The sequence below is a fragment of the Vanessa atalanta genome, chromosome 3 (genome assembly GCF_905147765.1).
Source record: "Vanessa atalanta chromosome 3, ilVanAtal1.2, whole genome shotgun sequence".
Lineage (NCBI taxonomy): Eukaryota > Metazoa > Arthropoda > Insecta > Lepidoptera > Nymphalidae > Vanessa > Vanessa atalanta.
In genome coordinates this window covers 11,002,241-11,146,419 of record NC_061873.1, presented here as the reverse complement: position 1 = coordinate 11,146,419, position 144,179 = coordinate 11,002,241, and the positions used below count along the sequence as shown (strand labels likewise).

General features: G+C 31.8%; 1 protein-coding gene across 2 annotated transcripts; it reads right to left on the bottom strand.

Annotated features, from left to right (window-relative positions):
* Positions 1 to 29,870: 29,870 nt before the first annotated feature.
* On the bottom strand, positions 29,871 to 132,764 carry LOC125076993 (homeobox protein aristaless-like). 2 transcript variants are annotated; one of them, XM_047688761.1, is made up of 5 exons: positions 132,494 to 132,764; positions 39,690 to 39,963; positions 36,532 to 36,577; positions 31,421 to 31,614; positions 29,871 to 31,271 (listed from the first exon to the last, which is right to left on the bottom strand). In XM_047688761.1, the coding sequence occupies exons 1-5, from the start codon at positions 132,702 to 132,704 to the stop codon at positions 30,947 to 30,949; spliced, it is 1,050 nt and encodes a 349-aa protein (XP_047544717.1). In that variant the 5' UTR covers positions 132,705 to 132,764; the 3' UTR covers positions 29,871 to 30,946. The 2 variants fall into 2 exon arrangements, with proteins under 2 accessions (XP_047544717.1, XP_047544718.1); XM_047688762.1 differs by lacking the exon at positions 132,494 to 132,764 and adding an exon at positions 43,079 to 43,134.
* Positions 132,765 to 144,179: the final 11,415 nt, after the last annotated feature.

Sequence of the window (144,179 nt, the reverse complement as noted above, 5' to 3'; positions counted from 1 at the left end):
GCAACAAGGTTTTCACATCCCTAGACCTGGCCTCGGGTTACTATCAAATATCGATAGCGGAAGAGTCACGACACAAAACGGCTTTTGTGACGCCCGACGGCCAGTATGAGTACAATCGGATGCCCTTTGGCTTGGTAAATGCACCCTCGGTTTTTCAACGTACCATAAATAAAATATTGCTCGAGGCAAAAATCAAGTACGCTATCGTCTATATGGACGATATTCTCATTCCTTCTAAAGACATAGAAGAAGGCCTTAAGCGATTAGAAGAGGTTTTGGTGTTACTTAAAAAGGGTGGTCTAACCTTAAAACTAAGCAAATGCCATTTCTTCCTTGAGACCATCGATTTCCTTGGCTATGAAGTAAAATCCGATGGAATTCGGCCAGGGCTGCGTAAAATTGAGGCTGTAGCTAATTTCCCTAAGCCTGGAAATCAGCATGAGTTGAGACAGTTTTTGGGGCTGTCAGGATATTTTAGGAGATTTATTAGAAATTATGCGTCATTGGCTGCTCCACTAACTGATCTTTTAAAAAAAGATGTTAAATGGTGTTGGACCGGTAATCAAGATGAGGCATTCAATAAAATAAAAGAGATGTTGGTAGACAGACCTTTACTAGCGCTTTATAATCCGAAAGCCGAAACTCAAGTTCATACGGATGCCAGTAAGGAAGGTTTAGCTGGTATCTTACTCCAGGCTAATTGCGACGGGGTTTTCCAGCCTGTTTCGTATTTTAGCAGAAAAACCAACTCTGAGGAGCGGAAACTACATTCGTATGATCTTGAGACATTGGCAGTGGTTGCATCCTTAAATCGGTTTAGAATCTATCTTATCGGTATCTCGTTTAAAATCTTTACAGACTGCAATGCATTGCGCGCAACTCTGGTTAAACGAGATTTAATACCGCGAATTGCCCGATGGTGGATTCAACTTCAGGAGTTTGATTGCACCATCGAATACAGGCCGGGATCACGTATGGCTCACGTGGACGCATTAAGCCGAAATCCAGTTGGAATTGCTGAAACAGAAACCCCAATGTTTCTCGACGTCATGATCACTGAAAAGTCTGAAGAAGATTGGATCGCAACTGTACAATCTGGTGATGAGGAGATAAAAAAAATAAAAGAAATTCTGTCCACTCCTGATACAGAACAGATATTGGACATTCATAAGAATTATAAATTAAAGAATAACCGCGTATACAGAGTCGTAGGAGAGGAAATAAAGTGGCTTGTGCCAAAAGGAGTGCGTTGGCAAATACTTAAAATGAACCACGACGACGTTGGTCATTGCGGTTTCGACAAAACGTTGCAACGCATCCGTAAAAATTATTGGTTTTCAAAGATGCGGAAGTTTGTAAAAAAATACGTTTCCTCTTGCCTTGAATACTTGCATCATAAGACACCAGGAGGAAAGCGTGAAGGAGAGCTTCATCCCATAGATAAACCCAGCGTGCCTTTTCATACGATTCACGTGGATCATCTTGGCCCCTTTGTAAAAAGCAAGAAAGGCAACTGTTACCTTTTAGTTCTGATTGATGGATTTACAAAATTTGCCAGTATAAGACCCGTTAAAGACACAAAGTCTGCAACTACGATTAGGGTTCTTAAAGATCATATCAGTAATTTTGGTGTTTCTACTCGTCTAATCACAGATAAAGGTACAAGCTTTACAAGTAGCGTCTTTAAGGACTTTACAAACAAATTTAGCATCAAACATATCATTAATGCAGTGGCAACTCCGCGAGCGAATGGTCAAGTGGAGAGGTTCAACAGAACCATTCTAAATGCTCTCTCCACTTTAAATCACGGCAAAGACGAAAGGTCGTGGGACGAGAATATTCTAGACATTCAGTTGGGACTAAATACTACAACACATAAAACAACTCAAAAAACACCATCGGAGTTACTTTTTGGTTTCAACATTAAATGTAGAAGCGAAGGGATACTAAGCGCTGTTTTAAATGACACTATTAATGTATCTTCTGAGGAGGAATTGGTGCGAAATAGGGAGGAAGCAAGAGAAAAGATAATAGAAAAGCAAAGCAAGGACAAAGAAAAATATGATAGCCATAGAAAAGCTCCAAAACAATATTCCGAAGGTGATCTAGTTAGAGTAGAGCGACAGGTACCTCATGATGGCCAGTCGCAAAAATTGGTTGTTAAGTACCAAGGTCCGTACCGTATCATAAAAGTTCTTCCTAACGATAGGTATGTCATTGAGGACACTCCGTTATCGCGTAAAAATAATCGCCGCTATGAAGCGGTAGTTGCAGTAGACAAAATACAGCCGTGGCTACATTTTACTAGAGACTTAGATAGTAGTTCCAAAGAAAATGATTCTGATAATAATGAATAATTAAAATGATATAATTATAATAACTGTAAATAATAATAAAGATTGAAATAATAATAATTACCTTATAAAGTACTTTTAATACACACTTATTTTACATGATTATTGATTGATGTTTTGTTTATGGTAATAAGTATTATATAAAAATATTCATAGAACAATTTAATACATGTAATGTAATTTTTTTTACATAATTCTAAGTATACGCATAAATAAATAGTTATTCAAACTTTATTCAAAGTTAATTTATTGTTATGAAATCAATTAATATATTCATAAAAAGATAAAATGTAGTAAAACGAATATTTACATGTTAAAATAACTACATATTAGTAAATTTTATGTAACAAAAGGGAACTAAAAAAAAAAAAAAATAAATAATTTACCCCTCAACGCGAAGGGGCTCGCTAAGAACAGGAAGGCCGAGCTGTAAGCCTACCTATTTATATAGATAATATAGATATATATTTTTAAAGGATCATTAGGTAAATTGTGTATAATGTAAGCTAAATAATAAGTCATAATTATCTAATTATAGATTTTTATTGTGTAAAATAACACTTATTATTAATTTAAAATAATTACTAATAAATATATTTAAAATAGCAACACTAGACAAATAAACAAATGATAAAGGAGTATGATTGACAATGTGGGTAGTGGGAAGCAGATTGTTCTAGAAGTTATTTGGACGCGTCGAAATTGAAGCGAGACAAATAAAATTGTAAAAGTGTAAACCAGTGTGTTTCAATTATTAAAAGTTCTAGCTAAACTGGAAATGTGACTTCAGTATAGTTACAGTACATACTACAAGTAATAAAACAACCATACCAACACAACGAATTAAACGGTATGTTACAATAATTCAATTTACGAACAACAGATGCAAATTAGCCAATGACAATAATTTAAGAACATTGTAAATTTCCGAATAATCTATGACAGAACACTTGAAATCAACTTTCGTCTCGTTCGAGCCGTCGCTGTGTTGTGATAAGTTTTAATAGAAGCCGCAATCATAGGGCTTTTAATAAATGCTTTGAGCCGCGTCTCTTCGCTTTAATCAACATTTTCAATGAGATTATTACATGGCATAGCGTCAACGATTATAAGATGGCCGACGGTTTATGTGCTGATGGGTTTTATTGAGTTTTATGAAGTGACCGCGCGAGACGCGTTGTGGCGACGTTTTTACGATCCATTCAATGATGCCATGGAAATTATTATCATTAATGCTAAAGGTGACAAAAAGGATGATGGTCTAAACACATCACATAGGTGCGACGTAACTATCAAAAAACTTTAATTAAATAAGTTTCTCAAATAAAGATTTACTTTGTAATCTCTCTGTATTTTCATTTTAATCAATGTTGTACTGCTTATCAATATAAAAAACAAAAAGGTTTACGCATTGCAGTCGTATATGATGTGTAATATATAGTTGGTAATAAGCAAGATTAAAATGATATCCTCTTGGAAAATGCGCGCTCATTGGTCGGATCGATGATCAAATAGCGCACGCTTCCCCAGCTTCCTTTACAGACTTCCGTCCCTTTTCACGAAATCGCTGCCACAAATTACAGGAAAGAGATGTTCCACAAAAAAATCCGTATAGATACGATGATTATACTTATTTAATATTTATACTTCCAACGAATTATACAGTTTTTTTTTTTTCTATTATCTAAATAATAATTTAATGTCTACAGTTATGAATGTTACATTTAATATATCAACGGCAAACAGTTTTGTTTCTTTATTTAAGTTGTGATTAACGTTAGATGTAAATAGATACATGCCACACGCAATCTAACTGTCTCCTACACACGTTTGCAATGATGTACCAAAATAATATGGGTATATCTACTGGGCCATTGGAACTAGTTTTCTTTTTCGTTGACCAAAGGAATATCGTATGTAGGAACAGCTACGTAACTCAGCTTTGTCATGCTCTCGCAATCTGCGCCCGCTGTGCGACACCGATGATGTCTTACTCTATCAACCATAGAGTAATTGATGCAGCATAGACATTTTAAACTTAAAAGGTATACAATATTTTATGTCAACATGTGAAATGTCATGTTTAAATATTCAAAACATCTTATTTGTTAAAACAATATGTATTTGTTATAACGGTAACATATTTAACGTTAATATCTCATATTTAACCAAATAAGAATGTATTTTGAAAACATCTAATTGTTGTCGTAAATTTATCATAAAATTATTAAATTCTTAGTTTAATTACTTAAATCGTTTTATATATATGAAAATAAAAAATAGATGACTTATTTATTGTGAAATATTATCTGTATTTTGACCACAGAATAGTAATCAAAATTTTTAATAAAAGATTCCATTTTCAAAAAATGACCTTATCACGATATAAATTAATCTATGACTGTCGGCAGTTACCCTTTGCTATTATTAGGCTTAATTGAAAATTTACACAAAAACACGCTGAAAGAGGGCGAATAAGAGACGACTATATTATAATGTTAGATCAATCGCCCCACGAGACCTTTGTCCAGGCAAATGTACAAATCAAATAAAAACGATCGAATTGTAGAAAGTCATGATCTAATTTTATGGACTCTAATGTAGATGTCTCGATTTAATTACATTTGGGAATCGGAACGTGTATAGTTTTTCTCGGAGATTGCTTTTTTATCTGTATTGTAATTTAGAAGACTGGTAGCAAGGTACGACTGGAAACATTCAAACTTAACCTTTTGGTAGGTGTTGCGATAAAGTTAAAATGGATTTTTATTTAAAGATTTATTAAATGAACCTATATTGCTATTGATATTATTTGCAATTATGTTTTTATGCATATTTCTAAAGTAAATGTATATTGAAATCAATATTAAGAACAGGAAAAGTGTAAAAATTGGTACAAATGTGTGAGTATGAATACCGTAAATGTGTTATCTACGAGCAAGGATCTTCCGATTCGCTGATACACTGGTTTAGTTATTATTGGCAGAATTTTACTTAAGTAACTTACACATAAGCAATTTTATTCCTTTACGAAATTCGATTTTCGTACTGAGAACGATGGGATTATAAATACAAATAGATCTTTTACAAACTCAGTGGTGCTTGCCCATATTTTAATCTACCTTGAGTCCTGAAGGTTAATTGTTGAACCAATGCAACGATTTTTAAACAAACAATCACAAATTTATTTAAATATTTTTTGGAATATGACGTCGGTCCAATTCTTTATATATATATTTTTAGGCTTGTAAGATTTCAATTATATTACTTATACGAGAGGTTCGATATCTCCGATCAATGTGGCTTTGTGAGAAATACTGTGTACATACCTATACTGTATACAAAATTATTACATTGTTTGGCGACTCTGTTAGTAGTAATTTATACTCCATACGGTTTACGGTACTCTTTGGACGATGAATGCCACTTGATAATGGTATGTTTGCTATAAATAAATATATTTTTTTTAGTTATTATTTGCATAAGAACTTATTTAAATTTAAAACAATACATTCAAAACAGAATCAATTACGAAATCAATGAGTATTATCGAATGATTGATTTTCGCCTGCAACCATAATTATATTTAATTATTACAGCTTAAATTCCCAACAAATAAAAATGTTTTTAAATTAAATTGAAGATTAATGGTGTTGCATTATGAAAACTAATTCTTCATTCAATCAAAGCATCGCTGAAAGGCCTATTAAACCAGAGACACGCTATTGCTTTAGTAATTGCAGAAAACAACATTTAAGCCACGAAACGACCTACCATTTTCAAACAACCAACATAGCTTGATACGTCTTGCACCCTCGATCGCTTATTTAGTTTCAAAATGTTCCTCGAAAGCGGGAGGAACGAGAGATCAAGCGGAATTGGTCGGTCGAACCTCTACAAGCCGAGTTGGGAGGTCCCCCGGTCACCTCGCTAATTGAATATGTCAATCATTTTAACAACGTAAATGAATAGCGTTTCAGAGATTTAAATCCAGTATAGTTAGATACTTAAAAACGTTACGTTATCATTAATCTCGAAGTCATGAGAGGGTCACGTTAGCATGGCGGTTAGGATTGACAGACGGCCGCGGGCCATCGCTCACCAGTATATTAATGCCCATTTAAATGGGACAGTACTAATTGTACATATATAATTTTCCGGTAAACTCATTATAGCAATAATGCTTGAGGCAGACGAAGAAATCTATAACAAATTGTTGCCACTTGGCCCTGTTTTGGACTCGAAAGGCGTGTCGACGTTTTCCTCAATTGAAATTCCATGGGTTTATGTACCAAGTTAATTACTTGAATACTATCTGATTTAATATAGAACAATATCATTAGATATTTTGATAATCTTTGTATAAGTCAACATCGTGTGACAGTGTATGACCTATTTTTTATTATTTCCAGAAAATAACACAATAGTCCAGGTGATCTAGGGGACATATCTTAATCGTAAATAGATACTTTAAATCCGGGCACGCATCTCGTTACTTCTATTTACACTGATAATGTTTTTTTGTGAAATATTCGACATTATTTTCAGAATTAAATACAATTACAGAATCTAATGAACTTTCCAAGCTATTTTTCTTTAATTGCACATTTCCCTTTGAGACATTTAATTGGGGTCCAATGGATGAATCAGATAGGTACTTAATTGCCATCACGTCTTACCGAGGGAGGGTTTAGCCATCAACTGTCAATCTCGACGCCTAACCAATTATTTGGTGATAGGGATTTTCTACAACTAATGGGCAATACTAAATATTTTTGTAATCCAGTTTGAAAGATGAGTAAGCTAGTGTAACTACAGGAACGACGGACATAATATCAACATTTCTATGGGGGAAGGTGACCACTTACCATCAGATGACTCATTTGCCCAACTCTATTTTATGTAAAAAAACGCAGGGGATATTATAGCGAACATTGTTCTCAAAGACAGGTATTGCAAAACATCAATACTTAAATCGTAGTGTTTCTGGTCGATGGTTCAGTGAGCCAGTGTAGTTACATGCACAATGGTTATTACACCTTATGTTCCAAGGCTTGTGGCACGATGGTGTCAATAATGTTTTTCACATAATAGTGTAAATAATATAAATAATAAATAAAATATCAAAGGACGATAATGAATTAAATGATTTTAGGATTGTTATGTGCTGTGCAGCTATGAATAAGTAGGTAAATTAAAACACGTGCAACTTAATACTAGAAGCGAATAAGTGAACAACGTAACTAACGATTACGTTTACATATCAATGTACATATAAATATTGGTTTCGTATTCCATTTTTAAATTTTATCTCATCGTTCTTTATTTAAGCAATGTATTCTTCTTTATTTAAAAAATATATATATTGCTTTGTCAATACAAAGCAATATATATATTTAGATAAGATTAGACTATTTATTTTGTTCTCTTAAGTGACGAATTTCTAAAAACGCTAAAACAACAGTCTTTTACTCAAACAAAAGCTTAAGCACTGACTTTCAATGACGTATTTGTATACACAATTTTATCCTAAGTTTAACATAATTATGATAAGTTTTTAAAAATTCCTTATAAACATTCATCATATCAGATATGATGAATTTGCCTAAAAATTTTCAACAAATCTTGACCCTCATAGATGAATTTTGAAAAATGCTTTCTTATTTATTATTATACTTTCATCCTGTTAGACCCACCGGATCAGGCTATTAGTTATATCTATATGTCAGTCAGTTATATCTATAGTTATATCTATATGTCAGTCATATTGAATAGATATAAGCGGGTTATTCATTATACAGAGATAAACGGCAAGAAATCCAGTATTTCTTCATCAAACATAAACATCCATCATATTATTCTAAAATGAACGAAAATTGACTCCAAACTTTTTCATCGTTTTGTTTGAAACATGATCTTTAAATTTATTTATCGGTAAACGAAACTGCTGAGTTTTAAAGTCCTTCAAGATTATCAATAAAAGGAACAGTTAAACAATAATAATGTATTCATAAAACGACCGAACCGTTTCGACCGCTATCCTCAGATCAAACATTATTGAATCAATCTCCACACTTTATTTACATTTACAGCACCGGAGCGGCATTGTAAAAAATATAATTCTTTATAATAAATCATCGACAAGTAATATTTTATAACGCTAAGCATAATTCGGGCGCATTTCATCTTGTAGTAATTGAAACTAGACGATCTGCCTCCGTGGAACAGATAACATCTATAATGAGATTTCCTTATCGGAATTGTTTTATTTATTACACGCTTAATAGTCCGTAGCTGTAAAGTTATCTTGATTTTATTATTTAACTAGCTAATTCTCGACATGTGGCAATGCTTGTCTATTTTTTTTTTTGTAATCTTATACAACCTGAACTTCAACTTTTTACTTTGTGGGGCTTTGTGCGAGCCTGTCTGGGTAGGTACCATCCACTCATCAGATATTCTACCGCCAAACAACAGTACTCAGTATCGTTGTGTTCCGGTTTGAAGGGTTATTGAGCCAGAGTAACTACAGGTCCAAGAGTCTTAACCCCCAAGGTTGGTGGTGCATTGCTTATGTGAGGAATGGTTAATATTTCTTACAGCGCCATTGTCTATGGGGGGTGGTGACAACTTACCATCAGGTGGCCCATATGCACGTCCTTTGTTTATAGATAGTTAGTATCAAGAAGCTTCGCAGGCGTGCATATAACAACAATTTGTGTATCGCAGTCGGATGTCGTCCTGACCGATTACCAGCCAACTGTGCAGGATATATTAAGTTGAATAAGTGCATGCGCAAATACACTCATACAGGTGCACCCTCTCTTCTCTCACTCTAGTGAACGGATGGGACGGTAAGTCCTACGCGATCAGAAAGAGTCCGTGTGAAATATTCGATAGAAAGACACAATAACTTATCATCCGCTCATCCTGACGTTTGAACTCATGAACTCAGATCTACGACCTTATATATAACAGGCTGAACACATCCCATTGCTTATATAATTTCCGGAACTAATTAGGTTTTTATATTAATGCTTGCCTATTGCGTCTTCAGCTGGCGGCTGTTACTACATTTAGAGTAGGTTCGACCAAGGGAACCCAAAGTTTGTGCGACGCACGAACTTGACTAGCTACTATTTTAGTTCGTGTTTGTGTAATTGTAAAAAGTCTTCTAGGATAGTAAACCGAGTCAACGGAGGTTTTACCTACCCGGTGCTCAAATAACTATAATTCAAATAATCAAAATATACTTCATTCAAGTAGACTTTTACAAGCACTTTTGAATCGTCATTTAACAAACTATTTTAAGTAAAGCTACCACCGGTTCGGAATGTAGATTCTACCGAGAAGAACCGGCAAGAAAATAAGTAGTTACTCTTTTTCACCATCTAAAAATACAGTCATGTAAGTTAAATATAATTATATATGTATGTTGTCTCCTGCCTAATGATTAATTTCAAAATCATTTATTATGACGTTCAAGTATGACTTGGGTAACGTCATCATAGGTATAAAAAATATGACACGCTCGTTTTTCATAATATCTAATGAACATGTATCTAGCCTTCTCTACGGCTGCCAAGGACCAATAAGATTGCAGCGAAATGAATTAAGTATGTATTATAACCAATAGATAGCAATCAATCAATCAGGTCATTGTTTTAATTTTATTGACATTTATATACAACCTTCTTGTATCTTTATAGTTGTATAACAATATAAGTATACTCTCTATAAAGTTTTATTAAAACGAATCCAGTTATTTTTACATAATGCTTGTGATGTTTTCAATAAATTTCCAATCGAAGGTAATTATTTATTACTCATTGCAATTTGCACTTGTTAATTTATTTGAACTGGGGCAAGTTTATTTTATACAGCTACCATTAATCATGTATATTTATTGTTATGAAACGGAAGAAAGACGAGGCGAACGAGCAAAATATAAATATTAATAAAGGTTACCACATACCATCAAATAGCGCACGCGTGCTCTTCAGCCGAAGCTGTTATTATTAAAAAAAAGGTTATAGCGAAAAACCGTTATAGTTGCTAAATTAAAAGACTTTATATGTTAGTACTATTAATCTATATTAATATTATAAATGCGAAAGTAACTCTGTCTGTTTGTCGGTCTGTCTTTTAGCCTTTCACGGCTAAACTATGAAAGTGAATTTAAGATGAAATTGGGTAGATAGCGGACTTAAATCCGAAAGAACATAGGTTCCGTTTTATTACTAACGACAAACCCCTAAAATGTGGACGACCATTAGTCTTCAATAATTTATTTTTTCTAGTCATGTTATTTTATATAATATTTCCTACAGTCAAGTAGGTACTATTTAATTTAATTTTTATTTTAAGAATTATTATAGATATTTGACTATTTTTTAAATGTTTGATTGGGTATCTTTATATTCTGTTTTTGTATAAGTTTTAAGTGCCTTTGTATACTTGGATAGTTTTGTAACAGACGGGAGTTAGGATTACATCTTATTTTCTGAAATGAAGAAGGTGAGTATTCTTTTAAAATTTTCTTTCTTTTCATTAAATTACTAAATATGTAAAAAGCTATTGTCAATTATTATGATATAAAGAATCAAATTCTAAAAGGTCACGGTCACGACTCACCTAGCTATGTAAGAAAATGTAGTACGTAGTTGATCTTTTTGTTTGTTTTCACGAAAATCTTCCATTATGTGGTTATGTGGAATTGTTATCCACTAAAATACCAGGGACGTCTGTCCTCGACTCAGATTGACGAGGCTGTGGGATTATTTTAACTAATACATCCGTTGTCTCTTCCATATCCTGCTACACTCAACTCAACGGAGCTCTCATCAGAGAACGTCAGTGATCTACCTCCTTCACCTTCGGCACACCTGGCTAGTGCGTACGAGGCTATCCCTGCTGTTCTATTTCTAAAGGCCGTTGCTTTTAAATATACATCGTTGACATCGATTGTTCACGTCGGTTAAATGTTCCCGACTAAAATATCTGGTCTAATCAACATAAATATTTATTAGGTAGCACAGCGGGTACATCGAGATTTGTGAGTATGAATTACGTAAAAAAAGATATTCTGTAAAACTAAGCCAAAGATCACCTTAGATTATTAATTTATGCTCAGATTATGACCGTCTATTAGTGTTGCCTGCGAGGATGGCTGCGATTAGGATAACTGCCGGGACAAACAGTGTTTTAATTATAACACTATTAATGCCTAGGTGTTTATGGTTCTTGAACGAAAATATTTCTAAACACAAGACAAAAAAATGGTCGACACAATATTAGCCATTTCTTTTAAATTATCAAGTTGATTAGCAGAAAAATAACGTCAGAATTTATTTACGTTCGTTAACGAAAAAATGTGAAACCAATAAAAACATACTTCAATTTTTAAAGACGTTTCTTTTAATTATAAGTGAAGAGACTTAATCGTTTTATCATTGGATTTTAATGAAATTATCAGATTCAGAAATTAAACAAAAAAAAAAACAAAAAATACAGCTGCCCTTTTTTATAAGCAAAATATCATTATTTGCACCTGCGAATCGTAATCGATTTCCTTACATTTCTTTTATGTAGTCACGTAAAGCGGTCGACGTCACGCTGCGTGTGCGCACCCCTACCGTTATTAGATAATATCACTTATATGCATACGGCACATTAAGGAGTTCCGATCGAACCTCATAACACACGTCGGCAACAATTTTATTCTTTAATTTTTATTTATTTAGCAGTTTTTGCAGCCTGCGTTCATTACTAATCGATTTGGTAAAGGATCTAATACGACCCTGATTGTAAATTAAATGTCTATAAAAATTTTTTAAAACGTTTTTACTAACTCCGCCAGTATTTATGTGAAGGAATCTTTGAACGTGATTTTCACTCGCTTCAAAATGTCGGATTAAATTGAAATATGAAATATTTCAATTTAATCCGTGAGGACTTGAGGACCTGAGGACTTGAGGACCGTGAGGAAGTTTAATACTTAGTGAGGACTTACGTCAATCTGATGATGGCGCTAAAATGTGAAAATAATCCTGGAACTATTAGTAAACTCAGAAAGCTTGGGCTCATTGGATTCGTATTAATAAGTCCTATTTATTATTTACGTAGTTTAGCATTTTGTATTAAACAAACTATTTTAGTATTTAATCCATTTATTATTATATTTATTTTTCTTATATTGTTTTTGTCACCAACGAAAGCTATTTTGGCATTAAGCTTGTTTCCAATCGTTTTTTTAAACTCAGAACGTACAATATATGTCATATTGTACGTTGCTAAATTAAAGATTCGATTATTGAGATATCATTTTCAAATATAATTGAATAAATTAAAAAAAAAATAGCGTTGTTCGTAATCAAATCAGCTCAGCTGCAGCTTGGGTCATGAAACTGTAGAAAGATTTGAGCCTCCATTTAAATGATTGATGCTGTCTAATTTATCAATTCATTGATGTTAAATAGATTCCACGTTGGTAGCTGATCGAATATCCAGTTTATGATAAATTTGGTATATTATAGAGAATAATATATCAATAATTTTTGTTATGTTTAATAAAATATTTTTTATATTATAACGTTCTAAATGTTCAACGTCGTTATACTCGTAACCTTGGGCTTTGTAATACATAAATTTATCTCATAAGAATTCTATATTTTGACTAGTGGCCATCCAATCTTTTATCCACTGGACCGTCCCATATACAATGACAGCACGTAATTGCACACGTTAGTGCACACAAACTTCTCAATGCCTTAACGATAATTTTAAAGTTTCATCGTATAGTACACAGTATTTAATTAAGACGATCTTATAACAATAGCGTGTCCAAGAGTTATTGATATTAAGGGCAGGGTCTCAATAAATTCCAGCGTTAATTATATCGTGATCGAGCGGCGGTACAAAGCGCGGGCGCGGGCGGCGTGTTGATTTTCAGTTTATTTCATTAGGTCGTCGCCGCGGGGTGCGCCGGAGTCGACGCCGGGGCGAATACTGTGTCCATATTTGGGGTATCGTGCAGGACAACATACAATAAATCTAACTATACAGTCGAATATGTTAATAGTATTATGTATACTGTTTCTCTGTTTTATTATAATCATTTGCAACTGAAACGTTAAATTAAAAAAAAAATAAGCAGATTTGCAAAAAAAAAATGAAAATTTTAAATAAACAAAAGAATATAATGGTAAGGTGATATTTAATTCAAATACTGTTTATTTATTTTTTCGTATGAGCTATATATTAAAAACTCATTCTATGGTCACTCTACTTGATCGGCATAAGGTTCACCTGCCTGCTTAAAAATGTTAAAATATAGCATTTTTAATGAGCAGTCTTTTCAATTTTCGGCTTTACGGCCTTTATCGGCGTGACATCGACCCAATCAACATCGTGCTTATGTTCTCTGTTTATTTTTTCTAATATTATTTAATGCTTGCGTTGATTACCTTTCTTTTTTAACATCGGCATCAAATACGTTTGGAAAATATTTGTAATTGAATTTCTGTTATGAGATGCACAAGTCGGCTCGTTTAATTAGGTTATAAGTCGGAAATGTCAGCGATTAGTAATTAAACGAGTTTTATGTAAATTCACTCATGAGAACTGTTGATTATCATTATAGTTGATTGTAATTTATTTGCAATCATGTGTAATTTAGATTAGAATTTTTTATTAAATGTTTAAATATTTGTATCGGTAAATTTTATTGCTTTTTTTTCACGATTTGGTTCGTTATTTTTATATCGTTTCAATGAATTTGCATTCGGCAGAGAATGATTCTGTATTTAATTAGATTTAAAATATTTTTTATGATAATCATACAGAACAGATTGAATCATCTTATGTTTAAATTAACGTGACTTTCTCGTGTAATTAATGCGAATTTACATTTACACTGTATTTTTTATTAAATACTTAAAATACATAGCAATTAAAATTCAACTAGATGAGTTGCTCATTGCACATTTCGATATTAAGTAGTTAGTAGTAGTAGTTACTTTAGTTCGACATTTTCTTATTATTTGCTTATTAAGTAATAAGTATTACAGTATAATTTTATTGTATGCATGGTTAATATACGTTTTGGTAGCTGAATATTTTGTAGAGAAAATAATCAGAAAGTATTTTATTATATTTGTGATAAAAAATATAGATGTTTGTAAACACAGCTTTATTTAAACAGTATTGCATTGAGTTTTCATAAACAAATGAATATTATAAGTATAGGTTTAGAAATAATGCGGAAGTAAGTAAACAATCCGAACAAATACTGTCAAGTTAATTGGCAATCTCGATGACGGCTCCATCTCATGAACAGCAGTAATGACGCGGGCTAACAGTCTTTTTGCAATATCATAATAACTTTCTTTCCTCCCGCTAACGCGTGATGATTGGGGTGACCAGCGTTTGAGACTACGTGGAAATAATCCCATTTGAATTTTAATGTAATATAAAGCCAATATAGCTTAGAATTATATTTATAGAGCTGTGAATTAGTTAATGATCTTTGATGTTTCTTGACAGGTTAATTTTGGACGAAGTGTCCTTCATATTTATTTCTTAAGTCAGTAAATATTGACGGTAATGATTTTTTTTTAAGATATGTATTTACTTTAACCTCTTTCGGTGTTTAAATATTCTTCGATTTATTAAAACGTGGAAAAAATATATTTAACAAATTTGATATTGATTTACTTTTTATAATGAGAATGGTAAAACTTTTGTGACAAGAATTCATACAGAGGGAGATGACATCTGCAGTGAAAAAGTTTGTTTGATAAATACATGCTTAGTAATTTTTATTTAAATAACATTTCGCCACTGTTTTTTCTTAAATATTAAATAAAATAATTATATTTTTGTTCCATCGGAGTAGCATAATTAACAAAAAGATGGTTCTAGACACGATTATCCCGATTTATGTTAAAAATATTCTGGTTACATTAGCGACGGTCGTTATTTATTACAATCTCGCGACAAATCTCACGTTTTTGCAGATTACTGATCGGATTTCTCTAATGCAGTCTGCAGTCATTGTAAATTGTTACTTAGACGCCTGTTTCACAAAAAATCTCTGTTGACTTATGTAATCAAATATACGAATAAATCCATTTTTTTGTTTGATTTCAAGCAATAATGATGTTACTTTCATGATGGGGCGAGTTTTATAATGCGCTCGAGGGCGGCGACTTTGCTCATTGAATTTATATTACGATGTTTCTTTATAAAAGTATTATTGCTCGAGTCATTTATTTTGAAATTAGAAGCTTGATGATGGTTTAAATTTAATAAATGTTCGTCATTTAAATTAAACGATTCTTGAAGTTTAATTATAAGAAGTCAAGGCAATTTTTTATATCTTATTCAATAGAGCAGCATTGTCTACACTCACATTGATCGCCAAACAACTACCACAGGGCCCTGATGAACGTAATTTAAGAAACGAGGAAATATATTAAATAAATTACAAACATATTAAACAAAATTAAAAACAATATATTCGTTTTGATTCAAAACGGACTAGAGGTGTCCTTTTTGTTTCAAAAGTAATAATTTTATTTAAAAACTTGTTTTGTAATCATGCTGTATAAACTTATTATTTTTAATAAACAATTACTTTAAGAATATGTTGATTGAAAGGATTTAAATTAAATCACTTCTAATGCAATATAATAGAAGCTAATATAATATGATTATATTAAAAGAAGTAGTGTAATGTTCCACTAAGCTAAGGACTAAGGACTCCTATTTTCAAGGAGGTTCCGAAGATTACTTTACCTCGCTGCTCCAATGGACATACATATATTTATATGCTGTATTTTATATGAAATATTAAGATAATGAAAGAGTCGATTATAGTATATAACCAGTTATAATCAGATATCGACCGCTGGCTAAACTATAAAATCAGGTTAGTGTATTTTTATTATTAATCTTTATTAAATATAGTATATAGTTATGTATCTGAAATTTGTATATAAAGAATTAAATAACGACTTTATTAATGACACAAATGAGACAAAGGAAATATTTGTGAAACATGCAGTTAGTATTCATTGATTCGCAGACAGGATTTATAATTGTATTTTATTAACAAAGTTGTGGTCTGTAATTGGTGGGGAAGTTACTTTTGATTTCTGTTCTGTTCTGCCGATTCTTCTATGTATATTTATTTAAATAATTTATTGCATAACATACGAGTGAACCAAAGTCAATAAGAGAAACCAAAAAAATATATAATATATAACAAATTGTGTGCAAAGGCGGTCTTATCACTTATAGCGATCTTCCACAAACAACCTTTGGTGATAGGAGCTTAGAAAGAAAACAGGTGAGTGCGTACCTATACGAGAGAGGAGATAGCAACTATAACATTGGAATATTTATATTAAAGCATAACAATAAACTACACAATATAATTCTAAATAACAATTATATTATTATATATAAAGATTCAACTATATTTATAATTTAATGGCTGGTCAAGGGCAAAGCACATTTACCACATTTGCCTCAAATTTGAGGGATCATTTAATGGGATGTTTTAGTATCAAAATTCTGCATGTTTTTTTTTTTTATTTGAATATAAGGTAACATGCAAACTGGTCTCCTGCTAAGTGATCTTCAATTCCTATTTATAGATACTGGCGCTGTAAGGAATATAAAACATTTATAACGTCAATGCCACCAACATTGGGAAATAAGACGTTATGTCTCGTGTGCCTGTAGTTACATTGGCTAACCCTTGAAACAGGAACGCAACAACCCTGAGATGTCTGTTTGTTCTTATCAAATATTACGTCTAAATAAGTTAGTCTATGAAATTATTAATAACTAAGCTATATCGTAACGTCCTTTACGTTATAAAATATATTTCAAATTGAAAAAATTCAGTTTATCCCTTAATCATGAACTGTTACAATGGTTAACGATCTTTCACGAAGTGTCTCAAAGTTTTCAAGTTTTTTTAATAAAAATGAAAATTTCAAAAATAAGTTCGCTTAAGGCTGTTCAATATTTACATTCGTGTAAAATAAATAGGTAGCTTAAAAAAAATAAATGCATATTGAATTATATAAAAAAAAATCACGGCTTGCTGCACTAATGGTGCACCTATTTCTATTTCATGGCAGGTTTTGTTTTGATTTCATTTCATTGTAAACTGACGACGTCTGGTCGTACTATTTAGTTACATTGTTTTTTTTTTATACAGCCATAGCGCCGCTCTCTACGTAACCAGTAACTTTTTTCAGCTCTCTTAAATTAATTCTTTGTTAACTCATAACAATTTAAAAAAAGCAATTAAGAATCCTCTTTATTTTTCTGCAGATCTACGGCTGAAGCTCTTCGAAATGAGACTATAACCGTGTGCAGCTATCGTCCCATAATCACTGAGACCAAAATCGGCTTACGATATTAATATATTAGATTTGCGAAAAAATGACATTTTAAACGTCGATGAAACTGTCATTGTCAAATTAAACACTACTACCGGTTCGGAAAATGAAATTCGGTGAAAGAAACTCAGTGGGTCTTTAAATATTTTGCTGATAGTGTTGAGATTGATCTATAATTGTTGGGGTCTGAAGAACTACCTGATTTAAATATTGGAATGACTTTACTATGTTTCATCAGGTCTGGAAATGTACCACGTTGGACACAATTATTAAATATTATTGCAAGATAAGGTGCAATCACATCGATAAATTATATATGTATGTATGCTCATGGTTGTATTGAATTATTGTTAACGGAAATTAAATAGGTATTGCAAAGTATGCCTGCGTTAGCTAGCGATTTATAATTGTCTCGACAATTATGACGACACTCACTTCCCTATTTACGGCGGTCTATTCAATACATTAGACCTACCTGTTATTTTATTATCCCAAAAGCTATAAATAATTTCCTTAATAATAGCCAGCGTACTTCGAATCAAAGACTAATTGCGTATTACACTATAATGAAAGGAAATCTCATAGAATTACAAACTTTTATGACTACCTCTAAAATGGCGTATGTATGCGAATTTTCTTTAAACTACCGCCGTTCTTACATTGTTGTTTATGTAATTATTTCATGAAGGATTTGATAATATTGTAATAATGTTAGCGTAACTTATGTATTTAAAAAAATATGACTTTTTCACATTTAACGTATAACAATATGTAAGTAAAATAATGATATTAGTTTAGTATGAAAGAGTCAATATATTTTTTAATAAAGCAAAGATCACAAAATATATTCACTTAGTTTTTGTTATATCTATATATAGTATTACTGATATATCGCCTACTTTTACTAAGTAAATATTATAAAATAATTATCTCGCTCTCCCGCTGAATCTGTACGCGATATACTCAAAAGTAACAAACGTTTTTTTATGGGGATTTCACTGATGGACGGATCGTTTCACGAGGAAAGTTTAGGTGTATAATTAATTAAGAATTTGTGTAAATTGTCAGAATTTGTCTTGTGATTGTTGGAGTTGTCAGAAATATTATATCGATTAATAGAATTGTATATTATTTTGGCACAAATAAAAACCCAAAAAAAAAAATGAATTTTATATTATGATGTACACGTTTTATCTAGATCTTTATTATTATCCATGCGAAGCCGGGTATAGTGGGTAGTTGTAATTAAATTGGTGATGAAAAAAAAAAACTGCTTCATTGTTGGTTCTATTCAATAGAATCTTAATTTGAAACTGGCCGTAACGGTTTATCCAATTCAATCCTGTGCAATTACAATTCAAGAGATATATAGATAGTAAGAAAATATTTGATTTTTTTTAATCAGTTATTCAAGATGGCCACTATAAAAAAATATAAAAAATCATATAGGAACTATTTATATTACTGACCTATTGACGAAGGAATTTTATATCATAATAGATCATAGACAATATAGTTTTAATGTGGTAATAGTCTCTTACCTATTCATATGTTGCATGTTTTATGATATATGTAGTTCATTAGGTCAGCGTTATCTAGGCGATTTATATTTTATGAGATATTATAATTATGTTATTTATGAGGCAATATATAGATACTTTCAAAGTGTGTTTGAAGATATTTGGGTATTAAGAATGCTTACATAAAAGATGTATGTAAGAATCTATTGCCACAAAATATATGTATAGCTTTTTATACGTTAAAAAATATGAGATTTGTCTATGTTTTATAGATATTAACATTTATGATCAATGTCTAAGAATGTATTTCTCCAATTTATTGTAGTTTTTAACTAATTTCAATATAATAAGTTGGAAAAAATACACTACACAGAGCTATACAGACATGTCGTACAAATTGTATTCAGGACACTGTTATCTCTTAGGCCGTCACTGTTGCCAATTTAATCATGTCTCGTCAGATATTCTACCGCCAAGCAGCAATACTAAGTGTTGTGTTCCAGTTCGAAGGGAGAATGAGCCAGTGTTACTACAGTTACTACACATTGGAGCTATAACGCCATGGTTGGTGGTGCAATTACGATGTAAGGAATGGTTAATATTTTTTATTTGGCCAATGTCTATATGGGCAGTGGTGATCAGGCACAATTGCCCGCCCGCCTATTTATATATTATTAACAAAAAATAGACGTTACAACAATACTGAGGCGATATAGATAAAATAAAGGACGTGTAACTCAATAGATTTAATTGAAGTGGTCGTTGCAGATTAATTCGATCTTCAATAAAGTAAACCTTTTGAAGTAAGCCTGTAGGCTTACGCTTTACGTTATATTTAGTATGATAATATCGTCCTGGCCGATTTCGACCTCGCTGGCCAATGTCAAGTGAGACCAAACAATTATTGTGTGAGCAAAAACAGGTGCACTCTCTATTACTCTCAAAATTCCATGCGACTGCTAATGTGACACGATCGAAAGTGATTCAGGTACTGGACCAAGTGCCAAGTGTACACACTTCGCGATGGCGCGGTATTAGTATCCGAAATTAGGGCCGTATCATTCATTAATCTGACATTTAATCAATAATGTAGTATCAAAAGTAAGTAAAGGAAATACGATATTTACGCATATTAACGTACTTTCGTTCTAAATTTAAACAACTTAGTTGTAGTTATGTTTTATATCGTAAAGGGCTTCGAAAAATTAAAAACAATAGTCCGCGTCCAACTGAGAGGATGTCATCAATTAGTCCGCGTTATTCCGACAGAATTCGATATTGTTTCGGTTCATAATTGGATATTATAACAAAAATGTTGCCTTATTAAAAATAAGAATGAACTGATTCTCTCCGGCTCATTTGTATCTGTTTGTCTATAGCTTAAGTTTAGGGATCCTTTGTCATATTTTCTTATGGTTGTAGAATTAATTCAAAAATATGTTTTTAAAAAACATAGAATTTTTCACCAACATTATTAAAATGTTACTAAATAATTGAAATAAAAATTTACGTTTCAAAACAAATAGTTTAACAATTTTAGTTTAAAATTCAACATGTAGTTTTATTTATGTCACATTCTACATATAACGAAACAAAAATATTAAATGATTTCGGTAACTTTTTATGAGAACGTTCCAATGAAAAATCACAATATTTTGAATTTCGAACTAAAAATAATACGGAACTCAATAAAAAAGCCCGCTTCAGACGAACTCGCTTCGCTTCCTTGGGTTATCCTGGGCGTTTAACATGAGAAATGACGTTTAATTTATTATTCCAATTTACGGCTTAGCATATTTATATTTGAATAGATACTTTGATTTATCACTGGAATGTATTATATTAGATTAGAAAATTGTTTTAGGGATTATAATGTACAATTATCAATCCAATAAATATTATAAATTTTCTTTGCTTAGGTTATAAACGTGATAATAAAATATTTTATCGATGATGGATATTAGACAGATATTATAATTTATAGTAAAAAAAAAGTTATCTAAAATATATTTTAAGCTTATTTTTAGTATAATTTTGTTTAGTATTATAATCATTGGTATTCATATTGTGTAATTATTATTAGTAAGATTTTTTTTAAAATATGTATTCCATTAGTTTATTTATTATAAAACTTAATTTATTTTATTGGTATATTGTGTTGTGGGAACTTTATTGCTTTAATTCATTGTTTATTTAAGTTTTATCTGTTAAATTTAAATGTTATTAATCTGTATTTTTACATTTAAAATGTAAAATTAAGTTTTTGTATTTAGGTCGAAATAGAAATATATATGTATAACCACCCATATATTTCGTACGGTTTTCGGTAAGGAGTTTATAATTTTTCCATTGTTTATTAAATCCCTTAAAAGAGTGTACTACTATTATGTGCTTACCCGTATTTATTTCATAAGAACCTTGACAATACATGTATTAAATAAACATGTTATTATTCATTATTATATATATGACAAACGTATATAGAACTAAATAAACGTGTAAACTATATCAACAAAACAACGTAAAAAATGATGTAACTATTAACCGATAAGTGATCGGTGCGAGGATAAGAATTGTTGAATAATCGATGCCAAAATTTCGTTATATTTCGTTTATTAATTCTCGTTATATATCAACAAAACATAACGAATATTAATTTTTAAATGTGGCAACAACACCCCTGAACAAATAAGGTTTCATTAGCAATAGATTTCATCAATCGAATAATTAGGAATGAAAAAATAAACTCAATAATTTATTTCATAATAATCTTTCATTTAAATGAAAACTTTTAAAAATATTATAAATGGTTCTCCATAAAAATACCAGTCGTGATATCCAACCGCCATTACGTGCAGGGTAGCAGCTCAGATAAATCATTATGGCGCTTCTTGACGATCATTGGATGCAGTGATTGATTGAACCGCATCGCTGAGGGCTCAGCATACGCAAAGGTCAAGTGGTACGTGGCCATTAAATTCGCATTTTGTTAAGTTGTATTTATATTCTTGTTTGTTTTCGTATTTAGTGTAATTTAAAAAGGATTAACTGGATGTTTTTAAAGATAATATCAGTGCTTTAGTATTGATTATTTTTTTAAATAATTATATGTAAAAATAGCTATATTTTCGAATGAGCCGACTAAGACAACCCTGTGTGAGGTACAGACATAGGCAGACATATTGTTTTTGCCTTATACCTGGCGACCATCCTCTAAAACGCGAACGAATAATAATATTTTATAATTTTAAAATGTTGAATATTAAAGGTGTTGTGTAAACTCATCATAGCAGCAATCATGAAGCATATTCAATACGAGACAATCACCTTTCTCAGTCTTCCGCGTACAGTTGGGACACACCACCTTCTACAGGTCAGGTATAGAACGCACAGTTCAGATCTAGTGTATTATGTACCTAAAATATTTATCACAGAAACTTCTAAAGTCTAACTAATGAATTAATATTATTATTTTTTATTAAAATACGTACCTACGTACGTATGTATATATAATTTCTTTAATTGGCCTTCGACCAAATAACCGATAAAAATTCACGACTGTTATTAAAATTAGTATCAACTTTAGTGATGCCGACCGACGATTATTCAGTTAAAAATTGGACACGAAACATAGGATTTGAGACGATTTATTATTTTTAATTTGATTTTGCACCGTTGATTAAGATATTACGTTATTATAACTAACTCGTTTTATGTGAAGATTTATTTTTTAATATGGCAATTTATAAGAATTCAAATAATTTCTAGAGAAATTAAGTTCTAAACGTATTTAATATTTTATTATTTATCAAAGCTTCAAAAGCTATCTCCCTTTGAGGAGAAGGTTTGGAGCATATTCCACCACGTTGCTCCAATGCGGGTTGGTGAATTACACATGTGGCAGAATTTCGTTGAGATTAGACACATGCAGGTTTCTTCACGATGTTTTCCTTCATCGCCGAGCATGAGATGAATTATAAACACAAATTAAACACATGAAAATTCAGTGGTGCTTGCCTGGGTTTGCACCCGAAATCATCGGTTAAGATGCACGCGTTCTAACCACTGGGTCATCTCGGCTCTCTTTGTACTAATTGTTTGTATTTCTAGAAGCGAAGTCAAAGCATCTTTACTATGTAAACTAATTTTTAAACGTGTCGTTTATTTCAGAACGCGTAGACCTCAACATCTTTTATGTTTGATAATCCATTTATTGAGAAAGGTATAAGCCTTCGACCTTTGGGGTTGGAACGGTAACGCTTGAAGCGGTTGAAGCCGTGCGAGGCACCTATGAAATCGTTTTTGTCCCAGTCACTTCTCTGTATTTTATCAAGATAAAAATTCTATACTACTCGTAAGAACATATATTATATCAATAAACAAGGCTACAGACATACTTTTGCATTTATTATATTAGAAGAAAGTAGGATTAATGGGGATTCTGAAGGTAAATAAACAGACAAACCATTGATTGGTTTGTCTGTTTATCAAGCTCAAGCCCAACTTTTAATTGTTAAGAGACCGATGAAATAGGAACTTGAAAGAGAAACCGTGAATGTTTTTGATATTTAATTGTCTCTCCCTTTACTTCGTCAACGAATATCGTTATTGGGATCATTAATCGATCGGGAAATCGGAGTTAATCGATATCACGTCTTGATGCGAGTATCGATTAATTATCAGAATAGATTAGTGGTGGGCGGGGCCCATCGAGGGGACCATTTCGTGTTTGTTTAATTACAATACCCGCCTACACGGGACTCGTTCGTCTGGAGAACTTCTGGTCTTAAATGGTAAGCCAATTAAACGTATTGGGGGTCTCCTGTTAGTTGCGTAGTTTTATTGTAAAACAATTTTTGTTGTAACTACAATCCATTATGTAACTCCGAATCAGTTGAACAGACTTTAATCATTTTTTTCACCATGAGAAAGCTATTTAATTCAGAAGTGATTTAGACTTTATTTATATTTGAGTATTAATACTATTTCAGTATGAAGTAATGAATAAATACGATATACTTACTGAGTTTCTTGTCGACTCCATATTCCAAAACCGTTTCAGCTTTAAATTTTTTTGATAGTAGTTTTATATGAATACTTGTTTTAAGGTGTTACCAAATATTTATATTTACGTCATCAAATGTAAATCTGGTGAATGTGCCAGAAGTGGGCACGATGATAGCTCAAATCTAGGACTCACATTTTTGAGTCCCAGGTTCGAACCCATAAACCGTTAAGCTATAGGCACAAAATTTAATTTTATCTTATTGATTAACGAATCTTAAACGCTTTTAAAAGCCTTCTTGAGAATTTTTTTTATTATATCTAAATGTATACTTATCTATATAGATATCTTAATTTCAGATAAGCTTAAGGATAATAATTCTTGATATTTTTGGCATCTGAGGTATGATAGCGTAGTTTTATAAATATTTAGTCATACATAGAGTCGGTCGGAGTAATTAGGAGAAGCAAGATAAAGTTTTTAATACATCAGAAGTTCTACCACCAAATACCAATATGTATTTAGTGTTATTGTGTTTCAGTTTTAAGGGTGAGTGCCAGTGCAACTCCAGGCACAAGGGGCATATACATCTATCATGACATTGGTGATTGGTGAAGTAAGGAGAGCTTGATATTTCCTACAGTCTATTATATGTATTGCAGAACTCCAAAGCTCAAGACGTCCGAACATCAAGGGCAAGGATGCCTTAGCTAGCAATTGCATTATTGTTACTTATTCTATAACAATAATAAACTACATATACTTTATTCCAACCACTAGAGGGGAAAAGATAAATAAAAACCATTTGACAGCAAATTCACGCGATATCATTGGTCGAGAGCTTGATTAATCTATGATATTCACTATGTATTTGCGAAAAAAGGCGTATTGAACGTCGACGAAACTGTTATTGAAAAATTGGAAGTAAAATTAAAATGGAAATAAGTAGTTAAGTGTCATTGTGTTATAAATAAAGATATATTAATCATAAACTCTAAGTAGTGCACAATATAGCTGATTTATTAGCAAATCGCATGAAATACGTAAATCTAAGGTTTGTTTATCTTTATTCCTACTTCGATTGGAAAAGGCTATACATACATACATCGACTAAAACGCAACCTTTTCAAATAACCATAAATATAATGTTAAATGCCTTATCGCCTTAGTTCAACAACGTCCATCATATTTAAAATTCACGATTAAGCACGTTCATTATTCAGATAAAACAAATTATATACCTAATTTGAAAACTAGAAGAACATTTTCATTATCTGTATGATATTATTACTTTACACAGAGATCGCTTGTTTATCGTTTTTTATGTTTTTTAATTCGTTACTTAAAATGGCTTGTTAATTATAGATAGGCTCCTTAAACATTAAAACAAGGTTTTTTTCCAACCCCGAATTGATTAATTACCAGCGTAGCAACGGGTCCGTTTCACACGAAACTAGGGGCAATATAACTTTATAAAACATACAAAAATGTTTTCGCTCATGGTTTTTTTATTTAGAATTTATAATTAGATTTGGAAGAGGCCCGCCCTTTTGATTAACTGCGTGAGGGCACAAGCTATACGCTTATTATATATTTGTTGATTTATTTAATTATGTATTATAACACGTGTTTTAATGTTGTTTTAATGTTGTTTACATATCTTTATAAATATATACAGGCAAAGACAAAGCAGTTCAGTACCTTTTATTCTCTGCTGTTTATCAACCGATTAAAACAAAATATTACAGTCCAATTTCGACCACTGAAACGTAATACGTAACGTAACGTAACGTAAGGTGCGAACACAATTTTATTTAAATTTAAAATAACATACCAATATATTACCGATACAAAATATTAACAACCTATAACTTAAATTACTTCAGTTTTTTTTAACAAAGCTCACCTCAATATTGTTAGAATTTGTCAGATGTCCCGTTGGAACGCGTGCATCCTAACAGATGATTTTGGGTTCAAACCCAAGCAGGCACCACTGAATTTTCATGTGCTTAATTTGCGTTTATAATTCATTTCGTGCGGTGAAGGAAAACATCGTGAGGAAACCTGCATGTGTCTAATTTCAATGAAATTCTGCCAAAAGTGTGTTCCACCAACCCGCATTGGAGCAGCGTGGTGGAATATGTATCCGAATGAACGATCGAATTTAAGATAGTATTCAGTTAATAACAGTACACCTGATTCGATTTATATCTTAAGAAGTGCTTATTATTCGTAACACAGCAATCAGGGTTGTAATACCATTAATTACGTTTAGATATTTATGCTTTTGCAATATTTAAATCGCTTGCGTTTATAAATTGAACCAAGCTCAAGAGTCAGCCGGGAGGCGGGCATGTAGCGATGACCTGGTAAGGATAAAAATTCGATTACAATTAAATTAACTACACTCCTATTTGTTTTGCATTAGTCGTGTCTGATTTAAATTACAAGATGATAAGGAAAAAAAAATATAATTAATATAATATATTATATAATCAATATATATTCGATAGCAATGAACGTGCTTTAAATGTTTATTAGTTTGTTGTTATACGTAAGGAGGCTTTGTTGTTCATACCTTTTTTTGAATAGAAACTCTTTTACCCATATCAAGTTAATTTATATGTTTGTTTTTACAGTACATTCATATTTTTTTTTTTATGTATTTATTTTTTTCTGAATATAGCTCTATGTCATCATCACTCTTGATTTATATATGTATGGATGGGTATTTATTTCCCACATAACAATGGAATTTAGAGAAGACAGTAAATATAATTTTTTTTAATACTAATTTCAACAATTAATATAATTTATTCGGTCAGTTAATTTAGTTTTTTCTCTTGATATTTATTTGAAATTTTACTAATACTGTTAAAAGTTTAAGTATAAAATTAATTCAATTATTTAGGCAGGCTAAAAAATAATGCTAATAAAATAAATAATTGTAAACAAATATTTGTTTTGCTAGCCGTACTTTTCAAATGTCAGGTCGCGGTCATTGACGTTTCTATACCTTTTTGGATCTTTTAATATTTACGCTTTTATATCAATGAAAATTATTATTATAATATTATATAATCGCTAATAATTTTATATATCTCTCTCTGTCTAACACTCCTTTAATTCGCTAGGAAGAAAAAGACAAAACACAATAATACATTTTTTATTTAACTTAGTTTAGTTTCAGTTTTATTCAACTTATGTATTATTAAATTATATAAAAGCATCTAGACATTTATGAGGAAAAATTGAGTCTGGTTATTAGTTCCCGCCCGCGGCTTCGCTCGCGTGTGGAGGAGGCAGATGTCCTATTCTGTACTTTTAAATTTGCAATAATTTCATTATGATCGATTGATAAGATGTGAAAGCATAAAAATCAAATAAACAAACTGAATATCGCATTTATAATAAGGATAGGTTATTACATCACTAGCATAAGACCAGTGTTAAGATGTTGGTCGAACTTAAGTAAAATTAATCTCATCACTAAACCGATGCATACATATTTATTTATGCTGTGACCACACATATCGACCCACGCGTACAAAATCAGTATGGCAGGTCAGACTAAGGGCACGCAACCGCATAAACGCCACTCGGATTGCCTGTAACATTAGTAATTATATTTATTATTTATGACGTCTTCGAAACGTCAACGAGTGACCGCTGATTCAATCCATTAACCCGTCTTACGGGCTTCCCATTATACGAACATAAAACTTTAAGTAAGGTTGATTGTAATGAATATACGAAATGTGCTACTTCAAACTTATTACTAATAATATATATACTTACAATATGTTTACAACAATATTATATATATAGATTTTTTTTTAAGAAACGTTGGCAATTATTGTATAATCACGAGGAGTAAAGATAGTCTTGTAACATCTAGTTTGCGATTCCTCAAAGTTACACATCGTTCTTTGGGCACAGTATTCGTTGCTTTAATAAGAGTCCACAATCATTTTTAACTTTGCCCTTTAATAAATTTGAATATTTTGCCAAAAAAACTTGAAAGTTAAGGTATTTTAAGTTAAGGTATTCAAGTATGAATTGGTAATTCTATTATTATTTTTCTATTCTATATATTAATTCCTAAAAAGCTTGGACTAAGTATTTATTGATTTCCAGGCAGGATATGTGTATAAAACTTGTACTGATTGACGTAAAAAAAAGATTAACTACTGAGTATCTTGTAGGTTCTTTTCGGATTAGATGTCGCTGTTAGCTTTACATTTAAGTCAATGCTGTAACAAGACGATGCAATAATGTCTTTATGAGCCTATTCGAATGACCAATATTTTGATTCGATTTGTTCAACCAACATATGTCGTCGACTAATTTTTTTCCTTTACAATTCCATGAATCTTGATCTTTATTAAAAATATATTATTTTTTTAGCAACTCCGTTTCTTTAATAACATTTATCTTACAAAATACCAATAGACTCCTAAGACTTTTAACCTTTTTTTGTCGTATAATTTTAACCCCTATTTAAATGAAATATTCTTCTTATTTATTAAAATTTATTTCAAACAAATCATTGCTCAATTCATCCAAATAGTATAACAAACCGAGAGTTCATGTTTAAATTATCCAACTACTAAATTATCGTAAGTTAAAAGCAACATTATAATTGAATTTTAGATTAATAGCTCTTTTCAATTCATCAGCCTACGCTCTCTTCCCACGGAGCCTCATAATTGAATTTCTTATTGGATTACGTTTTAATTAGTCTCGATTTCCTTATTAATGAGTGTCATTCAAACTCGGTATTGTTTCGATCGATGATGGATTGAGCAACGGTTAGTCGTGCTCCGAGGCAACTGACGTCTCGTACCTTCGTGATTGATGCTGAACGCCTGTTGAAAATTGGTATTTAATGGTTATGTTTTTTTTATACAAGCTTTTATTTAACTCCTGTAGTATCGTCGGGTCTTGCAACTGAATTTTTAATTGGTTGCATTCAACAGATTGAGCTGACACTTTTGCAGACATTTTTGTGCTGTTAAAAATACAGTTGTGTACGATAAATTTATTTTATAATTTGTTCATATTATAGCTTGTTTTTAATTTCGTAACTTATTCATGTTTAAGTCTAGTTGAGAGTAATTTTCTTTACTACAAATTTCTATATGGATTTAATTTTTGTTTTTATTTATTTTATGTGCACATAATTTGTGTTCTCTTTGTAAATAAAATGATTTTTAATCTAATTGATTAGATTAAAAATCATTTTATTTGAATCTCTTTGAAGAGATTGCGATTTGGCGATAGACAATTTTACAACTTTTTACTCATATGTAATATTCCTATCAAATTTTTTGTCTATCCATCTATCAACTTCAATTTTGATTATTATTAGGTAACATAGAAAAAAAATATTGGTCACCATCTGACTACGTAACCGAAATATAGTAAAGGAAAGGACAGGTTTATTAGCTGTTGTTTAGTCGTTAGTAAGTTTTTGTACAATATTTACTTAGTGTCAATGATAATAAAGTGTTGACCATATTTATGTGAAAAACAATCCAAAAAAGAGGAAAAATGAAAAAAAAAAATAACCCAATCACTGTAAACCATTTATTTCATGGAACCCATATTATAATTCTTTATTTCAAAATTATTTACCATTTTTGTACAGAAGTACAACGAAAACATCAGACCAAGCTTTTGTTAAAAATTTGCTTCTTTGGTGATATTAGTGTTATTAATATGAATATGATGTCCTTCTGTGCGATTTCAGTCATTCCGGCATTTTCAACAGCCAACTACGAGACGTTACAGTGTCTGAGTGTGTGAGCAATCACAGGTGTACTCTGTATTCCATTATTCTCATAATTTTGTAGGACGGCATTTCTTCACAAGTGAGAGAGTTCATCTAAAAACACTTCCAACTTTCAGACTTCAGGCTGCTAGAGCAAAATACTCAGTAGCAACGCCAAGTCTGGAGTGAGAGACTACATAGTTCACTTGTATTTGCTTATACATTTTTGCCATGTACTATGTCGCCCGTTGTTGGGCATGTCAGAAATCTGTCAGGAGGACTCCATTTATTTGAAATTCGTTGCGATTAATAACATCAATCAATTATTCGAAACAATAGAAGTGCATTCGTAAAATTCAATGATGAAATCTTTATTGTCTATTCATTTTCGTGAAAATAAAACAACCATTTCGTAAATTAACTTACTAAAATCTTTGTACAAAACGAATCCCTTAGAAAATAAAATAGAAATACTTTATAGGTACCTAATTATAATAAATAACAGTAAGGCATAACTGGACGGATCAAGTAGCAATAATTATATACTTAATTTACATTACCTAATATAAAATAATTACGTAATAATACATAGGTAGGTAATTGTAATCGCTTTATACATCTTCACGCTTTCAGCGACAATTGAAACTGCCTTTATCATAAATGTTTCAATTTAAAGCATGATTGATCGTTTAACTTTAAATTACTAAAATAAGCAAAGATATAATCGCTAAAGTCCTAAACTCTTGTGTAATTGTCTTGATCTATGTTTAAGTCTTAGATGGAGGCAATTTCAATTTGGAGACCTTACAATATAAATCGTATTTGTCTATACTTTAAACAATCTTATTTACCATTGTCTATCACGACACTAACCAAGCTCAACTAATCAGATCCGTATGGTGTCGTTGTCTTAGCATCTCCAACCTGAGCTCGTGTTCTCTGGCTGCCATTCGCAATGCGGCAATGCTGGAACTCCTTCGTTCCACTTCAGGTCCTTGCTGACTGGGAGGAGACTCGCTTCCTGGAGATATAGGAGGCGATACGGATGGAGGATCAGGAGACTGTCGCGGAGGGGCCGCTAGTCCAGCTAGTAGAGAGTGAAATGGTGGTGTTGTTGTTGAATATATCGGTCCGGTGAAGAGTGGGGGTCGAGATAACGGTGCTCCGAGATACTGGGCGCCAAGAACCGGGGAACTGCCGTATCTATGGAACAACATTTTTTTATAATATGAATAATGATTTATAATTGTTTTAAAATAACAAACAAACTTCATCATAAAATTCTTATTATAATTATAGTATTATGTTCATGAAGTCAAATAAATTTGTTTATTTTAGTTCTAATATCTTACCTAAAAGATGCTAAAGCATTTGCATCAAAGGGCTTTCTGAAGCCAAAGCCAAGTTGTGTGAAGGGGTTAGGCATGGAGGCTACGACTGATGGTGGAGGTGCACCCCCTCCTCCCAAGTAAGGATTGTACGGGTGAGCCTGCGGTCCGACCTTCTCTTGCTTACGCCATTTAGCACGTCGGTTTTGGAACCAAACCTGTAACAAAAAACCAATTTTAATTTAGGTTAACGATCCAATTGAAAGTATAATTTAGCAATATTTATTACTAATAATGGATTCTTTATATTACTCAAAAGGTATAGCAAAAAAATATTGCTAAAATTTTATCTTTCTTTCATCATAGCACCCCCCGGGGACTGATTTGCATCAGTGTATGGTCTAATCAAAGTTTTTAGTGACTTCAAATCTGCTGTCGACGACGACTTAAGTCCATTTTTTATGTTATAAAACAAATGTTATAGCAATTAGTAACTTGGCGAATGACAATTATTAATGATAATGTTTTAGAGCCCCTGTAGAGGCTCTATGTGAAATTAAACAGTATTTTTGTAAACACTTCTTCAACATCAAAGTATCTGAATATTTATAAGATACATTATTCTTCATAAGGTAGTTTGGTTACATATTCAGAATTCTAACAATGAGAGATGACACTACCAAAAAAAATTACCATAATAAAACTGTGATTTTGATTTTTTTTAAGACAGTAATACCTTTTTTAATTAATTATTTTTTATGTATGGCGATTTTAATGACGAAATTGTACTAATTCAATACACGTAACTGTCACAACTTGTAATTGATTACCAAAATTATATTCGATTCTTAAATTGTATCTTTGTGCCGTTTGTAATCGGAATTCGGAATACTTGGTTCTAAGCGTAGAGGTACAAAAAATGTTTAAAACTTTAACTTTTTGTGTAATTGCCCAATGATGATAGGGTTGGATAATTTTTCGCCCAGTGAATCAAATAGCTAGTGGCGTTCTTGTCACCACTCGATGCAATTATCTGTTCCTTTATTATTCGACTGTGTTTCTGTTATATTTAATCTGTTCTTCTGATAACCTTTGAAATGTCCATCCTTTCTTGTAACACCATCTGTTTCTTTTCGGTCATCATGAATTATTTAAAAATGAATATTAATTCTATTGTTTTAATCCAGAACGCAGCCTTAGCTTAATACCGAGATTGATACAGAATTTTTGCAAACTGAACCAAAACTAAATGCCTCGCAAAAAACATGTTCGACCCGTCAACCTTGAAGGCAGATAAAAAAAAATTATACTTATTAATTGATTTATTCGCCATATTGGTCCAATATTTCAACATTAAATATTTATGAGGTCCAAATGGAGAAGAGTTCTGATCATTATGTAAACCGATATTTTTGTGGTAATTTAAATTAATTCACTTATGATAAATCCACTTCGATAAAAAACGCTGCATTTCAGCAAATGTCGTTTTGGTTAGCGAATACTGTGTGAAACAAGAAATACCATATGCATTTTAAATGTAACACTGACAAGTCAATATCGCTCTTAAATATTGAAATATAAAGTTCAATTTATAATGACATTAATGCTTTCATTAAATTTATACTCGTATTGTAAACGTGCTTCTATATGATGGAGATTTTGAATTTATACGTTGTAATTGGAGGTGAGCATGTTGTAGGAATGCCGAGTATTGACGTGGAAAAAGTCGTCGGCGAACCCAGGTGCGGATTAAATAGTATGAGAGTTGCTGACGTAATTACTAAAACTGATAAGATTTTTATTAAACCCAACAAAATAACTGGCAGAATTGTTAACCCATAAGCATCATCTGATACACAGAGTGAGGAAAGCTTTGATAGGATAATCTTGAACCTTTGGAAATGGCTGACGTTATGAAACGGTCAAAGTTTATTATAGTGTTTATTATTATACCGATGCGAAGAAATTATTATTAATCATACACCTAAATAGTTAAATGCGGTATTTTTAAATAGAGAAAATAAATTGTAGGTGATTATGTGCTGAGTAGGTGATATTTTGACAGAATCTGCCATTTGTATGGCAACTATAAGGAATGTTATTTATAGTAATTAGTAATACGATAATCACTAGATATTAATATTTTGATTATTTATTTTAGTTCTCACTAAACTCGATATCATCGATAGCAATAAAATATTACAGTATGAATAAATTATATCATTTTTAAAGCATGTAGTTTGTTATTTCAGATATGGACGATCTAATCTTATTCCATTGATATCGTTTTATATTTGAAGTAATACAAAAATAAGTCTCACCAATTCAGGCAATTAAAATAAACATTTTAGCATAATTATTGTTACCATGGAATAAATCCGTATGATGACGTTGCTGTGAATGTTTGTAGGCAGCATCTCAATATAAAATTGGGATCAACACTAGCGGTTGCTAGACGGTACATACTTCAAGCGGTTTAAGCCGGCCAAAAAGCTTGGAAGATAAGTAAATTACAAATCTTAACATTTGAGAGCTTCGTTCGTTTAGTGGTTAATTCATAAGGCTGCAAGCCCCGACGTCGTGGATAAAAGCCCCTGATCTGATATAAAAGTTACTGATTCTGGAAATTGGCAGTGCTTAAACTTTAAAACTTGTACTCTGTGTCGGATTTCCCGTGCCATTATATTGCCACTCACACACAATATTGTTGAATAGAAGTGTAACATATAAAAAAAAAATATATCATTTATTAAACACGAGAATACTATTTAAAATTAAACTAACTGCAAAACCGTGACCATTATTTGTATGCAATGGTATGAATGCTAGCACCATTTCCGTGTTGAATCCGATTCTCTGGAATTATGTATTTATGTGAAGTTATGCATAAGTTTATATTTAGTCCATTATCAAATTACTCAAGTTTACAAAACCGTTTCATAAACGAGGGCCGAGGGGAAAAATGCGGAGTCATTATTAACAGATGGGAGCTGAGTTATTCGTAAATCGTAAGGTTGCTCCCGCGCTGGTAACTCAAGGTAATTGTTCGCTAAATGCCTCTTAATATGGGATAATTTGTGTTATCTCGCTGACGTACTTCTGGCGGGAAGTTCTGATTCTTGCCATCGAAATGTTAAAAATATATATAAAGTGGTTTATTATGTTAAATTAAAAAATACGTAAATTTTATTGATATCGTAGTTTTTAAATGTTGTTGAAATGTCTATGAAGTATCTTTATTTAGTATGCTTAGGTGAAATAAAAAAAAACATCCGATGAAATTATGTCGACTCGTGATTTTCAGTTGAAGTTATTAATTATGAATTATAGTACCTATAAGTACGAGTAAGTATATAAAAAATGTAAAAACATAAATGATTTTTATAAGCGTTTTGAAAACAAATTAATTATGTTTATATTACATAGATGACTGATTTACAAAAAAAATACTATTAATATTATATAAGTTTATAAATAATGAGTTCTTTATATTATAATACCTGACTTTTTTAATAAAAATGGTCGGTTTTTTTTAAATCAAATTTTATCAAAGTTCCTTCGTTCTCTGTTCCTTTATATTACGGCTTTTGGACAGCATAATATATATGTACAGATTAAGTTACTATAAGATAATGTATATACTATATCGTTTGTATTAATCAAGAAACGAATGCATCGAAACTGTATTTTTTAATTTTATTTATACGTAATTCGAAACGTTAAGATCACTCAAATCATCCAATTTTAATGTATTTCGTTTAACATACAATAAAGTTATAACGCACAATAGCCACGAATGCCTAGCCAATTAAAGCCAAAATTATATTTAAAAACTACAACTAAGAACATTTAATGCGTAATTAATTTAACAGTCTCTTTCATGGCTATTCAAAAGAAACCAAGTTGAGAAGTTACCTTTATTCTTAAAAGGTATCCTTCATTAAAGATAAACAGCAAGATAAATATTGTCGTATCGTATTTAATTAAGTTGTACGAAAATAGTATCGACATCGTATTGGTGGATTGCTTTATCGGTACATACCTAATTTGTATTCTGATAATTGCCTCAGCGAAATAAACGTCTCAAGTACAAATTAACGAGTGACTTTTAAAGTTTTAAAGGCGTACATGATTATGGAATAGTTATGTTTTATTTTTATTTTTGAAACGTTTTGTTGAATTAAGTTCTATAGAAGAATTATTTTTGTAGCATGTTTGTCTCGAAGAAGGTTATATGTCGTATATTAATACACACATATATATTTATATATCGATAGATAGATATAATATCAACTGCATAGCATCGCATCGCTTTTCAATATTAGGCACGAATGTGTCCTTGAAATATCCATTATTTTCTGTTCCAGGTAAGCTGACTTTACACATATATACATATATGTGTGTGTCTGGTATTATAATACAAATAATATTTTCCAATTTAAATATCTAGCAGAAAGTAAAGTTGTAATCCATCTGGGCATTTCGTTCCCTTTTCGTTTCATCATTAAATCTGCCTAGTGCTAAAAGGACCAAAGTACAATTTTGATTGAAACGTATACAAAATTTTGCCATTAGTCAAATCATTTAAAAATAATAATTTTGTTTATGTGAAAATAATAAAAAATACTTTGATATAAGTCATTTTAGTACAAGGCCACTAAAATGTTTATAAGCATATGATGGTTTTCCAGATATTTCTCAGTAAAATTTTCAAAAAAATCAGTCAAATTAGTCCCAAGTGATTGTTTTTCCGTTATCCCGATTACCGATATTTCGTTACCAATTTTATGGATATATACTTTCATATGCATTTAGTAAAAAGTTTTTTCAACATTACAAAGATACACTTTATTTTTACCAATTTATATACATATACATAGATATAGATAAAATATCTATATATTTTTTTTCCCTACATTCGAACCCTAAATATATCAAGACATTCACACACGCAACTAATGAAAAAAAAACAATAAACACACACAGGTGTAATTTAGCAAATCTAAGTGCTCTTTAATTTCATCGGACTCGATTAATCACTGTAATCAAAGTGCTGCAAGCTATGATTGGTAATTAGGAAAATTACTCGGAATTCTGTATGACGTTATAGGAATATTTGAATTCGTTTATAATACCTGTATTCTTGCTTCTGTTAATCCGATTTTCATTGCTAACTCCTCTCTGAAACAAATTAATTAATAATTATAGATAATATATATATGTTTTTATTTTTTATTATCTATCACTACTTATCAGATAAAACATCTTAGATACAATATCTTGGAAGAGGTAAGTCATCCTTTTTTCACATTTTCCTCATTATATATTTTCATGTACTTATGTTACAGAATAAATGAACTGAATAAATTAAGACAAACTAACAACTTGAGGATATCTAAGGTCTATCTTTACATATTATCTGTTTTATATTGTTTGTTAAGAGTGGTCGCCCGCGGCTTCGCTCGCGTTTTAGGGGTTCGTTGTCATGTGTTTCAAGTTTGCTTCATACCAAACTTCATCAAATTCGGTTCAGTGGTTCGTAGTGAAAGAGCGACAGACAGACAGACTGAGTTACTTTCACATTTATAATATAAGTATAGATATAGATGTATAGAAGTATATATAATCTGTGATATTCATTTTGGAACCGTGACGTTTTGAATATCGGCTAATTTGTTAACGGAACTGTCGAGGAACAGTTTTTTAAATAAAGTTATATTAATCCATAACCGTTTATAGTGCAAAATATAGCAGAGCCATTCGCATGGAATATGCAAATCTAAGTATAACCGTTTCAGTATCGTAACTAGTAATCGTAACTCGTACGATTGCGATAAAGCACAGACACGTTTACCCAAAATAGATATATTAGTAAAGATCCAAAGAAAATTTCATAAAAAAACAGAGACGTAATAAGTGAAATAAAAAACGTCGCATTATCTAAAGCAGGAAATGTTATCATTAATATCCTATTATAATTTAAAGTAGATTTAAATTAATAAATTTCATTTAATAATGTTATTATCAAAGATAAAAGATACGTTAACTAGATAACCGTTGCCGCTTTCATTCAATTCATTTATAGATAAACATGTCCGTCAATTCATTTATAGATAAATACCGTCATAAATGTATTTATTTATAACTTACATAACGTTATCTTTAATTAAAAAAAAAAATCATCAAAGAAAATTTTAAAATGATTATGTATATAAATGTACAGTCGGGGGTAAGAAAAGGTTCGTCACCTTAAGGTAAATTTACGTGTGCTCAGTATGCGCGATAATCTGCTTTACCGATTGAGTATGACATATTGCGTCCCAATGTACACTATTTTGAACCTAGTTATCATACTATGTTAGTTTAATTTTATGTGCAGTTTACTGTTTAATGTTTTAGTTTCAAAATGTACTAAGAGTTTACGATTTAATAAAGGAATGAATTTGAATACTTACGAAGGTTTTCTTACTCTGACTGTACATTAATCTTAGCTCAGATGACCCAGGAGTTATGACTCATCAATCTTTAGTTAAAATTTCAATTTACGGTTTGAAACCCGGGCTCCACTAAATTTTCATGTTCCGAGTTAAAGGACATTATTGTTACTAAACACTTACACGTGTCGAATAAAAGTAACACATCTGTATTCATTGATTCGCATTAGGGCAGCGTGGTTGAAAGCGGAAGAAAGGCTTTAGGCCCAGCAGTTGGATATTTACAGTTACAGTTGGAGGGTTTACATAATTTTCAGGATCCACCCTAGAAGCTTTAAGTATTTTTATATACATTGCTGGAATACGTAATCAGATGACAAATTAATTGACACATGATAGTAATTGGTTAAAATTGTCCGTAGTTGTTGTCATTGCAAGAAAAATATATATATTCGTTACATTGCCAACGCGTCGTGAACCTTGGGAACTAAGATGTTACGTCCTTTGTGCGTGTAGTTACACTGGTGCGCGCACCGAAATTCAATAATATTAAGTACTCTCGATAGGCGGTAGAAATTCTACCTTAGAATATGTAATGAACGGGTACTACCCGCACAGCACCACATAATTTATTTTGCGATCAGATCAAGATTTCGATATAAATTGATTTATATTGTGTCATATCTTTAATTATTAAAAAAATTGTACAAATATATTTTATCATCAATATTATATAATAATGTACTTCGTCATAGTATATTTTTTATTATTTCATTACATTAAGAAATTTGCAAACATACGCCAGTGCCAAAAGCTTATTATTTAAAACCAACTTAAACTTGTTTAAGCCGGTTCAGTGATTTCGTAGGATTTTTGGTATTTTTTTTTGTATCTTATCATTATAACTACAGAAGTAATTTAATCTTCATAAGTATATTTTAATTAATTTAATTATCGAAATAATTATCGAAGTGATTATTATACATTTTATTTAATTTGCCATAAAATGGGTTAAAAAATATATTTATGATTTTATTCATTAAAACCTTTTTAATGTCTGAATTTCATTTCTTAATAGTTGAATTCTGCTAAAAGTCACTGCAATTTTGTATGTTTAAATTCAATAAACTGACATACCGACAGAAAATAATAAATTTAGGGTCATTGGAAAGGAAGAAAAGCTTAACCGCCAAAATTGTATTTTTGGTAAATTAAGTTAAGTAACAGTCTGTAAATGTCACACTTCTAGGTTAAGCCTTATTTCCGATCAGGAGAAGACATGGAGCTTCTTTTACCACGCTGCTCGAATTTGGTGTGTGCATGGCATATCAATGCTTTCACAAATAAATCACATGAAAATTCATTGGTACTTGTTTCGATTTGAAACTTCATCATACATAAAACAATCATAAATAAAGTTGATTAGAGTCGAAATTAAATTGAATTCGAATAATTATATATCAATTAATATGATGATTAAAGAATTACCATAGTTCGTGTTTTAAATTCAAAAATACCTATAAGGTACAATAATATATGTATTATGTCTAATGCTCTTAAAACGTCCGCGGTTAGATAGACGTCCCGTAAGGTTACTCATATCTGGCAGACCATTACCATTCACACGCAGGCTTTCTCACGATATTTTCCATCATCATCAAGATGCATCGAAACAAATTAAGGACAAAATTTATTGGCGATTTTGTAAAGATCCACGTGTTTTGGTCAGTGAGCCAACTATGTTTGTGTTCGTGGAAAGTAAAGATAGTAAAACTTATCACAAAATAAGTGTTCTCTTTTAGTTAACCATTGTATAGAGGATATTAAATATTAAAAACTCAAACACAAATATCACTAACCTGGTAAAAACGTCAGGATAATGCGTCCTCGAAAAGGCTTTCTCTAATTCTTCCAGCTGGAAACTTGTAAACGTGGTCCTATATCGCCTCTGCTTTCTCTTAGGTGCGAAGTCATCCGCTTCATCACTGTCTGCAGATCCTGGGGGTGGTCGTTCCGATGCTGGTGATTGGTCAGCTCTAGAGAGTTCTGGCGTGGTCCTCGGCGAGTCGTCCTTTGGGGGCTCGGATACTCCCATGCTGGTGTACTTCTGATAGGAATCTTGGTGATAATAATCTGTGAATAAAATTAGCAAGTTAAGTGTGAAGTTATCGTTTTATATTGTATTTATTCAAAAGAGGTTTTTTATGATCTCTTTTTAATCAATCTGTGGTTAATGTTCTGCCTGAAAGCAGGTCAAGGGTGCATATTAAAGTTTATTCGTTTTATATTCTAATTTAATGTGTCTAATAGCAGCAAATAAAAAATTTGTTCGATCACAAACAGAAATTAATGATTCCACGCCTTAGTAATGTCTGAAAAAATTAAGATAGAATATAATCTAACGCTTAGAGTTCTCGAAAATAAAACCCCATTTTGGTTATTTTATTAATTAATTATGCAATTATTAAATGAAATTAGAGCGATCTACATAAGATTTGATTATAAGATTGTACTAATTTCGTGTAGTCGGTATTCGCATATTTTTTTAACAAGTTCTTCGAAATTTTTTGTGCGTATCTGTGGTTTATATGAGTTAGGTTAGTTTTTAGATACTAATAAAATATAGTCACATATGTATTTACGTATTAACATCCATATGTATATAGAATCACCGATCTTTCAAAATTGATAATTTATTTACAAAAATAAATAAATGTATGACGTTTAAGAAAAAATATTCGAAGCAAATGGAAGTCAAAAAACGTTTCAGAACGTTTCAGCATTTCGAACATCATCCTAGTACACAAGCAATACTGACTTTAAATTTTGATTTTCGGTACAAGTAAGTGAAGTTTAATAAGGATTTTAATGCTTATAGGTGTATATTATAGATCTCACATTATAAAATAAAAGGAAGACGGAGGACTCGGAACATTATAGTAAACCAAAATAGCAAAAACAAAATCATAAGCGAATTACCAATTTGTTGATATGGCAATATATAATAAATTATAGTGACAGTTCGTTTGACGTTTTAACAAAAAGACGCGTCACTAGCGGGAATTTACATTCTGAGACATTCTTACATTTAACTTCTTTATTACTGAATCCTAAAATTATATGACAAATTAAAAGGTTAAACACGGCTCGTTGCCTAATTAAGTGATAAACAGCCAATTATTAGGATCGATTTGGTTTTAATTTGTGTTAATAATATAATTTGCGTGTTTCTTTACACGAAGTGTAATTACTAGCAAGTTTACAAAGTGTTTGCATACTAAAATTTAGTTTCAATGATATATTTTAATAATGATTTCAATTTATGTAACCGTATATCTTAAAAAAAATTAGGACATATAAACCAGATTTAAATAAGCTATTATTTTGTCACACGCTTCGGTTTACAATAGGCATATATTTTTGTGCTGTTATGTATATGTAATAATATTCTCTCAGCCTTGTTTGTCTATTGTCGAGCTTATAAACCTAAAAATCTCAATCTTAAGTTGGAAATACTTATACTACCATGCCTCAGAGAGCACTCAGAGTGGGAGGCCTAGCCTGAACTCTTTCTGTTCCTGTCGGAGTGAGGGAGGCGCACATGTGTTGGAATACAAAGAGCACAACTGTATTATTTGCGCCATTTACTTGTAGTTGAGAATGTCAACCGTGATACATAACGAACAAGAGCACGATATCATCGTCATATGATAATATGTCCAAATGATACTTTTGTGAAATGAGATTTAAAGTAAACACGTTAAGCCTCATTTTCGAAAAGCAAAATTTTGGTGCTTCAGCTCTTTTTCCTTTTTACTGTCGATTTTTTTTTTAAAGGAAAGTATACTGTTATTTAATTTGTTTCATGGTTATCCTCTAAGGCTCTTTATTCTATCTGTATACACTTTCGTTGTCACATTAACTAATTTTAAAAAATATATATATCTAGGTGGTTCCCCTTATGAATTATTATATGTATAATTTCGGATACGTACAAAGTTTCGTGTACTAACATATAATACTGCAACAAGCCACGACCTCTGTCTCGTAATCAATCGACGTTTATGAATTAATGCCATTAACTTAATTACGCTCTTATTATAGTGTTGTCGTAATTGGTCCGCCATTACACGTCGACTTCTAGAATATAAGGGCCGGTTTACACTGATTTTTTTAAATTTGAAGATAAGAATTTACTACAATAATTAATTTTTTTTTTATAAAAAATAAACGTTTCATAAAAAATATATTTTAAATGTCTAAGTGATTTATTTTTATTCGTTTAATTATTACCATTGATCGTAAGTAGTCACCACCAATAAACATTGCCACTGCAAGATTTTTTAACGAGCGCTCGCATCGTCGACCAACCTTGGGAACTAAGATAGGTATGCCCCTTGTGCCTGTAGTTACACTGGCTCACTCACCCGTCAAGCCGGAACACAAAAAAGTATTGTAAATTTGCATCATAATGTAGTAAGTACGAGCTAAGAACTTATTTACATTAAGATAATAAGTATGGCTGTATTAGACTCGACGGTAATAGAATGTACGTAAAAGTCCAGTTATATTAGGAATGAATTAGCTATAAATCATCTTATTATCTTCCTATTGTCTTTGTTTAATTAAAATGGAAATAAACTGAGTTAATAGAAGGTTACGTAAAGGCAATTACATTGTTTTTTCATTTAACATCCCATTAACGTGTTACCTACGGGATTTATTTATGTGTTTTGTTCAATAATTTCTATTGTTCGTGATCTTGAGTTTGTTGCGCGTATTCATTTAATTCGTACGTAGAATGCAATAAAGATTATACTCTAATCAATTTAAATACGCTATTCGTGTTGTTCCAATTTTGAATATTGGCAACACAATTATTTTTCATTATTCTTAATTTAAAATTGATGTCAGATGGATAGACCTGGATTAAAATAACTGTAAAGATTTACACATATTGAATAATATATATCTATTAAAGTGAATTTGCAAATGTTTTGAACCGTTTGTATTTATAAAGAACGGAGTTCTACCTAGACTAGACCTAGATTTTATATTGCAAATTATATCGAGGTATTTCAAAATTGGAAACCAAATATTATATATACTATATTATACAATGTATGTATATATAATTTAATTTAATTTAATTAATAAATAACCGCAATAAATTATAAAATTAAAACAAACGAGATATAATTAACGATCTATCTCTTAAACGAAATATTAATTACAAATAATAACTCACGGCGAATAATTCCCATTTCCCTGTATACGCACAAAACGGTCTTGCTCAGTCAATCGTTCGTTCACGAATGAACGTTACGTATTTCATTCACAAATCCCAATTACGCGATAACGTTATTGATAATGTAATGTCTTTCATAGTCGTTTTTTTTTTTATCGTGTCTATCATATTCCATGTATAGTATTTGCATTGATGATGTAAGATATATATTTTATTATATTCGTAATGTATATTATGATAAATTTAGTTATTTTGATAGACTCCTTTCATAATCCGTCACGTCCGATGATTTAATCGATAGAGACACAGAAATCGATATTTGATAAGGCGATTTGTTTTTCTTTTTAATTAATGTAATTAATGGGTGAATCGATAAATTAATTTTTATCGCGTTTTAATTTTATTACGATAATTAATTTATCTAGGGTAAAATCAAATGTTTGATATTCAATGAATAGAAAATTACATACCTATGTAAGTAATTTCTAAAATCAATACAATATTTGAAGTACTACTAGTGTATCAAGGGCACCGTTAGGGTGCAAGACATCATGGTCTGAGTGGGTTACGCTGGTGGAGTACTCGCTGTAACTAATGAGAAAATAATGTATGTTGGTTGAAGTTGAAGCTTTCATATTTTTGTTTTAGGTAATAATTAATTAATATTTGTTTTTAAATGGACAAAGTTAAAGCAAATGTTTTTCTACTTAAGGGAGAGGGGAAACTAAGATTGTCTTGAGGGCCTCAAAATAGTTTTATCCTGGTAATGAACAAAAAAGTAGTTTATGTTGAATTTACATCAATGGTACATGCTTTCATGAAACGATATCTAAATTTCGAAACATGCATTGTCCTGAGGTTATTTTGCAAAAACGATAGTATTTGTGAATTCAGCAATTTTGGACTTTATCTGGAACGTGTACAAACACAGATTGTAATCTTTATTCTATTAAAACAAGTCTGTAAATCGTTAAGAATTTCCTGTGATTACGATTAAGATAAAACAAATCGATACATTTCTGATTGCGTCAAGACTGAAATATATTTTTAATATAATTAGAAATCCAATTACTCAGACTAATAACGTAATGGAGTAAGATTTATAGGATTAAAACTATTAAAAATAATATATCTATATATAATTTATTGAAAATTCTTTTAAATAGTAATGGTAAAGAATTTTATTCGATGTAAAGCTACTGCTATTATTTTACGACTTCTACAATATTTCGTTTTTAAGAACTATTTTTTTTTATTTTGTAGCAACTTTTTTTTTAATTTCATAATAATATGCTAAATACATATACATATACTTGGTACTTGTGGAACGGTTTCACTAGGAGAGTAACATCACTAGTTAAATAACAAAAAAAATGTGGTTTTGTAACACGTGCCGGAAATTGCAAGTTTTTAATAATAAATGCAGTTTTCCTCATACAAAATTCTTTACCTCGTTATGATTAATTATAGAACTAAATATACAAGTGTTTCATGAATCGCCAATGATTCATTTGTAGATAGAGACGTGACTAATTAAATAATATGTTACTTAATGATTCACGTTCCATTGACTGGATATATTATAATTAAATGTAATTATGAGGAAACTTTTATGATTTTTACTTAAAAAAACCTCATTAAGGAAAATAAGTATGGAATGAAAATTTGATTCGTGGGAGACAATTTTTATAGTAGAGAGTAGAGCTTGTGACTATTCCCTGCCTATCTTACTTAAAATATAATTTTACATTTAAATTTCTTATATTTAAATATCGGTTTGGCTCGTGATTTCGTCTAGTTAGTTAGGATCCATATAACGTTGACTTTGTGTAATAACCGTGTTCTTTTAGAGCGTCAGAGATTATAAATTCAATCGACTATAGAGGAGTCAAATAAAACCAGGTTTATCTTTTAAATGCGTTTTTAATATAAATATTTTGTTTAATTAATTTGAATAATAATAATCGAATGTATGAGATACCGGTCCCATTTCCTTTAACACCTCTTACGAGTAGCTGAAGGATGTCGCTCCTACCCATCTTTATATATTTAACTGTTTTGAAAAATATAAAAGGGGGAGGAGGTTGAAATGGCCCCGCGCCCGCCATCAACTGTAGATTCCAACCATAGATCGGTGAACCTTCCTCGAACATGGGAAGTGCGATTTTATAGTGTGCAAACACTTTGTTAAATAATATATGAACTAGAACTAAAGTCCAGCAGGTATCACAGCCGTAACTGAGGTGTATAAAAGACTAATAGTCTTATAAATAAATCAAGACCGTAGTCTAGCGGATAGCACAGTAATAACTATGTTATTCAAATCGACGATTAGACTTAAAAATAAATCAACAAACTAGACCGTGGTCCAGTGGGTTTCACAGTCGTAACTGCGGTGTTTATAAAGTAGCCAATGCTACAACAATAATAATAAAAATAAGGATCAAAGTCCCATAAATAGTCAATCAGTCATAGCTGAGGAAATCTGTAGTCAATGGGTTTAACCCTGGATTATCATTGCATTAAATCACTGTTTCTCATACCAGTTCAAGTGCACGACCATCAGGCGGCCTAATGCAAGCACAACGTTATTCGTTGCTATATCCACTGTCGCAGAGTGTCGTTTTATCGTAAGATAATACGTATTAATTCCAAACATAGTGGAATAATATTCAATTAAACTCATAGATTACCGCGTAGGAATCATTTAAGTGGATTTAACATAATTTGTCATATTTTCTACCGTAGTAGGTTATAAAATATGAATATATAAATGATATACGTATAATCGTATTCTTTCTTATAACTAAGACTTACATCTAAGACTTATAACTAAGACTTAAAACTAAATCGAACGTTTTCTTAACTAGCTTATAAACCTTATAAACGCTTCGCGTATCACGTTTTACTTAAATCTATAACTATACAGTGGATATACTTAACTCTACAACAGGCACACACCCTACAATCGATTACTTAAACCAGCTTTGAACTCAGATCATTATTTGCATGTGATAATCAACTTCAAAGAGATATACGCAGTCTTATTACTAAACTAGGTGTCCTACTACAATATTTCTTATAATATCCTTAACACTGGGCTAAGGAGGCGTCCCTAAAAGGACGAACATTTTGCTACAAACGACACTTCTCGTATAAAGCGATTAGTGCGCCATATATGTATAGTGATGCCAGCCTGGATGAAATCCATTATTTGGGTCCTTCACTGCATGAACGTATCACTTCAGCATTATTACAGCCTCCGCAACGCCCTGCAACATTCGGTCGTGATTCTGGTACTACCGATTGATGAGAGACATCAATAACGACATCGTAACGTCAACCAGCCATAGCTCAGTACCACATAGCACATACACTACTCTAGTAACCCGGTAAGACAGAGTGAGGGACATTACCGTATCGCCAAAGACGTTATACAGTAACCTCAAACCCCGAAACTATCTCACGTAGGCAGCCTCATTGGTAACAGAAGGAGGGACACTACCGTATCGCCGAAGACGTTATACAGTAACATCACACCTCGCAACTGCATCACCTAAGCAAATTCAAGACGACATCGCCACGAGGGACACTAATGCAGCGACTCTCGGTCGAGCCACACAGCCTCAGACCACGCGTCGAATCATCAAGAATCCACCAGAGTATATTCAGTACAGTACTCGTGCGCGATCATTTTGCATGTGCATAGTACAAATATATTATAAAGGTTTTGTTATTTAACAATAAAAATCTTAAAACATCAACATCATTAGATCGTTGTCGTCGTGATCGTATCAAACAGTTATACCAAACTTGGATCTGTTTACAGATAATAATTGTGGAGTTTTAGAACGACCGGTTTACGAACTTACGTCCGTCGATCGACACAGTTTTACATGAAGAGTATTTATTTCGACCGCTATACGAACTTACATCCGTCGATCGTCACAGTTTTACATGAAGATTATTGATTTCGACCGCTATACGAACTTACATCCGTCGATCGTCACAGTTTTACATGAAGATTATTGATTTCGACCGCTATACGAACTTACATCCGTCGATCGTCACAGTTTTACAATATAATATCGCTACAACTTGCTCCGCTTACGGTTTACAAGAATCTGCAACATGGAAGACAAAGTTGACAAGCAATATGTTTAGTTATTTTACAAATTAATTATTATTGAAAGAAGTTCAATCATTATTTATAGCCTTATTGCTATTTGTTAATATACTTGATTTAAATTTCATAATTAATAGTCACCGTGGTAACCCTTTACTATCAGTATGCATCGCCCAGTACATACTTTTTTGCAATTAGATATTATCGCAAGACGGCTACCATCAAACCGTTTCTATATCATATTAATTTCATTATTATATTTTATTCGAGGTTAACCCCGACCTTCTTTATATCGCTTTTATATAATAAATATAATGTCTCATTGAGAACACTCATTCATATGACGGCCTGCCATACCGTCATTTGTAATAATCATTTGTATTATTTATAGGTAAAGTGCACGAAGCACATTCTCATTATAATTATATTTTGCCATGCATCCACCATTGATATATGAGTAGGCACTACACCGACACACGGATCTGCGCCACTCCTATATTTTAGAATAATCAACCATAGCTAGCAGCCTCGCAGTATAACCCGCACAGCTGCACCGCCTAGTATCATTTCTTATTATGTAATTTGATATGCATTATTGCACGCGGCCGATGCGGCGAGCGCATCACTCCACGCGTCCAATTTGAACCGAGCTGCCAAGCATCATACCCCTATATATGCTTTCACGAGAGTATGACATTCGGCGCAGGTCAGCCTTAAATCTATAGAATTTTGTATGGAAAAAGGCTGGCGCCGAGATTTTTTATCAAAAAGTGGCACGTCATTTTCTTCGCCAATACACGAACATATCCATGAATACACGAACGATTTCACCAAAAACGTATGAAAAAAGGTAAGCTTGATATAATGTCATTCCTTTATTATTCCATGTATATGTATACATTTACTATGCAATCTCATGAATTTATTTGTATGTATGTTTTTATGTTTCTATATATGACATATAATTCTATATATGTATGTATGTATGCATGTATGTAAACTCTCCAAAACAACTTGACCAATTTTGATTAAATTTTAATATGTGCTTAACTAAGTCTACGGACGGCTTATATTGGACCCGGTAGGTGGCGCTGCGACCGATGTTATGTTTTATATATAAAAAAAAAAAAATGTATTAAAATAACAATAATTCATTCTCACGTATTTATGTAAATAGTATAGTATAGTCCGTTACATCCAACCCCCTAAATTATATGAAGTTTATCGGAATATAATTTACTCCTAAATAAATTAATTCTTTTATCTTGTTTTTTTACAATATACGTGTATTCAAATATTGCAAAAAATATATATATTCAAAGTAGGAACCTCGCTTATAACTATATAGCTTCCTAAAAATATTAATAAGGTGTATCTTGATGGCCGCCCATCTCCCCTCCAACTAAATCTATATAATCAAAACATATCTATACAATCATATAATTAATTTGTTAAGATTTATTCAGTTCAAAATTTTTTTTTTTTTTTTTTTTATGCAATCAGATGGATTTATGCTTTTTTTTTTTTTTTTCTATCTTATTCTATGTATTCATTTCCTTGTTTTAGATTAATAGATGTAATTGAGCCATCACCGACCCGACCAAACTTTTAGTTTCTATACATTTATTTAAAAAAACAAAATTCGGTTATATACAATTTATAAATAGCCTAATTTAACAATCATCAACCTTCTCTTAAAATGATTATAATCTGTATTATGACTAATTTTAATTAACACTATTACATTTTATACTATACTATAGAATATCGTAATCAAATATATAAAATATCAATATGTTAAATCAATTAAATTCCAAAATCCAAATTTTATTTTTCCCTATTTTATGAATTTATTATTATATTATTTTTATTATTATTGTAAATATTTCTCAAAAGAGTCCTGAGCACAACTTATTTTTTTATATAAGCATTGTACAAGTTCTCATATTTGTGTATAGTTTACTTATTTATATTTCAAAATATAATAAGGCCCAATTATGTACTAAGTGTAATATCTAGATAAATGGATTGCATTAAAATTACCACGTATTTCTTTTGTTTTTGGATTCATTAACGTATATACATTTTCAAAGGGAACGGCTGCGATTAAATATGGTCCCTCGTATAATAATTCGAATTTACTTATCTCTTTCTTTTGAGCATTTGAACGTGTCGATCTTCTAATTTTAACTAAATTTCCAATATGAAACTGAATCAGTTTATGTGTTTTATTGAATTTAACTTGCCTTGTTTCGCTCGAACGTTTAATGTTTACGCGAACCTGTTGTCGTACCTTTTCGGAGTCAATTATTGACTTTGAGCTATGCAATAACTTGTCGATCGATAAAGTGGGTCTTTTACCATAAAGTACTTCATTTGGTGTAAACCCTATACTATCATGGTATGTATTATTATAAAGATCTTCTACCCTTGGAAGTATTGTAACCCACGACTTATGTTTGTGGTGACAATATGTACGGAAGAGTCTCCCTAGTTCTTTGTTAACTCTTTCTGTCGTGTTTGGCCTTGGATTACGCACGGTTGTGTTAATTGTTTTTATGTTAAGTTCCTCGAGACCTTTTTTGAATATTTTACTAATAAATTGTGACCCGTTATCGGTCATAACACTGTATATTTTTAAAATTTTATTAAATTGTTTAATTTTTGTTAAACATGAACGCCCGGTAGCTTTACGCAGTGGATACAATTTTATATATTTACTAAAGGAATCCTGTATAACTAAAATAAATGTATAACCGAAAGTACCTGCTGGTAAGGGACCATAGAGATCAGCCATTACTATTTCACCTACATCATTAGTAATGATTGACTGACAAGGCCCAACATATTTTATATTATTACTTTTCGAAAGCTGACATAAATGACACTTTCTAATTATATCTTTTACGTGCTTAGATAAGTTTTTCCAGAACATTCTTTCTCTTATGTATTTTATAATTTTATAAGCGCCTTGGTGACCCATCTCTTCGTGTACCTGGTTAACTATTTCTTCCCTTAATATAGCTGGTATATAAACTACTTCACATTTATTAGTTTTGTAATAATATATATTGTTTCTAAAGGTAATTCTATTTTTGTAACGATTATTTTGACCATTAATGATTTCATGAATTTCATTATCTTCACCCTGAAGCTTAGGCAATTGTTTGAGCTTTAATAATAGTGACTTATTGTCTTTACCAAGATAGAAAATCTGCGGTAACTTGTTTTTTGCCTCTTGAATTTTGTAAGTATTTGGAGGATACCTCGATAAAATATCGGCTACTATGTTGCTTTTGCCTGTTATGTACTCTATTTTATAATTAAACTGTTCCAAATAAAGTATCCACCTTGTAACTCTACTATTAAATAAATTCCAATTTTTAATAAATAATAATGCTTTGTGATCTGTTTTTATAATGACTCTACTTCCTCTTAAATATGTTTCGAATTTCTTTAAGTTAGAAATTACTGCAAAAAACTCCTGTTCGGTTATAGTCCAATTTAACTCAGCTCCTTTTAAAGCTCTACTATGGAAGCCCAAGACTTTCATTTCATCATTATTTCCTAACTGATACAAAACCCCTGCGAAACCGATTCCAGATGAGTCAGTTTGTAAGTAATAAGGTTTTTGGAAATCTGGATGTTGAAGTTCTATTGTCTGTATAAATTGTTTTTTAGTTAATTCAAAAGCTTTTTGTTCTTTGTCTGTCCATGACCACTTTTTATCTTTCTTAAGTAATTTACATAGTGGTAAAGTACATAATGCGTAATTGGGAATAAAGCGTCTATAAAAATTACATAACCCTAAGAAAGCTCGTAAGTGCTTAATCTTTTTTGGAACAGGAAAATTTTGTATAGCCAACACCTTATCAGGATCCGTACGAATACCTTTTGTTGATATGATAAAGCCAAGCATCTTGACTTCATCACAAAGAAACTCACATTTCTCTATATTGCATGTCATTCCGGCCTTTTCTAACTTCGACAAAACAATGTCTATGTGGTCTATGTGATTTTCAATAGTCCCAGAGGTTATTATGGCTAAATCATCTAGGTAATTAACACAAAAATCTCGAACTTCCGGGCCTAGCACTTGGTCCATTGCTCGACTAAAACTTCCTACTGAAGTCTTTAGGCCTTGTGGTAACACATTGTATACAAATGATTTTCCATTGAAAGAAAACCCTGTATATTTTCTACTATGCAAGCTAATTGGTATTTGAAAGTATGCATTATTTAAGTCTATCGTGGTAATATAATTACACCCATGAAATGAATTTAAAACGTCTAATTGCAACGGCGGTTTTTCAGTCTCTGCAATCATATTCTTATTAATTTCCCTAGCATCTAAGAGAACTCTTATGGTTCCATCACGCTTTAAAGTGAAAGTCAGCGGACTACTATAAGGCGTTGAAGCCCTTGAAATAATATTTAATTCCTCAAGCTCCTTAAGTTTTCCCTCCATTTTCTGTCTATAGGCGTAAGGTATAGGATATGATTTTTTCACAATGGGTTTATTATTAGTCATTATTATCTCATGCTCGTAGCAATTACAACGCCCTAATTTTTTAGTAAAAACGTTTTTATATTTATATAGCATTTTTAAAAGGTTTTGTTTAACATGGTGAGAAATATCTGTCCCTAATTTAATTTTTTCTAAAACATAGTCGAAATTTTCTTGAGCAATAGTCATTACAGTCTTATTTAACCATGTATTGCGGTTTACGATAGGTATAATGTACTCTATATTATTCTTCGTTAACTTTATTTGCATATGTTCTTTTCTAAAATCTAAAATTATTTCATTTCGTTTGATCCAATTGAATCCCAATATAACTGATCGTGACAAATTAGGCACAATTAAGTAACCAATGTCTAAAGTTAAGTTTCCTATCTCAGTTGGTATCATCACCATTTGTTGTATTTTTGAACTACTTAAACCTATTGCACCCTTAATTTGTATTGCTTTAACTGGCATCATAGGCAAATTAAAATGCTTAAGCTCAAGATAAGTTAATTCTGATATGCAAGTGATATCACTACCCGTATCGAGTAATGCATCTAATTCTAACGTAATTAACTTAACGGGAATTTCACATCTTATGTTCGTATCACTTAAATCTAAGTTTTCGTGTTCCTCAAAAACGTTTAGAACTTCATGTTCTACAACATATTTTTCCTTGTTACAGTTTGATATAAACAGTTGAACCATCTGATTTTCGATGTCTTCCTTATAATAACCAAATCCCGTTCTATCTCTCTGTCCAACAGCTTGTATTGGTCGGAGTATGCCTCTACCATTAAATTTTCTGCCTAGTGGTTGTCCAGGCAACCAGCCAGTTTTTAACATCATACACAAAGCTTCATCCCCTGATTTAATAGCTGAGACGGGGTCGTTTTGTTCAGCCATATTTAGTTTAAATTATTGTAATGAGATACATTATTATAATCTCCATTGCAATCGTTTTCATATTCAGTATAATCATTGTGAATTAAATTTGTTTGATGGTTTTGTCGCTGGTAATTTTTATTGTAATCTTGCTTCTGCCGATCTTTATATGGATGCTGAATATCATTTCTATTAATATAACGTTCTCTGTTATTACTCATATCTTTTATAATTTTTGGTTTGGAACTTTGTGGTGTCAACCCGTCGTCCTGTTTATTGATGTCATCGAGATTTCGCAAAAAATCAGTTAATTCGATAACTGTATCTCCTTTTGATATTGCCCACATTTGTTGTATATGTCTCGGATAATGCCTAATCATGTCTGAAACTAGTTGTTGTTCTGGTATGGTGAAAGATAGCATTCGAACTTGGCTAGTTAGGCTTAAAAAGTGACCGAGCATGGTGGGGTGTTGTACTTTATTCCATTTTGCACATACAATATCTCTTCTTATTTTATTTTGTTCTGACTCTCCCCAGTAAGTATGAAGAAAGTCAGTTTTAAAGTCTTCTAGAGACTTCCATTGAGGAGAGTATAGTCTCGCCCAATCTCTAGTTTCACCTTGTAAACATTCATAAATTAAATCTAATTCTTTTCCTTTACTTGGAATTTTTCTAAGATACGCGGTTAAATCTTCTAAAAATGTGACGGGATGATTTTTATTTTTATCGAATTTTGGTTTCTCTGTAGCTATGTTAAAAATATTGTAAGGAGTATTTTCAATTACTATATTTGAAGAGGACGCCGGTTGTTGTGACTCTACAGTCCTCTCATTTCTTTGTTGTAATTCCCGTTCTAAATTATTAATTTTCATCTCCATTACACGTGTTGAACGTTTCATTAACTTGTAAAGTGTCACAAGTTTTTGTCGTCTTGCAACGGAAGGTCGTATGGTTCTAGCATTGCTGCTTTGTGTGGGTTCTATTCTCTCTGAATTACGATCATTTGCACTTTCTTGGGTTTGTTTGCGACGTTGCGCAAGTGGTTGATTGATATCATCATTGTCATTTTGTCTATTCCTTTTTCTAACCATTTTGTTATATAGTTGTTAAGCTAGTCAGAAAATTAAATAACAATAACAATATATTGTTATTCTAGTAACGTTCAATATAAGTATTTAGCACTTTTATTAACACTTTTAGTCTAATAATTGTCACTATACACAAGTAGTTTTAATTCTTATTACTCTGAATATTCATTAAACTCGATATGCACCTAAAACAAAAGAAAAGTATTACAACCCCCAGACTCCTCAAACTTTACAACCCCCAGACTGTAAAGGTTATAAAGCCTATTTGAACATATAAATCTCTTTAGACTCTTTCCAATTCACGGACAACAAATTGTAGGCTTTCGCCTACTTTTAAAATTAAGAATTAGCCGATTTGACCATCCTGGTCACGGCACCAAATTGTGACTATTCCCTGCCTATCTTACTTAAAATATAATTTTACATTTAAATTTCTTATATTTAAATATCGGTTTGGCTCGTGATTTCGTCTAGTTAGTTAGGATCCATATAACGTTGACTTTGTGTAATAACCGTGTTCTTTTAGAGCGTCAGAGATTATAAATTCAATCGACTATAGAGGAGTCAAATAAAACCAGGTTTATCTTTTAAATGCGTTTTTAATATAAATATTTTGTTTAATTAATTTGAATAATAATAATCGAATGTATGAGATACCGGTCCCATTTCCTTTAACACCTCTTACGAGTAGCTGAAGGATGTCGCTCCTACCCATCTTTATATATTTAACTGTTTTGAAAAATATAAAAGGGGGAGGAGGTTGAAATGGCCCCGCGCCCGCCATCAACTGTAGATTCCAACCATAGATCGGTGAACCTTCCTCGAACATGGGAAGTGCGATTTTATAGTGTGCAAACACTTTGTTAAATAATATATGAACTAGAACTAAAGTCCAGCAGGTATCACAGCCGTAACTGAGGTGTATAAAAGACTAATAGTCTTATAAATAAATCAAGACCGTAGTCTAGCGGATAGCACAGTAATAACTATGTTATTCAAATCGACGATTAGACTTAAAAATAAATCAACAAACTAGACCGTGGTCCAGTGGGTTTCACAGTCGTAACTGCGGTGTTTATAAAGTAGCCAATGCTACAACAATAATAATAAAAATAAGGATCAAAGTCCCATAAATAGTCAATCAGTCATAGCTGAGGAAATCTGTAGTCAATGGGTTTAACCCTGGATTATCATTGCATTAAATCACTGTTTCTCATACCAGTTCAAGTGCACGACCATCAGGCGGCCTAATGCAAGCACAACGTTATTCGTTGCTATATCCACTGTCGCAGAGTGTCGTTTTATCGTAAGATAATACGTATTAATTCCAAACATAGTGGAATAATATTCAATTAAACTCATAGATTACCGCGTAGGAATCATTTAAGTGGATTTAACATAATTTGTCATATTTTCTACCGTAGTAGGTTATAAAATATGAATATATAAATGATATACGTATAATCGTATTCTTTCTTATAACTAAGACTTACATCTAAGACTTATAACTAAGACTTAAAACTAAATCGAACGTTTTCTTAACTAGCTTATAAACCTTATAAACGCTTCGCGTATCACGTTTTACTTAAATCTATAACTATACAGTGGATATACTTAACTCTACAACAGGCACACACCCTACAATCGATTACTTAAACCAGCTTTGAACTCAGATCATTATTTGCATGTGATAATCAACTTCAAAGAGATATACGCAGTCTTATTACTAAACTAGGTGTCCTACTACAATATTTCTTATAATATCCTTAACACTGGGCTAAGGAGGCGTCCCTAAAAGGACGAACATTTTGCTACAAACGACACTTCTCGTATAAAGCGATTAGTGCGCCATATATGTATAGTGATGCCAGCCTGGATGAAATCCATTATTTGGGTCCTTCACTGCATGAACGTATCACTTCAGCATTATTACAGCCTCCGCAACGCCCTGCAACATTCGGTCGTGATTCTGGTACTACCGATTGATGAGAGACATCAATAACGACATCGTAACGTCAACCAGCCATAGCTCAGTACCACATAGCACATACACTACTCTAGTAACCCGGTAAGACAGAGTGAGGGACATTACCGTATCGCCAAAGACGTTATACAGTAACCTCAAACCCCGAAACTATCTCACGTAGGCAGCCTCATTGGTAACAGAAGGAGGGACACTACCGTATCGCCGAAGACGTTATACAGTAACATCACACCTCGCAACTGCATCACCTAAGCAAATTCAAGACGACATCGCCACGAGGGACACTAATGCAGCGACTCTCGGTCGAGCCACACAGCCTCAGACCACGCGTCGAATCATCAAGAATCCACCAGAGTATATTCAGTACAGTACTCGTGCGCGATCATTTTGCATGTGCATAGTACAAATATATTATAAAGGTTTTGTTATTTAACAATAAAAATCTTAAAACATCAACATCATTAGATCGTTGTCGTCGTGATCGTATCAAACAGTTATACCAAACTTGGATCTGTTTACAGATAATAATTGTGGAGTTTTAGAACGACCGGTTTACGAACTTACGTCCGTCGATCGACACAGTTTTACATGAAGAGTATTTATTTCGACCGCTATACGAACTTACATCCGTCGATCGTCACAGTTTTACATGAAGATTATTGATTTCGACCGCTATACGAACTTACATCCGTCGATCGTCACAGTTTTACATGAAGATTATTGATTTCGACCGCTATACGAACTTACATCCGTCGATCGTCACAGTTTTACAATATAATATCGCTACAACTTGCTCCGCTTACGGTTTACAAGAATCTGCAACATGGAAGACAAAGTTGACAAGCAATATGTTTAGTTATTTTACAAATTAATTATTATTGAAAGAAGTTCAATCATTATTTATAGCCTTATTGCTATTTGTTAATATACTTGATTTAAATTTCATAATTAATAGTCACCGTGGTAACCCTTTACTATCAGTATGCATCGCCCAGTACATACTTTTTTGCAATTAGATATTATCGCAAGACGGCTACCATCAAACCGTTTCTATATCATATTAATTTCATTATTATATTTTATTCGAGGTTAACCCCGACCTTCTTTATATCGCTTTTATATAATAAATATAATGTCTCATTGAGAACACTCATTCATATGACGGCCTGCCATACCGTCATTTGTAATAATCATTTGTATTATTTATAGGTAAAGTGCACGAAGCACATTCTCATTATAATTATATTTTGCCATGCATCCACCATTGATATATGAGTAGGCACTACACCGACACACGGATCTGCGCCACTCCTATATTTTAGAATAATCAACCATAGCTAGCAGCCTCGCAGTATAACCCGCACAGCTGCACCGCCTAGTATCATTTCTTATTATGTAATTTGATATGCATTATTGCACGCGGCCGATGCGGCGAGCGCATCACTCCACGCGTCCAATTTGAACCGAGCTGCCAAGCATCATACCCCTATATATGCTTTCACGAGAGTATGACATTCGGCGCAGGTCAGCCTTAAATCTATAGAATTTTGTATGGAAAAAGGCTGGCGCCGAGATTTTTTATCAAAAAGTGGCACGTCATTTTCTTCGCCAATACACGAACATATCCATGAATACACGAACGATTTCACCAAAAACGTATGAAAAAAGGTAAGCTTGATATAATGTCATTCCTTTATTATTCCATGTATATGTATACATTTACTATGCAATCTCATGAATTTATTTGTATGTATGTTTTTATGTTTCTATATATGACATATAATTCTATATATGTATGTATGTATGCATGTATGTAAACTCTCCAAAACAACTTGACCAATTTTGATTAAATTTTAATATGTGCTTAACTAAGTCTACGGACGGCTTATATTGGACCCGGTAGGTGGCGCTGCGACCGATGTTATGTTTTATATATAAAAAAAAAAAAATGTATTAAAATAACAATAATTCATTCTCACGTATTTATGTAAATAGTATAGTATAGTCCGTTACAAGCTGTAGAGGTATTCTGTAAGAAGATACAGAACTCACAGCAGAACGCGAGCGTGGAATGTCAGAATGTTGTATACGACATTGAATGTAATAATTATGAAATTAATAGGATACACGTATCAAAATGGCGTATCACTGTAAGTCGGTTGTCAAGATTTCAAGAGCGAGTTGAAGTAAATTCTTACAAAATCGCACTGCTAAGTCTAAACAACATCATTATCAAAAATAATTATTAATACTGTTTTATCTGAACCATAATTAAGATCCTTTTGCTTCATCTACTGGAATAAAAAGTTAAACGAATTCGTTTTATATATAGAAGTATATTTTTAAGAATATCAAAATGCATTGACGTATAATTCGATACGTCACGTGACCATGATCGAAATAGACGATAGCAATCGTTACGAGATATGCATTTATCGAAGTAGAGTAGACCGCAGTAGACCGCTGTAGAGATTCTTTAGACGAATGTCAGAAATTGTTACGCAGCATTGTATGCAACGATTATATTTAAAGAGTACACACATTATAAAAGCGTACTGTACGATCAATTACGAGTGAGTTAGTCATTGGACAATACATCAGCTATTTCCCTGCGTTTTAAATCTGTAATATCTTCGAAAATATTCATTTCAATTACATGCTGTTAAGGGCCACATTGATCTATATTATTGCTTGATACTTAATTGGATAAGGATTAATGTTATTTTCGAGTCGATTTTTGCTTAAAATCGACTCGAAAATAAGCCATTAATTCTCGTAAAAAGTAAAGGATAAAAAATAGTTATTGTGGGTTATTCCTAAGAGATAGACATATACCATTGTGGGTTTTTTAGAAGACTTTTTCAATTTATTTTTTTTGGTGTATAATACTGTAGTACATTATTTTATCTATCTCGTAGGGTTCAGCCAGCGTTTGCAATGTATGCCCAAAAAATGTGTTTATTTACGGCATCACTTTAGAAACCTCTAAATTATCAGTGTTTCTCTATTATATTGTGCATGTATTATACATATAACCTATATCTTGAATCAATCTATCTATTGAAAAAACTGCATCAAAATTCGCTGTGTAATTTTAAAGATCTAAGCATACATAGGGACAGACAGCGGTAAGTGACTTTGTTTTATACTATGTAATGATGATAGTAGCAATGTCCCAAATTAATTAAGGAATTCCTAAAATTCCTATGTACCCCTCCTTTTAAGCTTATCGCTTGTGTTAGGAGTGGGTACGATAATAGTCCCAGAGGTTAGGATCTATCCTGCGACATTTTACATCGCTAGGCGGTCCGTTAACCATTGCACTATTAACTCTGCAGATTACGATGCAATAAATAGTGCATTGGCTAGCATTGATTGGTTTGAATTACTTAATGATTCTGATATAACTAATGCTGTAGATTTATTTTATACCACCATTAATGATATAATTAATGACATGGTACCAACTAAGACAGTTAAACATATTAACAACTATCCCTTTTGGTATTCTAAATCTTTAAGAAAAATAATCGCGGAGAAACTGAAATTTCATGTAAAATGGAAGCTTTACAAAAGACAGATTGATTATGATACGTTTAGTTTATTAAGGGGGAGACAAAAACAAGCACAACTGACATGTTACAATAACTATATCCATAACGCCGAAATAAAAATTAAACAGAATAGTAAATTTTTCTGGAACTTTGTAAAATCTAAAAAAACATTGAATGATTTCCCCGAATCAATGTTTTTTAATGGAACTGTCGGACGTGGAGGTATTGAAATCTGCAACCTTTTTAACTCCTACTTTAAATCAGTGTATGGACCACCGGATACTTATGATTTGTTGAGCCTTACAAGTGACCCCTCTGAAACCCATATTTCTATTGGATCCATGTCAATATCTCTCGAGATAATTTATAAGTACCTAAAAGCTTTAGATATAACTAAGGGTTATGGTCCAGATGGTCTTCCTCCTTTATTTATCAGATCATGTCAAATGTCTCTTGCCTATCCAATTTTCTTATTATTCAATAAATCTTTGAGCTGTGGTGAAATCCCATTAATTTGGAAAAAATCGTATGTTGTTCCAGTGTACAAATCAGGTGATAAACACAACGTTCAGAACTATAGACCGATTTCCAAATTATGCGTTTTGGCTAAATTATTTGAGAAAATAATTTACGATCAAATTTTTCCTCTGCTGCGGTCTATAGTTCTTGATCAACAACACGGTTTTATTAGTAAGAAGTCTACTGAAACCAACCTCTGTGAACTTATCCATGAAGTCACTTTAGACATGGATAGAGGGTTCCAAACGGATGTCGTGTATACCGATTTCTCTAAAGCATTTGATAAAATTTCACATAACATATTAATTAATAAATTAAGAGGAATCGGTATACATGGTGACCTTCTTCGGTGGCTGACATCATACCTTCATAATAGAAGCCAAGCAGTTACCATCAAAGGTTTTTGTTCGTCTTTTGCTCCAGTTCCTTCAGGTGTACCTCAGGGGTCTCACCTCGGTCCTCTTCTTTTTATCTTGTATGTAAATGATATCTCAAAAATTATTAAGCATTCCTCAATCTTACTATATGCAGATGATATTAAGCTTTGTAAAAGGATTACGTCTCCTACGGACTGCTTACTTCTTCAAGATGACCTTGATAACCTATGTGCATATTGCAAGAACAATTCTTTATTCTTAAATGTAAAAAAATGCAACATCATTTCCTTCACTAGGAGGCATAGTCTTTTTACACATGACTATTGTCTGAATAATACGATAATAAATCGTGTGACCGAGGTGAGAGACCTAGGGATACATCTCGATCAAAAGCTCACTTTTAAGTCCCATATTAATCTGACGGTAGCAAGAGCATTCCGTGTGCTTGGTTTTGTAATTAGAACTGCTAAGGACTTTAAAAACGTCTCCACACTTTCTCATTTATTTAATTCTCTCGTGAGACCCATATTAGAATATGGATCCATTGTTTGGAATCCGCACTATAAATTGCACATCAACCGCTTGGAAAGTGTACAGAGGAAGTACTTAAAACACCTACAGTTTAAATTTAATGACAACACTCATAAGCTCAATAACAGCACTAGTATACTCTCTCTTGCTGATCGAAGAATTTTAAGGGACCAAATTTTTCTGTATAAATTGGTTCGAGGTTTCATAGACTCTCCATACTTGCTAAATTGTGTAAACTTTCGATGTCCCAGGTTAGCTGCTCGTAAACATCTACTGTTTAATGTGCCTTTAACACGAAGTAAATATGCTCAAAACGTTTTTATTAATCGTGCATGTAATTATTATAATGAAAAATTTAATAATATTGATCTGTTTGAAGTAGATAATGCTAATAAATTGAAAATAAAGATATTGCAATTGCTTAATGATAATAATAATAATTTATAATTTAATAATATATATAAATTTTCTATTTGTTTAATAATTTAATTTATAATTTTGTATCTTACATAACTGATTTAATGTTTATAATTATTCTTGATAATTGCTTATTGATTTCATAATTTATCTTATAGACAAGCTCAGATTATTTTAATTTTGTTAATTATATAAATTATCCTTTAAATTAAAATAAAATTGTAATTATGTAATATCCTCCTTTTTTTCTTGTTGCTCTAATAATGTATATTATTTATGAGTGGAAACTTGATTGGCTTGTGATTTAATTTGTATTTGTTAATATTAAGACTTATTGTACTGTTTGTTTCCCAAATAAAATAAAATAAAATAAAAAACTCTTCGTAGTGGTAAATTCTATTATTGAAAGTTAACTATTCTGAGCCGAGATGGCTCAGTGGTTAGAACGCGTTCATCTTAATCGATGATTTCGGGCTTAAAACCCGGCAGGCACCACTGAATTTTCACGTGCTTAATTTGTGTTTATAATTCAACTCGTGCTCGGCGGTGAAGGGACACATCGTGATTAGACACATGCAGGTTGCATGTGTCTAATTTCAACGAAATTCTGCCACATGTGTATTCCACCAACCCGCATTGGAGCAGCGTGGAGGAATATGCTCCAAACCTTCTCCTCAAAAGGGAGAGGAGGCCTTAGCCCAGCAGTGGGAATTTTATAGGCTGTTTTTTTTATTGTAATGTATGTATGTAAAACTATTTTGAAGCGTATCCATAAAGTATTGTAGGTGTTGCAACCGAGCGGTATTAGGTTTATTCTTACTGAATATTATGAATTCGTTAAATACTCCTTACAAAACTTGAAAAATTGTGTTTATTATAATAATTGATGTTTATTAATATATAATACTTAAGTTTTTAAAGTAATAATATGATAAGATAAATTTATATAAATTTTTCACTATGTTTGACAGCGAACGATTATTATTTTTTATCTGTTATGAAAAATAAACGAACGCTCATCCGTCTGTTGTTACACGCGAATTTTAATTTATCGCGAAGGCGTGTTCCTTTGTGATATCGTATCATTTCGTTTTCCTTTTAAGCGTCTGATAAGGCAAAAATAGTCGACCATATGTACTTTTTGTATAACAGTGACTTTTCTCTCAAATTTGAATATTACGATGTCATCATGACATCTTATACAAGCAGCAGTACTTAGTATTGTCGTGTTCCGGTTTGAAAGGAATGAGCCAGTGAACCAATGAACTAGTTCTGTAATTTACAGCCTGTACGCGTTCCATGACGCTGGGCAAAGATTCAACCACGGTGGTTTCTCGATTGCTTATTAGATAGAAATGTGGACAGGCAGGTTCCCTCAAATTTACTTTTACCACGGGTTGCATTAGGAACATAAACACACGTGAATGGTCAGTTTAATTTTGTCTGGCTTGTGATGGGACTGTACTGTCACCCTTTGATCAAGATTCAGGTTTCTATCCACTCATAGTTCAGGCTTTTTTTTATTCAACGATAATATTCTTCAGAATTATGAAAATAGGCTTCCATATCGTATGCACGTCGCAGTAAACTCCTTCTATTAATGGAAGATCTATTGGCTGAATGATATTGTGTTTGAGTGGCGCTGCTTAGTAAAAAGGCTAGGCTGTTAATTGAATGGCTTATTTTAGTAAGTTGCTAGTAAAATATAAATAAGATGAGATTTATAGAGTCTCACATTTTTCGCCTTATTAGGAAAACGCTAGTGTATTATTTGTTCTATCTATCTAACTATCTTAAGTTGGTATGAACGATAAATTTCGTAAGCATGAAAGATGTTAAATTTCTATCAGAAACGTTTCGTTTTCAAAAGTTCATGTAACATTGCATTGCAGTTAGACTCTTGATATCTTCCTTCTTTGACATAATAAACATAGTAATAACTCAGTCTGGTACTTTTATCCAGCTCCAACATTAGGCTCAATTTAAATATTAATGTTTTATATAATCGTGAACAAAATCGATTAATATTAAAATAAAATTTTCTATATCGAATTTTTTTATACATCAAGTAAAATTTGGTGACAAAAGTCTTAAAGATTTACTTAGAAAATATTTAAGCATGTAATGTTCCTGCTAATTTAGTTCTATGTATGAATTCACTGCTAGTGTAATAAATGTGCATTTAATAAAATATGTACATTTATTAATAATAATACAAAAATTATAGTGCATGCAACTCAGTAGGTGTCTCCAGGTGATACCGTGTAACCTACACGCGTCTTACGATTAAAAACGTAATATAAGTCAGTACTTTGGCATGTTATTATAAACAGTAACAGGAAATATCGCGCTACTGGGCTAAGGTCTCCTTTTCTCATAATGAAAAGGTTTAGAGGTCATTCTATCACTCTGCTCTATAGCGGGTTGATTGATTTACGTTTGGTAAATTTTCATGGAGCACAAAATTCGGTCTTGCTCGCGCGGATTTGAACCCGTAATCTTCGATCAAGATTGGTGTATTATATATCCGGTAACTCGGCTCTATTTTATCATATACTAAATATTAGTATTAAGAAATCGTCGCGCGTTGGTATTCCCCGGGCTTCAATTTTGTGATTTTATTTCATTTGACCTTGAAAAGCTTAAATACAATGTAATATTGAATCTTAACAAAACCAACGTGTAATTCCATAAAGCACATTTTAGTTGATGTCGGTTTCGTGTTTTTGTATATACATAAAAAGGCTATATATGCATTTGTCATGATCCACGATGAACCACGAGCGTTATTTATGGTCCCTAACTGACTATCCCATAGGATAGTCAGTTAGGGACCATAAATCAGGACCATACATTTAAGTTACTGTAATGTAGATGTAAGTAATCGAGTGTGGATGTGAAGTTTATCTTGCACTAGCGACCTGCCCCGGCTTCGCACGGGTGACATTAGCGCTCTGGAAATAGTGTTCTAACAGTGATTTGTTTTCAGTATTTGATCATTAGCTCTGGATACTAGTTCTAGACATATTTTAGTATATATATACAGTGGCGCAGCTAGGTTGGCAAGGGCCCCGGTGCATAGGAAAAGAATCGGGCCCTCACCCCCTCTTTCCACCACCTTTTTAACTTATATTGCCCTTCAAAATTATAGATAGAAAAATAAAAAAAAACATGTGATTAGGGTCGAGGTTTTCTATCCTTAGGAGCTGGCGAGTTGGCAGACCCGCTCTTCTCAGAGCTTAGGTTAGAGGGCCCCCTTAGCCCTGGGCCCTGGTGCACTGCACCACCTGGCCCTACGATAGCTACGCCACTGTATACATAGATACGTTTCTGTACGATTTATCTGATTGATTTGATACAGACATAACTTGTGATGGAATGTATTTTATATATCAATTAATCAGTTGTAAATTATATGATCTTATTTGTTCGGTATACGCCACTTTGGCATACATCCAATTAAGTTGATACTGTTGTTGATACTTGCGTGTTGTGGTGCAATACCTTCGAAGTTACCCGTGAATCGTATATCAACATTTGAAAGAAAAAAAAGATGTGTTTGGTCGCAACGCAATGCTGGGTTCTGATTATATTATACAAAATAACACATAATAATAATAATAATGGCGTCTCGACCGATTTTGGTCATTGCGGCCAATGTGTACTGGTCTCCCAGCCAACAACGTGGTCAACACCCAGCCAACAGGTGCGTTCTCTATTTCCTCACTATCATAATCCGATGGGACGGCTAACCCGATACGATCGGAAAGAGTTCAGGCGACGAACCAACGGTTTAACGTGCTTTCTCAACTTATAGACTGCGGGCTGTTACAGAGAAATTTTCGATAGAAATCCCAATAACTTTTTATTGGTCCGACTTAGGGTTTGAATCCAGGAACTCAGGATCTGAGGTCTTATATATAGACCAACGAGACGGTCAATATCACGCATAATATTTTTTTTATATCATAAGAGTAATAATTTCTTTTTATTAAATATACGTAACGTCGTCTATTATATTGTTTATTTAGTATATTGATATTATAAATAACTGATAGGTACAATATTTTTGGCTTATCTAATTATATCATTAATATTATAATGCTATGTATTAAAAATAAAAAAAAATAAAAATGTTTGTCACGTTCATAATCTATATAATAAAATTTGAGTGTCTGTTTGTAATATTAAAATAACCGCATCTTACTAAATGCATATTATTTTTTACAATTTTTGTCTGTCTGTCTGTTTATTCCGGCTAATCTCTGGAACGGCTTGACCGATTTTGACGGCAGATAGATTTTTGAATTATATATAATGTCACGCAGCAATGTCCAAATACTGTCGAGTGCCTTAATTATTTAGTAAAGTACAAATTTATAGTAAAAACTGCGAACTGTATTTTTTTTTTGTTAAATTCAAACGCGCACGAAGTCGTGGGCGCAGCTAGTTCTTAGATAATATCATTGATCGATACACCAAAATGTTGTTTCTTACCAATAGCTTGGTGGTAGAAAACCCGTTTTGATACATACCGAAAAGGTACCTCATGAGGTACCTATTCTTAGTACTGGTACTTATATTAGTGTAAGTTAACTTAGAATAAGTAGGCCCTATATGCCAATATAAAACTGATTATAGAACCTTTTTTTAAAGATCAGTCAAAAATTAAAAAAACAACGTAACAGTTTTTGCTTTATCTGTCTCGCTTGCTGTTAGGGTCAAGTTTTAATTATTAATAATACGTAATTTCCTCGTGCGAATGAAACCCGCGTACTCATTATTATATTAAGACTATTATTAGTAATTATTGAAGCAGTAAAAAATTCCCCTCTCCCAGAAATCATAGTTTTTCCTTATTTGTACGGTACGGCTAATAACCACAGCGAATATGAAAATTACTTGTAATGTCATTGTGAAATTATAAAGTCAAAATAAGTACTATCTTTCTTTTTCATAAACAAAAGAATAAATTCTAATGAATTCGAAGCTATATTTAAATAATTACGTACAAGTTTATTATTTTTAAACAATAAACAAATCAGCAATTGATCCGAAGACACGTTTCCAATAAGAAATAGATTAAAAAAAATAAAATTGAAACATAAATGAGCCGTCGTCGTATAATACAACAGAGTATAAAATTAACAAATCGCTATAATTTACATCGTAAATTATGCCTTAATAACACGACAAGTTATCTCGACCTAAGACATCTACTACGAGAAGAGATTTGCTACCGATTCAAGATCTATAACTCTTAAACCAATGATATAAGACTGATATTTGAATGAAATTAAGTTCGACGAATGCAAATATAATATTGCATTGTTTGTAATAAAACAAAGGGAATGATATGTGCGAGTTAATTACGGTCAGAATGTAATTAGGTCTAATCAAATAACGTAATCTTTTGTGACTTTTTGTGGCGTAAAGTTTTATTGCGTTCTTTTCGAAGTTTGTAATTACCAATTTATTTGAAACGACACTTTATTCGAATGTATTACTTTTGAAGAAATTCATTACTAAGTATTCATCATAGATCAATAAGGAATATTAAAAAAAAAAACAAATTGTAATAATAAATGTATATTCATTAGGCAAACGTATGGTAGGGATGAGCAAACGACCTGGCAACACTAGAATACGCACAATTACAAAAGCTATTCGTCTGGAAACAAGTTATTAGATAAATCAAGAAATATATTATTTTGATTAAAATAATGTCGTAAAATATATTATCATATATTATATGTAAGTAACATTTAATATTAATTTATCGAAAACTTATAGAACTGTTTTTTTTTTAATTAGAAATCATGATTGGTAACGGATTAGATCTATCTCCCATAAAAAAAAAAACAAATGGAGATTCAAATATTTTCATTATAAAAAAAAAACAGATAAAAAATAAAAAAAAGATTAATTCAACATAATCTCTTTTTAATGTTATTATCTCACGTTACATACAATTACGTACGAAATGCACCGGGAAACTTTCACAATGCAATTATAGATGTAGTTGATAAGTTAATGTGTATTCGCTGCAGTATAATTAATGCAACCCTCAAATTCGTCGTGTTGACAGTTTGCAATTTTTTTTTTACCGTCGTTCTTGTACAATTCAAGATGAGCAAAGATATATGACTATACATTCTAGTTATTGTTATCTGTATTAATTAAACTTTTATAGTGTACTTATTTGTGTGTGATTTTTTGGATTATTATAATAACCTAGTTATTTTTTTATCAACTAATATGGAAAACAAACTTGTCGAATAAAATTTGCAGAGAGTCGCTGTCACGTTGTCCGGATAGTTATATATAAACTATTAAGTATTAACTACTAGCTGTCGACCGCGGTTTCGCTCGCGTTTTAGGATTTGGTCGTCAGGTATAAGGCAAAATAAGTAGCGTATGTCCTTGTAAGTAAACTTGTATACCGAAGTAGATCAAAGACATTTCAGTGATATGGCAGTCAAACAGCATTTGACTTTATAAAGTAAATATGTGATATCAACGAACAATATGTTAAGTTTGTATAGAACAAATTCACCATCCCTTATTCATGAGAGTGACGTCATATAAGTATTTACACCTTTACAAAGCATGTCACCTTCGCAATTCAAAGAAATATGTGCAGTGACATAAAACAACACGTCGCATTATAATTTAAAGGAAATTAATTTCGCCGCGCGTGAGTTGAAATAAATTGAAAAAAAAAAAAAAACGAACTGTGGATAATTGCGGACTGCGGCAGCACAGGGTTGATTTTTATCTGACAAATAAGTTATAAGCAATTGAAGTCGGTCATCATAATTTGTTTATTGTAATTACTTACGAATAACTTGTATATTCATGTGCTTGAATTAGTTCTTTGTGTAGAAATTACTTTATAGGTAATGTATTTCAATACTATATTTATTATACAGGATGTTTATACGTTTAGTTGGAAGTTGTATTAATAAATGACGTACAATAAATACTTTTTTTGCGCAATATATTTAACGTGTTTGCGGTAATGTTAACTTGAATATATATTAATTATGTGTTAATTGCTTCGTTAGTCTAGTTTAGTTATAAAGTTGTCATAAGGTCCCAAATTTGATTTTCTAGCGGGAAAAATGATTGTACTGTTACCCTCCCATGGCTCTGGAATCACGTAAAGATGTAGAGCCCGCTTGTTATATTTCCGGTTGAGTCGGCCTATGAGAGTGAGGGAATAGAGATTACTCCTGTGCATGAACACACTGCTGCACTTTAGTAGATTGGGCGTTGTAGGTTAGGTGCCATTGACCTTGGGGAGGTATCTCACTCTCACTCGCTCACTCATTAAGTATTCGGCCGCCAAACAGCAATACTTAGTATTATTGTTGAAGGGTGAGTGAGCCAGTGTAACTACAAGCCCAAGGGACATAACTCCCAAGGTTGGTAGCGCATTGGTTACATCAGTTAGGAATGGTTATTATTTCTTACAGCGTCAATGGCTATGGGCGGTGGTACTTACCATCAGGTGGCTCATCGGCCGTCTGCCAAGGTACACTGCAGACCAACAGCCTATTAAGAACATTAGGGCACTAGCACACAATTAAAACATTATTCTCACAAATAAATCGAAGTTACTCTTAATTAGAATCGGTGCTCATGCAATGTACTAACAGCGTTTCTATTCATTTTTTTGTCATTAACGTTATTATTGTGGTTGCAAAATTCAAATCTTGTCAGAGGTGCTCATGACCGCCATATGCGCTAGCTATGATGCTGAGCGGCCAATCAAATCCGTCGAAAGAGCAAACAGGTTGGCTCATATAAAAGGAGACTCATAGTGTGAGCACTCTTTAGACAGAGCAACTTAAGATTCGATTGACAGTTTCTTTCATGACTTAGGGGAGGTCTTTATCCGGTTATGGAACTATGCCTATTGATTGATTGATTTAAACGACTTAATTTTTTGTTTATATATTATTTTACTTATAGACTTGTTTTTTGTCGTAGGTCTCTTCTTGATAAGGTAGTCCCAGATTCCATCGTTTAACAATAATATTATTTATTAATACGGGAATATACCTTTTTGAACGGCGACTGAACTAGCTAGACTTGTTACAATGTATACTTTATTTTTTTTAATTTAATTTGTTAAACGATATCAATACTATCAATAATATCATAGATATATATTTAGATATAGTGTCGTACTATAAAATAACTAATATCAACGAGTCAACATTATTATCTTGGTGACAGCGTGACAGCTACGCTTAACACTCGCCAAAATTAAACATACTATTATACCAGTGTGCGTGAACTTAGTAACTGCTAGCTACAATTTTTTTCGACGCGTTCTCTCTGCTTGACAGTCTATCTAAACATATAAGTAAATCAAAGGCCATTATGTTTGTAAAATGTGGAAGTCAGCCTGTTATAACATTTCAACTGATGGTGACATTGTTGTTGTTGACATATCTGTTACATGCATAATTACACAGATAAAAAAAGGATAATATTATTTGATGAGACTATTGTGCATCTGTGGTGTACAAAATAAAAAAAATTGTCGATTTAGTAAGTCTATTTTTCGAATAACAAAAGACTGTTTATTAATATTTGGTCGATTTTATGCTTTATAACTGATGGTATAAAGATATTTTTCCGTAAATAGCTTCTGATATTATCATGCGAGTTTTATTTCTGATATGCTACGAAGATCATGTTCTTGAAGGATGCAATTCCTACATTTAGCTTTTTGCTAGCACATTTAGCAATGTATATACACTACCTACTAGTGGTACAACTAAGAATTTAGTTACTTTTAGGAAGCTTTAGTCGTTATTGATTATTGTTCACCTGGTGGTCTGAGTAGGTACTGTCTCTCATTATATATTCTACCCTTCAACAGCAATACTTAGTACCGCTCCGTTTTAAATGACATTTGAGCCAGTGTAACTACGTGATTACACATCTTAGTTCCTAAAGTTGGTAACACAATTATGATATAAGGTGTCGTTGGTATTTCTAACAGTGCCAGTGTTTGTAACCACTTACCATTAGGAAATTCATTTGCCAACGCACAAGCCAATTGGAAATGATTAAATAATGTTTTCTTTTGTTTATAATCCATGGATAGGTTAACTTACTTAACGGCCTTTTAGCGATCGGTTGAGCTGTTTTATACCGTCTACGATATCAACGCAGTCGGGTAAAAAGCGGTCTTGCGTTTCAAAATGAAAAACTTGACACATAACATATTAATTCACGATCGTCGTTCGTGATTATACTATAAATTTTCTAAGAAATTCAATTATTTTTTAGTGCCCACAGTTCTTGTACGGGATGATTATCTTTTATGAATTTTCTTACAAAAAGTGAGCATTTATACGTGAGCTGTAAATTATCTTGTAACGTTAAACTGAATTCAATGTGGTTGCATGAAAGTCGTAATTTATATTTTATAAGCATTTATGTTAGGGGCAATTAACTTTTTATACTCGTAACACCTTTACTATAACGAAATAGAATGACGTTTATTCATTGATTTAATACAAATAATGGGAGATACGGAAACAAAATGTAATATTCATTTTACCAGTGTAACATTTGTAATGTAAATGAATCGATATACAATCCTTGTAAAATCTTATACATTCAATAAGAAATACTTTTTTAAAATTTCCGTTTCAATGTTTTAATAATTACGCAAATAATTATAATAATGTAGAGTTCGTTGTTTTCTGTTCAGAATATATTGATGTGATTGCGTAATATAATTGGTGAAAAAGGTAACTAAGGGTGTATTACCAGTTCCTATAAGAGGTATATGTATTCCGATTAGATGGTACTTGAGATAATATTTTAATGACGTCTCAAAATATTAATTCAAAAATGGAAAATCAATTATTGGTAACACAAACCTGATGAAATTTTGTATTGATTTCGCGCAATTTTACACCAACGCCGTGGATGCCAATAGATCAACTTGAGCTTTTGACAATAACGTGTGTTGCCAGTGATCAAAATATCGTCATGCATATTTTTAATAACAAATTTTTCTTGTTAGTTAATTAAATGAACTCCCTTCCTGAAATTTGAAGAGGAGAGAAGATTATCCATATCGAATAAATATATATTATTAGTTATCGCTCGCATATTCGGTCACGTTTTAGGGGCCCTAAACAAACCCCTAAAACGTGCTTACTTCTACTAAATTTCAATAATTTTGTCCAGTGATTTAGGCGTGAAAGAGCAACAGACCGACAGAAAGAGTTAGTACAATTACAGCTGTTGCTATCTTTGTTACGGTGTCCATCCGTTCCAAATTGTATGAAAATTAGTTAGAATCGTTTTTTTATCTTCAAAGATGTATAAATGTATGTATTGTTAGTTTCACAATACAAATCATACAAGAGTTGCAAGTGAATTATTCAGCGAACAAATCCGCTAGGCAGTTAAAAATATTAAACACAGTTTGAATATTTATTTCCAGTGACACATCGAATCCCATCACAATATTAATTACATTTTATTCGTCTGTTGCAAAAATACCGCGAGTCAGTAGCCGCTAGCAAGAAATAAAAACATTTAATGACATAATATACTGAGTCAGTACGCAATCAGTACACGCCGCGATGGATTTACCGCTGACATATGAAGAGATAATAATTAAACGAATATTTTTATATTTATTTAAACTTTAAACACTCGACATCGACACTAGGTGATATTTTAAGCTGTAGGACGTTTGAGAATATATTACCGTATGTTGTGTAATAAAAGTAGGCTTTCATTTTTCGATTATATAGTAAATAATCATAATGGATCGTTGGTATGGAAGAGGTATGGATACTTGGTTTTGGACTTTGTTGGTTGAAGTTGCCATCAGCACTCAGGGATGTGAAATAATTGTTAATAATGGCCGTTTCGTGATATACCTCGTTAGGGTATGTCACACCAGATTAACAGACACGCTAGATTCATGGACACCATATTCAACCACCAGCTCCTCTTGCTGTTTAGTTTAGGTACTTAGCAAAGTCAAAGTCAGTTGCTGCCTTTGCATGTAGGTCTGTCAACATCTACACGTGTTACTTGTCACCTAGAGTACCCAGGATGCATCATTCGCGAAAAGCCTTGCCATCCATGAGACAAGCGTTCAACTTATTGGGTAATCTGTTCAGTGCCATGGATTTCACAACGCTGGCGCATGGGGATCTCGGCCTCATTGAACAGGGGTATGATCAACAAGCCACTACTGAAGCTCATCAGTGCTAGTGCTCGATGATGATAGACAAAGTGCTGTCCGATGTTTCATCGTACGTCCAGATTATTTAAGAAGGACTTTAAAATACATGCCCATTGAAATATGGCTTCTGGGTGGATCATAAATACTTAGGAGAGTTTCAGCTCTAGAGACGGATCGTGATACAATGTTCGTTTATAAAAAAAAGATAAATTCAGTTTGAAGCCTCAGTTCGGCAAAGGTGGCCTCTTCCTTTGAGAAGAAAGTTTGAATCTAAGATCACGACGCTACTTTAATGCGGATTGGCATACATTTGGCCGAATTACATTAAAATAAGACACATGTAGGTTTAGTCATGATGTTTCCCTTCACTTCCAATACGAGATGAATTAAAAATACAAATTAAGAAAACAATGCAGTGTTGCTTGCCTGTAATCGTCGGCTAAGATGTACACATTATAACCACTCGCCAATATCAGCTCATGTTTAAGTTTAAATATTACAAATACATTTTTACTACCCGTTATATAAAGTATAAAAAACGACCCACAACAAAAATATATTCCATATTAAACTTAAATTCTTGTGAAATCAAATAAAGCTTTATTACAGAATTTAACTTTACAAATAAAATGTCATAATTATGACATATTATTATTAAAGTAAATTATTTATAATAACATTTTCATATCACACGTATAGTTACGTGCTAATGAACAATTACGTAAACTATTGCATATAATACGTAATTTACAAGGAAAAAAAAACATTAGCAATTTGAATCAGACATGTAACTTTCTCACGGACGTTAGTTGGTACGTAATTATTGTATTGACAAGAAAAATGGGTATCTTCTTAACTTGCTAAGGTTATAAAGCTTGATCACACGTAATTAAGACTTTATTCGGATTATTTTGGTGAAACGCACAATACAATATGCATTTTAAGTTAGGTTTTTTTAACTTGGATTTTATAAAAAAGGAGGTTTTATATGCGACTTTTTATATAAACTTGAAAAAAAAACAATCATACTCTAATAGGGTGTCCTATTACAGTATGATTGTTTTTTTTTTAGTTAGTACTGATCAAATTTAGTTGATTGATTGACCTATAACTAAACGACAGACATTGCATTAATTTGTAAATGAACCAGTTATTATTAAAAAGAAATTAAAAACAAAAATTATCCTACTCAAAATGATATAAGTTTGTTGCTTAAACACACTTTAAAAATAAAAATAAAAAAATGAAATGTAATTATTATCCTTAATAAATATTAAAGTTGGAAATAAATCGTTGCACTATAAAAAACCTTTTTTTTATTTCCATCGCGGTAATAATTTTAAATGAAAACGTCAAGTGGTAGATTTAAAGTTTTTTAGTTTACGATTTATAAAGTGCTGTTTTAATGATAAATTACTGGATTATTTATGTTCATGGACAAAAAGTACATCTCATTTCGTTTATCATGTAAATAAAATTGTTATTGTGAGATTAAAGAGCCTAAGTGCTCATCGTGTAAGTATAAAAAATATAGTTAAGTGACGGGTAATCAAAACAAAGCAACAGACCACAAGAGTATTGATTTCTATAAAATTTGTATTTTGAAAACATACGGCCTTTAACTTTCTTTAACGGCTGTTTAGTTAAAAAAATATTTCATCTCTTGTGTGTCATTGATTTGAAATTCGAAGGAAAAACGACGAAATTCGTCAATTTCTTTTGGGCTAAGTATGACCTTTTGTGTTCCCATTTCATTGTACCGTTTGAGTAGATTTTGTCAGTTGAAAGGAAGAAAGGCTAAAGCGTCAAAATGATACTTTTGGGAAATTATGTTTAAAGTTAAGTCAGTAAATCTCAGTTCCCAAAAGTATAATTTTGTCGGTTTAGATTTTTTTCCTTTACATTGATAATATCAATATTTAATACTCGGCAAATTACGATGTTCACATTTGAATATATACAAAGATTACAAAACATTAAATTACAAAACAAAACTTGTTCGAAATTTAAATGTATTCTAACCTTGTACGCAACTCTAGTAGTTTTTTTTTATTATAAATTAATTGAAATGTTCAGATGCAAAGACGACAAATAACCAGTAGCTATTTAGTGTAATGTAGTTTAAGCATTTCAAAGGGTAATATTGTATGTTACGAATAAGCTTATGTAAAAAAATCAAGTCTCATATATTAAAAAAAGGGTCTATTGAAAATATTCTAAACATTTTTTAACAGCTAATGCCGTGGAATATATAATTTTTAAGTAATTAATCTAATTTTATACTAGGATATTTTCGTTACTTTTTAAAGTTTAAGGTAGAGCTATCATAGACTACCTAGACAAGACAGCTTAACCGTGGTAGGCGTGCGGAAACGTCAATCAGCGAAACAGCACCTGCAAGTCATAGGGTGACCTTCCTTTATGATTTAGTATATAATATATATTTAAAAAAAATCTAATTGATTTTTTTAAGTTTAGAATTGTTTTTTTTTTAATGATTTAATATTATCAAAGAGAAATCAGCTGCAGCGTACTTTCTGAAGCTTATAATATCATCTCCAAATAGCAAAAGTTTCTAGGTGAAAAAATCCAAGATATTTTATTGGTCAGCCGTATATGCAGCGTTAACTAGTTTAACCGGCTATAAAATAATGTAATTCAATGAATAAATGTTTCGCTTCAGCAGCCATAGTAAGATTGGGTGCGTACTGCGTGAATAGCCATGCGTGTGCTCTGATGCGACAAAATCGTACCTCGCGTCGAGTTCGGACTACGAGTTCGCGCACACAAGACTAAGACTGCAATTGTAAGTGAGCATCGCGTTGAAAACAAACGTTAACGTTTACTTGAGTGAACAAAACCGAAAAGAACAATGTCACACATTTGAGAAAATACTTTAAGTTACTAACTTAGAAAAACCTTTAAATAAATTTGAATACCTAAGAAAATACGACGCGATAGTTATGTCAATCGGATTATTAATTTATCGCGTGATACTGAAAAAAATGAACACAACGAGAGGTGTCGGGGAACACCCGATAGGAATGAAGTTGCTTTCGCTATTTATTTAATAACAGACACAATAAAATAAATTAACAACGTTAGAGATTAATTAAACGAAAACAACAAGATTGTTATAATAAATCCCGTGTGAATTAAAACGTTAACAAAAAACAAGTTTTCATAATATTATATAAAACCGTATTCAATAGACAGAGATTGAGGGAAAGAGAGGGAAAGGTCGCCTGGAGGAGGCAACACGCTTTGTCCTTACGTGACGATATCTGCCTGTTCACTCTAATGTAAGCCGAGTAAAAGAACTTCGTTTAAAAGTAAAGATTATATAGATGGTGAAAAAGCGTGGAGTTAATGCTTGTTGACTTCCAGGCAGGAGACATAACATATATATAATTGTATTTAACTAACATGACTTTATTTTTAGATGTTGAAAAAGACTAACTACTGAGTTTCATGCCGGTTCTTCTCGGTAGAATCTACACTGCGAATCAGTGGTGGCTTTACTTAAAATAGTTTATTAAATGACGATTCAAAAGTGCTTGTAAAAGCCTAATTGAATAAAGTATATTTTGCTTGATAGATTGATTGAAACGATTGATATTAATACGAACGAAATCTAAACATTAGTAATTATCACACAATTAAAGTGTGAGGTTTTTATCAGAACACTGCACTTTCATTAATTTTCGCAAGCATAATTAAAAGGTGACCTTCCATCGCGCATCGTAATTAGTAATAATTATCGCTAGTGATAATTGCACAAATGCAACACTATGCAGTATACATCGTGTGTGAATATACGTTTATCGTAAGATTTATGATCTTAAGACTTAAGTGTTCATTTTGTATTATAACTATCCGTTGAAAAATTGGCTAATTTTATAAAAATAAATTTTCAATTTTGCTCGACGCTCAATGTAATTTGTAAATTTGCGTGTATTAGATTAAATTCTTCCACATGTGTATCAGCTAAAGTTACGTCTTAAGCATAACAAACACCCAGCTACAAGAAGTCTTTTGGCAATCTACCCTCGCACTAGAAAAGATTTTTAAGAGACTTTCTAGGGCACCTTACATATGGTCCAAGACTTGACCATCATTCGTGAGTCACCTGCACCTTGGATTAAAACGAACCTGAAATCTATTAAGAATATATAAAAGAGGAAGCAACTATAATAGCTGTCCATCCCGACTTCATACGGGTAAAATTAATCAAAAGGCACCCCTCCCATTTCCTCTATTTAAAGTTGAATTTTTCAGAATACCTTTCATAGCGACGTGAAACCTCGCGAAAGGAGTAGCTATGCTAATTTTCATGACAGTCGGATCTATTAGTGCCGGGGATGTCGTGACGAATGAATCGTATGTTAACTCTGATTATATCAACGCACACCCTGAAATACAGAGACTTGCAGTCTTTTGTTTGCGATGTTCTTATATAGGACCCGTATCCTATATATTTGGGCTATTTTAAGAAATCTTCCGTTTTTTGGTGAACATGTGATTACATGTCATGTCGGTTTTGATATCTGAATTATTATATTATACTGTGCCGTTGCGTCTTCGTAGATAATGAAAAATTGCCTTGCCGAGAATGCTTGACTGCAACCACGTATTGAATTAATCTCAAGATATATTTTGAGGATTAGTATATTTAATTTATATTTAAAAAAAAACAACGAGATTACTTCATTGTATTCGTGCGCAATCATGCGGGTAGCGGATAGTTTTAAACAAAATAAATATATCATGTAAGTATAAGTAAAATATTTTTTAATTTATAAAAAGTATGGTAACTGTTCGGACTATCGTACGTCTACATTCGCAACCATAAATTAACGAACATGGTCTTAAATTATCGGACATGGCCTTCCCGTGCGGGCACTAATTGCAAACAAATATCGCCCTTCGCGCTTGCCTTCAAATACCACAAACGCAAATGTGATTCTTATTTATTTTGCAATAGAGTTTATAATAGATAAAATTGTGGAAGTGCGATCAACCATACAAAGCGTAATTATACCACCGTAAGTGCTTGTGTAAGGACATTAGAAGCATTATGCAGTATCATTGACGCGCTAACTGTTGACTAGGGTCTGCTACCGATATGGACACTCGTTCGCCTTAAACTTTTTGCCTTTTAATTAAATGATATATTCATTTTTTTTTTTTGATAACATAAACGGAATATCGTTATGATTGTACAAAGATGGTAGGTCATGCTCGGTTGTCTTTTTTTTTTTTATATTTTCAAGCGAATTGAAAAAACTACTATTACGTTCGCTTTGTTTATAGTTTGACATTTATGTGATATTTACAAATTGATTTAATTTCATGCGATTTATTAACGACCTCACTTATAAGCGTGTTTTTGTTAATTGATTCGTCTCTTTCTATCGTTATTTATTTGACATACGAGAGAAGAAGACGACGCATTGTTTATCTAAGCACCCTAAGCGACTTTTATAGGCGTTATATGTAATCTAATTTAAAATGCAGAAAGTATATAGGTAAGGGATAATTGCAATTTGTTGTCGATTTTTAAATATTAACACTACGTATCTGACTCGTGTGATATTAAAATTGGCTTACAGTGGCTTTTTAGATAAATTGTAATTACTATAGTCAAAGTCGCTTACAACTTTTTGACATTTGACGATCGTACTCCGTGGTGAGTTATATGTTTGATGTTTGATATTTCGTTAAAAAAATGTATCAAGATTAAACGCTAAAAATATACGAGCTAAACATGCCCCAATGTGTCTTGTGTGTGTTAAAATTCAGCCAAGTGTATTATAAATACTGGTGTATTTATACATGAAACATCTTATTGGAATAGGCATCAGATTTTTACCACGATCACACCAAAATTTAAACATATAAAAGCTTACCAAACTACTTCATATTGCTTGTTTAAAACAAGTATTATTTTAATAAATCTGATCTCAATATCAACACAAATTAGGCACACTAAGATTTGGATAGATATTTCCACTGGCCTAATAATACTTGGAAAATAAAGGGCACCCTGTATTAAATAGACTACAAGTCTACATTTTAACTCCTCATAAACAAAGTCGCAGGCAAAACCGTTGGTACAATAAACATGCAATGCTTTCCACCCTTTTAACTGAATTAAGTATAATTAACGGGGTTTTCATGTTAATAAGGAACAAGTGATCTCCTTAAGTCTTATTAGATCCAGTCTAGATAGCCGTAATGGAGTAATTCCAATCCATTCACGTTAATGCAGGATAATTCCATATTTATCATCGGTTTAATGTGAATGAGCACGTTACGTGTTGATAATGATTGTGTGAGACTAGTTCTTGTATTCGACATTCCATATATTGTATATGGTTTTTCAACCTATATTGGTAGACGAAGTATTTTTGGAAAATCAACAGAAATTTGATGTTAATTCCATGTTTGTAGTTGTTATGGTCTCGCCTTTGAGTTCGTAAATGTAAAGTTTTTCTTGCTTTGTATAATAATATTTTAAGAACGTACATTTATTTCTAACAGTGCATTTTTTTTAATTTCAATCATTTCAATATAAGAAAGTTTCTTTCTAATACATTTATATCGTAAAATTTTAATTACATAAAGACCTGAGCTCTAAGGTAATTACAGTATTAGACTTATTTTGATTGATTTTGCGCGCAAACGAATTCAAGTGCTCCGTAATCGTAATTCCGTCCGTCATTACCGGAGCTAATCGCATTAACATTGCCGTTATTTATATTTTGCAAACCCTTAAACTGCTTATAAAACAAGAAACAGGTAACGAAAGATAAGGCTGCTTTTCCACTGGAAACGTAGCGCTAATGGGCGAGTTGCATTTACTGATTTATAATGAAAGTCTCGCTCAATTTGTGAATAATATTATTATTGTACGTCAATCAAAATTAAATAATCATTATTGAAATCGGTTCATAAAAATATTTTGCTTAATTCAGTTGTTCCACTTACGAACCATATTTTGTGCGCTGCCTACCTTAGTTATCCTGGCTTATTCTGCCTTCAAGGCGGTAAAATATGAGAGGGTGGTACCCCCCCAGTCGGGCTTACTCAAAGCCCTACCACTAAGTCATTAGATTTTAATGAAACATAATTAAATTTATTTATACATATATATTTATTTATTACTAACTTGGAACAAGAGATATGACATATCAGCTCCAAGGTTGATAGCGTATTGGTGTGATGTAAGGAATGGTTAATATTTCTTACAGCGACAATGTATGTATGGCTGTGTATGTCTATATGGGTTGTGGTGACGACAATATACTAATTTAATATTATATTAGACAGCAGGAAGTGGTGGGTCAACTTTTATGGTAACATTTCAAATTGGCAGCCGGTCTAACAGTTTAAATATTACGTCGATCACTATTGCTTTGCGTAATACTATAATTTGTTGAAACAAACGAGCTCAGATAAAATATATCAATACTGGTATTGTAAATGCGAACTAACTCTGTATTTCTATCTGTTGTTTTTTCTCGGCCAAATCACTGAATCGAATTTGATGAATTTTGATACGAAGCAAGCTCGAGTCCCTAAGACAGGCATACATTTTTAAGACTCAAATTCAAATTCCTTTATTCAATATAGAAGCATTACACTTACTTATTGATAGTCAAATTAAACACACCGGTTCGGAAAAGGAAACACCCTGACCTGAGAAGAACCGGCGAAAGAAACTCAGCGGGTCTTTTTTTTTGTCTTTCTACACCTGACGACCAACTCCTATAAAGATAGCAAATCCGCGGTTGTCAACTAGTTCTAAATGTAACGTACATTTAGCGTATAATAATACACACACATAAAAATTCACTTTAACATTTTATTAGTGAGAATATATGTTATATGTTTCTTCAATTTATTTTAATAATATTCTAAAATAAGATTCAGTCTTAAATGTTATCTCAGATTGATTTCACTCAATTGAATATCAATATTAATAAGTTTAATTTTTTTTTTCAATAATATGAAAATTATAAGATATCCATTTCTTGTTATTCTATCACGATATTAAACCGGAAAAGTAGGCTTAAAGGGAACGGATTATCATGTTGTTGCATATTGATTAATTTGTCGCAATTATTTCATTATTACAATTTTATGCTCAGTACTTGTATTAGAACTAAGTGATTTCCTTATAGAGACCAATTATAATGGCAGGAAAACAGTTTAAGTTGAAACGGGATTTTACTTGATGAATATATAAAAAAATACAGATTTTAAAAATGGAACACATCGGGGGAATTACTAATTTTTTTTATTTCTATTCGATTTTGGATTTTTATGTAATTACATTTACATGTTGCTAATATTTTTTTAACAGTTACGTCACTCAAATAGGTTTTTAAAGGCATTCGGATTGAATGAACAAGAAACCCAATAACTACATTTTTTCTCTTAATAAATTAGGTACAGACACTTTGCGTGATTTTATTATAGAAACGTACTTGCCCGGGAAGAATGTAGTGACTTTACGGAATCGGAAACTTGGTGTAATAAATAAGACGAGAAAGTCGTCTTACAAGCAATATACATCTTCACGATCTGTATGCCGTCTGATTTAATGCGAAAACAATTTAAAAATATACTTCTTCCTAGTTTATTTAGGCAATGGTCACAAGCTACACAGGCTAAATAAATCGGTGATTGTTATTATTTTTGAATCCGTACATTTTTAGTAAAATGGATATTTAAATCATTCACAAAAAAAAAAAATTAAATCTGTCAGTATTTGAATGCTTAATATTTTTAATTGAATTATATTGATATATGTATGTGAACTGATGTCGCATGCTGCCCGATGTACAGAAAGGAGTTACACTGTAAAGAGGTTAAACATAAATAGCAACCTTTTTATGATGTATAAAAAAATAATTATTAGAATGTTACACGACGAATTGCGTGCGTGTTCATTAATTTAAAATTGCATATTACAAAGAACATTCTAAATTTATAAAAATAATACCGGCCGTTATAGCTATTCAAATAATTTCCAGTATTTACATTATCAAAACCATCAATATTTACACGCATTAAGACCTTAAAAGAACAAAATTATAAAAGCCCAAGAAAGGCGTATCTTCGATTCGACCCGTGAAGGTTTACACAATTTTATACTTCACATTTGTAGTCCTTATTTTTTTTACAATAAAGTTTAAAATGGTAAAAAATATGTGTAGAAGCTAAGTCGGTCCGCGATGGGATTTGTCAGCCGGTAAATTATTATGAAGATTCTGATCCGTTGGTTTGTTTTGACGGAATTCAATTAATGCTTCCACGGTCGAATAAGCGGATTATTCGGTATAAGTCGAGAAATCGCGGATTGTTTTAGAATCATCGATTCGCGATGCCGGAGATTGTCGGATATTTGAAATTTACTTTATATTTGATTTATGTCGGCTTTTGTTGTTAATTCACCCCGGGCAAGATTAATTTGATTACCGTGTCTTTGAAAAATTTTCAAGTTTAAATATTCCCAAATAGAGTTATAAACACGACGTTTAAAAAAAATGTTCGCTTCGAGTCAGTCTTATTATAAAATGAGAATCTACTTTATTCAAGTACGCTTAGAATTCAAATACCTTTGTACAGATGAAGAATGATAGTCGATGTAAAACTACAACCAATTCATTATGTATGTTGCATTTTTAAGTAGTTACTATTTTTTATATTATCAAACCTTTTATATACATATTCCATGTGATTTGGTGAGCTGCTATATTATGTACTAGGTACAAATAACTCTTCAATTATAGCATTAGCATTAGCAGCCTGTAAATTTTCTCACTGCTGGGCTTCTCCCTTTGAGGAGAAGGTTTGGTGCATATTCCACCACGCTGCTCCAATGCGGGTTGGCGGAATACACATGTCGCAAAATTTCGTTGAAATTAGAGACATGCAGGTTTCCTCACGATGTTTTCCTTCACTGCCGAGCCCGAGATGCATTATAAACACAAATTAAGCACATGAAAATTCAGCGGTGCCTGTCTGCCTAAGATGCACGCGTTCTAACCACTGGGCCATCTCGGCTCAATTAATTATAAATTGCTCAAATTATAAATTGTTTTATTTAAAATACAACACAGTTTCACTAACTACCTCCATTGTTTCACTTCCAAGCTTCTACTTCGCCGCTATAAGACGGTTTTTTTTCCGAAGTAACAGTGAATGGCACAGATCAATTGCACCTCAGCCAAGGATGTCCATAATGAATGAAATAATGAAGAAATGTCCATAATAAAAAAACTAAAATTGTAAAATTTAGCACACCAAACGTGCAAAATGTAAAACCCGATGTACTTATCAATGGGGAATCGATGGATCCAGTTGAAACAACTGAATTTCTTGGCCTTACTCTTGATGCCAAATTACAGTGGCTCCCCCATATAAACGGATTGGCGGGTAGACTGAGTTCTGCGGCATTTGCGGTCAAAAAAATTAGATTATTTACCGATGTTGATACGGCTCGCCTAGTTTATTTCAGTTACTTTCACAGTATAATGTCGTACGGTATTATGCTTTGGGGTAACGCAGCCGCTATCCATACTATATTTGTGCTGCAGAAGAGGGCTATTCGCGCAATCTATAACCTGGGAGCCAAGGAATCTTTGAGGTATAAATTTAAAGAAATTAAGATATTGACTGTTGCTTCTCAATATATATTCTGTAATGTTTTGTATGTACGGAAAAATATTAATGTTTTTATGAGAAAATGTGATTCTCATAACGTTGGTACAAGGAACAAACACAATCTTGTTACTCCTGTTACTCGACTGCATAGAGTCAGTAACTCTTTTGTGGGGCAATGTATACGCTTCTACAACAGGATCCCAGAAAGCGTTCAAAATGCTTCTGTTGCGAAATTTAAAAAAATTGTTAAGGAACGCTTGTGTGCGAAAGGTTACTATACAATTAGTGAGTTTATGTTTGATAGCACACCTTGGGAATGAAACGATCGCCTCCTGGCTGTTTCTACTCATATATAATTATGTATATAATTAATTTGACGTAAAAAAAAAAAAAAAGTCCCGCTGAGTTTCTTTCGCCGGTTCTTCTCAGGTCAGGGTGTTTTCTTTTCCGAACCGGTGGTAGTGTTTAACTTGACAATCAATAAGAAAGTGTAATACTTCTATATTGAATAAAGGAATTTGAGTATTGAGTATTGAATGATGAACCAATGAACTTCGAACATTGTATTTTTTTTCATAATACATATTGTTGTAGGAAGTTTTATTTTGCATTTATTAATTAAATTATAATATAATAAAATGTATAATTAATTATTAAATCATTCATTAGATTAAACATATCCTTCTGTACTTTTTACTAGTTGAACGCTGACGTCACACGAATTCAAGGTCAACTTTGTTTTACACAATTTTGGTTTTAAACACAAATAAAGTACATGAAACAGAAAATTTAATAGTGCTTGGACGGCAGCGAGCCCGCAACCTTCGCTTAATATTCACGTGTTCTAACCACTGGTCCATCTCGGTTTCAAAATTATAATATATTATTTTATTTAAATATATAAATAAAGTGGTGACGGACAATAATACGAAAAACAAGTGGGTGTTATTAATTAAATTATGTATGTCCTCACGCGTAATTGCGGGTATTTATTAAATTACGTTTTAATACAACTTAATTGAAACCGGTGCAGCAATTTACTGGCCTCCGCAATTACCGACTTGTGTAATGCAACCGATTATGAGAAATGTTTTCATACATATTTTTTTATATAAAAGATTTATTTAGAATTAGATTCAATTATAATATTTTTGTTTTGTGTATTTGACTTAATAAATCTCTTGAGGTTATGAAGATGAGAAAAAAAACAACTAACTATAAATAGTACGTAAGGTAAACGTTTTCGACAGAACCGTTTTACGCAAACGTTACACACTAACGTTGCACTCAAAGTTGTCTTTGAAATTTTACACTAATTAGTATTACTTAATGAGATTATACTGTCATACAATTGAATGTGCATGTTGCGTAGTACATTTATAAATAATATAATATTTTTTCCTTAATTTGAAAAGGTTATATAAAGGTTAGGCCACATGTCATAATAATTGAAATTGGAAAATGATAGAACTTAGTCTAAGATACTATTTATGAGCATGTTGTATAATAAAAATACAAATAAAAACAAAAAATAATTTCGTTTACTTAGTATGTATTTTGTATGAATTATTCATAAAAATTGTACGTACATGAAAGTTTTATCGATTCTTAATAACTTTTATTAATACTATTTTTTTCACGCAGGAGATTGCTTCGCAAGATATCAACCTCTTCTAAACTAACCAGGTTATGGGGGCCATAATGTGATGGCTATTACATTTATAAATACATCTATACATATAATAAAATTGGAGTGTTTGTTTGTAATCTTAAAATAACCGCTTTTTACTAAATGCATATGTATTTAGTACACGGTACATGGTACATATACCAAAATAACATTTTTTACAATTTTTGTCTTTCTGTCCGTCTGTTCCGGCTCTTCTCTGGAACGGGTGGACTGATTTTGATGGGACTTTCACTGGAAGATAGCTGATATAGTGACTTGGGCTACTTTTATTTTAGAATTGTGCATAAAATAAAGTTACGCTGCATTATCCAAATAACTTAAATTCAAACGCGCACGAATTCGCGGGCACATCTAGTTGTCAACATACATACAACTATAAATAATATAGTTAAGATTGTCACAGATAACGTATGCCTTATGAGTGAAGGTTATAGGCATAATTAAATAGGACAAGTCATCTCCAATGGTCTAAATTCGATAGTATTGAATATTTGGCCAAAAAAATTATTTTTCTAAAATAATTTCTACTCTCAATTCCAAAACTATTGACAAGTTCGTCAGCTCTAATCTGAGCGAAAACTGAACTTTTTTATTTTCTCTTATTAATATAATATTATTAATACACAACGATTATTATTTATTATTTTATGATACAAGTCTTTTAACATAACCTATTGAACATTGCTTCTTAGTTGTTTTAAGCCGTATAAGTAAGACATTACTCGGAAAACTATCAGCTGAGCTACATACCTATCACATATATAGGCATATTATTTTAATTATATAATACGAAATAATTGGTGACATTCAATAGTGGCTGTTAGTCTGTTAAGGCGCAACTCAATACGTAGCGATCCTTCGCGAAAGAATCCGCCTGCAATTAACTCAATCAATTATAATGGAAGAGGAAATTACTCGTTTCCGCGGACGCTTCGATTGAAGACGCGGTTAGCGTTCGGTCTAAGGTACGAACTGATGCGATAAAGGAAATAATCTTACAATGTCTTGCCGGCTTTGGTCGACGCTACGTCATCTACTCTAAAATTAATGTTCAATTCGGAAGTCGTCTTTTACACAGCAACTAAACAAATTTTAATCACAATCTGCTTTAGGAAAGTTTCCGCGACAAATACCCACTCATTAGATATTTTGCCGCCAAAACGTTTAAAGCATGAGTGGGCCAGTGTAACTACAGGCAGAAGGGACATAAAATCTTAGTTCTCAAGTTTGATGGCGTATGGCGATGGAATAGTTAATATATCTGGCAGAGTCAATGTTTATGCAGTGGTCATGTCTGCCCGTCCGCCGATGACTAAATAATTCGATTGTCTAGCAAATTCTTCTATCGTTTTTATACAATAATACTTAATATAAAATAATTAATACCACTGGCCATCTCATTGAATTGGAAAGATTAATTTTTTGATTTTAATAACTGTTTCTTATTTATGATGTTCAAGTCTCGACGTTTTTTTAAATATTTTTTTTTTATAATGCAATAGATTTGGTTTTAAAAATAAAATTTTAAATCAATCTCAAAATCTTAATTTAAAAAAAATGGTATGAGTGAGTACGTGTATCAAAACTTTTAACTTTTATATTTTTATGATGGCTGAGGATACCGTGCTAAAGAAATTTACGCGAAATAATATAAAATGATAAAATATTTTTATTAATAATACGTGTTATGCTATAAGTAAACGTATATTTCGTTGGTTCCTATCTCGAATGCAATGAAAATAAAAGGTACTGCTATACATTATCAAGGAATAGTTTTCTACATGTTGAAACGCTATCGCTCGTGATGTGTACCGATTATTCATAACAACAGTTTGGCACGCGACTTCAAACATTTCACAGAACACGAAATACAATGATATATTTTGCTACAAATCGAATTTTACATAAAAATACATGATATATGCCGTATAATGTTTCGCTTGGAATAATCATTTTCAGATATCGAAATATAGTCTAAAACTTTTCATACTTTTGATAGGAATTCGTTTCATATTTATCCAATACCTACAATTTAAGTGTAACTTCTTTGGCCCGGATCAGAGTCCGAAAGAAACTCTATTTCAATTTTAATGCAAAGTTTCTGTTTTGTAATCGTTGGTCTATTCGTCAGTTTATAATGCAAATCCTGAGGCTCTGGGTTCTAATTCCGGAGTCATGAAGTTGAAGGTCCTTGCCTCGGAAAGCACTTAATGCCGCCATCGAATTCGCTTTTTCATTGGATTATGAGAATTAGCATATAAAGAGCGCACTGATCTGTCTATATCCTACACCTCTCTTCGCTAGTCAGCTTTAGAATCACAATACGAAATATACAAAATATATTCGTAATCAAATACACAATACATTGAATGTCACGGTAACGCACATACGTAATAATTAGCATATGTTCTTAAATATTCTTTCTTAGCTGTTTAAGATTTAATTTACAATTAAAAGCAATGTTAGTTGAAAAAAACAGACGAAGTAGTAGTCTAAAAAATTAAGTCAAGTTTTATTAACTAGTACCAGTAGCACAGTATCTAGTAAATAATTCTTGGTACCAGTTTAAAAAATGACCCAAATACTATCCGTCAACAAAAAAAATTGAGTTTTTAAAATAAATTCAAGCTCAATATTATAAAAACATTGATTAACTATGAACAGTCATAAAATATTTATAGACGAAATAATCTTCCTGCCTTATTATTGCTCCTTATTCTGATAAATAATTACTTTACGATGTCTTAATTAAAATTAACCCATTCGATTGCTTTATATTGAGACCTCAATTTTATTACCATCGGATCGGGCATAAGTTATCTTTTTCATTCCCATAATTATAGAAAGGGATAGAGTTATTTCTTTCGTATAACATCCAGCTGTACCGCGAAGTAGTTTATTTAATTAGGCAAAGGCAGCAATCAAAGTGCCATGGCGTTGCTACGCGTTGTACGCAGAAAGTTAGGCCGGCTATACACAATGCTTTCTCATGGTCAACGGTGTAAAGACATTCCGTATAAATTAGAAACGATTACGAGGGTCGAGTAATGAAAATTGACCGACGGAAGAATGTTTCTATGAATTGGACATTTTTAAATTAACCTACGTTTTTTATGTGTTGAATTAATTAATTAATTTTTTATTATTATTATTGTAACGAAACATTTCTTAGACCAAATTATTCAGAAAAAAAATAACACAAGACTTTTTCTTGAGATATGAACGACGAAGGAATATATTTTAAACAGTTTAAAAAAACATCACGAGTAGAAATCGAATCCAGCCGAGTAAATTATTATAGTAATTCATGCAATTACTACAACATGTATTGTATTATAAACACATTGACATAGTAATTGTTGTACGTGGAGTTAGCATTTAATAATGTGCAAAAGCGGCTATAAAGTGCGCCGAGGAATGTTGTAGACTCGGCCTAAGTTATGTTTTAAGTAAAAAACGAAGGACAGCCGTGTATTTTACTGTCTTATTTAATTTTTAGTCAGATAATAAAATCTAATTACCTTTATAAGTTTTACCATTAAAATATTCCAATCATAATATCTTTCATAAATTTATAATTCGAACGTTGCTATTTTTTTGTTAAACAAAATAATACAAGGGTCGAAAGGAGTTCGAATAATAAATGACATTTATAAGTAACTAATTTACTTTGCATGTAATAACATAAAGCAAATCGACATAAAATACTTAAATAAAACTGGTATTGTAAATTTTAAAAATAATGTCATCTTTACGCTAAAACATTATTTATTTAAATTTTATGTTACTGTCCATGTTTATGCTTATAAAGAATAATTAAACGACCGCTTTTCCTTATTTAAAGTGACAATATCAGTTATATTGACTTAAAAACGATAAACTAATGAAGATACCGTTTAAAAAAAAACAGCAATGGCGGCCATGCAATGGGTGACAAAAATGCAATTTAAGTTATGCCGAACTAAAAAGTCAATTCTGCATCGAAATGTTCCAGTGATGCTAAGAAACAAAAACAGTTATTCGATCATCGCGACGTATAATTAGTCGCATGCTGTGTCTACCTCAGGCTCATGTTAGGATTCCTGTAGACGAAGAATAAATTATCAGGTTGAAACATACAGTCGCATTCGTTTTCGATTTGAAATTTTATAGAATTCCGATCAATAGTCAATACTATTTTTCTGATTTTAAGCTATATACGATGTTGGCACGTGTGGTCACAAATATATATGTATATAAATATGGTTATATAGATACAGATTTTCTTAAGATAGTATGGTAAATATTGCATGGAAACATACTTATGTATGGTAACAAAAAATATTATTTATTGAACAATTTATTTATTATTTACTTTAAAAAAAATGTTTAATATAAGATTTTAAATTAACACGGTTATTTTTATTACTAACAGTATTTAAAACGGGATATTTACCATGTTTTTTATTTTTATTTGTTGGAGCTCGATATTTCGACATTATCTACGAATGTCTTGTTCACGAGACTGACGTTTGCGGGTAGATGTTGACGGCATTAGAAGTGTCCATATCGGACTACCTCCTTTCTCGTACGTTTGCTGCGAAAACACTGATTACCACTACCACTGTCACTTTCACCCTTACTATATGTTTTATTTGCACTCGAAACTCGATCCCATGTTTTACAAACGAAACTCACCATATCGATTCGCGAATTTTTTATATTATTATTCAAGGGTTTGCATAACTTTAACACTGGATTCCATACTTTCGACAGTTGAAACCCATTTATATATGGCATTTATGCCATATGTTAAAGGAGTGACAGATAAGATAGCTAGAGTCCTGAGCAAATATGCGGTGAAGACTATCTTCACTCCTTTCAAGAAGATAGGCCAAATGTTGCGTTCACCTAAAGATAGCTTTCCCTTGGAAAAACCCGGAGTTTATAAAATCGATTGTAGTTGTGGTAAATCCTATGTTGGACAGACAAAGCGTAAGGTATCTTGTCGTATCAACGAACATATTAAGGCGGTAAAAAACAATGATAGCAAGAAATCAGCCATCGCGGAACATCTTCTGGAAGCCGGGCCGAACCATTGGATCGAGTTTCATAATGCTCAGATACTCGCGACAGAACGCCATTATATACCCCGACTGGTACGAGAAGCCATTGAAATTACTAAATATAGTAATTTCAATAGGGAAGATGGGTTTCAACTGTCGAAAGTATGGAATCCAGTGTTAAAGTTATGCAAACCCTTGAATAATAATATAAAAAATTCGCGAATCGATACGGTGAGTTTCGTTTGTAAAACATGGGATCGAGTTTCGAGTGCAAATAAAACATATAGTAAGGGTGAAAGTGACAGTGGTAGTGGTAATCAGTGTTTACGCAGCAAACGTACGAGAAAGGAGGTAGTCCGATATGGACACTTCTAATGCCGTCAACATCTACCCGCAAACGTCAGTCTCGTGAACAAGACATTCGTAGATAATGTCGAAATATCGAGCTCCAACAAATAAAAATAAAAAACATGGTAAATATCCCGTTTTAAATACTGTTAGTAAAATGTTTAATGTTCTGTAAAATTTAATTTAGTTTTATTAATTTAAATAACTTATTTACAATTTATAACAATCAAATTTTGAAAACAAATTATAGCAACAAATATATTTGTCTCCACATGTGCAGCTTAAAATCAGAACAAACAATACAATTGATCGGAATTATATAATTTAAAATTTTCTTGATAGTTAATGTAAACGAAGATAATAAGAGAGTAAGTAAAGAAAAAAAAATCAATCAGCGACAGTAGAAGTTTATATGTTGCATCAAATGCTCAGCTAATTAAGTCATATACTCGTGTTTACGGATTTATTTCAGGTAAATTATTGGATACATTGTCGCCATTCGAGGTTGAATAACCGTACCGTATATAGTTAAATGACAATATCCAACGCGTTCGAAGCATTAAAATGTAACGGTTTATAAGAAACGTCATTATATACATACACAGCATACTCTCAGTAGTAAATATAGATCTGTTTTATTTTATTGTAAATGCGTCTCATATCACTGAATCAACTTGCATTTACTTTTTATAAAATCTCATTTGTTTTTTGCAGTGACAACGATACCTATGTGTAATGGAACGTATACTTTATTGACGGTTGAATTTTTGCACTTATACGAGAGTAACTTGTTTTAATTTATAATCCTTTTATTAAAGGAGACATGTTTCTTGTTGTATTAACAAACAAATGTGATACGGGAGGCCTCTCAACCGGTTGGGCAACTCGTTTTAGTCGCGAGGTGTGTGGCGTGCCTTAGACGGTACCAACATCCAGCTGAGAACTCTATATGGTTGATAATAACGATTGAAAAACGAAATAACTGTTAACAGTCTACCGTAGAAGGCGGAGTCTTTGCTGTTCTGATCGGTATAGCCTTGTGATAATTAGTTTATAGTTCAACTGTATTTAAACTAAGTTTGCATGTTAGCTAGTCATTATACAGGATGTCGTGAAATATAAAAGCGTAAAAAGCCAATTCTAAATGTATTTGTTATTTCCATATTTACTGCAATTATAGCGTAATTAATTCATTGTTTTCTCATTTTGTAGTCTCATATGGTGTAAGCATATTGTATTTCATTAAAATTAGACAGCAGGATTTAGCTGTAAAGGTTAAGACAGACTTGTTTTTGTATTTAAGCAAGTCTGTCTCAGCCATTAAGATCGATTCAATTATTACCACCTTTTAGGTTACGAAAGCTTTTTCGAGTTGCCAATCTGCATTAAATTGTACAAGTTAATGCTTTAGACACAATATATCAATAACAAAACTCCTACATATATTTACATTAAATGATTTTTTGTACGTTCCGTTTGAGGCTTAAAGGAAAGAACTCAGAATTATTTGTATTAAATGGTAATACTTGATCGAGTGCAGTATTTTCAGTACAAATATATGCTGTGTTTATTGTAACAGAAGGCGTCTTAGATGTATGTAATAATATCTATTCACTTACGAAGGCGCGCCCCTCCACGTTGAATTGATATCAGTGAGCATTAGTATAAGTGAAGCTTTTATTTACAAGGCGTGTTAGTGTGCGTGATTTAACGTGGAAGATAGATCTATACTAGTTAGTTAGTAGTATAGTTAGTACTAATAAATAGTTATTCCGTCAGTTGCGACGTAGAATCCATCTTATTATACTTATAGTTGCGTATTTTCACATAAATTTAGCATCATCGAACACAAACCAAGAAATTATTGTACAAAATGTAAAGTTCTTGAAATCTTTATTAATATATTGTAATATGATGATTCGTAAGTTATTTTACTTAAAATATACACTGTGTGTGCAAATCGATCTGTTATTTTAAAGTCTGTATTTGTCCCACTGCCCCACGGGGAATCTTCGCCTCCTTCCCTTTAGTGGAGGTTTGGAATTTATCACCACGCCGCTCCAATGCGGGTCGGTGCCAGATTTTATCACGATGTTTTCCTTCACCGAAACACTAGATATAAACAAAAGGTTCATGTGCTCTAATCACTTTATAAGGCCGCAGATTCCGCGATCCTGTGTTCAAGACCAGCCGATAAAATGTTATTGGGTTTTTCTTTCGAAAAATTCTGAGTTTGGCCCGGTATCTGAAAGTTGGAAGTGTGCACACTTCCGTGCCTCGAAAAATACGTAAAGCCATTGTCGGGCCTCATCTCTTTCCGGTATTGTCGCATATCCTGTCCCATTGGATTATGACTGTGTGTTGAGAGTCCACCTGTGTTTGTGCACACACTCGTGCACTAAATATGTATATACATATGTCCAGCGTACTTGGTTGGTCTCCTTTGAACTTGGCCGCCGTGACTGTAATCAGCCAAAATGATACATCAGGCTCTATTCATTGACACTTATCGTATCGAGAACATTTTTATACATAAGAAACGTCAAAGACTATAAGTACAAGTTTTAAACTGATCAATATGATTATTACATGTGTTCTATAATGTTGCTGCGGTCCTTTTATTGGGTATTTCCAAATTCCGTCCCATAAATAATCATTGCACTAATTCGCGTGTTACATCGTTTTGGTTTCAATGAAGTGATTTAGGTTCCATCTATAAATGAAATCATATAAAGGCAAAACATAGGCCGATACATTAAATACTTCGCCGAATCGGTTACCTCACTTCTACCACTTTTTGTCTCGAATCTCGAACGAGCCTCATCCTTGTACTCGTCGAACTTATAAATTCAACTCCGAAAGATCGTAAGCGGGACGTGATTATTGATTTCTCTTTTAAATTTCATCCACAAACTGCCCTTTTAATATTGAACGCGATCATTTCGAACAGGGTGGCAAATTGTTCCTTTTTCCATGCTGTTTCAACGATTCAGGAATTTATATCATGCGAAATGTCGGCCGTTGCAAAAAATGGATTCCATTTAATTATGGACGATTTTAAAATCTGTGAACAATGCGAACGATCCTTTGTAGTCGCCATCCGGTTTTTATTAATGACGAAACTAATTTGATAATTTCTTATTGAAATGCGGCGGAGTTCTGTCTCGACCCGATAGTATTGTATAATGAGCTATAAAATCTGTCGAGATTGACATTTTTAATACAAAATACCGAAGTGGTCGTATATGTGTTTAGTACATACAGTTTTGTCAATATTCAGTAAAAAAGAAAAGTAAACATGCCACTGCCAGCGTATAGCCAGTAAAGATGCCATTTCTGGGCTATAGTCTTTTGAGAAAAGAAGCTTGCAGCTAACACCACGCTGCTTAATGCGTTTTGGACGCGTGCAGGTTTTATGAATTATAAATAAACATTAAGCACACGAAACTTAATTGGTACTTCCCCGGCTTTGATCTCGCAAACTTCGGCTAAGACTCATGTATCAATGGGACATTTCAGCTATCTGTTCATTGTGAAAGTAAATTCACAATAAGATGTAGCTCTACAATAAAACCACTACAAAAATAATCGAGGTAAAATTCCATATTTTTTTCAAATAATCATGCCTTTTTTTTTAATATCCTAATATTGTTCTGAAATTCTTAAACAAACTAGAGCCCGTACGGATATGCTAAACTTTTTACACATTATTATAATATTATACTTGTAATTTACAAAGTATGTTAATAGCATAATTAATACTTTAACTAAGCGTGTATTATAATGAATGGCGTAGGTCATATACTTAAGTATGAGTTTTTTTGTTTTATTTATCAAGTAACTAAATAAACGTTATTTTATCTATTAATATATTATAAAAGTATATTACTATAATAATTATTTACATTAGACTCTAATTATATTCAAATAAAAATGAAATTCAAATAGCTACTGTAAAAAATCATGATCTCGTGACTGGTGGCTAGAATGTTTAGCAGCATATCTCCGTTGAATCGCAATTCTGATCATTAGCATTAGCAGCCCGTAAATGTCCCACTGCTGGGATAAAGGCCTCCTCTCCCTTTGAGGAGAAGGTTTGGAGCATATTCCACCACGCTGCTCCAATGCGGGTTGGCGGAATACACATGTGGCAGAATTTCGTTGAAATTAGACACATGCAGGTTTCCTCACGATGTTTTCCTTCACCGCCGAGCACGAGATGAATTATAAACACAAATTAAGCACATGAAATTTCAGTGGTGCCTGCCTGGGTTTGAACCCGAAATCATCGGTTAAGATGCACGCGTTCTAGATCTCTAATTCTGATCATCAGGGCGAAAAATAAACCAACTCTTCTGTCACCAGTGTAGGCAATAGATGTTACACTTTTAATAACGGTTCTTGTTACACCAAGATCTAAGTGTTTCTCGTGACAACAAAAACACTTCAGACTAACAGACGAATATTTTGCGTCGAAAAAGCAAAAAAATATCGTTATAATATGAGAACTATTGTTTTACGCTGTATGTTTTTAATTAAACCATAAATTTCGAAACATCGGAATGGGCCAATGGCGAACTTTCTCTCATTTATCTTTAAAAGCAGATGACGTCACATATTTAAATTAATAAGAAAATAATGTATCAATATCAAAATATTCTTTATTTAAGTGGGCTTACAAAAGCACTTTGAATCGTCATGATAGTGTTGAATTTATGTAAAAATACTATTGGTCTGAAAGTAGATTCTGTCGAGAAGAACCGCCAAGAAACTCGGTAGTCTTTTCCGCCAATTCATAAAAATACTATATTATCTACTTTCATTAATACATATTAAATAAAGTACAAAGAATCGATAGAATGTATGGACATGACTTACACGATTAAGGCTAAGGCTTTATATCTAGCCTCTAGACCCTTTGGTTTAGTGGCTAGGCTGCCGGTATAATGTTAGGTTATGCTATTAACAGCTTTTAGAAATGATCTACCTTAATTAAAAATATTTTAATCATGTAAGTCATGTCCATATTCCAACTCCTGGTCGTCCAATTAAAAGTTACTGGATGCCTCAAAAGTAACAGTATGTAAATTTCCTACTCCTGGGCTAAGGCCTCCTCTCCTTTTAAGGAGAAGGTTAGGGGCTTATTCAACTACGCTGCTCCAATAGGTTATGGGTTGGTGGATACACATGTGGCAGAATTTCGTTGAAATGATTTGCAGGTCCTCACGATGTTTTCCTTCACCACCGAGCACGATATGAATTATAAACACACATTAAGTATATGAAAATTCAGTGGTGCTTGCCTGGGTTCGAACCAGTAATCATCATTCTAACCACTGGGCCATCTTGGTCCCCGTATCTCAGAAAGTATATAAAGCCAATGGTTCTGCGGTTCACCTCATTACAGTTTTGTCGGAGTTGCCGTTCCATCAGATCATGGGAGTGGGAGAATAGATAGTTCACCTGTGTTCGCGTACACACACATGCACTATGATATGGTCTGCGTAGTTTCCTTTTAGATTAACCGAACCCAAACTTTGTTTAGCGAGTGTGTTTAACACTTATTTCTCCCTTTTTCACATCATTGTTTTGACATTCGAAAGAAGAAGACGGCTATGTATAAACTAGTCAGCTCTAAAACAATATTTCATAAGTAACACCGTTAATGTTTGAATTAATTATATTGTTTTATATATTACTAGCAAATTAAAATGTACCTCAATTAAAAATAACTATAAATATATGATTGATTTAATAAACAGAAAGGCTACATTTGAGATATTTACCGAATTCATTATTTGTTTGTTTGTTCGTAATCGTGTCACGTAAATCCACGAAGTGTATTTGGAATTATTGATTGGGAAATGGTAACGCGCGACACATAATAATATAATTAGTTTTTGTTTTAATTTTGTAAAACTGGAAACGAGACTGAACTCCTAAGCGATATCACTAACCAAGTCAACACCAATCGGATCTGAAAAAATCTTCATTAAGAATTCGGTTCAATTACGTTTAAAAGTCAGAGAGTTTCAAGTTTTTTTTTGTATCTATAGACAAAGGAATAATTTATTCTTGTTATAATTTTAATTTATTTAAATAGTTACGTAAATAAAAACGGTTATTATAATATTATTTATGATTAGTCGGCGACATAATCGATTTAAATTTTCACTTAAATTGTTCGAAAATTAAAAAAATCTAATATAAATATTATAGTAAGATAACGATAAAATATTATTTCATAAATAGAACGTTATAAATTAAATTCTAATCGAAAAATAAAATCGATATCGTGTTCATGTATTTGCAATTAATATCGAGAACGCGTCGGAGTACGGCGTCACCGTCACCGCTGTAGATACAGAGATTTATGTGCCGACCACGCTAAAAGGTTCAGAGTCACCGCACGATAAGTGGTCACGTATAATTAGTGGCCACGCGACCACCAGACGTGGTGGATTCCTAAAATACTTTTGTAGTGACATTCCTTTAAGTTGTACAAGGAAATGAGAAATAATTTAAAGAATAGACTGCAGGTGTATTTGCGACGTTAAGAATATCTATTTATATTAATATAATTATATTAATTGATACTTAAAACATTCGAGTCAATAAATATATTTATAATATATTTTATGAATGCAACGTTAATGTTACTGTCAAGCTAAATAAAATGTTCAATTAAAGACAGGTAAAAAATTATCGCAAAAAAAATGTTGTCAAGTATGGTAAATATAATGATTATTTATTAAGATGGGGGCCGTTGACTTTGTTTGTATCGAAGTAATATATTTCGAAAAAGCAATTGTTTTACTTTTGATTTTATTGTTTACGAAATTTCAATGAACTCTTCCGGTTCTGCCGCAATCTTTGATTCATATTTAGGTATTGTAACCAATAGGCCACCTCGGTTTGTTAAATAAAATTTACTAGTTATTTATATATAGTAATTTATTTATTTATTGATAAAATATTACGTTAGTATTATATAATTTTAATTTTAATTAATTGACATTATTATTATTTAATTATGAATCTAAATTAAAATACATAAAACATATTGATTCGATGAATAATTATTATATTTAATAAATATCAACTCAGTTATAATGTGTTTTTTAATATTAATTGCGGTTTTAAATTAGTTATTATTTTATCTTAAGCGTAACTTCATACAATACTTGTTACCTATCTTTGCGGATAAAATGTAGTGCTATCCAGTATAGAACTCTTTTTCAATCATTCAATACTGTAATATAAATAAAGTGATTAAATAAATCAAGAGTCTGTCTGTCCCTTCTGCAATACACCCAACGCAGTTCCAAATCTCTTTAATGTATGAGATAATAATTTTCAAATTATTCGTACAATTTAAAAAGTTGTAGTATTTTTTTTTTTGTTTCATAACAATTTTGTAACAAGATATATTATTTGGTATTGTGCAAGATTTACCACGTGGTAACACTACATAAGTGATATCCCAGTTTAACTTTCAATAATAGTAGATTTTAAAGAGGCTTCACTCAAGTTAATCGTCAGGTATAAGTCATAGTAATTTTTTTTTTTTAGCATTAGCAGCCTGTAAATTTTCCCACAGCTGGGCTAAAGGCCTCCTCTCCCTTTGAGGAGAAGGTTTGGAGCATATTCCACCACGCTGCTCCAATGCCGGTTGGCGGAATACACATGTGGCAGAATTTCGTTGAAATTAGACACATGCAGGTTTCCTCACGATGTTTTCCTTCACCGCCGAGCACGAGATGAATTATAAACACAAATTAAGCACATGAAAATTCAGTGGTGCTTGCCTGGGTTTGAACCCGAAATCATCGGTTAAGATGCACGCGTTCTAACCACTGGGCCATCTCGGCTCCTAATTTAATTAAATCCATTTAAGTGGTTTGGTTAAGCGACGGAGTTATTTTCGCATTTATAATATTAGTGTATATTCTAAATTCGAATTGAAAATCCATTTTATTTTGTTTTCGAAATCGCTTGTTGCGTCTGACTAATAATATTTAAAAATATGTAAATAGATAATGTATCCGTGTAAGTCGTTCACTCTAGCCAAAGTGGTCTTGATTATGAATTACGGTCTTCTTGCGATTGGATTACTATGCTTAAATTTTTTTATAATTATTTTTGTTGTAAAAATATGAGTAATTTTATATTATAAAGTAGAGCCTCTATTTAAATTGGAATCAAAACGGATTTAATTATGTAACGTACTATGTAAATCTATATATTTGACATAATATTTAGAAGTCATATTCATATATATTTTTTCCAAACAGCTCAGTTTGAATTATGTTTTAACCTGAATTATAATTATAATATTTAGTGTATAGTTTCAGCTCTTAATGTATCAAAAAAATAAACTCAAAACATTGTAAATTATAGAGAAGTCAAATTTTATCGAATAAATTTAAATTTATGTTTAGTGAATTCATTTAACTATGACAATATTTCATTTCGTTATCTTAATTAGCCGACGGTGTTTAAATCTATCGTCTGAGGCCTATAACATTTTAAGCAATATCCTTAACCATAAAAAAGATTATAGGTATATGTTCATTCCATGAATATTTTTTAAATGACTAGTCTAACATAGCGTCGTAACCGTCCGATGTCCACCGATCGTCTGACATTCCTGAGACATGCCTGGTGCCTCCGCCAAGCAGCCGACTTTATCTCAGGCGCCTGCGACAAATTACGTCGGCCCCAAAAAGTCAGTCTTTATCAAAACGTTAGGCTCTGTGTTAGTTGCTTGTTCGTCGTTTCTTTTAATTTCGCCCGTATAGTTTTTGTTACGTTGTCAGTTTAGGGTTATCTCGCTCGGTATGGCTGCGTGCCCCTGTCACATATTTTTCCCGCGTCCTTTTTGTTCGACATCGGCCCTTGTGCCCGCGTCAGACTGTGTAAGTCTACATTTATTATTTATGAACAAATTATTAGTGCATTTTATGAGTTTATCTTCTATATGAATCTGTTTGTTTTGTTAGTCTGTGCTGTCTAATTGTAATGTGAGAAATGATAACAGAATATATGATTTTTAAGTCGTAATAATTTGCGTACGAGCTTAAAAAGAAAGTTTCTTGTAAATAGTTTAAAAGTTCTTTAATAATAATCAATATATATAGAATATATAGGTAGAGCTATATGTACGTATTTACGTTACGTACGTATTTATTTATTGTACGTAAATCAAATACACCGTCGTTTACAGTTAAACCAATATGTTTTAATTTGCAGTTTACAGTGTTCAACAGTGTACAAATCTATGTTCGGATTTGTTATCATGACCTTTTGTAAGTACAAAACTTCTTTATATACAAAAGGTCATGGATTTTTGAATTCGAAACAGATCCTATAGTGTTCCAATGATATTTATATCATGTTAGTAGTAATTAGCCGTAAAATATTAGGAATAATAAACAATTTATCATACCTTATATATTGTATTGTTATCAGCATCTAAATGTACAAATTTCAGATCAAAGGATTTGATAAAACTGGTTTAAAATTAACTTGTTAGATGACCGACACATACAAAAGCATTTGTGACATATATTCACAGGTCACAAAGCTAATAATATTCTCATTACGGTTAAAAAATCTGAATTCATAAAACGATAAATATAATATAGATAGCTTTTATTATTATTACTTTAAAACAAATTAAATAAGCTCAAACTCGAGTGCCTATTTGTTGAGTGACGTTCACAAAACGTACGCTATAGCTTTAGAGAAAAATGTTCGATAGAACATACGAAAAAGATTATTTTCAATAACGATTTATATAACGATTCATTTACAAATCGTTTCGTAATTACAACGTTATCTATACAAATGCAAAGCTTTGCAAAATATCGTTTCCATGTATCGTTTCTCTCAAATATAACGTTATCTCGCATTTGCGTTTTTTTATCGATATTTAAGTCTGGTTGAGTTTCATTATCTCTCTCTCACTCTCTCTTTCTCTCTTTACATAAGATCGGTTCGAAGCTATAAAATTATTGTATTGTTATACGAATTATTTTTTTTGTCTATATTCAAATCTATTTTTAGAATAGATGTAGGGTGGTGAAATTCTCATAGGTATTTATTTACAAATTAACTTGAGTCACTCACATGCAAGCTAATATAAAATTTGTAAAATGATTCATAAGAAATACTATAAAAAACATTGTATAATTTTAATTGAAAAGCAAATTCAGCCAAGTTGGTAATCATATATGTAGTCGATAAAAATATGAACAACCAATCTATTGAATCTCAAGTAACTTTAATCAAAATTAATTAATAATATCAATAACATAATAACATTCAAGACGTAAACCTGTTCAATTTCATTTAAAGCGATATTTTATAATCGTGTCTAATAGCAAACAGCACTTATTAATATTTATTAAAATTTCTAGGCTCAAGAAACGAACGAATAAAATTTAAAACGACAAAAAATGCCTCGCACACGTATTTGATTTCGGTATGATACAGGCGTAATTAAAAACTGGATAGTGTCATTTATTATCTTATTAAGTCATTTAAGTTATAAAACTTGCCTCTTTCAACTTAATAAACACGCTTTACTGTTTTTCTGTCGGCTAGAATTACGTTAACTAACAGTTTGTCCGCAAATAATTAAGACATAAACAAGTGCCTAGTAATTTACTAAATTCTTGACTGTTGCACACGCTATTAAATGCCTTTAAAGGTTTTAATTACGACAGAACGCAATTATTTACAACACATGAACTTTAGAAAAGTACACACATTATTAAACAATTCAACGAAATGAACGCAACATGTTCAATTACAAAGATATGCAGAGGAAAGTATACCGTAATTAATAAGTAATAGGCGTTAGTCGAATAGCACTCACCGCGTCGCTACACGCAGAGATGTCCGATAGAAATCGTATCGAATATAGCTAATCCACTCAATTTTAGATGTAACCAACTAATTACAGAACAAGCTAATAAATGAAAACATCAATTAATTACGAGAGGGGAGGCAAGCGGGCGCGAAGCTGCGGCGCTTACAACTGGTTTCGAGAGGCAATCGCCGCGTGCATCATCCATAATTCAAATAAAACATGGGATCCAAACCCCGCCCATGAGGCACGCCAACCAATAGCTTCGGTAGAGTGCTCGCTCAGCCGACTCCGCCTGTTGTACACTCATTTCCCCTTCTTCATTGCGTGGAATTAGCCCTATTTAATTTAATCATTAAATAAATATGTGCTAACATTACTATCCCCAGCTGAACTCGTCTCCGTCGAGTGGATTCTAATTGTCCGTGGGTGCCGATTGATAATTTGCAGTATTCAATTAATAGCGGTCGTGGCTTCGATCATCATGATAAAGGTGGTATTGCCGCTTTGGAATTATTAATTATTGGAGAGCGGTAAACGAAAATCAAATCGTACATAGATAATGAGTTCGATTACTTTGTAATTAGCTTAAGATTGGCTTCCGATTAACCGTAATAATCGTCTAAGTCTCTCTTGTGGTCATTTAAAACAATGATAATTGTGTTTAGAAAAGTAGGTAGCTAAGATATTTAACAGGAAACGCTTCGAGTTGCGGTTTGTTGTTAATATTTCATAAAGTCGTATTGACGGCGAGATAAAATGGGCAATTGGTCCCAAATCACGGTTCAATGCCATGACAGTCACGAGCTTGACCACTTTACTCATAAGCAACTAATTTACTTTCGGACATTTTGCTTGATGACTGACATTTAACTTGGTCCTCATTGATAAGATAATTTTGAACTGTTAAAAGGATTTCATATTAGTAGAAAATGTATTAATAAATTTCGACGTATTACTTCGGATAATAAAAAATTAAGAAGAAATAACTTATTCTTATTTTAATTTTAATGGTTTAAATGTAGTTTTTAATATTACTTTTAGTTAATGTGTCATCCGAGATAGCTTTTTAAATACCACACGGATTTATTGTATTTACAATTTAAATATGTTTAAAAAAGATTTTTTTATTTAAGCTAAAGGAATCTTTTGGCGAAAAAATGATTTAAAAGATCTAAGCCACCTTAGGTCCTAGAGTTGATCATAAATACGTGGTGCTCAGGTTTTTTGAACCTTGGGCTACGATGGGCCGGCTAACATGGTCGTGTCGTCGTCAATTTACCCCTTTATGTTTTTATGTCGTATTTGAGATATAAAATATCAGACTAATACTAAAATGGCAAAGTACATCTTACCTTATCGTTACATCATCATAACTACTGAACTGATCGTTATTAATTTTGGAAAAAAAAATGTATAAAAAGTAAGTAATAGTTTGCTTAATATGAAATTAATCTATTAACTCCAGTCATTTGGACAGAGAGAAAAAACACAATTATCTGTAGTTCCTGTCTACGCAAATTTGTATGACCGAGTATATTTCACAACTTAAAAGTATAAAAAAATTGTAAGAGTATTTTAAAACCCTTTGTATAGTCAGTGACTCACTTAAAATTTTTTTGCTCGGTTCGGTGTTCGTTATTGGCACAATTTGTCAGTTTGTTGTCCTTTTGAGGCTCATCCGCTAGACGTTGCAAAAAATCTGCCCCTTTCGGAAGTTGCTAATAATAAGGCGCCATCGGTAGCTTTGTGTTTTTTTCCTATTCTCGTAGGGCGTGAATTGTAGACAACTAATTTCGCTGTGATTTAAGGATATTCGACCGCACAAAATATTGTGTTTTGGTGCAATATTCGGTTTCTTGTAAATGACACGTGTTGACACATAGACGGTACTTATGTCGCCTTGTATCCGTGTGGTCCGGAAGTTCAAATTGTCCTTATAATATGGGGATTCCCATTACCTTATCCGGTTATTTTTTATTCACTAACGATATGATATTTATAAGACATAAGGCATAACGCATGTGCGTTAGGTATGTATGTACATCAGCCCATCACACAATCACAGAACGTAGTAGTAAGCGTTTGTGAATTAGAATTATGTGTGTTTAAATTTATTTAGGCTACCTCTAACACCACTTTTATGTCCTTAGCCTTGATTTGTAATTATACTAGCTGAACCTTTAAACTGGAACACGGAAATCAAAATAATTTATTTCTTCAATATAATATATAATAAAAAGTTATTGTGGTGGTATCTATCAATATGACCAAGAAAAGGTATTATAGTACAAGTCAAATTAATTCAAAATCCTTAGACATTAATGTCAAATTCATATATGTCATTAGCTATAAATATATAATTAACGCAATATATATATATATATATACATATGTAACAGTTTTAATAAATATGCAATGAAAAATAATAATAAACATGATATAAATTATAGAAAATTAAATAAAGACTGACGTAATATTGGCATAATCAATAATACTGTTTAAATTAAAACAATAAAATATTTTCAATTTTTGATTATGTTGGCAATGACTTAATACTAAATTAGCCCTGCAGTGACAAAAAATTGTCGTATCTGAATGTGGATTAACTTTTGAATTCGAATTTGGGCAAATAAAAAAAAAAAAAACGATACAAAACTCAAAAAAGACACGGACGTCAAAGTATAAGGACACATTAGGATGTTGAAATTCTTTAATAAAACGGCAACAGTGAATGCATTTGGGTATTTATTTGTTGCAAACGATCAAAACTATATTTAATTAGATTTTAAATTTATATATAGCATGTTTTTCGTACTATTCATATCGTTTATTTCCGTCAATTTCATTACATACATATTTCTGATTTATAATTTACTAAGACATGCAGGCACGGCAGGAGTACGTTCAATATATAATAATTTACGCGTATACATAAATTTTATTTTAACAATTAAAAGTCAGATATAATTTTAGAAAATAATTAATTTTAATGTAATTTATTAGCTTATTCCATTTATAAAAAAATATATATATACTAAGTATATGTTAGATTTCCAGGATACGATATATACATATATCTACAGTGAAAGTTCATAAGAAAATTACCGCTTTTAATATAATTCTACAGTGATACAACTACCAGATCTGCAATTTCAATTTCCACTTCAGAATATTTAAATTTAATAATTTATAATCGAATAAATTAAATCTTTCGCCACGGACTGGTCGTTAGACCGTAAAACTAGCAGCTGCAACAATGAGCGTTCAACTTAAACATGTTAAAAAACGAAATAAAATCTTACCTAGTTATTTATTCGGAGCGACGCTAAACGTACTTTAATATTGTATTGAGTACCTAGAGAGCAATCTTCGGAGCAAGCGTGACGCTGCGGCGGCACACGCTTTTTACCCGCCTCCCCCAACCTCACACCACCTCTGCCGTTCCACTAAGCAAACGTCACGGTATAATACCAAATCGATTCGGCCTGATCGCATCACAAGTCTAATAATGAAGAAGCACTTTTTATCATCGGTCCATATTGTTAACGAATCGACTATGAAATTATACCATCAAATATCTGATTGTTTCCTTCACGATCCCATGGAATTTGGCGATCGGACAACTTACCCCATAAGCCCATTATCCCACTATTAGTTCTGCTTTGTTCCCGGTGAACATCTTTGTCTAGGAAATTGCCATCGAATCGATCGAATTCGTATGTAACGGTAGATTTGTGGTGATTTGCTAAAAAATTAAACAATTTTCGGTAGAATTGATTCGATGATCCGAAAAGTTAGACCGAAGCGAAAGAACTGCTTTTTGTATGCGAGTGGATCCGTCTTGACGTGGGTGTCCATATTCCATTGTCTCGCCGCTAATGAATTCTATTGAACGTTGATTGAAAACTGAAAAACTTATTTAAGTTTTGGGTTCAATGAACTGCGATTCCAAATGAAAGAACGGAAAATTGAGGATAAAAACAAAGATAGCTGTGGTTAATTTAAATGGTTGTCCATTGACGAGGTGCAGTGAAGCGGGGCGTGGAAGTCGTGCTAACACGAGCCAACAGTGATAGGGCAGGTGCTGTCAACCGTTTTATTTATTGTTACAACACTAATATGGTTCACGTAATTATTATTTAAACTACTTTCATTTTCACTTTGATACTTTATTAAAAAGTACTTTTACATTTTGGTACAGATTCATTTTCTTTAAAATAATCTGGTACACAGATAGTTCCTAACTCAACTTATATGTTGCTAGTCACGTCATGAAATACGTATAAATGTATCAACATATATCTAAAATATATTCCAACACAAATGTCGACACTAATACACTAATAATATGTGCATGATATTAGTTAATGAAAAATATATCCGTGAAAATGTATATACTGCTTGGAATTATTGTAAGAACAAATATCAATACAGCTTGTTCGTATACAAAAAAAAATAACGTTATTTATTTATGGTATTCTTAATAAAGATATAAATAACGCTGTGCCGATTTCAATTAAACGTTAAGTCGCATGTTTTATTCAATAACGAACACAATTGGTCATTTGCACTTTATCGACAAAAATGGAAACGATAAATTACCATTTACAACGGAAATATATCAATTGATTAACAAATACATTACTAATACAACAATGTTCAATAATGTTATGGTGTAATATGAAAAGCAAAATTTTAAAAAAAGAACGTTCTAAACGTTCTTTTTTTAAATTGTAATCGAATAATTTTATTCGAAATAAAATGTTGTCGACTCGTGGATAAATATTGCAAGCGTCCATCAATACAAACACAATTTATATTGGTACAAATGTCATTACGGGCAATAAAGAAAGAAATAGCTCCCATTTGAGGTTTCCTCGGTCAACAGACTAGATTTACGCTTTTTGTGCGCGTGCGCCGGATGTGGCTGTAGATGAATCAGAAATTGCGTTTGAACCAGCCTTTAATGTAAATATAATTTCAGTATAATTGCTTTGTATAATAACTTTATAATATGCGTTGTTATTATATTCGTATCAATGTGAGCGTGTTCTTTGAAAGTTTTGTAGGAAAGAAAATAACAGTGGCCTTCCTAGGAAAAGTTTAAATAATTTTTATAATGTGAAATATAGGACCGTTTTTTGATTATATATTGCTATTGTCAAATAATAATGTCAAGGAGAACTCGTAACTTTACTAATTTAATTGAACTCATATGTTTGTATGAAAATATTTTTACTTATCAAACACTTTTACTAACGACCAGCTTATGTTTCTTTCAATTGTAGAAAGAGCGAAAACCAAAAATACCAGGGACCTTTCCTCATTATCACTTATGATTTCGGTACAGATAATACCAGTATGGAGCCGAGATGGCCCAGTGGTTAGAACGCGTGCATCTTAACCGATGATTTCGGGTTCAAACCCAGGCAGGCACCACTGAAATTTCATGTGCTTAATTTGTGTTTATAATTCATCTCGTGCTCGGCGGTGAAGGAAAACATCGTGAGGAAACCTGCATGTGTCTAATTTCAACGAAATTCTGCCACATGTGTATTCCGCCAACCCGCATTGGAGCAGCGTGCTTGAATATGCTCCAAACCTTCTCCTCAAAGGGAGAGGAGGCCTTTATCCCAGCAGTGGGAAATTTACGGGCTGCTAATGCTAAAAAAAAATACCTGTATAATCAAAATCCGTTTAAATTTTTATATTGAAAAAAAAAATCAAAATTTAATCGGCCAACTGTCATAAGCATACGTTTCTGCTAGCATACTAAGTTCCTCGTAGCCTTCCGATGCGTTATAAGAAATCCAATGTTAGGCTTCCGAATTACGCCTCGTAGGCAATTTTACTGTGCGTGTGCAAAACAAATCGTTCTTTAAATATAGTTACCGAGTAATATGAAAGTAAACTTTCACACTAAAATAATATAACTAAGAAAACAGAACGCTATTGTTTTAATATCCACTAGCAGCGAATTGTCTTGCATGCTTAACGGAACAACAACGTTACAAGTGAGTTAAGCTAAGCGTATATTTGACAACAATAGATTTAGATATTGTTCTTTTTTTAAAAATAAAACAAAAATTAATTCATTTGTTTTGATATTATGTAAGCATACCATCAAGATGGCGATTTTAAATCGAAACGTTCTACTCAGAGATAGTCAAACACTGTGGTAGACATTTAAGCACCAATCAGCGCAATCACAAAATCTAAATATATAATAATCGTTACGTATGAAAACAATTGCTTTATGGCGAGAGATTATAATATGTTATATTTGTAAGTGAGATGAAATATAAAATACACAATTAATCCAGTTAATAACAACTCCGTGTAGATAAAAAAAAAGTATTCAATGCTTTAAAAAAAAACAGAGCCATCTAAAGTATTCGGACGACTTCTCATTAAAGAGATATCTATCTAACGGTATATTTTTAAAAAAACAAAATTTCTTTGTGAAAAAATCAGTTGGCAACCCTGAAAGTAATAATGTCACTTTACCACAGAAGCAATGCTATATTAAAATACCATGAAACCGAAATTACTCATTTTAATGTCCAAAATGGATGTGTTTCGTGTATAGAAATATTTACTCACAATTACCGTGACGTGTTCATAAACCCTTTATATAATACTCGTACCGTAACTTTTCTTTGTTTAAAAGTAAATTATCGACACTTAGTTAAGCAAAGGTTTCTTTAACAACTTGGTAGTTGATGCGTATTGAAACTTTATTAAGAAGTTATGAACGTTTTATTCAAGTTAAGTGGATACTTCAGGCATTTGAATATGCATTGTTTGAATAGGAACATTGTATGCCTTTTGAGTAATTTACGTAAAGTAAAGAGACCTCCTTTTATAGTAATGTGAATAATTTGATTACACCACAATGTTTTTTTTCACCGATATGCAAAATAAAAACGTATCCATTATATATTTTAAAATAGTTATCATTTAAAAATCTAGTTTATTTTTGTTGCATTGTAAAGAATATTTTTATTACATAATTAAAATATAGAACTATTCGAATACATTCATAAATATTAAAGTTAATTTATGAGTAATTAGTTCTAGAGAATATTAACTTAGCTGTTATTTCATTTACATAATATTACATACGACTGTACTTATATAAAAAGTGCTTGCAAAACTGTACTAATATTTTCAATTTCAAATATCGAATTATCAAAAATTCAAAAATAGAATCATTACCGTAACTGTCATTTCCAATATGTCATTATTATACCACTTGTTTAATCTTCAAGTTATATGAAATTGTTTACTTTATAGTAATCAAAGAGTCGAACGAATATTTTTGGTAATGACTCTAGTTACTGTAAGTGAGTAATTTTAAGTACACACGAACAATCGGAACCCATTATTCATTGGTAACAATATCATTACCGTTGTCAATATTGTGGTCAATTTGGAAGTCGGGTTTGATTGGATTGCTCTATTTTACCTTGTAACGATCAGATTACAAGAAAAATATTGGTACGTCAGTTTATCAAGACTAATATATTTTTTTCCATTACTTAAAGATATATTTAGTAATCGATTTATTTATAAAACTTTTATGTTTGTATGGGATTAAATATTATAATATTTTACACATTTTTTTATTATTTATTTCGATTTCATATTTGATACATCAGATTTATCTATTTTTTTATTGACTTTCAAGGCACACGTTAGAATGGATCACGTGATGGTAAGTGGTCACCCGTAGTCTATACGCATTAACAATGCCAGGGGCACAGCCTAACTCTGCCTCGCAGTAAAGCTGCTGCTTTGCTTAATATAACCCGGTTCCCCCACAGAGACCGGATATCGTTCGTATTATTCAAGAAAAAAAAAACATACAAAATTTGCAAGTAAAGGCGCGATTGATGTAACTTCAGTTTGTCTAGAGTAAAAATTTGCCTTATTCATATAGCCTGTAAAATATTATTTATAACGTCAATTTAGAAATAGAATTATTAAATACATTAGGTGTTGACACATGCATAAATCGGAAAAGTTGAAATACAACTTGCAACACTGTTGCATTACGTTCTACAGAAAATGAAATAATTACTCCCTCGACGTATACGTGTAATGACTATGTAATCAAGGTTTTCTTAATGTTTGCATTATTTTACATAATAAATCGAATTTAATATCTTAATGCTGAAATAAATAAAAAAAAACATGTGTTTATGGTGTTAGTATGAAAAGTTTGGATATATACTTGTTGACTTCCAGTCAGGATATATTACATACATATATAATTGTATCTAACTAAAAAAAAACATGACTGTATTTTTCAATGTTGAAAATAAGTAACTACTGAGTTTCTTGATTCGATTCTTCTCGGTAGAATCTACATTACGAACCGGACGATTCAAAAGTGCTTGATTTGATACGAACTTACTTAAACATTACTAGATATTCATAGAATTCGAAAGGAACTTTTTTAGCTCTACCTTATTTTAAAAACGTTGTGTAGTCTAGCTAGTGGGTTATGGGCCTGATAGGAATTGGTAAGTAAATCTAACGTGCTTCATCGTGCTTTGATACAACAGTTATTTCTAATTTCAAAATATTCGGGCTTTAATGTTACACGACCCTGCATGATGAAATGTTAGCGAGTAGCCCTAGCCTCTAATATGGTGTTATGTCATTGCATTATATCACATTATTATTATTATTACATATTATAAATGTATACAATTATTATTGTAATTAATTGATCAATAATTTGTACAACTTTAATTAATATTATTTTATATGGAATAACATTTAATACTGGCGTGTAACACTATTTCTTGTTTTAAATGATTGAGCTGTCATAAGGAAAACAATTGGATGATTGTGAGGCATTGTAAAGAAATATAGAAAGATTGGAAAATCATTTCTTGGTGGTAGGGCTTTGTGCAAGCCCGTCTGGGTAGGTACCACCCACTCATCAGATATTCTACCGCCAAATAACAGTACTCTGTATTGTTGTGTTCCGGCTAGAAGGGCGAGTGAGCCAGTGTAATCACAGACACAAGGGACATAACATTTTAGTTCCCGAGGTTGGTGGCGCATAGGTGATGTAAGGAATGGTTAATATTTCTTAAAGCGCCTTTGTCTATGGGCGGTGGTGACCACTTACCATCAGGTGGTCCATATGCTCGTCCGCCAACTAATGCCATAAAAAAAAATCATTGTAAAACATAATTTTATTTTGCCATCCCGAACTACTGAAATTACACTTCAATACTCTTTTATTTCCAGTCGCATATAGGTATATACATGCATAAATACAACGCAATTAGTTTCGAAACTTCTTGATAAGAGAAGCAAGCTCTGGGACTCATTAGGGCCATTATATAGTGTTAAGAATAATATCGAAAATCTACATACGAATGGAAAAAGTTAGAACCTTTTTTTTCTCAGCCTAAAAAAATCTGTTAATAAGAGTAAAATTTTAAAATGACGAAACCCTGTAAACATCGTTATGAGAAGGTTCCCGGTATTGACATTATATGTCTTAACGTTTATGTCAAAGTAAAAAGACACAAACCACCTTTAATGTTATTCGTTATGCTATTTAAATAAAATAATCGCGTTAAAGTGTCGATTCTATTCAACGTAAATGTCGTCTAGACAACGGTAACGATTTCGTCAACGCAAGTGTCAAATTACCCATGTACAGGAGCGTAGATGCTAATCCAGAACGGTTACCGGAATATTTCTAATGTACTTTTAATACTCGAATCGACTAGGTCCCCGGCAATTTGGCGGGTAGCGGCGAAAAAAAGTAATTTATCCACACACCGTGTGTGGTTTGATGGTACATTAATTATTCGTGTTTTTGGCTGAAGGGTAAGGCAAAAAATGATACAGGTCAACGCGCTCCGATGTTGGTTTTCGAAATATCTGGATGACTTTTGAATTATGGAATACGAGGTCAGTTGTGTTTATACTTTTTACAGGTCAGGCAAACACGCACGAAATTTGTAATGAAGTTGTTCTTTATGTTCTTAATATTTATTTTTAATGAGATATAATTATATAGACATTGCACAGTGTTTTAAACGTTCAATATAATAGCACCTTTTTGTTATTAAACTATTTAAATTTAGAACAATTACAGATTAAAAATATACACAATATAAGACTCAACACCTTATCCTCATCTTTATTGTAGTAATAATTTTGTATAGAAACTCAAAACAATAAAACAAAACTAGGGGTAGCTCTACATTGAATACAATAATGTAACATGATAATTCAAAAGTTATTTTATAAGCCTAAGAATAAATTATATTATGATTATAAGAAGGGTAATAAATATTTTGTGTGTTTGAAATAGAAAAAAAAAAACAAAAGTCGTTTTTTTTTTTAATAATTCGATTGCAATTCAAACGGTATAAAAATTACGTGTATAATTTAATCCATTAACAATTGAATGTATGTCGCAAGCGATTTCCGAGTAGAAGGGTACAAATTGGTGACATTAGGAAGTGTCAGGAGTTTAGAGGACGGCTGTAAATTGATTTTTATTATATGTTCGCTTCACCACCGACAGAATTAGGAAGGGTTGAGTCTCATTATCATGAAAGCATAAATTACATACGGAATATATTTAAGTGCATTCAAATTGCATTTCGTTTTTGTTATAATGACTATTGTCAGTTAATATTACCTGGCGTGGATTAATGGATTGTTGTTTTTATATAGTAGGTAGTCGGTAGTGACTGCGCCTGTGTAATATTGTTGTACTGTAACAGCCTCCCTTTGAGTTGAATGTTTTGGAGCTTATTATACCACGCTGCTCCAATGCGGGTTAATGGATACATTTCATTGAAATTAAACAAATGCAGATTTACTTTTGATATTTTTCTTCACCGCCGAGAATGAGATTAATTATAAAAACAAATTAAGCACATGATTACAGTGGGGTTTGAACCCGCAATTATCGGTTAAGATGCACGCGTTCTAATTTCACCTCGGCTCAAATATTTTTGTACAAGAAAATATTATAATTGAATACACAGAAATACTATAATGCCTTGTTTAAATGTTTTCAGTAGTTGTTCTTAAAATATATAGACATTTTTTTATCAAACTAAATATAAAGAATTAAGCTTTAAGACCCGCAGTCATATGTAGCTATGGCATATTAACTTCTATACTGTTCAACTTGTTATGTCAATTGCTATTAAAAAAACAACTAGTTTAATAAGCCTTCAATTAGTTGCCTATACTTTTTATTAAACGGCGCCGGTCAACCAGCGTGACATTTAACAAATACCTATATTTAATACGAAATTTAATGAACGTCCTTGCTGGTAATTAGATCATTCGTAGAATAGGGTACCATTGGTAACTTTATTTGACATTTTTTTTTAAACATAAAGAAATGTACTAATAATAGATAATATATATAAATATATCTTTGAATTTTATTCAATTTAATGAAGCATCAATAATACTTGTGTTCGGATGTTTACAAGAATTAATATTATAGTTCTTATTTTATTATATTATATATACATCACCATTGCGCCACCGATATAGAGAGCTATGATGTCCTTTGTACCTTTATTACACTGACTCACCCACCCTTTAAATGGCGGTTTAATATCTTATGATGAATATCTCAAAGCTCTATCACCAAGTGATAACTACAAATACAACAGTGTAACTACAGGCACAAGGGACTCTTAGTTCCCAAGGTTATTGGCGCATTGGTGATGTAAGGAATGGTTACCACTAACCATCAGGTGGCCAATTTGATCGTCTGCCTACAATTATCATTAAAAAAAAAACAAATAAAGTATGTAATAATTATGAAGACATCATCGTACTTCATAATATATTTACATCAAAGGTTTCAGTCATCTTGGGAAAATTACTGTCATATAAAAAGCGGATATCAAGCGAGCAAAAACAATGCATTCTTTATGACATAAATGGATATGGACATATGATATTTATTTATACGCTAGTTATATTTATTTATTAAATATTATCATGTACACAGTCAACTCACCGCCAATTACACAACGTAACTCGTGTTTGGACTTGACTTTAATTGCAACGTAAAAAAGTTTCCTAGAAACATACCTACAATCAACTGATAGTGATCGAAACAAAGTGACAATAATAAGAATTACGTTTGTGCCAAATCGTATTTTAATTAGGCAGATAAGGTAAGTCATTAGCTGGCAAATTACCCGGAGCTGTTTGTTTTAATTTTTTTTTATTCCATATCTGTTAATGTTCCATCTTGTCCATCAAATTACAGCGACGGCGCGGCGCGTCAGCGAGCGGTTTAAAAAATGTATTCTAAATTTAAATGTAGCTACGTATATATTTTTTTTAATTACTCATTGTTGCCTTCTGTGTGTTTTTGACGTTTAAGTATTGGTTCTATAAATATGGATAAGATGTGATAAACTCTTTAGGATTTTAGTTTTAAAATAAAAATATACTTTAGAAAGTTTACTAAAAATTGTGTTGTTTTAAGTTTGTTTACATTCACAATTTTACAACATGTATGGACTTCCTAAATTAAACGAACTTTATTTTTAGTATATTTTAACGGCAACAGAAAACATTTTTTTTTTTTATTTAGGAGACTAATGTTTATAATGCTAAACTCGCTGCTATCTCAGACACTAGTAGACTATTTAAAAAAAAAAAACTATCTGATTTTGAAAACTCATTTATTAGAAATATTATAAACTAAATAAAACCACTTTACGACCCACAGATAGCAGAACTATTTGACTCGGTTGAAACCGAGCGGAGTTAGCGAGCTTGTAAAAATAACGGCTTATGAAATCCGCTCTCACTAAAGCAAAGCCTTAATCTAGCCATCAAGTACAGTAAATGTTCTTTACATCAAAGCTATTATATATTTACATGATAATTGTCCTCTTCCCGTCATGTAGTGTGTATTCTGAGATTTATAGAATTGTCATCTCTCGTGACAAAGTTACATAACTTACTTCAAAAGTTATAAATTTAAAATTTAAATATGGCGTCGTATTATTGTTATATAATTATAAAGGCTATTCTTATAGATGATATTTAGCGAGGGTTTAGTTAAACATTGATTTATCTCTGTCTGTTAGATATGATTTGACATTTGAAAGAAAGAGACCTAGAATTGTTAATCAAATAACCTAATATTACAACGTTCATAATAGTTAAAGCTGTAAATTATTACATAAATGTATCTTCGTAACATTTTATAGAAAATATAAAAACATTTTAGATGATGATTATCATATTATAATAATAATTATTATTTGATATTAATTGTTTTAATTTTAATATAATTTTAAATACTTCTTTTATTGAAATTATATTAAGCCGCCTCGTTGGTCTCGATTTAAGTCAATAATATTTATTGAAATCAGATGTGTACATCGTTACATTAGCGGATTCAAGCAATTAACTCTTCAATGTTTTATATTACTTGCATGTGTTGGATGAATACTGCCAAATCTGTATCTACAAATCTGCATCCGAGAGGAGTCGAGTGGTGCAATTAGCATCTAACCTTCTCCTCGATCGGAGAGGAGGTCTTAGCCCAGCAGAATGTCCTGCCTACATCTATCCTATGTCTCACTAAGCTGGGCTAAAATCTCCTTAAGTTAGAGCTTTAAATGTAGACTAGCTGAACCTGCGGCTTTCCCTGTGTATTTATAAAACACAAACTTACGCCCATTTTACCTCTTTAAGGGTGGAGATTCGTAAAGTCCTTAAAATCTTAGCGGATATCACACTCTAAAAGGAACCTTCCTATAACCTATATACATATATATATATATTATGAATACTATATATATATATATGTATATAAGCTGATGAACCAATATATTTATTACATTTCACAAACTCCTTTTTTTTCCGTTAAATTCGAGATAAACCCATTGTTAACTGGCTATTATTCGTTTATCAATCAATGATTAAACTACGTCATACGTCGCAACCTAAAAAAAATAATTCCCGTGACTACTGAGTGGGTTTTTTTACAATACAAAACGGGTATTAAGGAAATAACACGATTTCGGTAGGTAATTATTATAATTAATATTTATGCAAATTAATAATAAGTAATGTTAATTACACTTGCAACACATATCCATGAACATTTATGAGGCTTCATCATTCATTATTTTGTAAATTATTTTATCCTCAACTTTTCATACATCATTAAATTATTGAAAACACGTTTTAAATATTACGGCGGTTAAAATGTTTAATAAGATGCAATCTTTGCTATGTTCAATTTATTTTTCATTTACATCAATATTATTATAAAAAATATTTTACTTTTTTATTTAATAGCCCTAATTATTTGATTACAATACTAGTTCACTAGAACGAGAAATATTAAAAATATTAAAGCTGTCTTTACTAATATTTATTATAAACACGAAAGTAACTTAGTTTATTCGAAACACGGTAGGTACCAAATTAAAAGAAATTTGGAACTTCAAATTTCTCCTTGGAAATCATACTACTTTTTATAGCTAAAGCCTGACGACCCTTAAAGGTGAAGTGAAGAAGGGGGTGACATTTAATAGTTTTAACTCAGTGAAAGCTATATTCAGTACAAAGTTGAGAAAAATTTTGTACATAAATGTATTGTAATATTGTTTAACAATAATAAGAGTCGACTATAATCAAAATCATAGAACAGCAACATTTCAACGGTGTAATATCTTACGAAAAGGAATATACTATTGAAATATACGCCATAGTAAAACAAATTTATATACAATACTGCCAGTCGTCGTTAGATATACTCTGCAACGAAACACGAGTACATATATTCGATCCGTATATAATAATTGGTAAAGAATTTATGACATTAACATTGCAATCAATTATTAAAATTTAAACATGACGGGCCACTGTATTTTGAGAGTATCGAGAAACGAAAGAAAGTGACATTTTTGACAGTAACATTGGGGATAGTGCGGTTTGACGTTTCTTCTCTCTGACGCAACTTCAGACTCTTTTGGGTAATGTATTTGCATTTCGCGTAAGCAATACGTGCCTGGTGGAGCGTCGTTATTTTATTATAACATCGAAAGTGCTGATTGTATTACTGTTGTATTGTAAAACCTTCAAACACGTGGTTTTAATTCTCCTCGCCCGTCTACCCACGATCGCTCGACAGCCACAGATCTAAATAATGATAATGGCGATGTGTCGTTAAACATATATACTGTGATGTTTACAAGATTATGTCAACTGTTTATTTTTTTTTAATGTATTAGCGATACACTTCACGTTACGTTACGTCAGTCACCAACTGTCATGTCTGTCAAAGTTTATTGTCACTGATCTACGAATACAGTTTCAAAGGTCAGCTTTGAAACGTGTTGTAAAACTGGTAGCCGTCATGTATCGATTAGTTTAATAAGATTTCGTTACCCGTTGACTATCGTACTGGATTATATGGGGGTAATCATGTAATACAAGTTTAATCTCAATGTTATTACCGATCATGTTAAGTTTGATCGTATTCATCTCGTCTCACATTAAATTATCGTAAATAATCGATATGAAATACTAATAATCGTCTCGTTAAAATCGATTTATCTTTATTGTTATTTTTTTTTATATTTTTGTATCGAGCACCGAAATTGTCATAGGATAATTTTCTCTGAGAAAGAAATAGTCGAAATTATAGTAATAATACTTCCTTTTTAAATTTAAATAATTCATTTGATGGACAAAGGAGGTAATAAATTAAGGAGCTCGTAGCATATATATGTCACTTGTATATCATATGTGTAATAATTTTACAATAGTATACTCATTTCATAATAGATATTTTGCTTCATTTATAAATTAAATATTATTTTGCCATATTAAATGTATCTTTTATATCACTGACTGATATACCTAAGCTATTCCTTAATAGATAATACTAAATAATTATAATAACTTCATTAAGTTAACCGGTGCCGGATATAATAACTACATGCTTGAATTATTGTCGCATTCAGATTTTAATTTATACTTAACTAGTTGAACTAAATTTATAAATCTTTACCTATAGCGCACAAACATCATACATCCTCGTAACCAATAAATACATACCAATTCAACTGCATACCAAATTTCATCCAAAACCTTCAGCGGTTTTAACAGACACAGTTACTTTTGCATTTAAAAATCACTATAGATTTTTATATAAAAAATACTGTATAAAATTTTGACCTTAGTAGTTCTTAAGACTAAGAGAAATTACAAATCATTTGAATAGGCGCATGTGAACAATGATGTTGAGTTGAACGTAAAATATGAGGTAGAATTCATTGAATTTTAAGCTCTTGTAAAGCGGGATGGGAATATAAAATTTCATACAACTATACAATATATATCGGATTTTCTTGTTGTACATATATTTAACCATTATGTTAGAGTATACTACCTTGTCTCAACCTCACAATGGTACTGGTAATAAGGGGGTATATACAAACTTTTAGATTGAATAACAAACATAAAAAGAAAACTCTTGCTTTTTTCCCATCTAGGACAATTGAAATTCTCGGCTTTTCTCTACTGTAATATGCATGTATTTTACATATAAACCCTTCTCTTAAATTACTCTGTTTATTGACGAAATCATTAAAATCCTTTGCTTAGTTTAGAAGATCTAAGCGTACAGGCACCTGGATGCGACTTTGTTTAATACTATGTAGAGATATTTATTGTTTATTTTTCTGATTTATTACGTTTGTGTCAAACTGTTAGTTTAAACAAAGGCCCCGTAGGAATTACCAGCTGTACGGGCTACTGTTAAGCTAAAACGGAGCAAGGGTTTGAACTCGTCAAAAATCCTGAGTGGAGACCGCTGCTTCAAATGCCAATACCGCTGTTATCACTTGCATAATTTGTATTTATGATTAATATTGTGTCTATTATTAAATAGAAACATCACGACGAAAATTTTAGGTGTCGGATTACATACATGGTTATATAATTTGGTAGAATAGGTTGTCAAGGTTTCCCTTAACAAGAAGTCTTCAATTAGTTTTGCAATTGTTCCTTTATTGCTTTTATAACAGCTGAACGCGTCTAATATTTTTTAACAAACAACGCTTGTATATTTAGAAATAGTTCGCCTTCAATCTTAACAACTAATAGTTCGTGAGTCATGTTTTCCAATGACCTCCTCGGTTATCTTCATTAAGCGTATCGAAATATGTGAGGTATCCAAAAAACAAAGTGATCCCAATTTTATCAAGACAGGAGTCACTCTTCGGAGGTTACCCACGACACATTATTTTTACGACGACGTATACAAAACGTTTTTAATTTTAGAGTTCCTTCGTTGATGTTAAAACCATGTAATAGAATGTTTTTCGTACTTTATAATATCTGTTGTTCATACTTTAATAAATTTAAGACAAAACTAGGTTTGTTTTCCTTTAAAATACAATAACACCGCTCATAGTTAATTGCGTGCAGGTTTTTAATACAAATAAACTGTTTATAGAATAAAGTAAATATCAAAGTACCCTTTGCAATATTCATGGTATTACTATGGGGTGCACGCTATTTATAAAAATCAAAAAAACTGTTTTAATTACTATTGTACTTTTTTCAAATAAAAAACAATAACATATTTATGCAGATATGTTTCAGTTTCTTTGTAATATATAATATATATTTATTTATACATAATTAACATAATAACTACGGAACCATATCGCTGACATAGACTCTGTTTTGTTTCGTGTTTATTCGTCAAGTCCCTGTGGGGCCGCGCGTGCGCCTTAATGGGTCCCTGTGATAACTCTCACTTTGAAATCCTTTTTATTTCTATGTCACCCCTTAAGAAAAGATCTTGCTAGCGAAGGAATTCCAACTCTATTCAGCATCATATAAGGTAGAATTTCAAATCTAATTAATTCACACTTTAAATTCCAGGAACATCGGTCATTTGTAAAGTTATCTGCACTTTATTTGGAGACAAGATTTGTTTACATCAATACTTGTTTTTAATTCCCTACCTTTGGAAATTCTGCGTTCTTCGAATGTTTGGAATTTTTAAGTCTGTCGTAAATTACTATTCGTTGAACTGTTCTTATTAGTAAATGCTAACATAATGGTTGAGTGATCGGAATTCTCGATTCAGATGCATATTAGTTGTGTTTTATAGAAATATAAACGCGTATCGAATAACTATAAAATTACGTAAGTCCAAGTAAAGTTTTGTAAACTTTTTTTTATAGATAGTGGTCACCACCGTCTATAAACAATATAAATGCTATAAGAGTCAACCATTCCTCACATAAGCAAAGCGCCACCAACCTTGGTAGCTTTAAGATGTTGTGTCTCGTGTGCCTGTAGTTGCACTGGATCAGCAGCTCTTCAAATCAGAACAGCACAATACTAAGTATTTCTGCTTGACAGTAGAATATATGATGAGTGGGTGGTACCTACTACTACTATTTTATCTTGGTGGTACCAAGATAAAATTGCTGTTTTCTTTTACTAACAAACTAAAGAACAATGAAAATATTTCCATATTCAAAATGAATGTTCCAGGACGTAACTATTACGATCTATCAAGTCTTGTTGTCTCAAAATTCACCTTAATGTTAAATAATAATATTAGTAAATAGTTATTAGTCTACCGTAGTATGGAGTCAGCAGTAGTGCTGAGCAAAGGAAGATGTACTCTCTGCGAGACGTTTTGAAGTCTACAAGGCTACTCCTATGCGTGTTGGGGATATATATGTGGCAGATCCTTATCCCATACATAGTATTGCTCATGATGTTCTTTGAGTAACGGGATGAATCATAAACATAAATTAAGTACGGAGTATAGATGCATTAAACAAATATGGCATGAACAAAAATTGGGAAAAGAAGAGGTGTGGAATTGTTAATATTGGTGGGATTACCCGTTATTTCAATAAACCAATAACATTTATACTTTGTATTGCTGTTGTTTCGGTTTGAAGGCAAACGGGACACGACATCTTGGACTTCATGGTTGGCTGCCCATCGTCAATATTAGGAACGGCTTAAAGATCTTGCAGCACAAGTGTCTGTTTCAAGCCTACCATTTGGTATCGGGTGAATGTGTATTTGCCTTTATAAAATTAATTAATTATACAAACTTAGTTGAAGTTAAATCTCGCGTGTGTGAAAATGTCTATTACGAAAATATTAACATGCAGTTCTATTACTACTTAAATTAAATATTCATACGGAACAACATCGCTCCCTTACAACCGTGCACAAATGAAATTAAACGCAGTACATTATGTTTCATACTTTGTTAAAACCAACATAAAGTATGAGAAGTCGCGTGTTTGCGAAAGTAAGTGCTAAAAATAATACTATAGTATTAAAGAAGTAACGCTCGAAACGCATGCGATTCTTATTTATTGCCCACGCTTTGAAAACATCTGCATAATACATGATTGTATTATATTACTATTAAATTAGTTCGCTTTTTTTTTAATTTTTAATTATATTTTTTTTTAATTCTAATCGTCACTCAGGTAGTGTACCTTCTTAATATATTGTTTAGGTATATCTTGTGATTTATGGCTGTTTTATATGTCACGCAGGATGGATGTCGATGCAATCGAAATTAAATTTGACTTAAATCTAAAGTGCCATATTTACGTTAATGTCAGATTTGGCAGCTGTCAATTTATGTTAGATTAAGTTTAAATTAAAAAAGTTCAATAATAAAAGCCAGAATAAAAAAATAAAAATTAAAAAAGTCTTCTTCATCGCACGTGACATTGGCGAAATAATCTGTGCCCTCTCGGCACAAATAAAAATATTAATTTTTATTACAATATTAATCTACCCTACTGAAAACTGCAGTTATGTACGTATTTTTATAAATGAATCATGTTACACCCTTGTTTAATTAATATTTTATTAACTTAATTTCTGATATAAATAAAAATTATGTTCTGTAGACAATCATTTATTTTAAGGCATAAAGCAAAGATCGCTTATATATTTTACTCTGTAGACTACAGTCAACAGGAGTTATTTCATTGTAACTTAAAATAAACTTCATAAATTTAAATGACACCTTTTTAAGACAGAATGTGTCATCAAATAAATTAGTAGCGAAAAAATTCCTATATATTTTTTAATTTAATAAATATTTTCTCAACTATTTTCAAACGAATATACCATTTAACGACCATTTAAGGTTTTACATTTAAATATATTTGCAGTAATTATGAATATTTATAGGCTGAAGGGGAATATAATTTGATAATAATTCCACGTACAATTAAAAAAAAAAAACTTTAAAAACCTAGAATGCGTCGGCGAGTTAATGAAAGGACTTCGAACATCCGTTGAATATTAAATAAATGAACAACGAATTGTTTTTTAAGGTTACAAGTGACAAATTTTTACGAAATGTTTCAATTATTCCATACTCTGCTCGGCGATGCTATTTTTTCTGTTTTTTTTTTCTACAATAAATGGTATAATATCAGTATTTATGGGATGACAAAAAGCGATCGGTCTATTTAGAGTTCTCTAGACAAACAAGTCATGTACAATAACTATATGTCATGTACAGTTTAATGTCATTTTATTTTTACTTATGTTATTAATATAAATAGGAAAGTTTTAATGGATGGACGTTTGTTACAGAATCCCGCCAGATCGACTGAACGGATCTGAATGAAACTTCGCACTGAGATTGATTATCGTCTGGTTATATAGGTTACTTTTTATTGCTAATATCTGCACCCGCGGATGAAACTGCAGGCGGCAACTATTTCAGTATATTTGTTTGTATATGTTTGAATTATATATCTAAGTAGTGTATTAGTTTGTTTATTTGTCTGTGATGTTTAAGTGTTTCTTGTGACTTTTTTCATTTGTTTTGGAATAACAATTACAAATGATTTATATTGAAATGAGTAAATGAATGTGGTTTTCTTTAAAAAAATTTACTTTAGTCGATTTTGAGCTTAAATCTCAATCAACAGAAGGTGAACTTACAAAAACAAAACACACATTGCAAGATCTACTACAAATTCGCAAACAACACAGTTTTGGTTCACAATAATAGGTATATTTAAAGTTCCTTCAAAGAAATCGTTTGATTTCTGACTATGTTTATAACATTTGTCACATAAAACTATCCGTTTTTATTTTATAACTGGTAACAATTTAAATGTTACCTGGGATCTTTGTCTGAATGCATATAAAATATTATCCGAAAGGATTAGTAATCATATGTAAATAAGTAAGAAATTTATAGTGTTATATTGTAATATAGATAAAAGCAGGCATAATACCAAAAATGCATTTAAAATAACTACAAATAATTATAAGTAGCACGTATCTACTTATAATTACAGAAACTCGAATTCAATTTTAAAAAAAAATACATAATTGATTTCAAGCGTATCGTCTTTAATTAAGTTGGTAATTATTTGTATAAAATATATTATGGTACATATTCATTAAGTATTTACATAAGTAGGTATTTCATACATATACTTGGAAGGCGAGACACGTTGTTAGTGTATTTGGTCGTCGAAACGAGACGGAAGACGAATGCAAGATGTTTTCAATCAATTAGTTTTCGTTATATTATATTTAGACGTTCAAGATATTATTTTAATAAACTAAAAATTAAATTATTTCATTAAAAACATTTCATCTGCCAGCTACGTATGTTTGTAGTTAACTTTTTTCTTAAACTTAGGTAAAGGGATAATTTTATGTTTATACCTTTGCCTAATAGATATTGTTTTGCTATTAAAAAACAATACAACGGACCATAGGATCTCTCATTATTCCTGTAATTATACAACTGATGGTTTAATTAAAAACACAGAATATTTTATTTTAGTATAAATTAACTACCTGTTTTTGTACTACTAGCAAAACCTTAGATCTACGTCTATATAGTAAAATTATTTGACGTATCACGCGTTACATGATTTCGTTTTAATTTTAAGTCTAGATAATATATAGTTGATATAAAACATGAAATTAAAGTTCACCATAAATCGTTCAGAAAGTTATACATGTAGATTATATCGATAAGGTCTAGTGATGTAACGTAGAAATGTCGATAAGTTGGTTGAAAAACAAATTTCGCCGCAGGATGCACCTGCCGTGCAAGTGCGAATTATTCCCGTACGTACGCAATAAACGGTGTATTAATTACATATTACTTGTTATACAATGCTAGTTGCAATATCGTTAGCATAATTTCCTCTGTTATTACGATTAAATATTCTGAATAGAATCGTTAGTATTTATAGGTTTTCTATTTTTTATTTTTTTTTATTTAATGAACTTTATTCTTTTATTAATGCCTGTAATTTTTATGCCTTTAAAATTTTGTAATAAATATAATAAGCGATCTACCGGCTGCGTAACGATTATTTTGTTTATAAAAAAAAAAACTTTCTATATTTTGCGTGAAATAAAATGTTTTCTGCAATATTACAGGATTGCGGTATATTAAAAATTTAGAACGAATATACATCATTTGGAGATTTGGAATAAAAACTTTATTACAGTCACCCATTAATTATTAATAATAATTATTATAGTCCTGTCAAGTCCAAACAATATATGTGAACCGTTCCAATCGATACGACAATCAAAAAAAAAAAAATTCAAGGTCAAATTTCACAAATTTGGTTTTGTCCTTTTTCAGCCTGATGGTAAGTTTTTAAGAATTGTAGATCATGCAATTATTTACAAGAACGATTTTTAACATATTTTCTCCTAGGAGTCTCCGTTACTAAGATATGTCTATTTTGACCGAGCAGATAATACATAAGCAGCCCGTAAATGTCCCACTGCTGGGATAAAGGCCTCCTCTCCCTTTGAGGAGAAGGTTTGGAGCATATTCCACCACGCTGCTCCAATGCGGGTTGGCGGAATACACATGTGGCTGAATTTCTTTGAAATTAGACACATGCAGGTTTCCTCACGATGTTTTCCTTCACCGCCGAGCACGAGATGAATTATAAACACAAATTAAGCACATGAAATTTCAGTGGTGCCTGCCTGGGTTTGAACCCGAAATCATCGGTTAAGATGCACGCGTTCTAACCACTGGGCCATCTCGGCTCATAATATCTAGCAAATATTATATTCGCTAGTATTAGTTCCACATATAATAGAAATTGGTACTCAAAGTTTAATAAAATAAAAAAATAAGAATCAAAATATATTTACTCTATTTACGTAGGATTTTGATTCGCCATTACAAAATATCAAATTAAATGATACGTAGAATGTAGATTCTAGACCGAGGAGGACCGGCAACAAAACTTAGTAAGTACTAATTACTCTTTTCCGATGATTAAAATAAATAGTTTTCTAATTAAATACAATTAAAATAATATTTATCCTGCAAAAAAAAAAAAAACAAAGTGTAACTGTACTACGATACATTTTTCTATTAATATTCTGTAAATTTTTTAACTGGCAAAGTTGGAATCTATGGGTTCAGTTGACTATAGAGGCTAATTTACCTTGGTTTAATAAACAAGTCATAATTTCAGACACCCGTATTTCCCCCTTTAATCAATTTCCGTCATTTTTCATTAACCTAACACACATACAGTAGTTTTAATTTAAAACCAAATGAGGCGATAAGATATATAAATTAAGTAAATTTTTAATTATCTCCAACAAAACTTGCAAACGAAGTTGCTAACAACTCATTTTAAGCAAAGTGATTAAATGATAAAAACGTAACACAATATATAATTAACGTTAAAATAACTTTTTTTTTAATGATGTTAATTTTTGTATAGTTATTTTGTATACTACCTAAAATATATATACATATATGTATTTTTTTTGTAGTCGTACGTACGTCTTTTTCTTAATTTGGCTGAATTTAAATGGCGATTGTGTAGTCGCTATAAAAGTTTAAGAAGATGGATTCCATCAACGGCGAATAAACGTTCAGAATGTGTTAAGCAATTAAAATAAGAAATTATTTATGTAAGTTTAGACTTCACGAACTATACGTCGAGTTCAATATTTTTCTCTTGTATTTCGGCTCAATAATTTAAAGCGATAAAATCAACTGTTAATAATGTTCATTTAAAGAAAATTACTTTTCATCGTTGTATCAATGAGACTAGCTTTAATTAAATTCGCTGGTGCAATGCGCTTATGTAGAAATAATGTTCAAAGTCACGTCAGAGAGTTCTATTTAAGTTCTAACTAAAATTTAAGCGTCACTTTTTAAAAAAAAAAAATGTTGCGTTATATATACGACTTTTAGTAACTGCTTAGAATCATGGCATCCGCTAGAAAAAATATATTAGTGTTTTAAAATATAAATAATGAGAGAGGTATTATAGTGAAAGACAGAGAGTGACATCCGTTATTCTTAACTGAGTATTATTGCATTCGATATTCAAAATCAATAAATAACAATTGTAAGCTATGTGGTACAGATGAAATATATCACCCCAAATATTAGAAACTACCAGTCCAATTAAAAAAAAATGCGTTAGGTAGCCTATTTTTTAAACGTCAAACTAAGAATCAAGAGACCTCGAGTAATAATTTTTAACGCGGCTAGTTCAACAGATATTTTTTTTTATTATTATCTGTCGCTATTTAAAGCAGTTATCGTATATTAAATGTAAATTGTACTGGCGTATTTGACCGTTGCAAATAGGAAGGGTAGCATCAATATGTGTCTAAGTTGCTTCAATAACCAGAATTTTTGAAACAAAAGTTCATTAACCCCAATCACTCCATACAATTGTTTAGGGTTACTTTCACCTGTCTTAACTGGCAAGAATTGAATTTGCCCTGTAATCGATTAGCAGTTCAATTTAGCTCAGGAAGCGGCCGGTTAACGAGTGACGTCACGAGGCTGGCACCAAGGGGCTAGGGGCTGGTACAAGTAATAAGATGCAGGTTGTGTTTAACGACTGTTCTAGAAATACCATTAAGTATATTATATAAGATTTTTTAAGGACTGATATTGAATTGAATGAGATGACGTGATGCGATCTTGATTGATAAATTTATTTTTTTTTAATTTATTTTTACTTCTCAATAAACCGCCTTTTTCAATATGCTGTATGATGATAGGAATAACTGTATTTCCGAATTATAAATATTAATTAATGACGTATAATTATTAATAAAAAACACATCTAAATTTGTAAATGGCGTAAAAGTATTTCTTCTGCCGAAAATTTCACACATAAATTTCCATTTAACTTTACAATGACACTTTGCACTTAAATTGTAACATTACATATTATATTTATTTTTTTATCATTAAGATTGGGTGACTGGGAAATGGATCACCTGATGATAAGTCACAACTGCACATAGAAATTGGACTGTAAAAAATATTAAACATCCATTATCATCGCCAACGCACCACGAACCTTTGGAACTAAGATGCTTATACTCCTTGCTATTATTATTCAACTGTGGCCAAGTAAGATATTGTTTTAGCTTCGTGATACACCTCAATATTAAGCTATTCTGAAAGAACAAACTCGAAAATCACCGCAAATTATTCTATAAGAATCTGAAAATTAAAGGGATCACGCATCAAAATAGTACCACCGTAAATCTGATTCACGAGTGAGATACGAAGTGAGTTCTTATTGTAAAGCACTGCTGTATTAAATATTTGTATCATAAACTTGGATGATTTCCTTTAAACGTTTCAATTTTATCATTCATACTAAAAACTATAATAATGACCAATGACTTGATGAGAGTAACACTTTATTATAAATGAAATAAAACATGGACGTATTCGAAAAGGATTTTGAAACTTATCCGAAACGATTCAAAGGTTAATATTGCATATCAATATAATTTTTGTTCAAAAGAAGTAATCCACTGAATTTCAAATTTGCTTCGTACAGAATCGTTTGCTGATCTTGTTCAATCCGCACTAATCCACATTAAACTAGTTATAACCAGATACAATCTTATTTGGCAATCAAAGAACATATCAGCTTGATTGTAGCATGTGTAATTAATGTATTGATATTTATAAAATAAATAGATTTAGATAATATTTAACAGCCATTAATTAACGTTAATCAATTTAATGTGTATTTCTAATGCTTACGACCTGTCTATTATTTTATAATAAATTTCAACTTAAATTAAATAATAATAGTAGGGTACATAAAGAATAATCTAATATAGGATTGGGGATAGGTAATTGGAATATCCCTGATGGTAACTGGTATTTGCCACCCATGGACAGTATCACAGTAATTTTTTTTTTCTATAGTGTCCTCTACAGCGCAGTTGTGCGAGTCGTAGAAGACTCTGGAGCACAGTAAGAAAAGTTAATTAATTTCTTACACCGTCTGTGCGACCCCAGAAGAATTAATCATTCGCGCAACCTTCAAATCGGAACACAACAATACAATGAACTGTTGTTTGGCGTTAATTGATCAGTGATGGGGGATGGTACCTATCCAATCAGTCTAAAATGCGTCGCATAATTATTAATTTTCGATAAAACACTTTTTTAGGACATATAATTTTATTTTCCTTTAAATTATCGAATTTTCACACACACTTACCTGTGGTGTGCTACGTATATTTTCAATTTTGAGTTACATTATTTTTTAATGTGTTATCATGTTTGCTGAATGGTATAAATTTTAATTGGACTTCAGTCTTGTCTTCTTTTGTTAATTTACATTTATAGAATACGTATATTGTCGCTGTCTGTATGTATTAGTACGCTGTCTGTATGTATGAGTACGCTGCCTGTACACACACGGGACAAACAACAAAGTAGACGAATCCTGTATAAGTCAAACAATGAATAGTACTATTTAGTACTAATCAATCGTATATATGCTATAAAACAATTGACAATCTTTTAATTAATAAATAATTTTAAACCTTAGCAGAAGTATTAAAACTTAGAAGATACGCGGTAACATTTTAGGGTTATATTATTTGGTCTATCTTACGCTAATATATATAAATATGATAGTAAGACGAAATACAATTTTTTTTTTCATTACTAGAATCTAAAATTAGATAAAGGAATTATTTATAAGTCCACGATGACATCACAAAAAATAAAACTATTAACACTGGTTATCAATACATATTGAAATTGCTCGATAATATCAATTTTTAATTAAAAACTTTACCTTACAGATAATTCGAGTCAATAATTACGTTAGAATCGTTACTAATTACGATTATAATTCAAAGTAATACAACAATTTTATCGATACGTAATGAGTGCCGCGTGTGCAATAAAGCAAATTATTTTAGTACTATCAACATTGTGTACGTCTATGGAGTAATTATGTATTTTATGGAGACGATACACCATAAAAATTTACAACAACAATGTTATTCTGAATCATGAAGATGTAGTCGTTAAATATTTTTAGGGTTCGTTATTTTTTTTTAATATTCCGCATAGAAACAATTGTTGTGTACCGTATGAAGTAAAATAAGTCACTAATAATACAACTGTCTATAATCTCTGTCAGCACTCCTAACATGTATACGAAAGTAGACGTGATAAAATAATAATAATAATTTTATTTGGCTACCAATATGAACAGAGTACATTGTGGACTAAATTGTATTATCATCAGCAAACTGGAAATGAAACTGGTTTAAAATTAACCCGAAAGATTTCAACTTAGCTAAAATAGTAGCTAGTAAAGTTTTTAGATACTTTTCGAACATACAGACACAAAGAATAATACATTTTATATAATTTAATAATTAATTACCTACTTGTGGTAATCACATTAATAGTCGTTGATTTTATCTTATCTTGTATAGTATCAATAAGACCATATTATCCCATTTATTGTTATGAATCGTTAGAACCGCGAGAAAATCAGTCGAATAAACGTCGTTCCATATAATGCAGCGATATATATCTTTAGGATTGACTTCAAGTGTGTTATATACATAGGAAGGAATTATTTTTAAGATGACTTCACAATGAAACCAAAATGCATTAACTATATTTGCACTATTAGCATTTGTACGTATTAATTCTAATGCCGTTGAGACGCTTAGACAGCTAATTCTTAAAAAAGGCATTATTTGATTTGATCAATTACTGAATTTAACAAAATAGTACCAAAAGTCATGTGCAAAATTCCAACTAAATCATTAGGTGGGATTAATTTAAAAATATGTTGCAAATTTGGCCAAACACACTCAATTAAATAAAGGCTTAAATAGTAGTGTCTATCTTTCTACGTTGATATATTAGTCTCTAACAGTTAGACTTGATATGACGTTTTGGTATTGCTCAAGGATTTTTTTACATTTTGAGGAGTAAAGTACGTAAATACTTATTGATCTCGGACGTAACATACCATTATGCCAAGTTTTGATAGTACCAAATAACCCATAAGTGTTTATGGTACTGTAACTTAACCAATCCTGTGTCCTTTATTCATTATGCTCGCGGACGCGTTGAAATTACATCTTCAAACACATCCTTCTTCATCTTCTACACCCCGATACAGTAAATTAAACTGGATTAGTTTATTACAATGTTATATTATTGCCAGAAATATAATATTTTTACGGGAAGTGTTTTGCGTTTGTCATTTATTCTAACGATTAATAAGTATCTCAATATTTAGAGCCTGATATATTATTAATCAAAGAGACATTCCAAGTGTCTCAAATAATCAAACTCAGAGGTTCATTCTCGAATAGTTTGAATAATCTTTCAATACATAGTTTAAGTATGCTGCAAAAAAATAAACCGGTGGTAGATTTACATTCAATTCAATGCTGCGACATGACGGTCCAAAAGTGCTTTTATGAGTCAAATTAAATCAAATTTGTAAATATTCCACAGCGGGACAAATCACCTCCTCACCTGAAACCATTAACTGCAACAAATATGTTCGTATTATGACAGTAATCAACCAATCACCGCATTGCTGCAATGCAGTAGCTTCAATTAGAACAGCTACAGGTATGTTCTCCTCTCACTCTGATATTCTCCTGACCGATTTCCAGAGAGAGGCCAACTGCGCGCATATTGGGCATATTATATCACAATAGCATAGTATTATGACAAAATCAGAAGCACCCTCTATTCATTCACTCTCATAATCTTAAGGGAAAGCTGATTAGACACGATTAAAAAGAGTTCAGCCGAAGGACTAACCCTTGACGTGCTTGCGTTAAACTGCCTATTTCTAGATATTTCTCCGGGCTGCTATTGAGAAATTTTCGAAATAATGTCCAATAGGTTTTTAATAGCCCGAAATGTTAAGGACTAGACCTCAGGGATTTGACCTTATAGCTAGCCAAACAGGTAGTCATTATAGATATTATGTAATGTAAAAATCTTCGAAATATATTGCTGTGTGTTATATGTATAAATTACAGGTATATAGGTTTCGACTTTTTGACCTTAACGTGTAATAAGTACTTATAAGGCAGGTTATTAGGTTAATAATCAGCATTCGTTTTTATTGTGTCATTAAATTATTAATTACTTGCAAGGACACAGATGATTATTTGACGCTGAAATGTTATTAGTTTATTGGTAAAGAAGTTTGTTATATTCGCAAGTAAGTAGCCGAATGTTTAAAATGAATTTGAGTTGGTTTATATCATACAATACTATGCCACATTGTTTCATTCGTTGGTCTACATTTCTGTTAACCCATACATACATACATACATAAGCAGCCCGTAATTGTCCCACTGCTGGGATAAAGGCCTCCTCTCCCTTTGAGGAGAAGGTTTTGGAGCATATTCCACCACGCTGCTCCAATGCGGGTTGGCGGAATACACATGTGGCTGAATTTCGTTGAAATTAGACACATGCAGGTTTCCTCACGATGTTTTCCTTCACCGCCGAGCACGAGATGAATTATAAACACAAATTAAGCACATGAAATTTCAGTGGTGCCTGCCTGGGTTTGAACCCGAAATCATCGGTTAAGATGCACGCGTTCTAACCACTGGGCCATCTCGGCTCAACCCATAATCTGATGTTTTACCACTGAAACTACTAATAACTATGAAAGACCGATTATATTTTTTTTTTTTTAAATTCGTTTAAAGGTTAAGGGAATAGTGTTTAAAGAGGCGGATATTTCGAATCTGTTTCATGGTTGTGATTAATTGTGTCGATTCGTTCTTCTTCGTCACCGAGCAGAAGATGAATTCACATACACATATATGGCTTATTAAAATTTTACTGGCATTTGGGATTTTAAAAAATTGACATGCAACTGAGATGTCATGTGTAATTGCATTCAATAGAACATATCTACGTAGGTACATTTAATGCTAAGTCATGCCAAGTTTTATGACGTCATTGTCATATTTGCACATATGACATAAAAAGCACCGAATTGTTTCATGTCATGATGATGTTTTCAGAAGTATTTTCGTAATAATGTTATTCATGTGAACTTATCGTTTCAATTAATGTATCTTGTACCGATAGCTACGTTCTGTTAAGATAATAGTGTTACATGGTACATTTAATGAGACGACGGGCAGGTATGGTGATAACAAAAGACGCGATAATGACGATAGTTGCGAATTTATTCTCGTCTAAGGCACATTGGAAACATAGTTTTTTTTTTATTCTTAGTCTATTTCAGCATTCCAATATTTTATTGTTACTACATAATTTATTAACATAAATTAATACTTATTTATATGTCTACATAGGCTGTCGAAGCTGAGAACGCGACGAAAAAAATAGAGGCCAACTATTGGCCACTAAGTACACACCCACTTGTAAAGTAGTATGAAGTTTGGTGTGAGTCAATCGTAGCTGTCACGCACACCAAGATAATAAAGTTGATTCGTTTGTTTTAATTATTTTCATGTTGTTAATATTAATAATCTGTCAAATCATGGAAAATGGCGGGAAAGTGCAAAAATAAATAGATATGTTTATCTATGATTGTTTCAAGAATCCATAAACACAATAAACTAATACACCAGTATTTTTTTATTTTTTTAGTACCTTATCTCACTAAATAAAAGTAAAAATTGTTATCTCTACAAAATATTATGTTATGATAACATTATTATAATTTAAAGTCATGACATAACTTAAAAACTATTTAAAATCGTATTGATAGGACAATTATCAACATCCCTTTTCCTTAGAATTTCGAAATGTTGCGTTTTGAATTTAATTTTTAGGAATAAAATCTAAATTAAAAAAAAAACGGATAAGCCATTTTTTTAATTAATATTAATCACTCTTACAATATAAGCTAATTGTAAATTAAGCGATTATAAAATTTGATTAAATAATATTCCGATAAAGGTCATTGTATCTACGTCATTTTTAAAGTCTATGCGTAAATACTGTGCGTAAATACTTATTTACGCATAGTATTATAACTCAACAATTAAATAGTAATTTTTTTATCTTAAAACGAATGATGTCATAAATAAATAATAATCAAAGTCTAAATCATTGTATTGATAAATAGTAATAATTATCACTTAATATAATATGCCCTTCGATAGTTAAAAATAAATTAAAAAAGCAATGACTCTTTCATATTAAACTCACCTTCGTTTGAGTTAGCATTCCCGTCGGCAGGCCGATCGCAGTCTTCACCGCCGACCAGGTTTCTTATACTGAACGAATTCGTCTTTCTTGACACTTCCATCACCCCCGTGACGTCACTATTCTGCGTTCCATTTAGATCCCGGCACTGTTCTGTCCCGTTCACTAGTGTATCCCCCGACCCATCCTCACATCGACGCGTCGTTAGGTCCATCTTTAAAATAGTTAGTTTTCGAAATTTGAAATTTAACTTTTTTAATCACGCTTGTCATTATCACGCACTTAACAGTCTGAACATATTTTGTGATCCCATTTTGTTTTACAATATGAAATTACACGTCCTTTACGAAAAAAAAACAGTTATGATTTTTTAGAAAAAAGTAATATTGCACTAATTAATTTTTGCTACAGATGATTTTTATCACAGTTTTTTTAATGAGGTTGTAAAATAAGACTATGTAAGGCACGTATTCAGCCAGAGGTTTTATGTCGCAAGCGCAACGCGCGCTAAGTCCGCGGTAGTGAGCGCGACTGGTCCTCTTTCCTCCTCTGTCTATGCGTTCTGCGTCACTCCCTACGCCCTCCGAGGCGGAGTCTCCGCCCACTATATTGACATTTAAAGCTTACGCGATTTCGTCAATTACTTTATATGCTTTTTACTTTTGATTTGTATTAATGAGGAGTAATTGTGGTTAACGATTTTCGTTTAATATTTTATCAGACACATTTTAAAATTTCCTTTTCATACACATCGACCACAATTTCAAATAATATTATAATGTTAAATTATTCATTGGCAGATGTATTAAAAATAAGTTAAAATATACTTTAACATTGATTTGTTGTGTAAATAAATTCAGTTACAAAGTAGAGGCGTGAAGTGTATGATGAGATATCTAGACTTACTTCTGATTTAAACGTTCATAGTCCGCTAATAATTGTTGTCAATACGTTTATCACAATTTAAACTCATAAATTAAGATAGCCTCCAGCCCTTGGCAATATAGGGTTGACTCTTCATATAAACGAGGGTGGTAAAACCAAAAATTTTATGAAATATTACATTTAAATCTCCTTTAAATATTTAGGTATGTCTACTACGACGATATAAAACCTTTTTTGTATATGACAACACTTTCGAATCAAAAAGTTTGCTCTATAAAGCTTTCGTGTTAGAGTCTTCTAAAATAACGCAGAATAAAAAAAATAGTAAACGAACTCTTATTTTTTCTTTTATCTATGTCTATCTTCTCTCTTTGTTTAACACTGCTATGTATGTCAAATGAATTTTATATATTTTTTTGTGTAATTGTTTTAGAAGTACATATAGTAACATAGCTTTTTTTATAGGTAAGATACGTATATTTGATTTTGTCATTTCGAAGAAGATCATATATTTAAGCTTTCCTAATTTCCTATAATGGACAAGTAGTACAAGGAGTTAGCTATTTTGTTTATAGTCAGATTTTTAAAAATCGATGGAGTTAGTATTCATTGAGGTTCAATGATACATTGGTAATCGGGCACTTTATTAATATATATGTAATATATTTGGGGAAAATAACTAGTTCTAAACTACTGAGATTGATATTTCTTTTCATTGAATCTGCGTTACGGATCGGAGCTTTCTTGTATGAAGGATATTTTGAATTTTGTTCTATTAGTTCAAAGTGAAAGTTTAATTAGTAATCAAACAATATATTTCATTTAATATTAATTTTAAGTTACTTATCTATTTGTAAAGTATACAATGTTCGGTTTAGGTATATTAATAATCAAATTAGACATAACATGTCTAGATATTCTTTATTTAGTTAGTTAGTTAATTCGATCGCCAAGTAACAGACTATCGTGTATATTTTTAAGATAATAGAGATTATTAAGTTGTTAAAATCGTGAAAAATACTTACTTTTTCATATAGTTACCCACATTTAAAATTGATTTTATTTCGAGAAATATGTACGCAATAAAAAAATTTACACTTTAATAAATAAAATATGGCTACGAATAATTGAAACACTTACTACAAATGTATTTATCAAATCGGAAAGTTTTCTTTACGATTCGCAATCAGAAATTAATATCAATCAATCGAAGTGCATTTACATAATTAGTTTAAAATAACTAAACGTATCTAATAAATAATGTTTAAAGAACATTCTTAACCAAATTGGCGATATAATAACAATTTCGAGCGACAATAGCGCAGTGGTTCCCGGGCCGCTAAGCGATGTAAAAAGTCGCAGGATCGATCCTGACCCCTTGGGCTATTGTCGTCCCCAATCCTAACACAATTGATAAGCTTAAAAGAAGGATTTATTTATTTATATCCTCAATTATTTTGGGCTATTGCTAGTTTACTTTTGAAAAAAAAAATACTAATTAAACCTACCCTTATTACCTATATAAAAACAATACATACCAACTCCGCCGGCGGAGACTAGATCTCTTATTAATTGCGACCCGCAGACACCTACATAAGGGTACAAAAAAACAACACATATTTTGTCCTCTCTCCCGAACAACAAACTAACGGCTGGCCTCGTAAGAAGCACCCCTACATATTGTTAACACTTCATAATTACCCCTTACCCCTCTTCATAAACCCATCAAGAATTGTTGTTAGTAAAAAATACTATGAAAATTGTGACAGCCCTAACTAAACAAGATTTTCCTAAGGTAGTCATTTCTACTTGTCCTTTAAGCTATGATTTCTAGTTAGCGTACTATTTGAGAGTCACCCCGCGGCACTGTTTGCGGATTTATTATATTTTCATTATATCTTCCCACTTACAACTCTTTAGGGTTGACGACCTTTGATAGATAGGAATATTTATAGATAACGATTTCATTACTTACTGTGTTTATGACATATGAATGTTTTACTACGAGGAATAATTCGTGGTATGTTAAGGAAAAGTAATAACAAAATCAAATCGGAGCGTATTTAGCGCTAGCTTAACAGACAGTATAATAGTAGAGACGTTTCGGCTTACGTATGTCGATATATTTTGTATATTTTAATTGCATTTCACAAATAGAAGTAATTACAATTTTCGTTTAGATATTCTTAAAAAAAATAATTAATGAATACAATTATTATCGATAAATAAAACAATTAATTGCAATCTAAATAGAAACCACTCGCATAATTATGTGCTCAATATTAATAGAAATTTTAATTGGAACGTTAGTATTACCGTATATAGTAAAATGTCGAGTTTACGCCGAGCCAGCGGGAAGCGGCAGACGTATGCTGAATAAACTGACTATATTAAATACCGCGACACCTAATAAGGTTTCAAGGCGCCAATAGTTCCTTAAGATGTTATAACTTAGATAAAAGTCCTTATACACACGGCGACTTCTTACAAATAAACACGCGATACACAAACATTACTTGATGTAACATATTTGTATATTATTAAAATATAATGGCGGTGAAGGAAAACATCGTGAGGAAACCTGTATGTGTCTAATTTCAACGAAATTCTGCCACATTTGTATTCCGCCAACCCGCATTGGAGCAGCGTGGTCGAATATGCTTCAAACCTTCTCCTCAAAGGGAGAGGAGGCCTTTAGTCCAGCAGTGGGAAAATTTACAGGCTGCTAATGCTAATAAAAAAAATAAAAAATTATCTAGTTTAAACTCGTTCAGATCCTGTTATTATTAAATGTAAAGATTTTTGTTACACTATCACGCAAAACAAATGAATGAATTTTAATGTAACTTTGTGTATATTTATTAACGTAAGCCTATATCGCCCATATAACATGATTAAAAAAAAACAATTTAGAAAGTAGCCCAATTTATTTTAATTATATCCAAACATTTAATATACCTTGACCTTTTATGTCGTCGTTACTATGAAATATTTTAGAATTTTAAACGGTCCGATGTCATAAAAACTTGAATCCCTTTAGAGCATTATATATGATGATCCATCTGTTACGGGCCATCTGCTGGTGACAGGAGACTTACCTATATCTACTATTTAAAAAAAAATACAGATAATACAAAGAAATTCTAAAAAATGTAATATGATATATCAATTATGATTTACTAATTTATACACTGTTCTTTTTTTGAAATTGCCTGAATGTATTTCAATAAAACTCGCATGATTGTACTTGTTACTAATTGGAGACCGGATACTTATACGGTATTTTAGAAAATTCCTCAGTATTCTGTAATTAAAAATTGTGATTTTTTTTTATGTTGTAAGTTTTTGAACAAGAAATAGCATCTTATATATCATGGTTTGCGGCGCATTATATATATTTTATTATTTATGGGAACAACCTTTAGGTTGCCCATTTGCCGTTTTGTTTTTTTTTTTATGAATAACAATAGTGATATCTTAAAAGGAAACAATATCATAGTTTTATATCAGCTTGTAGCATTTACAAAACTCACATAATAGTCGGGCAACGTCCATTATTTTATCAACATAAAAATCAATTCCCTTTTAATATTATGTATTAATAGCGTAAGCCGATTTTAGTTCCAGTGATTATGGGAAGATAGCTGCACATAAAATATCGATTATAGTCTCATTTTGAAGAGTTCCAGCTGTATTTGTGCAGAAAATTAAAGAGGATTCTTGATTGTAATTTACTAAATTCGCGGGAGATCCACCAGTATTTGGTTAAATAACATCTGATATCATATTAACACGTCGTAACGTTATTATATAAACGTATCCTTATTTATATTTTGTGTGCTCTCAGACAGGTTTGCGTAATAGGGACCGAAATGACGTCGAGGGGCTTAAACCTTGACGTCAACTGGATATCTGTTAGTAGGGAAAAAGAGTTGTGTTTTAATAACATTTTATGAGAAAGTCTAATGTATGTACTTGAAAATGGTTAGCATATGTGTTTCAAGTGGAATTACATAAAGGTAATTTATGTAGAGCTTTGTAACTATTGAGTTTGAGTGAAATATATCAGGAGTGTCAATATATTCTACAAGAATATCAATTTCACGTACTCTCTGTACCTGTTAATGTGGCGGAAATCAGAGCCATGCAGCCATATGCAGCTGCGATCTCAATATAGATCTACGATGTCAATGTACTTGGCTTTTTAGGCTGTGTTATATGCAATGCAAAATTTTATGAACTTCAATAGTTACTCAGATTTTATCCATTCCTTACAACGCCAAAGCGCTGTCAATATTGGGAACTGATATGTTACGTCTCTTGTGCCTGTAGTTACGCTGATCGATCACCCTTTAAACTGGAATATAACATTACTATGGATTACATAAATATTATATATACAGTATATGATCAGTGGGTGGTACCTTACCAGAGGGAATTCCCCACCTACTGTTTCAGTCATAATACCATCAATGTGTATTTAAACATCTATGTAGGGAGCGCGTGTAGTGTAGAATATTTACTAGAAATTAAAATAAAGTAATAAAGAGGCATTACCTAATAAATATAATTAATGTTTTCTCACACAACGCTGTGGCGAGTTATGCTTAATTTAAAAAAAATATTAAACAATTATAATTAAAAGCTACATTGTTTTTGTTACATTATTGTGGTGATTACGTTAATTTCCGTTTAAGAATTATATAATTACATAGATTTTTCAAGATAATCCGTATTTAATAAAACTTATTCTAATAGAGTATCAAATCGTAATTATAAAACGAGACTTACTTAATTAATACCACTAGAGTTGTAATGACAGATATATTTATAGAAATGTTACAAAGCTAACTTCTTCATCATTCGGCACAGCCAGGCAATAGGACCAAATTACTAATTTCCTACTGGTAATGAACAAATCAAGACTTACACGCACGTAGCATCGACTAATATTTGTAAAGCAGAGCCGAGCATTCACATATAAATTGCAGTTGCTTTCCGAGCGGCGCCAACGCACAAAGAAACTAAGCCAGCGGGGCGCCTACCTCAATTATAACTAACTCCAAAACTGAGGCCGCATCACAGAACTCTATCCCCAATAAAATGTAATCATCACATAGCGAATGAATACGTTCTGTATGGAATATTGAAACTGAAATCCATTCGAACCTGTTATCCTGTTCTTTGATAACGTCATCGGTTCTATTTGTATGGTAATGCTCTCATTATCAGAGACAAAAAGAGTTGAGTTTATAGAAAATGTTAGGATTTATGGCTCGCTCTCTAAAAAGTCGCTCTCTAAAGGGCTAATGAAATGTGTAGGAATTCGTTTTGTATTATTAAGGCTTATAATGTTGCGCTTGTGTGGTAATGTGTGACCAGTTTTTCGGTGACCCTCATACATTTATATCGTTTTATTAATATAGGCTTATATTGTCAAATCAATTTTTATCTGTTCCACGTCGATTCAGTCAAATCATTGTCGTTATCCATTCGTAATCATCTTAAATATTTATCGGAAGGTACACGATAAACTATATCTTCTACTTGTTATATTATAAAACTTAAACTACAGAGTAATTTCTTATTTGAGATTAACAGAAACGAAGATAGAAAAGATCACATCACTAGCTTAAGCAGAAATAGATAGTAAAGTCGCAAACATAATAGCATTTAATGTACGTGATCTTGATCTGAACTTAATTGCCATTTTAGTCACAACGAAAATAACTTTTAATAAATACTCTTAATCTAAATAACATTTGACAACAAATTGACGCGATATCATTGGTCGAGAGTTTGTTAATCAACGAAATTCACTATGGGTTTGCGAAGAAATGGCGTTTCGAACGTCGACGAAATTGTTATCGGAATTTCGGAAGTAAAATTAAAGTAGAAATAAGTGATTAAGTGTAATAGTGTTGTATTATAAATAAATATATATTAATCATAAACTCTTAGTAGTACACGATATAGCTGAGTTATTAGCAAATCGCATGAAATACGTAAATCTAAGATTGTATGTCGTTTTTCCTACTTCCATTGGAATAGGCTGTACGTAGTTGTGATTTTGTCTCATTTTTGATAGTATGCAAGCTTGTCTGGGTAAGTACTATCCATTTATCACCCATTCTATGCACCCTGCAAGCATCAACTTAGTATCGTTGTGTTCCAGTCTGAAGGCTGAACGAGCGAGTGTAACTACAGGCACAAGGGTCATAACGTCTTAGTCTCCACGGTTGGTGCATTGTCGATGTACCATTGGCCTACCAATGTCATAAATAAAAAACAAATCAATTCTTTGTTTAAACTGTGCATTTAAGCGCTATCAATAAGTGCACAAATGCTCTTTTTATATCTATGTTGAAAACGATAGAAGAATAAATTGTATCTTCCTTCTTAATCTGATATTTTAGCGCTTTTACTAGTACGATTTAATGAGCCATTTATTAGTGCTTGCTATATTAGTTAAAGTGGTTATACCACAAGGTGCGGAGTACTGACCATAAACGTAAAGTAATACTGTATGTAAATACTTTGTATATAACAGAGGCGTACAATATAATCTGATATATTAATAGCGTAAGTCGATTTTTGTCGATTAAAGTTAATGATTATCGACAAACTCCCAATTCGAACTGAACTAATGTATAACTGTTTGACATTAGAAAATTTATTTAAATGAGATTTCATCATTTTGGCGCGAAATGTATTTGAGTGTCTTGCAGTTTACAATGAAATGAAATCAAAACAAAACGTGCCATAGGTTCCGAAATTCCTAAAAAATCTTTTGAATAAACGCAAAATTTCGCGGGAGACCCACTAGTCTATATATATAACGCAAGTTCACCGCTGGGCACAATTTTGATATAAAACCAGGGCAATGACATCGCTCTAAGAAATATGATTCTAAATTAAAAAAAAACATATAACTGGGTGTGTATTCGAAAATCTATAAAGAGAAAATGCTGAGTCATCGTTTATTTAGCTTACAGGTACAAAGACGCCGATCTCTCATCGCCTACCGATGTTTGTTGTAAGGATTGAGGCTCAAGTATTATATTAATAAATAGATTAGACCTTTGTAACTGATATGCCGACTATTATATTAAAGAGGAGAGAGGGGATAGTAAGTCCACAAGCATCTAGCGCAGATGAAATCTTCTACAAACCTCATTGGTCACGATTCGTCTCACTTGGATATATACTTGTATAAATTATTTAGATATCGTTTATAAATATATTTTTTTTTATATTATTTGTGTTGCCACATAGATAAATCTTGAAACTTGTATTTAGTTTTATAATAAAAATTCGACTCAATACTAATTTAAGCTGCATTTTTAATGTATCAGTGTTAAGTCCGATCGACTAGAAAGCCACTTTTCGAAGATGAATAGTTTAATATAATAAATCATTGCCTCTGATGCAGATGGTTCATTAGTAGAATTTGAAGAACGTGGATCTTTATTTCAGAAAGTCCGGTTAAATCCAGAAAAGCGTCAATAAGTTATTTGCGGGTATAATTAGTACATACATTAATTATTTCGTGCGATATATGTACGAACGTACATTTAATAAATCTTAACTACATTTTGACACAAAAACCTAAAGAGTGATTCTTCCCTAATCGTTTGTAAGCCATATGGAGCCCGTTCTCCCTAATTTCACGGCGATGCGCGGGCGCAAGGTGCAAGTCACTCGCGCGCAATCAGATTCCTGCTTTGTTTCAAAGGACACCGCTCCGAAGTGGCGCCGCATACACACAAAAACATATAATTATTAAAGATAATAGAAATTATTTGCAGTCTAAAAATACTTAGTGATAAAAAATGTCATTAATAAAGACCTAATTTTTATTTTCGTGCTTCTATATTCAAAACTTATTTATAATTTTTCTAAACAAAATTACGATTAAATGAGACACGGAAGGCAAGAAGGATAAATAATTATTCTTTATATTCTGTGTTGCCACCCATAGAGTTGAAGAGATTGTATCTTTATATTGTATGTATGCTAGTCCCGACTTCGCTCGGCTATATCACAGATTCTGCCGTACATGATTTTTGCGAAACTTTAACCGTTTACAAAGCGCAAGCAACGGTAGCTCTTAAAGGAAATAATATTCCCCCGTTTGTGTAACATTATACATTTATACTCCGCCCCTATTGGTCGTAGCGTGACACCTATGTCCTTCCTCGATAATTGGTCTATCTCACACTAAAATAATTTCAAATAGGATTGGTAGTTCCTGAGATAAGCGCATTCAGAAGAAACAAACTCTTCAAATATATAATATTAAAAAAAATCTCAATACAAAATGCCTATATATCTTAAACATTCATCAGACATTTGTAAACAAAATAGTTAAATATCTATACCAGTAGTCACCGTACAACTTACCGCACAAGATTTTCCCCGAGTCGCTTAAATCACGTGACAAGTTAGGCCATTAAATCCATGTAGGTTATCTCCACAGCGAGTCACATTAACATTAAGGCGTGACGAAGTACCTAATAAACTAACAAACATTTATTAAAATCAATTTATGTGAAAATAGCTTTTTGGCGTGACAGGAACGATCGTGTGGCGAGATCGGTCGTTCACATAAGTCTTGATAACGCGAATGTACTTTGTATGTGTGCTGTTGAGGATAAACTGTTACTTCTCGTTGCTTATAACGGCAGCGTTCAGTCTTCAAAACCTTCAAAACAAATATTTCTTAAGTATTTAGATAGGTTGATAATCTTTTATGATGATAATTTTTCGATAATGATATTTCTTTGGTGGTAGAGCTTTGTGCGAGCATGTCTGGGTATCTACCCACTCATTATTTCTAAGCAGCGACACTTTGTATTCATTGTATTGTTGTGTTCCGATTTGAATTGTGAGTAAGCCAGTGTAACTACAGGGACATGGGACATAATAACTTAGTTCCCTAGTTGCCACCAAACTTGGAGATATAAGGAATGATTCAAATTTCTTACGGCGTCTAATGTCTATGAGCGGTTGAGACCACTTACCATCCGGTGGACCATTAGCCAGTCCGCTAAACCATTTCATAAAAAAAAAAATGTCGAACGTACAATTAAAATGCTATTAACAATTGTGTCTTTTTGCTTCTTGCGTCAATTTAAAACGTTATATAAACAAACGTTGAACCCAAATTCGACCTTGAAGCTCTGTGAAAATATGAAAGACCTGTAATACAAGTGACAGATGTGAATCTTTCTCGAGCAAACAACGTTTAATTTTAAAACGTTACATCCATAAACGTTGCACTAAAATTGTCTTTTAATATTTTACTCAAGCTCGAGTTTCAAAACAATAATGATAAAGGCTGGAAATTTAATGCAGTATTTTAGCTACGCTTTACAGCTCCGACATACTGGCACAACAAAAAATAAGAAAATTAAACCGAAAAAGTATCTCTTTATAATAATGTTATTCGCTTATTTACAAAAGTGTATAAAAAGATTGTGTCCAAAAAAAGTAACAAGCAAAAACAAGAGCTGTATAAAAATACCAAGAATCTAATAAAAATAAATATATTTTCTTTATAATTAGCATAAAATGTAACTTAATTTTATAAAAAGTCGTCTATTTTCGTCTATTTACAAGCCTTAATTCATATTCCGTGTGCCGTTTTAGCGGTCTCTTTTATAACAAAATGGTACAGTTGCGTACATCGCATAGTCACCGCAACGCGCCGTGTACCCGCCCACTAATTCAATTTACATCGTTCTTGCTTCAGGGAATATCGTGCGCAGAACTGCTTATAACAAAAATAGATTCGTTTCATTATTTAAATTAAGAATTAAATATACAAATATAAACAATAAAGCGTATAACGACGTATTGACGGTATTCAAAACAACTGTAATGTAATTTCAAATATTGAAGTTATACTACTTTTGGCGCTTTATGAAAAAATGATTCGGTTGCATAAGTACCCCCCACCAACGCCTCCTCCGATTGATATGAAAACTACATAATGAATGTTGCTCGTTAAATTAAACAACTTCAAATTTCATCTTATTTTCCAATATTTATTTTATTACAAATATAAATAGTGAATTATTAAATTTGGCGAAAAGAGAAGAAAATACATTTATCATAATAATAATTAAGAGGTTATTGTAATTATTTATTATGCAATTAAAAACTATTTGAAATTACGCCGTAGTAGTAAGTAATTAGTAACTTCTCACGCGCATAGAAAAATACACGAACCTTTTTTTTACAGTCACGATCTCATTAATCATAATATTGTAACAATTTTTATTTCATTTTAAATTCATTTGCTTTATTGATCGATGAAACAAATCATAGAAAATATTCCAAATGAAATATATTTATAATTTTAATTAAAGCAAAAGTACACCATTATTATGCCTAAATAAAATTCAAACATTCGTCGTTTATTCATGTACATAACCATTGTAAGAGTAAAATTAAATCTAATTAAAACTAAATATATAATCAACTTACAACTTTATTTTTGTGTTAAATGTTTTTTTTTTTTAATCTATTCACTTTCTTCCTGCCAGTACTATGTCTGAATTAATGATCAACGATGATTTGCGAAACAAGGAGGTTGAACAGGCATATTAAATTTTGTAATTATTCTAACAGGCCGACGGCGACGAAGCATTCGGCTCCTTGCCCCGGTAGCTGGGCTGGCGTGTAATGACGTACAAAATAATTGCTTTTATAAATTATAATAGTTATTTGTTTTAAACTATTAACAGATATTATATCTGAAGGACATGCTCAGATAAGATTACTGGTTAAATTGATTTTC

What these genes read in the sequence shown, in the direction of transcription:
- LOC125076993 (XM_047688761.1), bottom strand. Translation starts at nt 132,704, where the DNA reads ATGGACCTAACGACGCGTCGATGTGAGGATGGGTCGGGGGATACACTA. An exon ending in GAATGCTAACTCAAACGAAG is followed by an intron (nt 39,964 to 132,493) that starts GTGAGTTTAATA and finishes TTTTATTCACAG; the next exon opens with ATTATTATCACCAAGATTCC. An exon ending in TATCCTGACGTTTTTACCAG is followed by an intron (nt 36,578 to 39,689) that starts GTTAGTGATATT and finishes AATTTGTTTCAG; the next exon opens with AGAGGAGTTAGCAATGAAAA.